This window comes from Mytilus galloprovincialis, chromosome 12 (genome assembly GCF_965363235.1).
Source record: "Mytilus galloprovincialis chromosome 12, xbMytGall1.hap1.1, whole genome shotgun sequence".
Classification (NCBI taxonomy): Eukaryota; Metazoa; Mollusca; class Bivalvia; order Mytilida; family Mytilidae; genus Mytilus; species Mytilus galloprovincialis.
In genome coordinates this window covers 25,187,893-25,311,448 of record NC_134849.1, presented here as the reverse complement: position 1 = coordinate 25,311,448, position 123,556 = coordinate 25,187,893, and the positions used below count along the sequence as shown (strand labels likewise).

At 33.2% G+C, this 123,556-nt stretch overlaps 6 protein-coding genes across 7 annotated transcripts; 1 reads left to right on the top strand and 5 right to left on the bottom strand.

The window, feature by feature from the left end:
- Positions 1-4,412: 4,412 nt before the first annotated feature.
- LOC143054989 (uncharacterized) lies at positions 4,413-11,652 on the bottom strand. The gene is made up of 5 exons (XM_076228104.1): positions 10,913-11,652; positions 10,033-10,316; positions 8,609-8,804; positions 7,181-7,518; positions 4,413-5,889 (listed from the first exon to the last, which is right to left on the bottom strand). Exons 1-5 carry the CDS (start codon positions 11,508-11,510, stop codon positions 5,116-5,118), a joined length of 2,190 nt encoding a protein of 729 aa, XP_076084219.1. The 5' UTR covers positions 11,511-11,652; the 3' UTR covers positions 4,413-5,115.
- A 3,598-nt stretch (positions 11,653-15,250) lies between these two features.
- Positions 15,251-20,508, bottom strand: LOC143055265 (uncharacterized). Its single transcript, XM_076228395.1, has 5 exons — positions 20,255-20,508; positions 19,347-19,528; positions 18,490-18,566; positions 17,460-17,534; positions 15,251-15,685 (listed from the first exon to the last, which is right to left on the bottom strand). The coding sequence occupies exons 1-5, from the start codon at positions 20,491-20,493 to the stop codon at positions 15,251-15,253; spliced, it is 1,008 nt and encodes a 335-aa protein (XP_076084510.1). The 5' UTR covers positions 20,494-20,508.
- Positions 20,509-23,403: 2,895 nt separating this feature from the next.
- LOC143054988 (C-type lectin domain family 4 member E-like) lies at positions 23,404-27,369 on the bottom strand. Its single transcript, XM_076228103.1, has 5 exons — positions 27,253-27,369; positions 26,700-26,806; positions 25,143-25,233; positions 23,840-24,050; positions 23,404-23,495 (listed from the first exon to the last, which is right to left on the bottom strand). Exons 1-5 carry the CDS (start codon positions 27,290-27,292, stop codon positions 23,471-23,473), a joined length of 474 nt encoding a protein of 157 aa, XP_076084218.1. The 5' UTR covers positions 27,293-27,369; the 3' UTR covers positions 23,404-23,470.
- Positions 27,370-30,281: 2,912 nt separating this feature from the next.
- On the top strand, positions 30,282-35,230 carry LOC143053902 (perlucin-like). Its single transcript, XM_076226695.1, has 5 exons — positions 30,282-30,414; positions 31,812-31,924; positions 32,605-32,695; positions 34,078-34,291; positions 35,136-35,230. The coding sequence occupies exons 1-5, from the start codon at positions 30,357-30,359 to the stop codon at positions 35,158-35,160; spliced, it is 501 nt and encodes a 166-aa protein (XP_076082810.1). The 5' UTR covers positions 30,282-30,356; the 3' UTR covers positions 35,161-35,230.
- Positions 35,231-47,309: 12,079 nt separating this feature from the next.
- Positions 47,310-66,012, bottom strand: LOC143054987 (C-type lectin domain family 4 member E-like). 2 transcript variants are annotated; one of them, XM_076228101.1, is made up of 5 exons: positions 65,898-66,012; positions 64,240-64,346; positions 62,704-62,794; positions 58,773-58,992; positions 47,310-47,394 (listed from the first exon to the last, which is right to left on the bottom strand). In XM_076228101.1, the coding sequence occupies exons 1-5, from the start codon at positions 65,935-65,937 to the stop codon at positions 47,370-47,372; spliced, it is 483 nt and encodes a 160-aa protein (XP_076084216.1). In that variant the 5' UTR covers positions 65,938-66,012; the 3' UTR covers positions 47,310-47,369. The 2 variants fall into 2 exon arrangements, with proteins under 2 accessions (XP_076084216.1, XP_076084217.1); XM_076228102.1 differs by lacking the exon at positions 47,310-47,394 and adding an exon at positions 56,034-56,225.
- Positions 66,013-68,530: 2,518 nt separating this feature from the next.
- On the bottom strand, positions 68,531-90,954 carry LOC143054475 (ileal sodium/bile acid cotransporter-like). Its single transcript, XM_076227493.1, has 4 exons — positions 90,848-90,954; positions 88,557-88,969; positions 87,646-87,850; positions 68,531-69,245 (listed from the first exon to the last, which is right to left on the bottom strand). Exons 2-4 carry the CDS (start codon positions 88,967-88,969, stop codon positions 68,784-68,786), a joined length of 1,080 nt encoding a protein of 359 aa, XP_076083608.1. The 5' UTR covers positions 90,848-90,954; the 3' UTR covers positions 68,531-68,783.
- Positions 90,955-123,556: the final 32,602 nt, after the last annotated feature.

Below are 123,556 nucleotides of genomic sequence, written 5' to 3'. Positions count from 1 at the left end.
ATGCATTTTATGATTCAGAAAATTATAAACTTTTCTGGATTTTGCTATTTATTTTTTTATCCCTGCAGAAGGTGCAAAAATAAACTAGGCTTGGCAAACGGTTGAGAAGCTCCCCTCATATAATCAATGTTGTCAGTCTATGGAAGAAGCGTATCGATAAAACTTTTCTTATATCACATAGCGATATTGTCTAATATCAATTGTAAATAAGCAGACATTCCATGCGGAAAATGTTGTTTTCGGCAACGAAAAATTAAGAAAATACTAACTTTCAAACTTATTGTTCAAATATAAACAATAATTGAGTCTAAATATACATTCACAAGTTAGTTAGAAGCTAAAGTTTATGTCCGTGTAAAATTTGAAGTGCGGTGTTTTTCTTATATACATAAATAAACAAATGCTATTAGTTCTTATATCAATGCGATACTTTTAAAATATCATAGCGGTGTTTTTGTTTTATCAATATTAGTACTTATTAGTATTAATATTAGACATCTGTACCCATATTTTGACAATTTTACCTATTATGTCTGTTTTGTTCACGCATCGTTGTAAATATGACAGAATGTGACGAGACAGTCATACACGTGAGAGGCTAATCGCTATAAACCAGGTTCAATCCACCATTTTCAAAATTTGACAATGCCAGTACCGAGTCAGAAATATGACAGTTGTTATCCATTCGTTTGGTGTGTGTTTTATCATTTGATTTTACCATTTGATAAAGGACTTTCTGTTTTTAATTTTCCTCGGAGTTCAGTATTTTTGTGATTTTACTTCTTAGTAGTATTGTATGTAAATAAGCAGTTTTAAGACCATTGTTTAAATTAAAAATTTTTGGTAACATCTTGCAAATTTCTCAATTGGTTTTGGAAGCAGAACTAATCAAATGAGGGTTAAATAAACAATGTCGTAATCAAATTGTTAAGTATCAAAATGATTGTTCACATATATAACATTAAGCAAATTTTATAATGAACGCACCGAAATAATATATATCCGATATGCTCGCAACGCACGCATGGAAGACCTTCTTTATTGATAACAATGAAACTAACTTGTGACAAAGATGAATCATACTGTCCCCCTTCAGATGGATTCGACAAAAATCTGACCTGTACGTTTGAATCTCATTTTTTTTATACATATTGGACCGTTGGTTTTCCTGTTTGAATGGTTTAACACTAGTAATGTTTTTGTTCCTATATAGCGTGGTGTTCGCTGTGAGCCAAGGCTCCGTGTTTAAGGCCCTACTTTGATCTATAGTGGTTTACTTTAAACTTTATTACTTTGTTTGAAAATTGTCTCAGTCACGCTATATAGGAACAAAAACATTACTAGCGTTAAACCATTCAAACAGGAAAAACCAAAACTCATGCACCATCTTCTTATATCTATAAATCTTTAAAAAGTTCCCCTTATAAATAACTACTTTCCAGTCCTCCAACTGAACGATCTAAATTTATAAATATAGAAAAGATATATACACATTTCTAACGTCAAAAGACATTTTCATCTTATTTATCTGTGTTCTTAACATTCTTTTTAGTACTCATTGAAGAAATAAATTTATAACAAGCGATACGGATTGTTCTTTTGCACTAAGAAATGTTCGATCGGTTACTAGTCAAAAACGAAATTCAAATCTCTATGGCAACTATATATCGGAATGCTCTCACGGTCATCGCGATGTAAAAGAGCGTCCAGGCGGCGAGCTGATTATGTTCGTAGAGATATCGATTTACCAACGGGAAAAGTCTTTGATATAAAAAAGGAAGTGTTTTTCTTCTCAATATTTTTTTTTTATGTTAATAATAAATACATTTTCTGTTTCATAAGATTTTTGATTTTTCAGTTGTAGTCTGAGGCTACTCAGTTGGTACCTTCAAAGTTCGGGACATCAGCATTTGTACATTTTAATTTGTTTGGATTATTTATTTTACCATTTAAGTACAGTTCTTCCTAAGGACCATGCAGAAGGTGGTAAATGGGTTGTTTCAAAATCACTCCAAACAATTGTCATATTGTAGTATATGATAAAAAACTTTGTTTTGCAAAGTGGTTTTTGTTTTGTCCCATGTGTTGCCATAGCAACAAGACTCAATGTTAACACACTTTTGAGGTTCAAAATACCACTAAAGTGATGTAATAATTAGAGACAGTAAGTAATATGCCCTGGTGGATATATAAAAAAGGGTACAATAAAACACAGTGTATTTTTTATAAGAAGTGTATCAATGATTTATTTAAATAAAATTATTTAATGATAATGAGAAAAGATAAAACAATTTGCATAGCAACGAAATCAGCACCATAGCAACAAGCTCAAAAATGAAAAAAATGTGATTTTTTTAAAAGACTGAATTTTTTTTTTGCAACCGTGGAAATGAAATAGGTGTACTTTTTTTAAAGGTCCAGAATAAGATTAGAATTATTACAAAATAAAAAGTAATGATAATCATGTCTTATGGCTCCTCATTCCGTTTCACTTTTGGCTCAAATTTGGTATTTTTTTCCTTATTTTTTCAGTTTTTATCCAGTTAAAATATATATAATCCACAGATAACCTGGAGTAAAAGCAAAATATTGAAAAAAACAATTTTTCTCCCCACTATTTTAGAATTAAAAAAAAAAAATCTTTGGAAAAAAAGGGGGGTGGGGGTAAAAAAAAATTTTTTTTTTTTTTTTTTGTGGTAGGGGTCAATTTGCAACAGCATTGTGTATTGCAGGAAAGCTCAACAGAGAAGAGAGTAAATTTCTCTCTTATTTTGGGGTGGTAGGGGGATGAGGACAATTTGAAACAGCACTAATCGATTATTTTACTTTGAGCGAAGGGGATAAAGTCACCTTGTTTCCTAGCCATGGAGTTGATAACATCATTTATCTGGATTTTCATTTTATGAAAATTTACCATTAAACATAAATTGAAATGAACTGATTTTTTTATTTGGCATTAGAATATATAGAGATAAATAACTACATTGTATCTGAATATTTGCCTATGAAAACTTGGTTTTGATTTTGACTATTGAGATTATCTTCTACATGTAGTATTTTAAAACATGATAAATAAGTGACATGAAACAGCTAGTGTTGTGTATTTTGGCTTGTGCTTTATATGAAGATATACTTTGAATATACTGGTTGACAATAATAGGTCGTCATATTATAATTGGTGTTTATCATTGTCATTTGTTTAGTTTCTTCTATTACCCATTTGCACATTGGACTTGACCTTCTTTAAATAAGTTTTACTGTGCAAATAGATCTATAGATGTATTTGTTTATTCCACATATGCTAGAGGTATAGGATTGAGATCTCACAACACATGTTTAACCCCACCACATTTTTGCACCCGTTGCAGGTCTGAGTAATATCTAGCCTTTGTTATTATTGTGTGTTTTATAATGATATTGGTTCATTAGTCATATTCATATGTTTCAGAGTTAAGTGTAATTTGCTGAACTAGTATATATTGTTGTTTTGGGTGCTTGCTGAACACAGTTTTCAAGAGCAGGGTTTTCTCACCTGCTTTGGAAGACACATTAATGGTATAAGGCTGTTTTCTGCTCTCTGGTCGGGGTGTGTCTAAAAAAATTTCCATATTTCTACTTAAGATAGACATGGAAAATTATTAGAACTTTATAAGAACCTAAACTACGGCGTCTCAAAAATATTACTCTTATACTTCTAGAAATCAACAACACAAAACTTTAGTCAAGTTTGATCTTTTATAATATGAAATTCTATTAACATATACATATGCATGTACAGTGTTTCACTAAATCAGGTTTTATAAATGACACCAAGAAATGACTCCAGATATATTCAATATAAATATCAAGTTTACATTTAAAGAATCAAAGCACTCTGCGTTTGTAAATGTATTTGGGCATGTGCACAAATTTAAAATAAAAGTGGTAGCTAGAATATAATTATTGACCCAAAAAATGTTAACTTAATTTATACTAGCATTTCATACAGTACCTGAAATTTCATTTTATTTTGTAGTTGTACCCCAGAAGGATGTTTTTTTTCACAACAAATGAAATAAATTTTAAGGCAAATTCGCACCCACACCCCAATTATCAAAACTTTCTATTTCTGACAGTAATTAATTGATATCTCGTTTTTGCAATAACACCATAGCACAAAAATAGTTCCTTTAATAATGATGATTTATTATAAACAAAACTTACTTACAGGCTCGTAGCAACACATACGCCAAAACCCAGTTAAGTACACATCAGAAATTTGACAAAAATAAAAGTATGGTAAATCAAGTAAGAATAAAGCTACTTATACATGTTAAAGTAATAAAGTAATGATTTACAGAATCAGCATGATGATTACGTTGCTGATGCAAGCAATTAAGATGTTCGAGTCCTCAATTCGTCAGACCACAATTAAAACGCTTTGAGATTTAAAGTGATTGTTTCCCTTGATTGGTAAAAATTTAAAAATAAGACTTGTTCTGAAAGTTAGTATCAAGCAAAACCCACTACTCATTAGAAATTATTTTTCTCTAAATAATTTTTTTTTTCAAATTCAATCATTTTCAAAACTTTGACTGGTTACTATGGAAACAAAGATTTCTGTGAGGTACTTTTGAGCCCAAGAAAATTGTTACAATGCAGGATTTAGCACCATTTACTCCAAACTCCTGGCTAAATGACTTCTTCCCCTGTGTTGAGTACACACCATCTTGGTATAGCTACGCCCCTGACTTATTTAAAAAAAATGCATTGCCCCAAACAAATATGCAACACTGCTGCAGCATCCCCTATATTCTAATGGATTTTTCTTTTACAAAAAGTGTTTAAAAAGAACCCTGATTTTATCAAAAATTAATTAACAAATTTCATTGAAATGTTATACATTTATCTGTATGCACATCAACCTTATATGTAAATAATTGTGTGACATTTCACAAACATCCTACCCATACTATCAGTGATAGATATTGGTGATTAGACAGATAGATGAAAAATAAAGTGGAGATTAAGATGCAGAACCATAAGCATCATAAGAGAAATACATGAATAAATCACATTTTCAAAAATATTGTCTATAAATAATACTTCATAATACATTTGTTTAAAATTTTACATTCAATCAGACATAGTAATGTTTCTTATCTCCTGATTTTCAATTTCAGCTAAAACAGCTTCTAAATCCTCATCATCTACAACGTCTACAACAACTTTAGCTGCTCTTGTTTCTGTTCTTTTTCCTGCTACAGTTAGTCTTGAGAAAAATGATGTTATTTGAGATGAATCAAGGTATTCATTCACCTGAAATCTTTTTCTACCATCTGGCAACCTAGCCTGCCGAATTTTCACAGCAGCATCACTTGCTGTTACTTTTTCACCTGTTTTGTCTCCATTTTCATACATTTCTGAAAGAAAACTCTTTAAGTCAGAGGAAAATCTAACAGCTTTCTTGTCCTTCTTTAAGGCCCATCCCTTTGACAAAATAGTTAGCGGACTGGACTGAATTCTAGAAGATGCTCCCTCAGAGGTTGTTCTCACATCTGTGGATACATCATTACATAATTGTATCCAACGAATCTTAATTTCATCGTATGTGGATTTCCTTTCTAACTTAAATTCATGCCTACCAAGTAACAAATGAATTTCTAGTGAATGGTGCTTCATATACATTTTAGTGCATCCTGTTATTGGGCACTTAAACATGTACGAAGATTCATTTGTTACCTCTGGATTTCCTTCACATAGAGAATCACTTGAAGCTAGATCTGCAGGTTGATTGTCATGTTGGATAGTGTTGCTGCTAGTTTTGATGTTTCCACTTTTCTCGGAACCAGAAAAATCCTCCTCAATGATGATTCCTGTACTCTTTTGCTCACAGGAATATGTCTGCAACTAAAACAAATATAAATGTAATTTAATATGTAAATGAAGTTAAAATACATAAAGATTGTGTCATGGGAAACAGATTCCTTTCAGTCCAGTCAAACTAAGTTTGAACCTCAAACTAATAGCAACAGAAAATGTTTTAGTTTTAATCTACTAATATAGCATTAAGTCCCAAATAAACACAAAACAAGAATGTGTCCATGGTACTCAGATGCCCCACTTGCACTATCATTTTATATGTTCAGTGGACCATGAAATTTGGGTCAATACCTTAATTTGGCATTAAAATTAGAAGGATCATATCATAGGGAACAAGTGTACTAAGTTTCAAGTTGATTGAACTTCAACTTCACCAAAAACTACCGTGACCCAAAACTTTAACCTGAAGCCGCACAAATAGACGAACAGACTAACGAACAAACGGACAGACGGATGCACTAACCAGAAAACATAATGCCCTCTACTATCATTGGTTGGGCATAAAAAAGTCCCATAAAACCTAACTTGAGGAAAACTCAAATTTGAATATTAATTTCTTATTAACATTGAAAAGGGTGATAGCTCTGCACAAATGAGTCTTTTGTTGTAAGTTTTTGGTTGATTTTCTAAATAATGCTGAAGATTACAACTTAAAAATCTTCTGTTGCATATACTTCAAGGTTAGGGTCAAATTTAAGCTAAATTGACTGGACTCTTTGTTTGTAAATATACAGCGACAGCAAAAGTGACATCCAATCTTGAATTTAATCTGTGTTTGGTATTCTTAAAATATAAGTAAAATTATATAAGATTCATAACATATGGTAATGATGGTTGAGGCAAATTAAAGTTGAATCAGTTGATTTTTGGATATTCTTGTATGTACAGAATGGTAAGGGTAAAACCTAAATATGAAGTATGAATATGTTGATACTTCACATAAAATTTGTACTTTTACATGTACATGGTAACTATCATCAACAATTAATATTATAAATAAACTGTTGAGGTCATGATCGTTAAGACTTTTACATATTTTATATATATATATATATATATATATATATATATCAATACTATGCGGTATGGGCTTTGCTCCTTGTTGAAGGCTGTACAGTAATCTATAGTTGTTAATTTCTGTGTCATTTGGTCTCTTGTGGAGAGTTGTCTCATTGGCAATTATACCACGTCTTCTTTTTTATATGGCCATGATCTAGTTTGGTTTCACTTATCTTAGACAACTGATAAATGATGATATAAACAGGTATATGAATATATGTGTCTACTTATTTTGGACATATACAAATATTAACATTACCTCTTCTTTTGATATTTTTTTTCCTGTTCCAATGTCATAGGCTTTCCAGACAGTTATGCTTCCATCTTCATGCAGCTTCAAGTTACTAATTTGGCTGACACCCTTCCATTTATGGCTCTTTATCTCATGGTTTGACGTGTCTATTTTTGCAACAGCTAACTGACATCCTGTGACAGCCTTCCCACTGCAAATTGCAGCTCTCATGTCGTTTGCAGTTTGAATGTTGCCACCACTAGCTACATACGTCCTCATCTTGCACCTCATGTGAGCTATCTTACTATCACAATATGACTTTCCTGACTGTCTTTCACTATAATTGTAACTACTGATCCTAACACCTGAAAAATAAAAGGGTTTATTTATTTTATGTCTCATATTCTTGCAGTTAAATATGAGCTTAGCATGGAATGGCTTTTAGTTATTTATCAGGTGTATATAAATAATTATGTGCCATGAACATCTAAATAGTATCATTTCACTCAAAAAATATAACATACAAAAAATGCAATATCATTTACAATCTCCTTTTTACTTATTTTCTTTTGAAAGTATTTACAAAAAAAGAATGTTTGCATTATTTTCTCATTTTCCCCCAAATATACTGAATAAAAATTACTTAGTTTTTGAGGTTAGGGAGCTACCATTTGATTTTCATTGGGGGGGCTAGGATGAAAAATTGTGTCCTGCCTTTTTTTTAGTTGTAATCTCTGTCCTGCCTTTTTATTTTTCAGGCTATTCGGTCCTGCCTTTTTTTTCTTAGCTTATTCTGACTTTTTTACAACAATTGTCATCCTGCCTTTTTTTTTTGCCAAGTGACTCATCCTGCCTTTTTTTTTTACTCAAAATCCTGTCCTGCCTTTTTTTTCAAATTTCATCCTAGCCCTCCCATAAAAATCAAATGGTAGCTCCCTTATATAAGTTTCAGCTCAACAAAGTTCAACCTTAAAATCAATGAACCATGAAATAAAGATCATGTGACAGTCCTATTTTAACACTAGTTATTTAGTACAAAATGAACATTATAAAATCTTCAACGCAACTACATGCACATTTATAAAGTTGAAGCCAAGTGGTTAGAGATCTTATAGCTGAAGTCGTCTTTTCAGAAACTGAAATGAAAATAACGTTACGTCATTGGTTGAATTTCAATTGTTTAGAACGTTTTTAACCAATCACAACATTGTGGTGTACGTTTTTCATATATTACCCATAATGCATTAGATTCTGAAACGGTGAAGTGACCAGGCTAATTGACTTAGATACATGTAGAACAGGAAAAAACCCTTTTACCCATATCATTAAACTTTAACTTACAAAATTAATTTCATTCAGTGCCTAATTTCCAGATAAATCTGTTGGAATCTGGAACAGCCGTAAGATGTAATTCATATATACAAATTTTGTTCAATAACACCTAAATACACTTACCTGTTCGTTCACTTATTCCATTCAATGACAACCAGAAGTGACCACAATGGTAACAACCAGCATTATCTGATCTAACAGACACTTCCTTTAATGACGGTATGACTGATTTCATATGAGAAATTAGGTGTTCCATTATTGATGCAACTGTGAACCAATCCTGCTTCACAGAGTGAAAGCAATGGACAAACGTGTTATGCTGAAAAATATTGAACATAATTATAATTATCCTGATTTAGAGTAATTTCTCGCAATTTGATTGGCTGATATTGTCCTAATAAATTTCAGTACAATTTTTTATTACGTCAATAGGAATTATCTCCCTTATTTATTACGTCAATTGGGATTATCTCCCTTCTACCATTGACCTAATAATTTTTTTTTAAATGTGTTGCTTCTTAGTCCTAATATTTTAATTTTTCACAGTTTTAGATTAAATGTTTAAAATATATTTGGTTGATGTTGTCATTATATTGAATTTAAATATAATAACATGTAATATAACAAAATCAGGATAAATTCGTTACACAGTGTTCAATTGTCCTAATACGGAATTTATTGGGCCAAAAAAATTCATATCGGGTTTGGCTTTGCCTCACCCGATATGAATTTTATTGACCCGATAAATTCTTGTATTAGGACAATTACACACTGTGTAACTAATATTATTATTGATTATAAAATATTTGAATGTGACTGGTTGTAAATTAAATTATGATTTTATTGTTTTATTCCCAGAACTACTGAAGATTGTATGGTAATAAAATTATCTTGCTGTCCACTAGTTTAATAGAATGGTTCCCTGATATATACATTATAATTGAAATGTTTGTAGAATGCCTATATGATCACTTCCTACAAGCTAACTTTTGTTTGTTCACTTTATTCGTTTAATGATCGTAATTACTGTTTTTTAAGCATTTCCTGTAATTGCAATAAATAATTCTGTAGGGTTTATCAGTTTTTGAAGGATTGCAAATAAAAACACACACAGGATTTCCAAAGTTACAGTACTTGTGTTTAATTACAAAAGTTTAAGGAGTAGTGTATTGATTCAGTGGAACATGTATACTTCACAATACTTAACATTTACAAATAGTTTAATTTTTGGTTGTAACGTCTGATTGGCTGACAGTGTTTTGTTTATCATCTCATCGACATAAGTATGTCATGTGACTGGGACGTCATCAACAGTTTTTCATGACTTTAGTTGGTTTAAATAGAATTAAGAACTTTGAAATTATCAGGAATGACTGTATAATTTTTTTTTTAGTCTATTCCAAATAACATAAAAAAAAGGGTGCACAATTTAAAATATGTGGGTTATTTAGTGTGCACCACATTTTTAATGTTATTTCTTCATAGACAAACAATATTACAGTAATTCCTAAAAAAAAGATCACATTAGGTACATGTATAAATAATACCTTCAAGTTTTGATCACAATCTTTGAAAATTGCCACAGCAACATGCCATGAAAGTCCTTTCTGCCCAAAGAAGTCTGTCATCTTTTCTCTATGAAGTGCTGGTAGAAATTTCATAGCCCAGTCTATTACAATTACAGCAGAGTTTTCATTTAGATCATCAAATATTTTGGTTCTAGCTTCATCTTGATTTACAGTTTTTAATAGATGGGCTTTCCAAAGTTCTATTTTGTAGCTACATGCCTCCAAATCTCTTAAATGTTCTTCTTTTTCTTCATTTGTTAGCTCTGTTGATCAATAAGAGATAAATAAAATTAATTTAACATATGATATGTGCTTCACACACACCAAAAATTTCATTAAATCCAGTAGCATTTTTATACACTGTCATATATGTCCAACATATTTATATTCATTTTGCTTTTATGCTTTTATAACTTATAATAATATATAATATTTCAGCTTATCTCATTGTTATCTTAAAAAAAAACATATATACATCATACATGTATGTCATTGAATGTATATAAATACTAATTTGTATTGCATGGTCGTATATTTTTTGGTACATAAACATGATAAATTAAATCAGACTGACATTTGTTTTCTCAATTGAAATGTTTTTACAAATTTATGAGAATAAATTAGTTAAATTTACCAGTATCTACGGTATCAAAAAGTCTCTTGTTTAGGTTTCTATTTTAATTTTTGTGTTATTGAAAAAAAATCCTGTTTAATTTAAAAAAGAAATCAGACTGTGATTTTAAATTATTTCAATTATAACCTGGTCACATTTTTGCAATGTAGTAAACACATTTCAGAATTACAGTAATTCATTGTAAGTCATGTGTACTTGAAAACTCTTTTTTAACTTTTCACTTACCTGAAGTATTATTCACTCTGTCGATCAACATTTGCAAGACATCAGGTAGCAGGTTACATCTGTCACACACTAGATCATGAAGGTGGTCACACTCTACAGCATACTCTTTCTCCTTTGTATCACTTAATGCCCAGTTAATGCAGTGATCAGCACATCTATCATTCTTTTGTACATGGAGCTTATAGTCTGTTTTCAGGTAGATTTTACTTTTTTTTAGCTTTGACAATATTTCATCTGAATCATCTCTGTCTAATACCTCCATGTTTACCAGTTCTTTTGTTACATTAATCAAAAGGTCAAATGCTGTGTTTCCATCTGCAGCAATATTATCAAGTCCACGTAAGTTTGTCTTTTTGGCAGCTGAACATGAAGATAAAATTTTGAAAAGTGTTGAAGAAGACAGTGGAGAGAAGTCTTGCTCCTTGCAAATGGTTATATACATATTGACTAACTCAGAGTTACATGAGGTTCTTATGACTTGTGGAATAGATACAGTCTCTTGTTCTAGTTTCACTGTTCTCATTCCAAATGATGACACCTGTATAAACTGATGATCAAAAAAAAAATCCAAAGCATGTTCCAGTTTAACAGGATCCATTCTCAATCTGTGCAGTTTTTCTTTTGGATCTACACTGAAACTGCCCGGCCCATTACTATAAAACTGAAAATGCCTTCTGGCTTGATCTATACGCCATACTGTAAGTCCAGGTATCAAATTCTGCAGTTGTGTTTTTGAGTACTTACTTACTTATCCTCTTCATCCCCAGTGGGACATAAGGCCACAACAAACTGCCTCCACTTATCTCTGTCCTTAGCCATGTACTGGGCTTGGCCCCAGGTGTAACCCATTGCTTCTAATTCTGCAGTAACAGTTCTTCGCCAGGTGATTCTAGGTCTCCCTGGTTTCCTTTTTCCTGGTGGTGTCCAATATAGAGCTGTTTTTGGTGTGCGGTGTTGTGGCATTCTCAGTACATGGCCTAACCATCTAAACCTTCGTTGTTTAATTTCTGCTGTTATGCTCTTAGCATTACATTTCTCCAAAAGGCTCTTGTTGCTGATCTTATTTGGCCAGAATATTCTGTTGATCTTTCTTAGGCAGCTGGTATGGAATGCATCTAATTTTTGAAGGTCACTAACTAAAACACGCCAAGTTTCTGAACCATACAGCAGGACAGATTTTACATTGCTGTTGTAAATTCGCAGTTTGGTCCTTAAACTGTACTGGTTGGACTTCCAGATAGTATGAAGTCTTGCAAATGTTGCACGTGCCTTAGATAGTCTTGCCTTTATATCCTTTCCTGTTCCATTATCTTTACTTATGATGCTTCCAAGGTAAGTGAAATCTTCAACACTGTCCACTGGCAGATCATTGATTGTTATTGGTATTTTATTTCTGGTGTTAATTGACATTACCTTGGTCTTCTTGGCATTGACATTCAGACCAGTTTGCTTTGCATAGTTGTTAAGTATGTTGGTCTTCTCTTGTAGGTGTTCACTTGTTGTTGATAATATGGCTATGTCATCAGCAAAATCAAGGTCTTCTAGCTGGTTAAACATGGTCCACTGGATACCCCTTTTTTTGTCTGATGTTGTATGTCTTTGTATCCAGTCAATGGCCAGTAAAAATAGGATTGGTGACATTATACACCCCTGTCTTACACCAGATTTAACTTCAAATGAGTCTGAGATAGAGCTATCAAGGATGACACTGCATTCAAAGCTGTTGTAGAAGGCTTTTATTAGCATCAAAATTTTTGGTGGAATTCCATACGATTTCACAATTTTCCAAAGAGTTTCTCTATGTATACTGTCAAAGGCCTTTTTGAAGTCAATGAAATTGATGAAAAGTGGTGTGTTCCATTCAATGCATTGCTCGATGATGTTCCTCAGAGTGAAAATTTGGTCAATGCACCCTCTACCTCTTCTAAAGCCTGCTTGTTCTTCTCTAAGCTTTTCATCCACAATTTTATCAATTCTTTTTAGCAGAATTTTGCAAAATACCTTACTAGGGACAGAAAGTAATGTAATCCCTCTCCAGTTGTCACAGTTGCGTAGATTGCCTTTCTTTGGTAATTTCACAATCAGGCCTTTGCTCCAGTCTGATGGAATGTCCCCTTCTTTCCAGATGACAAGGAAAAGATTGTGGAGTACCTTAGATGATGTATCTATGTCTGCCTTTAACATCTCTGCATGGATGGAATCTATGCCTGGTGCCTTCCCTGTCTTCAATGATTTAATGGCATTTCTTACTTCTTCTATAGTTGGTGGTTCTGTGTTGATGTTTAAGTCATCTTCTGATGGTTCAGGGGTAGCTAAGATATCAGGCTCAGGGCAGTTTAATACCTCTTTGAAATGCTGGACCCACCTTTCTGCTTGTTCCCTTTCAGTTTTCAATGCTTTGCCATTTTTGTCGTTTACATGTGCTGTCTGTGCATTTGATGTTCCACAGAGTTGTTTGGTGATTTTGTAAACTGAACTCAACTCTCCCAGAATGGCTGCCTTTTCTGCTTCTTTTGCTAGGTCCTCCAGATATTGTCTTTTGTCTTTTCTAGCACTTCTTTTAACCTCTTTGTCTTTTGCTCTGTATGTTACTTGTAGTTGGTCTTGTAACCTTTTTGATTTTGCATTTACTGATTTCTGTTTTATGGTTTTTCTTTCTTCAATTTTTTGCCAAGTGTCAGATGTTAACCAGTCTTTGTTCTGTTTTGTTTTGTGACCAACTGTTTTTTCTGCCGTCGTTACATAAATATCTTTGATGTTATCCCACTTCTTTTGTACACTGTCTTCTTCATCATCCGAGTTATCTAGCACACTAAACCGGTTTTTCAATTCTAAGCAAAAAGCTTTCTTGACATGTGGTGACTTCAACCTTGCTGTGTCTAGTCTCTTTCTATTCTGGTTTTCAGTAGGTGCCTTTCTTAGTTTTAGTTTGATGGTAGCTTTTAATAGATAGTGATCACTATTTACATCTGCACCCCTGAGTACTCGTACATCTCTTAATGATCTACGCCACTTGTTATTCACCAGTATGTGGTCAATCTGGTTAACTGTTCTTCCATCAGGTGATTTCCATGTTAGTTTATGGATGTTTTTATGTGGAAAGATGGTCCCTCCTATCACCAGTTTATTACAAAGACAGAGATCGATAGCACGTTCACCATTCTCATTTTTCACCCCGCAACCATGTCTGCCCATTACATTTTCAGCATCAGTGTTGTCCGATCCTACTTTTGCATTAAGATCTCCCATAATTACCAGCATGTCATGTTGAGGTACTTTAGAAATGGCAGTCTGCAGCTGTTCATAAAAATCATCCTTGGTCTCATCTTCAGCATCATTTGTTGGTGCGTAACACTGTATGATAGAAAGCTTACAGTAGTCAGAGTTAAATCTTGCTGTTACTAATCTTTCACTGATTGGTTCCCATTCTAGTAGTGCTTTTGCCTTTTCTTTGCATATAATTATTGCTACACCATTAATATGTCTGTCAGTGTTTCCAGAGTGTAAGATGATGTTTCCACTATTTGTTCTTGTCTTTCCTGAGCCAGTCCAACGACATTCGCTCACACCAAGAATGTCCAACCTGTATTGCTGCATTTCCTTGATGACCTGTGCAGTCTTTGATGTTTCATACATGGTTCGAACATTCCAGGCTCCTATATGTATTTGTGCTTTAGGCCCTAGAAGACTCATATTCATTTTCCTAGTTTCCACAATAGGGCTTTCACTAGGAGAAGTCATTCCGCTGTGGTTTGAGTCCCCCGTTCGACCTATAACAGAGGGTAATCTAGTTTCATTTGTTGTGGTTTCTGTAACTGTGATAGTTTTTACAGGATGGGGGAGTTAACCCCATGCCCAACACTCCAACCTGGAGGGCCAGGGAATTTGTAGTCAAGGTTTCCATCCTCTAGAAGGGCTGCTGTCCTGAGCTAATGAATCCGTTCTATCCAGGTTTGTTTTCGAAGTTTACCATCTTCTAGATGAGTTGCCTTACTGGGCTACGACTCTCATCTAACCGCCTATTTACCCATAGCTGGGACAAGGTTGATGAGTGCTAGGGCATGTCCACACGCCGGTGGGCCTACACACTGCATCTCTAGGGCCCTTGTTGCTCCGAGATCTCCTGCAATTTAGCCTGAGGTGCTAGACCCCAGTTTACGTGTACTGTCGCGGGGAGGCACTGCAGGAGTCTTGGTAGTGTAGAGGCTATGTACTGGCAGGAAAGACTTACGCACTCGGCTTTCTTTTCACACAACAAGTATGCTAGCCAGCGGTAGTAAACAAATCATTGAATTGCAACCACACTTGACGCATAACACTACCCTGTGGCATAACCCACTAGCACAAGTATTTATTTGCAATCATTGAGAGCAGCTGTAACTTTTCATTATTTTTATCGGAACTGTTATAAAGCTTTACAATCATTTGAGTCAGCTGACTATCTGTATCTTCATTGTTACTGACTTGTGAAGTTATATGCTTGAAAAGCTTACTGCTTTGGCCTGGTGCTATACATTCAATCAATGCATCAATACCTTGAACTGCTTTTCTTTTATACAGCCTTACTGTCCTGCTGCTTGCATCCTCTATTGGAGTTTTAAGCTGGCTTTTCAAAGGGCTGATTGATCCTTTTCCAAGTATTTGTAAAGCCTCATTTAAACTTTCAATTGATGGCTTGCTTAAGGCATCACTCCAGTTTGACACTTGAGAATCAAAATCTTCTATTGTTGATTGAGATTGATCCATATCAAATAACTCAGAATGATGATCACCCTGAAATGTAGAAAAAACAAGTGAAACTGCAAGCTACTGCTCACTGATGATACCCCCACCGCAAGTGGATAATATTAATAGTGTAAAAATATGCAAGTGTTCCGTAAACAGGAAGTTGTCGAGTGATGAATCTGAAAACGCATCACACTGTATAGCTGACTGATATAAATCCTGAAACCAAATTTCAGAAATCCTTGTATTGTAGTTCCTGAGAAAAATGTGACGAAAATTTTCAACTTGGCTATCATGTGTAAAATCATACAAGTGTGCGGTAAACAGGAAGTTGTCAAGTGATCAATCTTAAAACGCATCACACAGTATAGCTGATTTAGATAAACTCTGAAACCAAATCTCAGAAATCCTTGTATTGTAGTTCCTGAGAAAAATGCGACGAAAAATATTCATGGGACGGACTGACTGACGGAGAGACGGACGGACTGACGGACGGACTGACAGACAGAGGTAAAACAGTATACCCCCCCTTTTTTAAAGCAGGGGTATAAAAACATGTGAACTTATGATCTACTGGAAGTTGTTGAGTGACAGTAATAGATGACTTATAATAAAAATTAAGCTTAAAACTGAATCCAGAAATCCTTGTGTTGTTGTTCATGATGAAATTTTTTAACTTTGCTATATACCTATCATGTGCAAGAAATTATACGAGTTTTTATCATGTGCAAGAAATTATACAAGTTTTTCTTACTTTGACCCCTTTTGGGCCCCTTGTTCTTAAACTCTTTGAACTTTAAACCCAAAACCTTTAAACCTTCCTTGTGTGGTTTCAAACCTTGATTTCAATTTCATAGAGATCCATTAACTTAAACTAAAGTTATTGTCAGGAAATTTAGTTTCTTCCAATGATGCTGATGTTGATGACGACAACGTGATACCAATATACGGCCTTAAAATTATTGACGGTGGTATAAAAGCTTTCGATAATAAAGATAGTATTTCTTTATTATTTAATCTTATATGATCTGATTTAATTTCATATATTATAATTTATGGACTCTGAAATATAGCTCATTTTTTCTTAATTTAAACCAAAATTAAATGGTGCTTCTACAGACATAATAATAATGGTTATTTGGCCAAATTGTGATATTTGACAGCAGTGTTGTGATTGACACAGAACTGTACTAGATCAAGAAATTGACAGTAATACAGCCTCTTTATGGTTTACTTTTACAAATTTGACTTGGATAGAGAATTATCTCATTGGCACTCATACCACATCTTCTTTAATATATATCTGGTTGATTTTATTTAGATTGTAGGTTGCAAATTATTTTTTTCACCTCTGATACATGTACATGTAACAATTAAAAGTAATTTTTTCCTCTCATTTTTATATTTGCATAATGATTACTTTTTTAAGAGCCTTTACTTTAGAACCTTTATGGCTAAGAAATTGTACAGCTTAAATAATTTGTGACAAATGATGATAAAGAGCACAATGAAATGGGAACCAAGAAGTTTATATTTTGACCATATTTGGTTATATGTCTAAGACTATTTTGACCTCGCAAAGACCAGGAACAGACGTATTGAATATGTCAAAGGCCAAGAGTGTATTTGTTTATTTGTTTCTTTGTATTTTTTTTTAAATTCCTTTTTATTTTGATTTTTCAGGAATTGATTATATAAGTTGTTTTAATTTTTCTATCCTTTTGTCCATACTTTCAGGAGCTTGCTATTGTGTTATATGAATTAATCCTTCTTAATGGCATATATATATGTCATTTCTGACAGCTATTGTTCTTATGTTTACCTTCTGTGTCCTTGGTCTTAGTGAATATGAAGCTTCCTGGTCTAAACTTTCTACATCTTCTTTATCAATACAGTCCTGTAAAATAAAATTTCAAATATTATTATGTGTATACATATTGTTTAAAGTCAAAGAGTAGAAATAAGTAAGCCACCACTTATGCCATAGTCTTATGTTGCCCCCCTCCTTTTTTATTTCATAGACTGCTTGCATTTGAAGAATTCTCAAATCAGAATCAGACTTTTCTAGAAAATTGCAATCATTCATGACTATCTCAGGCTGTAACAAGAGATTTATTTAAAGACCAGGTTTAAAAAAAACAGATTGTAATGCAAGCAGTACTTATTGGTCACATAGAGAGGAAATAAGTGTTACAAAAGGTGTTACACACTAAAATGTCTTGTTTACTTTACTAACCAAGCCAAGAAATGTACACACAAATATTTCCTAACTTCATGTACTACATTATATAGCCAAAAGACCAATAATGGCTATATTCTGACATTTTTTTTTGGTGTCTAACTAAAAATTTTCAAATATGTACCATTCCAAATTAACTTCAGTATGGGCTTTGCTCGTTGTTGAAGACCATACAGTTACCTGCAATTGTTAATTTCTGTGTCATTTTGGTACCTTGTGGAGAGTTGTCTCAGTGGCAATCATGCCACATATTCTTTTTTTAATTTTTTACTATTCCATGTATTCTAGTGGCTAATGGTGTAGACTGATCATGATATGGTAACAGGTTGTTTGTTAAAATGTTATTCTACCAACATCAAATAAACATAATCAATGATCAAGGTAAAGGAGGTAATGGTCAGATGATTTGTACCAGACAAAAATGCACATTTTGCAATTCCATACAAAAAATTTAATTCAACCAGTATTTTTAAATTACTATCAGACCATGAAATAAGGTTAAAGTCCTCTATGCCACAACAAACAGACAAAATGAATATATTTCATTTGTATTTTGATCATATTGCAATTTAAAAAAATTGTTCAATGGTAAGACAAATGTTTATAAACTTACTGGACTGACATTTTCTAGTTCTATCTGCTCCTCATTGTACTTTCCATTTAAGATTATAAAGCATGAACTACATAAGCCTGAAATATACATGAAGGCAAACAAATACATTAATGCATCTACATTTATATATGATATAGACAACTGTTGTACATGTATAACAAATTCTGCAGTTGTTTAAATTACAATTCATTTTTCCTTTGGAAACTTTTTGTAACAGTAATGCTAAACATCAGCATTATACATGTGTTGTATACAATACCAACTTCTAAGAGACCCAGAAATATACTATTTCAGCATATTGAAATTGTTAATGGAATAAAATGGGAAAACTTGAACATATATTTAACCAAATCAAATAAAATGGTTTTGTTGTGTGACCTTTAAACTGCTTATCTTTGAGTCATTTGAACTCTGGTTGATAGTTGTCTGAATGTTAGTTATACTACACCTCCTTATATTTATTTTGTAGTCAAACAGGAATGTTCTCCTGGGTTTGGGGGTTGCTTCCTAGACTCTTAGAATGTTAAAAATCCATTTCAAAATGTCATGCTTGTCAATTTAGTACAAACTAACATGATTAACTGTAAACATGTTCTTGTCCTTATATACATGTCATATTTGCTACTGGACATCAAACCTCATTAACCAATTCTTTATCATATTTATCAAAAAGACAGTAAAGTAAAGTTACATGTATGATAAGAAGAAATCATGTATTCCAATTCAGACAAAGTACAAAGACCATGCTTAGACTTCAAATGTACATGTATCACCCATTTTTGCAGTCAACCATTCATAACTGGTTTGATTTATAATCAGTTTAATTTATCCAGCAATATAACTTGAATATAATTTACCTGCTCCAACAGGAATAAAGATGCCTTCTCTGATGAATAAATATCTGCTCAATTTGGTTATCACCACTTTTGTCACTTTCTTACTTCCTTTATGGTCTGGATTGGCACAAGATCTTGCAGGTTTCCATAACAACCCTAAATTGTACCTATGTACAGGGCACACTTTCAAGTCTGGTTGAAAGCTACAATATCAGATATTTTTTTTTAAAGAAAAATCAAACTTGGCTTAAACATTGAAAAACAACAACTTTACATCATTTTTTTGTACATTATGTACTGCTGTAATGACTGTTGAGGACAATTTGCATGTTCACAAAAAATAACAACACCTGTAGTATGATTATCAACCTCATTATGCATGTCTGCATATGCATGTGTAAAAATCATTTACCTTTGTTCATGTGTTCCTGGTCACTAGGCATGCAAATGTAAACATTCTTCCAATTTTTGTTTTAGACTCAAAAATATAAATCTCATTCTGTCTATCAAGAATAGTTATTATCCCTACATCCAGGGCCATGTTTTACATACAAGTAGAAGAAAACAAAATTGTTTGGCATATTTTAAATTTGTTAAAAATGGATGCTACTGTAGTTATAAATATATATCATGATGCATACATGTTTCCTATCTTTTCTGAGTATTCATGCTTATCAATATATCAGCTGCTAATTATTTATGTTCTAAATTTGAACCATTCTAAGCCAACATTTGTTTACTATTCATACATGTAACACAGCCTGTAACAGGTATCACTATAAGCATAAACAAAAGTATACTATCTATAAAAAAGGGGGGTGGGAATATTTTTTGAGAAGTTTAAAAAATCTTAAGAGCTTTAACTGAAAGGAAATAGTAATAAACATCAATTATAACGTTTTTTAAAGTGAGAATAATTATTTTCCTACCTGAAAAGTCCACATCTGTATGATATGAGGTGTCCTTCACTTGATACATCTGCCTCCCATTTCGATTGGTGGCCACTTGGCAACTTGCACGACTTTAAATGGTTTGAAATGTTTTTGGTACATTCAGAAAGTTTCACATATTCTTTTTCTCTGGAAAATGTAGCAGAAAACCCACACTTCCCCCCAGTAAACTTCTGCAATGGACAACGTGTCGTCTGTTTATCAACATTGACAGCCATTGAAACATCGCCCTCTATGTAAACATTCATCTAAGGGAGGTAATTGGGATAATTCCACTGATGATCAATTCAATATTCTGAGGTCTTATATTTCATATTTCACGATCATTATCATTACTTTTTTTTCTTTAAACTTAAAAAAGTATTGTTTTTCTTATATATACAGATTATAACTTTCTTATTAACAGTTGCAAAAAAAAATTGGAAATGAACAAAGTGGGTCACATTACTATGCATGTATAGTACTCTGAAATGGACAGTAATGGGAAATTTACACCAAAAAATTTCACAAACCTCATTTTTACGAAAAAAAATTTTTTTTGTATTTCTAAAAATAATAAAGGAAGTCAATTCCCAAAAATAAAGAACTTTGGAAATTTTTACTTTACCACCCTTTGTTATACGACTGCATGGTCCTTAGGAAGAACTATACTTAAATATTCATTGTAATTTGGAGCTGTATTATGTGTATTGGATTGGATTGTTTGAATGAAAGTAATGATATTTATTGTTTATTTTGATATTACCAATGTGGATAGGCTATAGCAGTGTGACCAGTATATTAGAATCTAATAGGTCGGTTGACTATTTGCAACCGCATTTAAATTCCGCAATTGCATCATCACTTCAAATAGAATTAGTCGATTAAACCATGTGATTGAAAACAATAGACTGAACAGGTTGTTAACACTTTCAACTATCAATAGGGTCAAGCAACATTTTCGAAATGATAAGTTCAATTAAGCGTTAATTTTGTTACAGTTACGAAATTTTAGTGATATTGAACCTAAAACATTAAACCGGTCATGATATGAGTTTGTGAATTATATTTTCAGTTTTCTTGACATGCATTGTGACGTGTCATTGTATTCATTTTATATTAGAAAAGTATAGCAGTTATATTAGAAAAGTATCGCATTCATAAATTTTTGATATTAAAAAATCATCGCTATGATATAAGACAAATATCGCATTGATATAAAAAAAAATATAGCAGTATCTTTGACTTATAGGTGATTTTGGCTTAGCAAACAATTGAATTTATCTCAATTTTATTCCACTGAATTTTCTACATGATATTTATAGAATGTGTACATCTACAAATGATAAATCGTGCATTTATGTTTCATTTATGCAACAATTCAATTTTCTCGTTTAAATATACCTTGCTTGTTATTACATAAAATAATTCATGGAAATTATACACCAGACGTATGTTGTGCTTAATGTCACCCTGTTTCAAGAAAAGAGTCATTACTTTATGCCGAGAAATCTGCCTTTCTTCGTACAAATGCTAATATTCGTCTGAAATTTCCCACAATGCAACTCGTTGATATAAGACAATATCGCTCGTTGATATAAGAAATTTTTTTATCGAAATGTTTCTTCCATAGACTGGTTGAGAGCAGTATTGATTTAAAAGGACAAAAGATGGACAATAGACACCTGTAAACAATAGTGATTTACTGTGTAACTGAGTGGACCGTATCAAATGAAACTCGTGTGTTTGTTTATTTTGCTATCTTCTGCAGACTGAAAAAATAAATGTACATCAAAATCCAGGTAAGTAATTAGTTTTGAGAAACATAGACTTATATAACCTTCATTCATCTAGGTCCTGTCATGTCTTAACACTTGTCTAGATGCATCCGTTTGTCTGTACACATGGTAGATTTTTGGGTGTAAAATTCCTTCAGATAAACCTTAATCGAAAACAAATCTTCGTCACACACTCAAACCGAGGAAAACATATCAACTATAAGAGGAAAAAAACTGTACTTCAGAAACATTATACTGCAACTAAAACAAACGTACATAGACACGAAAATGCTACGTAAAAACATGTTAACCACGGAATAACAACGGACACCTCCCATGAAACAAAGGCAACACACCAGCAAATCACAAACGAAATGTAAAGTGCGCGTCACACGGATTTATCACGGCCCCAAAAGGTAACGTAATTTTTGTGACTTTTATTAAGTTTCTGAAAATAGAATAGATAAGGTTTATTGTAGACATGTACAAAAATATAGAATTAGGATGTTTTTTTCGTAAATTATATTGTTACAAAGCAGGCAGTTAGTTGTGTTTTATATATTTATTGTTTTGATTTAGCTATAATACCTCAATTTTGAACTTTTCATTACAGTATGGCCACTCAATTTTTTGATGGTTTACCAACCTAACTTGTCGTTAAAAATAATGTTTTATTAAGAAAGCAATGCAGATCAGATCCGAGCAATATTTCTGGATTGTGTTTGTTGTATGAAAGGTATTACATAGGACAATACAGATTCTAATGCAATTTTTATGTAACAATTGTTTTCATTGGCTAAAAGTTGCCGTCAGTTGACAAGGCGTAACTAAGGAGGGACCCGCCATTTTGAATTAACGAATCAGCAAATGTTCGAATACTGCTAATCGAAAATAAAACAAAACACTTCCTCGAATTCGCCGTTTTAATGTATTTGTATCCGAATTTGAACCTCCAGTTTGTAAGTTTCCATTTGTATGACGTCACGTTTACTCATGACGTCTTTGCGCCAAAATCTTTGATAAAGTTTCGCGGATTTTTTTTTATTTGTCAAATTTAGACATTTGATCAAGTTTAATTGCATTATTTCTTTTTGTAATGCATTAGAATCGGAATAACAGTACTGTAGAATTGAAGAGTTGCTACGCAGTAAAACTGCATTTGCGACCGTCAAATCTACAATTGACGGTTACACTTTTCAACTACAGAACTGTTATTCCTTTAATGAAAATATTCCACTTCCGTCCCGCTTAAACACATTTTTATACAGAAACATCCAAAATGTAAACTTCAAATGAAGATCAATTAAAAGGGATTATAGACAGAAAAAAGACCACACTCCGAAAACAATTCACATAAACTTTGAAAGTTAGCAACGTATTTGTATTTTTTAATCAACAACATTCATCTGTTTACTAGTTGTGAAGACGGGAGAATCTGTTACCCAACTGGAGGATCATTTGAACTGAAACAGAAAACAGAAATACAAGTTTCAATGAATATATCAATGTTCAAAAGAAAATAATACTTTATTAATTATGTGCGTTCAAAGAACTTATTTATTTACTTTCACCAGTAATGCACTTGTATAGCGATTTCATTGATCACATGCTCGAATTCGGGATCACCAACACCCGCTTTACTCAACACTAAATGTCTTGATTTTATGTAGTTATCATTATAGTTTGCTCTTCTTAAAACTATATGAATCGTTTGGTGACTATTTCGAGTCGTTATTGTGTCATTTACTCATCTCCAACCATTCATTTTCTGTATATAAAGAAATTTGTGTAATTCTTTTTTACTTACGCATGCTCACAGATGAACTGAATAGAATGGTAACACGCATAGTCATTCCATTGTCCGCTGTAGCCTTTCTGGGTCATTAAACAATCTTCGTTTTTCTCATAATTTGAAGGTTCATGTGGAAGCCAAGCCGTAAAATCAAATAGCTCTTTACTTGATGCCCATATCCATGTTCCCTCTGTATCTTGATCTGTACCATCGAACCAGAAAGAACCTTTCCAAATAAAAATGAACTATGTGTTTATTCGGTGATACCGTTATTTTTTTTTTTATTTCACTTATTTAACGAGAAGGTTGACCGTTATGGAAAATCTGTTTTACGAATAAAAGTAGATATGTTCCCTATGTCGTAACTACAATCATGTTCGCTCTTTCAGGCAGTGATCCACCGAGTAAGACTTATTACCGGGCTTGTACTAACATGAGCAACACGCAGTGCCACAAGTGGAGAAGGATCTGCTGACCCGTCCGAAACACCTGAGATCATCCACAGTTTTGGCTTCGTGTTCTGTTGATTTCTTCAACCTTGTCGATGTCAGTTTATTTTGGTCTTTTAGTTTGAATGTCGAGTTGGAATCTTTCGTCTCTCGTTTATGATATTCCACTCATACAATCTTTACAACGATGTAAACAATTGTAGTTTTATGAAAGCTTGTTAGTTTATGATATCTCTTCTATAAATCTTTTCATTCATTTGAATTGCAACTGTAAGCTAAAAAATTTCATTCCTCGCCCCAATAGCATTTTATAAATATGACAATTTTTATCCGTTTGTTTGATGTATTAAAGACTTTGATTTTGCCATTTTGGATTTTCCTTGGAGTTAGTATTTTGGTTTATTTATTTTTTTAATGCAACGATATCAATTGTACTGCATCAGGTTATCAATTCGACAGTACACTACAGCTATAGTTAAAGCCCCATAAGAAATCAGAGCAAAGTTTGTTGGTAAACGTTCGATAAAGTCGGATGATTTTTAAGTTTCATCAATTGAAAAGTTCATACAACCATACACGAATTTCTTGTCAATATGAAAGTACTACGCTAATGGGTTGTTGATATTCAGCCTACCAGCAAAAGTATCAAACAAATCGTAAAAAGTTACATTTAGCAATACCAATCACTTAATGAAGGACAATGAGTAGCAAAGAAAAAAGAGAAAATCATCAAAGGTACCAGGATTATAGTTTAGTACGCCATACGCGCGTTTCGTCCACATAAGACTCATCATTGACGCTCATATCAAAATATTTATGAAGCCAAACAAGTAAATCAGTATCTACTCATTAGTACATATAATACTTACCACCAACTCTAGCTACTTCTTCAGCAATAAAACCATTCTCCTGTGACGTGTCTACACTGACTAATTGTGCTGAGCGTCCCTTACAATCGGTCTGAGGAATATAAACAAAACCCATTAAAAGAAACGTAATTGCAAATTGGATAAGTTAATTAAAAAATTGTGGCAATACAAGTAAATTTTGGAATAAAGGTACATACATACAAATCATTTGTGAGATGAAAGTCATTGAGGTAACTGTACCATGCATCATAATAATAAATTATTTGACTATATGTTTGTCAAAAATAAAAGACGCCAAAAGTGCAATTCCATAAGTGTTCAGAAAAAGTACCCACTCATCCCTATTAAAATCATTAAAAAAAAAGTGTTGTGTTCTTATAAACAAAAGATTCAATTTGTGTAAAAAGTAAAATAAGAAAAAATACTGAACTCAGAGGAAAGTTCGAAAAAGAAAGTCACTAATCAGATGGCAAAATCAAATGATAAAACACATCAAACGAATGGACAACAACTGTAATTTTCCTGACTGTACATGCCTTCTCAAACGTGGAAAATGGTGGATTGAACCTGGTTTTATAGCGCTAAACCTCCCACTTGTACGACAGTCTCAAATAATTCCATTATATTCACAACGATGCGTGAACAAATGTCACAAATAGAGGAAGAACAATAACACGAACCTCAACAAAAACTGGTGATTACAGGTGCTCCGATAGGGTAACAGATCATGTTCCAAATGTGGCACCTGTCGTGTTGCTTATGCTGGTAAATAGTCTAATTCGGTAGGTCACATTCACAAATGCATGTTGCTACTGTTTAAATGGTTTACACGTGATAAGACGCAAATATATTTTCCCCATTTTTGCCAAGGCCTTGTCACTATCATATGTAAAGAAACTATCTAACTGCCTCAGTGACTTTTGCAATAGTACTTGTTTCTTACAGTTCGTGATAAACTTGAGAATGGAAATGGGGAATGTGTCAAAGACATCCACCCGACCATAGAGCAGACAACAGCCGTAGGCCACCAATTGGTCTTCAATGCAGCGTGTATTCACATTTACAGAAACACATATGTTTCGACTGTGTTAAAGTAATGATAATTTTTCAAAACAAAGATTAAACATTTGTACCATAACTCGTTATTCAAAGTATTGGTAAACAGTTCGTAGATTCTGAAGTATCATTAATCGCTAACGTTATACAACTCATTATTACCAAGCATTTAGGTCAGTATTATATGGAATCTAAGTGTGACAATCATTCAAATTTCAATTAACATATTGAATCATGACAAAATGACTACATAAAGTGTGTGTCTGATATACTAGTATCTTAAACGTTTATATACGGAACAACTCGGCACTATAAAGCTTCTAACAAAAAATTAAGTCATTTTGTCTTGTAGCACAAAAGGAAGTGTAACGGAAATATTTTTTGAACGAACATAATAATTTACTGATGGACAAGACGAATGCAATACAACAGTCAATACACATTTTTTTCTCAATGATTTAAAAAGGTTAAAATATTTAGATTTGGTACAGTGTGTCTTACCGAGGCTTGTTGCCAATTTAGTGAGTTTGTGCTAAAATAGTAACACGAAGTTTTAAAATGTATCCACCCAGGTTGGCATGCTCCTTCTACGTACGATGGTAGAATAACTGAAACAGAAAGAAACATTGATTATAGGGGGTCTCTTTGGGGGGTTCCAATCCCGGATCCCGCTTACTGTTTTGTCAGATTCCCGTATCCCGCTTACACTATGTACGTAAGCAATTCTCATTTTTTTTGTCATTTCCCAGGTCCCGCTAGACCTCATTTCCCGTTTTCACAACACAATAATTTGACTTTCACGTGTCACGCTTACAAAAAATCGGCAATCCCGCGTCACGCTTAGACCCCAATGAGACCCTTATTATACAGGAACATTTTGCTACCAGTACAAGAGTTATTCAAAGAAATTTTGAATATATTAAGCCTGACAATTTTCTTAAGGGGGGTCTTTGACAAAGTAACCATTCATCCCTTGTTAAAAAATTTAATAAAATGGCCCAAAAGAATATAGCACATTTTTATATACAAAAAAATCAAACATAGTGTTACTTACCTGCTAATAATAAAAATTTTGTTAAGTCTAGGAACAACATGGCACTGTGTATTTGGTTATCAATACACCTTCAGAGATATGAAGATTACAACATTTTACCTTACATATATTACCTATTATTCACCGCTGAATAACCTTTTGAGTTTCTAGATCTGTACCCGTGTTATCTCCCATGAAACTGGCATCACAGACGTAAATAAACAAAATGTCAGCGTTCACGTCACACTGGAAGCCAATCGAGAGACGAGGAAATCAGGCTTTGGACAGGAATCTAATGCCAGCAGCCGATGATATTTCTTATCATCGGTCCTTTTCAGGGCCACCGATATCTTTTTTGTACCTTCGATAAATTCTAGGACACAACTGTATTTCAACCGTCAGCTTGTGTTTGTAACTAAAGAATAAAGTACTAGTAAGTGTTCAAAACGCCCTTCCACTGTTAGTTTGGAATAATATAACAATTGTGGCCCCTTAGAATCGATGAATACCAAAATTGTCAACCCTTTAAAGTGATTTCAATTCGGGCTTCACCCTCAGTGAAATGACTTTCTCGTGTTGACAATTTTGGATATTCATCTTTTCAACGGACCATAATTGTATATTTTACAAAAGCTTATACACCTTATCGCTATTTGTCCGCCATTACTAGACATCAGAGTAATTGTTGTATGATATCAATAGTTCTAGCGGGATAACGATAAGGTGTATTACGGATCTTCCAAAATATAATTTGAATTCGAAATTACGAATTTAAACCGTCATCACAAATTACATAATAGTAGTTTGTTATAACAGATTAAACCTATTATAACGAACTAGTTGAAATTGTTACTTATAACAGAATCTGATGTTGTAATTCGTAATTACGAACTAAATTCTGTCTAATATCATCTTTAGTATAGAGGCCAGATGTAAATCTGTGCATAAATGCGATAAAATACCTCCCATGGGAGCGCTTATTATCTGAGTTGTGTCCATTAAATTCAAATTCTTTATTTTCTAGTTGATTGGTCTGTTAGATTTTCTTTTCTTGTTTTTCGAATTCGATAAACTATTTTGGCGAAATTACGTCTGTTGCCACAGTGTAAAATATATTCATGGGCGCGACACACAAAATGAAATCGCCATTCTAGAATACTTTAGATAGAAAATAATGAATGAAAATGTATCTTTTACGAATTGTGAGTATTAAACAAATCGCTAGGCGATGGGGCATTTAGTCTAGCCCTTGTTCGTCAGTCCTGTCCGTCCGTCGTATATGTTCCCAAATAGGTGTCCGTTTTCTAACTTAAGTTTGCCTCAACCGAATATCAAAAAAAAATATACACTGCGCTTATTACCAAAAAAAAAAACAGATCAAATTTGAAAATTAATGGTGCCACTTTTACCGTTCCTGACTGGTTATGCCCATTTATAAACGTTCAAAGTGTTGAATCTCAGAGTCGTTTCCGTTCTATACATTTTCTTTGTCTCAACTTAATGTTATTTAACTACTACACACTGTTTATAAGCCCGAAACACATATCAAGTTTGAAATTGGGTGGCATCTCCTTTACCGTTTTGTGTACAACAGAATGAACGAAAAACAGATCTGAAAGACAGAGACCACCGACAACCATTATAGATTAGATGAGTTCATGACTTGGCGGGTAAAACATGTTCATATCTGAAATTTATGCAAAATTGATAATGGAAATGGGGAATGTGTCAAAGAGACAACAACACGACCAATGAGCAGAAAACAGCTGAAGGGCATCAATGGGTCTTCAATACTGGCGGAGGACATTTCAGCGCATCGATAGGACATTTAAGCGAAAAAAATTAGACGTTTTAGCGTCAAAGTAGAACCCATTTTAGCGCCTGATTTTTAACCCATTTTAGCGAATATTCAAATTGTCAAAGCCCATTTTAACGAAATATATTAAACCCTTTATAATATATAATAAATAAAAAAAACTTTAATAGAATCAAGACAGCACAATATAAAACATATGATGTCCAATAAAATACAACACTAAATGTCTAAAAGATTTAATCAAATGTTAAAAGTTCGTTCTAGCCGGGAATTTATGTCTTAGAGAACGTACGTAATGGTCTCTAGATATTCCCCCTGTACACTACTGTTGAATTGCATTAGTAACTGTTCTTTCTCTTTAACTTGTCTAGATTTTGATGCACATTCGTCTACATTTCGTATTTTTGTGTGTGTTGTTGTTTGCTATTTGATAATAGTATCAAGAAAAACGTAAATAGCTGGCTGACAACTATAACATTGCTCATTATAATTGTCATTTAACGACTCTGGACCCTTATTTTTTGTCCCTTTAAAATACATTGAACTTCTGTCTAAAGCTTAGTATACTTCAAACAGGTTGGTTTTCGCTAAAATGTGCCATCGAAAATACAGGTGAACGGATTAATCCGGCGTATAAATGAACTCTCAGGTTGGCTCTCAAATGTCCCCTATTAGTTCAAAATTTTTCGCTAAAATGTCCTGCGCCCTTCAATACAGCGAGAAAATCACGCACCCGCAGGCGTACTTCAGCTTGCCCCTCAAAAAAAAAATATCACAGGTGCTTGGGTATATGATACAGACAAAAAAAATATTTTCTTTTTTGTTGATTAAAATATTCAATTGTCTATATTTATAATATATATTTATCAGTTCTGTGCATGTCTCACCTAGTTTCGAGACTCAGAGAAAAATGTTTTTTTTTACTATATCCTTACTATTAAAGAAACAAAGAAACAAAAAATTGAATATTTGAATCAACTGAAAAAAATTAAAATTAAAATCAAAAACAACATATATCATATACCCAAGCGCCTGTGAAAAGTATGTACTTGTGTAAACTCCGAAATATATAAAAGAAAGATAGATATTAATGTAAACATGTATGCTATTTTTATACATGTAGTCAGCTTGGCTGCCCTCCAAAGTCAAGAACTCCAATTATTACAGTTTTAGAATGTCAGACAGTTTTGCAAGATAATGTGTACCTATTGTTATGAATTATAAACTAAGATTAAATCAAAAGATAAAACATAAGGTCATCAGCTGATCTTAGGTCTACATTGTACGTGAAGATTACAATATAGGTCTGATGGAAACCTTAATAAAAGTATATTATGTAATTTTGGGAATCATTCTGAGTTGCAATTGTAAGTTTATTATTAATTCGTGCTATCACTTTTTACGCATGGAAATCGAACAGTCAAGATGATATTTCTCGTGTAATATTATAATCCTCCAGATTAATTACCATTTTGAAATGAAAGATCAGAAGATAACGGTCCAATGATTTCTTATGAGTAACAATTAGGGAATCGCAGCGTTATGTTGCTGATCTTCTTCTTGAAGTTTTCATGGTAATCTTTGATGTACACAACACACGCGTTACGAGACAGTATGATATTATTAGTTACACAGTGTGCACTTGTCCTACGCAATTGTCCTACATGTAATACAAGAATTTATCGTGTCAATAAAATTCATATCAATTCCGTATTAGGACAATTGAACACTGTGTAACGAATTTATCCTGATTTTGTTACACTACATATTATTATATTCAAATTAAATTTTAGGACAATATCAACAAATATATCTTTGATATTTAATCTTAAACTGTGAAAAATTCAAAATATTATGATTAAAGCAACTCAATTTATTTATTAGGTCAATGGTATAAGGAGATAATTTCATTTGACGTGATAAAAAATTGTACTGAAATTTATTAGGACAATATCAGCCAATTAAATTGCGAGAAATTACTCTAAATCAGGATAATATTATTTATCTTTTTTAAATGTTATATCGATATGTTATTTTGCTTTGCAATTAGTCAATTAAAAAGAACCGTGATTACTTGTTTAGATTTTCCCATCGGAAACACAGAGTCATCAAGGTGGTACACATGCATAAATAACACATAAAAGTTCAATGAAATTTTCTAATAAAGTGTATGATTGAAGTATTTTAAAAATTTATATTTTTGTCAACGGGTCAAAGTAAATATTTTGTCAAAATTTCATGAAAATTAAACGATACAAATTAATTCTAGTCGAGTGGTTTGGTAACATCTTAAAAGAATATGATAATTTTACTTGAAAAAAACAGTATAACTTTGAATTCTAAAACTAAAGTGTCTACATAATCAATATTAGAAAATTGTAACAGTAAACTTCAATACAGTATACTCAAAACGAGGGACTGGGCAATACATTCTTTACAAAAACCGAGGTCAACTTAATTGATCCTGGAACAGTTCTTTCTCTACCGACACCCACCGTATATATAGACGGCACTACATTGTATTTATTTAATAATACATGTACCTTGTAGTCAATTACATTTTTGATATTGATATTATATTAAAATAAAAAAATAACGCGATATAAATATCCTGCCTCAAAAGCGCTTTTTCTGGAATAACCTTCACCAGGAACGCTAAAAGCCGAAAATTTGATAGCCAAGATCCAAGGATGTATAGAGACCCAAAACGTAAAGTAGTTATAAACCAAAAAGGATCTAAACAATGATTATTTTTATATTGCAGCGCCACCTGGATGTTTAGCACAGGAAAGTATTTGTAGAACAGGATGGGTTTACTTTGATTCCTCTTGTTATTTCTTCTATACTGCTCATCATGTGACCTGGAAACATGCCACGGTATCTATTACATGTAATTTGCATATCAACACTTTCTGTGTGTTTCTAATGAAATGGAAATAGTGTCAAAGAGACAACAACCAACCCTCAGAGCAAAAAAACAGTCAAAAGCCACCAATTGGTCTTTAACACAGCCAGACAATCAAGATCCGGGAAGGGCAGCAGCAACTTCCGAAGCAAGGTTGTCGGCTTTCCGAACTTTCAAAATTGCGGCTACTAGTTAAATGAAAATGGACGTCACACCAAACTAAAAAACATATAAAGAAAAGAAAAATCCATACAAGACTCACATAGGTCAGAGGCTCCTGACTTGGGACAGACGCAACAATGTTATATATGTATTACATTTGTAGGTGTAGGCTGCTTGTATATGAGTGGCATCAGCCCAGAGGATATGAGATGTCTACATCTGATTTATATTTAAGCAATAAACTATTATTTTCTCTTTTCTCTTAATATTTAAATAGCAATTTGTTTTGTAATGAATTGGGTGATGGTATTCTCAAGTGAATTGTTTTCTATTATAGGGGGACTTTTATTGCCTATTAATGCTCACATCAACTTCATTTGAACTTTGGTGAACAGTTATATCCTTTAAAAAACATACAGCAGCTATTATATATATATTTATATGGTAAAATATTTTATCATGTGAATGTCACATGATTTGTATATTTTAGATGTTGTGCCAAACTCGAAATACCTATTTGGTTGCCATAGAAACCGCAGCAGAAAACAATTTTATACATACACATGCGAAAAGGCTTGGAGGTAAAAAAATATTTATATAAAATATGGAATACATGTAACAGTTTAAGGTGGTACCTAACACTACAGGGAGATAACTCTGTAAAATCAGCTAAACGTTTTCATTACGTTGTGTTGTTAAGGTGATATTAAGCTTCTTAATGATCAAAATAAGTGTTTGTCAAACTGCTATATAACCAGTGTAATTTTTCTGAAATACGGTTGGTTCATTTTTTTTTTAATTTTGTATATTTTTGTAAAAGGGTCAAAGTAAATACTTTGTCAAAATTTTAAGAAAATTAAACGAGCCAAATTAATTTTAGTTAAAGTGTTGGGTACCACCTTAATGAAGTTTTTTTTTATTAAGAGATTATAAGAAAGCAAATTAAGAAATGGTCAGCTTTATTTAAAAAAAATCAATCATTTACCCTCTTGAGCTTCAAATATGACATGATATCGAGTATAAATGATAACAATTTGAATTAAATGGACAACTTGGACTTTATGTTTTTTTTCGTCATTGGTTCTCGATTTATTATAAATACTAAAAAAATCCAGAAGTTGATCAATATGAAACCTTAAATAATATACAATAGCACAGACGTTTAACTGGGTGTAGGTATACACATTTGGGATCTATAAGAATAATTTGAATAGTTGAGGCTTCACTCTTTGAATAATCTGGAATCCTTGAATAGAAATGAACAAATTGCCGCTAAGTGCATTGCAAGACTTATTAGACCGTTGGTTTTCCCGTTTGAATGGTTTTACACTAGTAATTTTGGGGCCCTTTATAGCTTGTTGTTAGGTGTGAGCCAAGGCTCCGTGTTGAAGGCCGTACATTGACCTATAATGGTTTACCTTTTTTTTTAATTGTTATTTGGATGAATATTTGTCTCATTGGCACTCATACCACATCTTCCTATATCTATATATGGGTTTCTTTATTTCATTATAGCGTTTTTAACAGTAACAAGTTGATCTACAGAATTCGTTTCAGATGGTACTTAAGACCTGCAATGAAAATTTGGATCGCTTAATTTTCATGAATTTTTAACAAAATATTAACTTTGACCCTTTAACAAAAATATAAAAAAAAAAATTGAAAAATCTTGAATCAGCCACTTTATTAAAAAAAAAATCATTGGATAGATACCAGTTTGACAAACACTAATTTTGATCATTGAGAAGCTTTACATTTACTTAACAATAGAACGTGCTTAAAACGTTCATCTGATTTTTACAGAGTTATCTCCCTGTAATATTTTGTACTACATTAATATATGCATAAACTGTTAGCAGCTGGAATTTCAAAACAAACAATAACAATCATTCAATCATATCCAGGCCATACATATACTTATTGATTATATATGACAAAGATCTTCAAACAATTTACTCTTCAGGTGGTTATTGGCTAGGGGGCTCAGACGAATTTGTAGAGGGACAATGGGAATGGGCGTCAATCGGAAAACCATTTGAGTACACAAACTGGTACCCGGGGGCTCCAGATAACCAGCTTCACCATCAGGATTGTCTTATGACGAAGGGCATATTTCATAATGGATGGTGGGATGACGTGGATTGTAACCAGGTTGGAAAATTTATATGTGAGGAAAAGTAAGTAGATTACCTTTCGGAGCACGTGAGACTCCCCCCTCCCAGTTTTAGTTGGGTTCGTGTTGCTCAGTCTTAAGTTTTCTATGTTGTGTTTTGTATACTATTGTTTGTATATGGGTCTTTTTCTTTTTTAGCCATGGCGTTGTCTGGTTTTCTGTTAATTTCCGACATATCAGTTTAAATGTCATTGTCTTGTATCTTTCGCCCCTCTTTTGTCAACATTTTTGTCTCTAATATAAAAAAATATGCAAATATGTTAAGATTGCTCATGAGCCATCGATCCACCAGAGACCACAATGACGTAGATTTAAGCAACTATAAGTCACTTTGCATTCTTTGACAATGATCAAAAACTGTATCATATAATCAGCTATAAAGGGTCTCGAGTCTTGACAAGACAAAATTGAATTCTAAGTGCATTACACACCAGTCTCCGGTTAATATATTTTTTGTGCCCATCCAATTTTAAACATTTGATTTAAGCTGTGGGATGAATAAATAACAGTTCCCGTGAGACAAAAACCCAACACATACAAACATTATATGTATTTATAAAACTCAACATGCTAGTTTCTGCGATAAACAGGTTTTTTTTTTATAATGGTATCTTATTAAAAAGGACACAAAAAAAAATATATATATAGAAAATTTATTAACAAAAAAAAAGAAAAGATGATTGAGGAAAAGATGATTGAGGAAAAGAAAAAAAACAAAAAAAACAACAAACAGTCTGCTAATTTTGTATAGTTGCTAATTCATCAAATCTTGAAGAAAAGGAGCGGTTGTTTATGGTCTATGATATAACTCAATTGAATAAATTGTCAATATATCTTTATTTTTTCAGTTTGAGAGGTCCTGTTATTGGATGACCATGTTAACAGGCATTGGTTTATGTAACAAAAGAAAACGGCATTACGCAATTAAATTCCATAAATTATATTGAAGGTTTTGTTTTGTCAAATCTGTTGTCTCCTAAATAAAGGACTTCCTCATATGTATATAAAATCAAAAATAATTATAACGGAATTCATCCTTATCTCACACATCTTCTAATAGACTGTCCATATGTAAATTAAAATGTAAGCTCCGCCCAATTAGTTGAAATTACATTGGTAAAATTACTTCATTTCTTTCACTTGACTGGGCGGGGTGTAATCGGTTCGTATATCAAAGACAAGTCTATCTAAAGACAGGTGTTTTGGGATCAACTCATCAATGAAGTTTGAGTTATTCGTCCCATATCTTACATCCCATCTCCTTTGTTCTAACAGGATCTGAGCCGGATCACCCCTACCAGATCACCCCAGTTTGAAATTCTTTGTTATGCATGCTTTCCTTTGTTCTGTAACATTTTGGCGGGAATGTCAAATCCACTATAAAACTTATAATTAAATATACAATTATACGGAAAAGACTAACTATCAAAATTCACGTAGAAAAAAATCCAGTGTATTTGCTGGGATTCGAACTCTAGATCTTTAGCATATCAAGCCATGACACAACCACTACACCAGGACGACTGGATACTAACTATCAGTAATTTAACATACTTAAAGGAAGCAAGATATTTTTAAGTGGGGCGAGTTGGCAGACCTTTATTCATTGGGGTTTAAACCCTTTTCGTTAATAAGTGAGTTGTCAGTGATTGTTCAGTTTGATTTTACACTTTTTCAAAAGTGGGGCGAGTCGGTAAACAAGAGTGGGGCGATTTTCTTCATAAAGTGGCGATATAGGTTGGGCCGATTGGCCAGTGGGGCGAGTTGACATTGTTTGATATCTACTCATCGTGTTCGGGGGGTCAAAAAGGGTATAAATCATATAGTAATGTATACAGAATATTATAATGGTTGTGTGGCGTTCTAAACTAGATTTTATGAATTGTAAATGGTTTTTCGTCTAATCTAAAACAGCTGGGATGTAAAATAGTTATCCCACTCGGACTTGGTGTGTCAGTGTTAGATTACCCTCTGGCCTCCGGCCATCGGGGTGATCTTACACTTACACACCGCGTCATCGTGGGATAACTATTAATTGTACGACTTTGCCCCCCGCAGAGCTATAGAAAAACAGTACATTAATTAATAGTTATCCAATTCGGACTTGGTGTGTCAGTGTAAGATCACCCCGATGGCTGGAGGCCAGAGGGTGATCGAACACTGACACACCAAGTCCGAATGGGATATATATATTTTACATCCCAGCTGATTTGGATTAGACGAAAAACCATTTACAATTCATAAAATCTAGTTTAGAACGCCACACAGCCATTATAATATACTTTATATATTACTATATGATGTATACCCTTAATGACCCCCGAGCACGATGAGTAGATCTCAAATAATGTTAACTCGCCCAATCGGCCCATACTATATCGCCACTTTATAAAAAAAAATGCCCCACTCTTGTTTACCGACTCACCCCAATTTGAAAAATCAAATTTAACAATCAGTCTGACAACTCACTTATTAACGAAAAGGGTTTAAACCCCACTGAATACAGGTCTGCCAACTCGCCCCGGCCCACTTATAAAAATATCTTGCTTCCTTTAAGTATGTTAAATTACTGATAGTTCGTATCCAGTCGTCCTGGTGTAGTGGATCGAATGTGTCGTGGCTTGATATGCTAAAGGTCTTGAGTTCGAATCCCAGCATATACACTGGATTTTTTCTACGTGAATTTTGATAGATAGTCTTTTCCGTATAATTCATTATAAGTTTTATAGTGGATTTGGCATTCCCGCCAAAATGTTACAGAACAAAGGAAAGCATGTATAACAAAGAAACTCAAACTGGGGTGATCTGGTAGGGGTGATCCGGCTCAGAACACCCCTGTTAGAACAAAGGAGCTGGGATGTAACGGGGGTTACACGGACTGTTTTTAGATGATACACGGACTCTTTTTAGTTGTTACACGGACACTTTTTATGAATAAAATCACTCGTGCATGATCAGTGAGTTCATGGGCACTTTAACTTTCAATTAGATTTGAACTTTTTGATTCACCGACTTATTTACTGTCTTTTCACTGAACAAAATATTTACATTAGGCATCAATATCTTTTTTCAAACATTTCCAGTAAAATACTATTCATATCAGTACCCTAAGGGATTAGACATTTAACTTCAAAAAAAGGGGGGGGGCATGGTAGGTTTCTCCTCAAATAGATATTTTGATCCCAAATTTTATGAGAAAAAATATATTATGGTCAAGCAGATGACACATGTTTTGCATGATTCCTGATTTTCCGAATACCGTAAATAGTGCTAAGTAAAACAAAAACATTTGGATGATGGCGTTGAAAAGTAAATAGTTGATATACTCAAAAAAGAACATACCGCCCCCTTTATGAAGCAAAATAAATGTTTTCGTCAATATATGGACATGCAGGGGCGGATCCAGCCATTTTAAAAAGGAGGTTCCCAACCCAGAGTAAAAGGGGAGTTCCAGCTATATGCTCCCATTCAAATGCATTGATCGGCCAAAAAAAGGGGGGTTCCAACCCCAGGAACCCCCCCCCCCCCCCCTTTTGGATCCGCCAATGACATGAATAGTATTTTGGACAAGGCTGAAAGTAAAGAAATGATGATACTGACGTGTATATTTCAATAAAAATAAGACAGGAAATAAGTAAATAAAATTCAAATCTTATCAAAAGATAAAATCCCTATCAACTCACCAATGCACGATTGATCCTATAAACAAAAAGTGTTCATGTAATACACGTCCAAATAAGCAGCAAATCTAGAACAAAATCATACAACTTATGTCATCAATTTTGGGCGGTAATCTGCGATTGGATCATAATGTAACACGTGTTTAATCCCGATCAACACTTGCATTTCAAAAAAATAAATAAAGTATATGCCTAAATAATAATATTTATATATAATATTAAGACAAAATCCATTTTTTCATAAACATTTCATTCACTAATGAAGTAGGAAATTCATTCTTTTGATACATTTATATTATTATCGAATCTATATCAGTGGCGGATGCAGGTCCAAATCCAGGACAAAACAGTGGGGAGTCCAACTTTATGTCCACATTTAAATGCATTGATCGTCCACAAAAGGGTTGTTCCAACCCCCGGGACCCCCCCCCCCACCCCCCCACCACTGAATATTAAATTCATGTATTTGGCAACAAACGCGCGATTTCTACGATTTTGTTAAAGGGGGGAATGGGGGGGGGGGGGAAATGGCACATCCTGCATTTTTTAATCAATTTTTTTTTTTATCCCAGCCTGTTTATTTTGAAATTAATTAGACCCTCTCCCTCCCCGCTTTCCGTTTCATCCATAAAAATCAAACGTTATCCTTCTTACCACTAAAATATTTCTTTATTATATTACTTTTTTACGAAGTTGCATTTTAAAAAGTCTTAAATTTGTACAACATTCATCTTTTACTTGAAATGGTTCTTTTTTTTTATCAAATTATTAGATTCTTGATTTTTTTTCTTGAAAAAAAAAATCTCGGTTGAAGGGAAATGAAAAAAAATGTGTTTATACTATAACTCACATTTACTGTTTTATGGCTATCTAAGTTTCTCAAATGTTTAGTCTTACAAAATGTATTATTACTTTCTTGAAAAGTCGTACAAGTCAGATAAAAAACAAAAGTAACAAAAGAAACAGGCCGGTAACAACCAGCCGAATAGTTTTTCTGCACTTGTAGTCAGGTCAAGCTCAAGTACTATACTACTAAGGTCCTCGGCTATCGCCTCGGCCCTTGACCTGACTACTCGTGCAGAAAAACTATCCTATCGCCTCGGACCTTGACCTGACTACTCGTGCAGAAAAACTATCCGGCAACGGTTGTTACCGGCCTGTTTCTTTGTTACCTTTGTATTTTATCTAATACATAAACTCAGTTTATTTGTATATCCATTGAGACACCGATAGGTCATTAGAAATCAATACTACATAAGACATATAAATGTAGAAGTTAGACACATGTAGGGGACAGAAGGCTTCGTGTATATTACTCAAACAAAAACATATTTTTATTTAGGGGCCAACTGAAGCCTGCCTCCGGGGCTGGGATTTTCTCGCTGCGTTGAAGATCCATTCGTGGCCTACGCCTGTTTTCTGGTCATTGGTCGGGAAGTTGTCTCTTTGACGCAATCATCATTTCCGTTCTCAATCTTTTTCTCGTCAACTGTGATTTTTTTTTTTACATCTGGTGGAACATACCTTCCAATTGATATGCTATCGTGTGTCTTTTTATGTTTTGATGTAACACTATTGTTTCAGAAAAAGGGAGAAGGTTTGGTACCATTAAAACGTTTAATCCTGCTGCAAATGTTTGCACCTGTCCTTAGTCAGGAATCTGATGTACAGTAGTTGTCGTTTGTTTATGTAATTTATACGTGTTTCTCGTTTATCGTTTTTTTATATAGATTAAACCGTTGGTTTTCCCGTTTGAATGGTTTTATGGGAAAATAGAAAGCAAAATTTTAAACATAAACTTAATGTTATAAATACTTATATCAATAGTAAAATCTTATTTGTTCCTAGAGTTTTGTCCCTTTACCTGAATATCTCACACAAATAAATAGATATATTTACACTTTCTTTAGGGGAAGGAGTAATTCGGAATACATGTATATAGATAGAAAGTCTCTATCACAAATGTATAATAGAAGTGGACAACAAATACCAAATATAAATCTGAAAATAGATGCCAAGGCATGCTTTTCCAAAGAGCAACAATTTGTTTACAAGGAAATAAATCTGTTTGTACATGTTTTATTGTATAAATTAGGTTATACATTAAGGGAAATTAATTCAGAATTAGGAAATAACAATTACCAACATACGATGATCTTACCAAGAATTTACACAAAATTAAAAACTATCTTAATGAATTATAAGAATAAAACTGACCTACAAAGTTTCAACCCCAAAAATATTTATAAGAAAATTCTCGAAATAGATAATCATAAACATAAAATTGAAATAAAGTATAGCTATGTCAATTTCACAGATATATGGTGTAATATTAGGAATATCAAAAGCAATTATCAACAAGATTTTATTTACAGAGTTATGCATAATGCTCTTCCTACTAAAGATAATAAAAAAAGACGAAATTATATAGTAACGTTCTTCCGAAATGCTATTTCTGTAACTCAGAAAATGAAACCTTAAATCACTTACTGCTACATTGTAAATAATTAAGAGGATTTCGAATACATGACTTTATTAGCATAGAAATAAACGGTGAAACTTTTGTTTTAAATGAATTAAACTGTTTGTTATTTAATATACCCCCATCAATCTACATTGATCTATGCATGATATGTTTATTCAATTTATCAAATTAGTTATATTATCAATTCAGGTGGTTTAATTCATTGCCTTGATTGATTGTTGGTTGCTTAACGTCCAGTAGCAAATATTTCATGCATATTCAGGACGAGAACAAGTTCATAATAAATACAATAGATAGGTCTTGTCATAATAGAGGCCATAAGGGATGATGGTCGAGGAAATTTGGACTGCCACTGGAAAATGAGGGTATATTGGATAGGGACAGAAATTTTGCCTTACAACAGGCCACCTCAAAGAGTTGTTGTAAGGGTTTTTAACGTGCAAAGAGCGTGGCACTCTCTTAACACGAGACATCGGATTTAATTCATACTCTTAACACTACATTTCATAAAAATAGAGATACAATGTATATACTTAAATAAAAAATAATTTAACTTAGTAAAATATGATACTTATTATTATAATTTGTGTGTACATGATATATTTTTTTCAATAAAATACTCTTAATGTTCGGAGCACGATGATGACATAATTTGGCCACATATACCTCTTCCACCAACATGAGAAGGGAGGTTGAGGCCTGCTTCCCAATATTTTTTGAATACATTATTTTTTAATTATTTGGTTAAAATATAGCTATAATTGTTAACTCTCTAGATATCCGTTGATAAGTAAAGCCCAAACCCAGCTTCTTTCTATGAATATATGTTCATCACCCATTAACAACTCTAAATTATTAATATTATATACTAATTATATTACTTTATTAATTATAACTTAAGTCATATGCGATTATCGTTTTAATATTGATTTTCCAAACCCTTTAGTCTGAGTGATCATCGGTAGGTATAGTGTCCGGCTAGGATCGAGGTTTGTCGAGTGATTTGTTCCATTTTTTTCTAGTGTAGTTCGGGCTTTTTCGAGTGATAACACATGCGATAAGTTCAATTAAGTGCTATTTCGTAATTATAAAAGGTTTTTTTTTACATTACTAACGTGACGGTACCCAAATTGCACCTATTTTTACAGTTTTTTCAACTACGTTTTTTTTTTATTAAGACAAAAGTTTCCATTTTGTGGTTTTCTTTGTAGCCGTATCCTTCTTTACTATATAGGTACACCAATTTGAATTTCAATTCATATGGAATCATAGAAAAATTGGTCTGAACTAACTTCCAAACCATCAATGATTCTATAATGAGGAGTACCCAAATTGCATCCATGCTTAAATTAGCATCGTCAAAAGTCGAATAACAGAGCTTTTGTTTATTTTTTTCAAATATTTTGAACAATTGGATATTTGTCCATGCTTACTCTTCTTTTTTTAAGAAATGAATACTTGAAACATATTGTATTTGCTAATTTTAAAAAGATGACGTTTTGATGACGTCGCATGGCGACGTTTCAGTACATTTTGCTTTTTCAGTAAACACTTCATCTGTTGATAAATACTGTGAACGTTTTGTGTATATCTAAATATATTTACCTATTTTGAAAGACATGTATAGTATCAAATCATAAAAATACAAATTGTTTAGTCTCTAGGATATCTTGTAAGATTTCCGCTGCTATTTTTGCTAAATAGGTGCAATTTGGGTACCGTTACGTTACCCATATTATATTGAATATTACATGTTTCGATCAACAAATAAGCACATTTTCCTTGTATTTAAACCAAAAATTCAGTGTTTATTATGTCCGGTTTTTTTCGAGAGCAACTGTGAAATCGTCCGGCTTTTAAGACAAATGGTCCTGTTTTTTTTACAGAAAATTTGAATAAGAAAAAAGGTATTTTAGACTTTAAAAAATGACCTTTCTAGTTTATACCTGTAATTTAATGAATTAAAATATATTTATTTATTCTCAATAAATCATGAAAACATAATACTGCATTGATCAAAACTAACCTTTTTGAATTAAATGCAAGTTTTCTGTTCGGAAATCGTTCTACCTCAATTTTCCAGTATTAAATAAGAAATTATTAGATCCTTTATAAAAGGTATTTAGAACAAAGTGCAGGAAAGTCATAATTTTTTTAACTTCATTTCATGGTACTTCTGTTAGTTTAAACATATTTATTAATAGATGTTTGGGAAACAAGTTATTGCAACTTATGGTAATCGCTTTCCACTTTGGTTCTTTTGTTATCAAAGTAAATAAAATTTTCGTGGTGAACCATGGAAAAAATACGGGACGTATTATGGTACCCCGTTGTTTATTCGTCCATCGTCAGCATGTCGGACACAAACTCAAAATCGCTGTAACCAATTTACATGAAACTTCGGTGAATTGTCTATTGAGGTATCATCCCTTTCGAATTTTTAGAAATTATTGATTTTACGTTTCCGAGTTATGGGATTTTATTAAACATTATAGAGTTTCTTAAGAGCCTGTGTCACTCACCTTAGTCTATTTGCTGCAATGCATGTCAAACAAAGGGCACTCTTCAACATTAAAGACAAGAATAAAATTCATGGCAAAATTACCTGTTTTGGTGATGGTGACTTGTTTGTAGATCTTATTATACTGAACATTCTTGCTGTTTACAGTTATCTCTATCTATAATGAACTCGGTCAAGTAGTTTCAGACGAGAATACTTTTGTAAAATTTAAGTTTTTGACATTGAGAAATTATTTATAGGTGTCGTAACGAGTGAGAATAGATATCGCTTTTTATCAACTCGAGTTATTTAATTTCAATATAATAATAAACGAGCCTTTGGCGAGTTTATTAATACTATTTGAATTAAATAACGAGAGTTGATATCAAGCGATATCCCATTCTCACACGTTATTAAACCTAGTTGTCTTAATACGACCAACACTCTCATTGCGTTAAACTAAAATTTCCGAGAATAAAGTCAAAATCCTCATTATTGAACTTGACCTTCATTTTGTTGTCAGTAACAACATATTAAAATTTTAAAAGCTTTGGTTGAACGGTTCATGAGTAAATGCACGGACAACATTTGGTTGCCGCCCGCCCGACCGCCCGACTGCCCGCCGTACATCCCCAAATCAATAACCGATATTTTTGTCACAAAAATCCGGTTAAAAAGTACTTAATTTGAAACTTTGTTTATTATTTTCAATCGACTGACAAATAGCATTTTAAACTATAGGTATAATCACTCGATAAAAATTGGACACACTCGAAAAAGCCCGGACTGCTCTGGAAAAAACCCGAACATATATAAAAGAATTTAGTCTCAAAATGTCGTTTTCAATACAAAAACAAGAATTTTTGTAAAGTGTCTGTATTTCTTAGGATATATAGATTCCATGTATGCATTTCCTTCAATATTATCAGTGTTATGTGTATAAAAATGGATTTTTTCTGTATTTTGGAATTAAAGCATATCAAAGATTATTTTAACTTTTTTAACAAAAAATAATGTCGGGTTAGTAATATCTTTTTATATCAAATACTATCATACATAATATAACTTTGTAGAATCATATTCATAACAGTGTGGTCCTGGCCATTGATTGACGACCTAAATTATCCCATTGACTGTGACAGATTAGGTGAACGTTTGTCTGTAACGACCATTGCTCACTTCTTACTTATTATAGAATTTAAACTGTGGGGTCACCAAAGGTTCTTAACGCCTTTAATAATAAAATAATTCGAAAAATTATTAAGGAATAACCTTTATGTTTTGATTTATATTATTGATATAAATCAACACATCGTATTATTCCTGATTCGTTTTTCGAATTGCTTTATTTAAGTGTTGAGAACCTTTGGTGACCCCACAGATTCAGTGTCTTTAAAAAGTACATAGTGAGCAGTGATTGTTACCGACAAACGTTCACCTAATATGTCCCAGTCAATGGGATAGTTTAGGTCGTCAATAAATGGCCAGGACCACACTGTTTTGAATATGATTCTATATTAAACACAAGCGTCTATATCACGTTTTGTTAGAGATGAAGTCTGTTTGCTTACATTTTTGTTCATATTCACTCGAAAAAAATTGGTCACACTCGAAAAAGCCCGATCAAATCACTCGAAATACCACGATCCTAGCCGGACACTATATCTACCGTGATAAGAGAGATAGAAAAATTAAAAATTAAAAAAAAATAAAAAAAATTCGGGCGTTTCGGCTTTCTTCGTCTATAAACCCCGACCGCCTTGAAATACCAAAAGCAAAGAAAAGGCCTTTAAAATTCCAAAACACAGTAAAGACCTTTGAAATTCCAAAACAAGGATAAAGTCTTCGATATAACATAACATAGCAAAGGCCTTTGAAATATCAACATATAGTAAAGCCCTTTGATATACCAAAACATAGTCAAGGTCTTTGTTATTTCAACGACACAGTTAAAGCCTTCGACATATTGAAATGTAGTAAAACCTTTCAAATACCAAAATGTAATAAAGGATATTGAAATTCCGAAACAAAGTAAAGGCCTTTGAAATTCCGAAACAAAGTAAAGGCCTTTGAAATTCCAAAACAAATAAATGCCTTTGAAATTTCAAATTTTAAGACCCTTTAAAAACAAACAAAAAACATAAAAAAATGCATTTGAAATTCAGAAAACATAGTACAGGTCTTTGAAATACCCAAAACATAGTCAAGTAATAAAAATTCCTCCAAGAACATGTTAATTTCATATCCAACGAGGCTCCATTAGGTTAAAACACAAAAAACACATACTTTGATTGTACTGTAATGTCATTGAAATGTTATTTTCGGATATTAAATTTTAAAAATTGGCATTTTTTACTTTAAACTAGTGTTATAATGAGTAGCAATCTTTAAAAAAAGTAAGGATTATACTACGTATGAAACAAAATGAAAAACAACACGTTTTTCTGGATTTACCTACCTCAGGAACGCTCCAAGCCGAAATTTGAAAGCCAAAGATGTTTAAGAACCGAAACAATTGAAGAGCTATACTTATATCAAAAATATGATCTAGAAAAAATAGCCATATCCATCTAAGGTTAACTTTGCCTATAGGAGTTAAAACCTTAGTTTCTAATAATTTTGAAATTTATTAACGGATAATCTTAAAAAGGTTTGTTATAAATCATCTCAGTACCGAAGTACTTACTATTGAGCTGATGATACCTTGAGAACTGATAGACCACCAGCAGAGGTACATGTATCACTAGAAGGGCCTAAATGGTAATTATTGCCTGCCTAATATAGTAACCTACGTCCAGCCAGGCGCGTGGTGAACCCAATAACATATTGAAACAGATATTACAATTAGATGAAACGGATATTACAATTAGATGAAACATATTACAATTAGATGAAACAGATATTACAATTAGGTGAAACAGATATTACAATTAGATGAAACAGATATTACAATCAGATGAAACAGATATTACAATTAGGTGAAACAGATATTACAATTAGGTGAAACAGATATTACAAAAACAGACATTACAATCAGATGAAACAGATATTACAATTAGGTGAAACAGATATTACAATAAGGTGAAACAAATATTACAATTAGATGAAACAGATATTACAATTAGATGAAACAGATATTACAATCAGATAAAACAGATATTACAATTAGGTGAAACAGATATTACAATTAGATGAAACGGATATTACAATTAGATGAAACATATTACAATTAGATGAAACAGATATTACAATTAGATGAAACAGATATTACAATTAGATGAAACAGATATTACAATTAGATGAAACAGATATTACAATCAGATGAAACAGATATTACAATTCGGTGAAACAGATATTACAATTAGGTGAAACAGATATTACAATTAGATGAAACAGATATTACAATCAGATGAAACAGATATTACAATTAGGTGAAACAGATATTACAATTAGATGAAACAGATATTACAATTAGATGAAACAGATATTACAATCAGATGAAACAGATATTTCAATTAGGTGAAACAGATATTACAATTAGATGAAACAGATATTACAATTAGATGAAACAGACATTACAATCAGATGAAACATATATTACAATTAGATGAAACAGATATTACAATTAGATGAAACAGACGTCATTTCAAACGACGAAAAATGATGAAAAGACAAACATGTCCGCAAAACAGTATTTAACAAAACAAAGATGAGCAACGTAAACATCAACAAAAACTAGAGAAGGGTCATCATTTGGGGTCTAACAAGAGGATAAGAAACTCCTGTTTAGCATGTGGCACCTGCCATGCACATTGCTTATGGTTGGTACAAATTTGTTAATAAATCTAATTCTAAAATGTCATAATCGAGGAACAGAAAACGTGATTATATAATTGGTTGTTGGTTGTTGGGTGCTTAACATCTAGTGGCAAATATTTCATGCATGTTAAGGACGATGGGTATGTTTTAGATAAAAACAACTAGCATATATCAGTAAGACAATTATTTCAGGGATGAATTTTGACAAACAGAAGTACGTTCTTCAACACAGATTCTTGGCTCACAGCGAACAGCTATCTATAGAGGGCACACAAATTACCAGTGTACAACAATTAAATCAGGAAAACCAACGGTCTTATCTATATAAAAACGAGAAACGATAAAAACATCAACAAACGACAAGCACTGAACATCAGGTTTCTGACTAAGGACATATGCAAACAAATAAAGCGGATTTTAACAGGCGCCAATATTCACCTTAACCTGAAGCAGTAGTGTAACATTACAACATGGAAGGTTCATATTATATTTATGAAAATGCTTTAATTTTTTTCTAAAAGATGCACATACATGCATGTATTATTTTACTTATTTATTCAAATGTAAAAGTCATAAGGGGTTTGTAAAGTCTATACTTTTATCCAACAACTGGCACAGAAGCACTGAAAAGAAAATAAACACAATTAAATGACATTGTTCATAAATCTCTTTTTTTTAATCCAAAATCGAACACATGATTTTGTTTCATCCACTACTTAATAAGAGGATAAACGACGTTATATAAATGTTACATTTTGATAAAAAAAAGTTTCTAAATATATGTGGTTTTTTTTATCATGAGTTAGGTTAAAGTTATAGAATAAAAGCTTAAAGGAGACGAAGGATACCAAATGGGAAATCAAACTCAGAGGTCGAAATCGAGCTTACAATGACATTGTAAAGACGATAAAAAAAACAAGCAAATGATGTTTATTTTGATATCAGATGCTCCGGAAGGGTAAGCAGATTCTGCTTCACATGGACTGTGCAAAGACTTTTCCATGAGAGACAATTCAATATATATACATGTATATATCTATAATACTAAAATTACGAGGTCCAATTTGTCAGCCGTCATCACGTAAAAACGACGAATCAAAGAATTCAACTTTATATATAACTAATATAGTACAAAGGTGTAGATTAAAAATTACACCACTCCAGGCCCTTTTGTTTTCCACGTAATTAATATTGCCAATAATTAAGAAGTTCCGGGTTGAGTCCGATACCGATACCAATAGTATATTCACCTGTTACCTATTACCTTATTTGTATGTTCCGCATCTGACAGGCGCACCACCAAACGGTGTATTCAGGATTAATATGCTATATATACAGGGGTCATATTCACAGGGTTGACACTACGAGATTGTCAAAGTGTTACCTATTGTAGCATTTTAATCAGTAAAACTTTCTAACATAACAATACGAATACTAAAAATCTGGACTAAAATAAGACGTATAGGTACAGTTTTCAATTTGTTAGCGGGCATGACGTAAAACAGCGAATCAAAGAATTCAATTTTATAACTAATATAGGACAATGCTGTTGATTAAAAAATATTCCATTCCAGGACCTTTTGTTTTCCAACTAATTTATATAACTAACAATTGATAAGTTCCAGTTCGACGGATTCAAACAGAAAGATTTGAAAGCAGAGAAAACTGCGTATCTTATAATCGGCATGACTTTATCAGATGACAATACTAATATCAAAATAAGGCTTGCACATAGTTATATACTTTAATTCAGTCACGGACCCGCGATATCACGGGTGTGTTCTAGTATATATATATATATACGCCTAAAAAAGTGCACACAACTCCAAATACAAACAAAGGTAACTATAAATGTAATTATTTATAAATATTTCGGATAACAGATATCCTTCATCGTTATATATGATTGTGATGTTGAATGAATCAATTATCAGTCTACTTAGATTAAGCTGTTACAATCTTGAAATTTATACAATAAAAAAGTCAAACCGAACATCAGGTAAGACGCTTGCACAATTCTAAAAATTTGTTAAACACGACATAGGTTATATGACTAATTACATCAGAGAGTTCAAATATATGCTTTAAAGAAAAATAATAATGTGCGATATGAACTAGCACAATTCTAACGCTTTAACGGTGTCACCAATTATGATGTTACAAGAAAGATTGCGTCAATAAGAATTCCAAATAAACAGCAATGAACGGTCTAAATTTGTAAATAATTCAGATTTGACAACGGTAGTTGCAGTAACATTAGAGTCTGCGATGTTTAAAACAAACGGCCGTTAAACTATAAATAATAAATTTTGACTGAAGTAAACTAGTTGAACGTGGCTTGGTACTTATACGTCCCTAAAAAAAATTAAGCAATTTAAATTGTTATATTCAACAGATTTATTTTAGAGATGAGTAAGGTAAAGAAATAGAAACAGAGACTGTAATAATAAGTAATATAACCCAGATGTGAAGCACTGCATGGTGTCGAACTACATCTTTTCATTTATCCCATTTGGTGCCAAAGTTGTTAATTTCCTTATTCAAAACCTTTCCCGAGCGAGTCTATCCTCCTTAGACCAAGCAGAGTTGTGGTCAATGATTTTAATGGTCAGTCGATTGAGATCTGCCTTAGTGTGGCCAGGGGGTCTCAAATGTCGACTGAGAGGGAGGTCTGGCTTGCATTGGTAGTCGCTACGATGGCCGTTCATTCGTTTGTGAAACGGCTGTTCTGATTTGCCAACATACTGTTTACCACATTTACACTGTAAGAGATACACAACATTTGAAATCTTGCAATTGATATTGCAAAATATGGTGTATTCTGTACCAGTGGAGTGACTGTTAAAAGTCTGGGTATCCAGTATTTGTTGTGGGAGAGGGTTCAGAGATTCCATTTTCTTAAGATAGTGTGTTGTGTCTTGTATATACAGTGGAGATCACTTCTAACCTCTCATTAGAACTGTCAGGAGAACTGTCATAGAACTGTTCTAACCTGTCCTAGAACAGTTCTACCTAGAACAGTTCTACCCTAGAACTGTTCTAAGTAGAACTGTCCAAATCAGATCTAACCGTAGAACTGTCAGCAGAACTGACTAAATCAGTCAGGACTGTAGAACAGTTCTAAACTGACGTCACTGCAGTAAGGGCACTTTAGAATTTAGAAGAAATAAATCACTTCCAATTACTTTGCTATATAATAGCAGATTTTCTATATTTCTTTCTGATCATACGTTACATGTACAAATATCGAAGTGAATAGGAGGTTATCCAACTCATCGGAGAAATATTTTTATAAGATTGCATAGGAAACAACATTGTTTTCGTTTCTTCGTTCCCCGTTTTTAACAGTCTCTTCATACATGTCATAAATATATCTCTGCATTTAATTCATGGAATTTTAATCGTAATTTACCTTGTTTGCCTTGGATTTACATTCATTTAATGTTCATACGAAAATTGTACAGTGGATGGATTTTGGGATATGAAGGTTCATCATAACCTTTTGGCTAAAATGGCCGTATTTACACCCCAAATTTTACTCTGAGTACAGACTAACCTATACACCTGCAACAGTTTTAAGGGATGGCAGGAACTAGATATATAAATTTTAAATGCATTTTGTGTTTCAGAAAATTATAAACTTTTCTAGATTTTGCTATCCATTTTTTTTCGTTCCTGCAGAAGGTGCAAAAATTAACTAAGTAGTGAAAACGATTGAGAAGCTCCCCTCATATAATCAATGTTGTGAGTAGTATTGATTTAAATGGACAATAGATGGACAATAGACACCTGTAAACAATAGGTGATTTAACAGGTTTAAACTGTGTAACTGAGTGGACCGTATCAAATGAAACTCGGGTGTTTGTTTATTTTGCTATATTCTGCAAACTGGAAAAAAATGAACATCAAAATCCAGGTAAGTTTTTAATTTTCTGAAACGTAGACTTCATATAACTTTTATATATCTAGTTCCTGCCATGCCTTAAAACTTTCCTGGATGTACCAGTTTGTCTGTACTCATAGTAATTTTGGAGGTGTAAACACGGCCATATTTTTCAATTCCTTATGATGAACCTTAACGATTAAAGTGTTGTATTATAACGTAAAAAAACTATATACATTTGCACCATCTCGTCAATTTAGCCAGACTTATCCATAACGATTATAAATGATATCTGGGAGTCTGAAACTCAGAAAAAATACACTCATCTGAACATGAATGAAGCATTTGCCACTGGACGTTCGGCTACAAACAAAATCATGCATTTTTCTTTGCCTTCTTCCATTTGTCTTCAAATTATATTAACAGTATACTATTCCAAGAAGAGAACTTCCCATACATGTACTTTTTATTTTAAAATAAAGTATATGAATCAGTCATGTGAGTGTTGGATGATGCCGTAAAATAGTTTTGTTTCAAAAAAAAAAAAACATTACAAACTAACTGACTTAAAAAGTCACTTTAGTGACGGTTCATTATTATGGATACAGAGAGAAAATAAGGGTGCGCTAAATTTTTAGATATGGTATAAATACACCTTACCGCTATTTGTCTGCCATTACTGGATATCGCACAGGTTCCCGTAAAAATTTGACATCATAAAACAAAATATCTTTATAAGTTCAAGAGGCCGGGTCAGCCAGGATTAGCAATATAGGTGTATTGTGTTCCAAAGTTGGTGTCATTTTTATCATACGATCCGTCCGGACATAGAAATATTATTGGTTTACAATGAGGCCATATATATTTACATGATAAGTGTAAATAAGTTCAGTTTTGGTTGATATGGTCACATAATTTTGTTAAAACGACTCAGTCTGATACATGTTTATCGAAACTACTGAAATTTGTTTACAATTCAATATTTTGAATAAAAAGAGGACTTGCAGAAAATTGCTGGTACTCTAAATTGATGTGAAAATTTTTTTTTAGCCAATGTGTTACAATATTGCTGTCATTTGAATTACACAATCCATCGTGATATGTAACTACATGTATAAGTGATTTACTATGCGGCTATATATATATATATATATATATATCTATATATTAAGATTTACATTATAAAGTGTAAATATGGTCAGTTTTGGTTGATGCTGTCACATATGGTCAGTTTTGGTTGATGCGGTCAAATATGGTCAGTATTCATGGTTTTGGTTGATGCGGACAAATAATTTTGTTATATCCATGAGTCAGTCTGAGATATCAAAACTACTGAAATTAGTAGTTAACGATTCAAAATTTTGATTAAAAAGAGGACATGCTGGCACTTTAAACTGATGTGAGCATAATTTTGTTTTCCAATGTTGCTTTCCTTTATCATGTTTATATTGAACAATCCATCCTGATATAAAAATATAAGCACGCGCAATATAAAATTCTACTCGGAACAATATTCCCCAATATTCATGCAATAACCCTATAATATAGATCATTTGTATTATAATGATAATACACTCCATCCTTACATAAAAATATTACAGTTTTACTATGCGACTATAAGAGTTGTATTAAAAAGAGCAAATATGGTCAGTTTTGGTTGATGTGGTCAAATATGGTCAGTTTTGGTTGATGCTGTCAAATATGGTCAGTTTTGATTGATACATACAAATAATTTTGTAACATGAGTCAGTCTGAGGTATGAAAACTACTGATATTTGTTTCTGATGCGATATTTTGAATAAAAATAGGAAATGCTGGCACCCTCAATTAATGCGAAAAAAAAATTTGTGGTCATTGATTTCCAATATTGCAGTTATTTATATACTACAGTCCCTCTCGAACTAAAATTATAATAACTGAATTGCTGTGCAGCTATATAGATTTACATATTTATAATAAAAAGCAAATATGGTAAGTTTTGGTTGATGCAGTCAAAAGATTTTATTACACGACTCAGTCTGAAGTATAAAAACTACTGATATTTGTTTATGATTCAATATTTTGAATAAAACAAGGACATGCTCATTTGAGGATCAAGGGTAGGGGGTCCAGGGGTTGGAACCCCACTTTTTTTTTTAACATTAATGCATATGAATGGGAGCATATAGTTGGACCCCCAGCCTGGATCTAGCTGCCCCTGCATGCTTGCACTATAAATTGATGTGAACAATTACATTTTTTTCCCAAAATTGCTGTTACTTGTATATTACAGTCCCTCTAGACCTAAAATTAAAACTGAAGTACTGTGCACCTATATAGATTTGCAGAAAGAAAAAGGCAGTTTAGATTGATGCGGTCAAAAGATTTTTGTTAAACAGGTCGTCCGAGGTATGAAAACTACTCGTAAACAGATATTATATTGGTTATTGAGGTCCGATAATGAGATAATGAGCCATCCTGACTCCCGGAATAACAAATGTAAAACAATTCAAATAATAATCCCCCCCCCCCTAATACTAACGGCCTAATTTATGTACAAAAATTGAGAGAAAAACAAAAATTTATGTAACACATCAACAAAAGAAAATCACTGAATTACATGCTTCTGACTTGGAACAGGCACATACATACAGAATATGGCGGGGTTAACAGGTTAAACATGTTCTCTAAGGCAGCAACCATTTGATTTTCGGGGGGGGGGGGGGGGGGGCTATGGTTTTTTTTTTCTGTACAAACTTTTTTTTCGACTTTGGCGAAGAACAATCTATTTTTTGAGCGACAAACCGAAAACAATTTTTTTCTTTCAATTTTAGCATTACATATGGATGAAACAAACATTTTTTTTTTCTCAGAGTCCAAACAAATTATTTTTTTCACCAAAAACTGGAAACAAACTTTTTTTTTCAAAAAAATCAATTCTAACCGTAGAACTGTTCTAGAATGTCTGGTCAGTTCTAGCTAGAACTGTCAGGATCAGTTCTAGGGTAGAACTGTCAGGATCAGTTCTAGGTAGAACTGTCCAAATCAGTTCTAGGTAGAACTGACCAAATCAGTTTTAGCTAGAACAGTTCTAACCCTAGAACTGACTAAAAGGTGTCAGGCTGACAGTTCTACGTTATGTTCTAGAACAGTTCTCTTGACAGATTTAATGAGAGGTTAGAAGTGATCTCCACTGTAGGATGGTAATTTTTCTACATGTGATCTCAGATGAAAGTCAATAAATTCTGATATTTTCTCTGTACAGAGAAAATATATATCCATCCGTCCGTCCGTAACAGTTTATATTGGAGACAGACCATCAACCTTTGATATACATGTATTTGCAAAAGTCTAAAATTGCAAATGCACGATTGATGAGATGGTCACTCTTGTTACAGCCGTATAGGTTCAGGATTGTTGCCATCAAAGGAAAGGACAACGTTGGAGCAGATTTTTTGAGTCGTATATAGGATCGTGGAGATAAATGAAAGTAAGAATACTTTCTTAAATTGGGGAGGTGATGTCACGATCCAGATGAAATTTATAGAATTATTCACATATTTATTCAGTCAAACTTGTATATAGATAATGATTTGTGAAATTGTCGTAATGATCAGAGAATTGCACTTGCAGTCTTTGCGCAGGACGCCTTTTTTCACAGTTTATTTTATACATAGTTTTAACATACGCTTTTATGTATATATGTACGTTTGGCCTAAGTTTGGTTCACCTGTGTTTAGACGCACACTGATTAGGCTTAGCCTATTTACACACCTGTTGACTATTTTTAAATAGTGGTCAATCGAGTTCTTCGGACAGGTTTGGCTATTTTTAAACAGTGGTCAGATGAGTTCTTTGGACACGTTGTCATTTTATTTCTGCTTGGGATTTTCGTGTGGAAGGATGCCACACTCGTTAGAACATTTTCATATTTGATAGCTAAATTTAACCTACAATGGTTCTACTGTATATAGTGCATCAATTCCAAGGTAAGTGTTTTATTCTTACATATATTATTACTTTTCTGTGTCTCACTTTTGTTTATCAAATTTCCGAAACTTTCAGACTTCTGCAGACAATTTTCCATTGTGTAAATTGTTCAATTTATAATGCTTTGTAAACGGATTTAAAGATATGAAAACCATGTTTTATATTCAGATATTTGCAGTTTTACTAGTGAACAAGAACAAGATTGTTAATTACGGGTACAAATTGAATGTACGTGATATTTATGTGTACAAGGTTCCGAATTTCCTTATGTACGTGAAACTATCATGCAAATTATGATATTTATTACAGTATTACAGTATGTAAAATGCATATCTAAATTGATAATCGTACTAAAGAGTTTGTACAATTATATTATTGCTAGGTTCCAGCCTGCACCAGAGTAATACAATGCTGCGGTGTTAAGGAGTGGTCATATGGATTGAACGCAATCATACATAATTCATCAAACAACATATCTACCTATTATAGTGGAACTGTCGTGCACGATACCATAACCGTCATAACGATACCATAACCGTCATAATGATACCATAACCGTCATAACGATACAAAGGGAAGTAATCTGGATAATATACAAACTACTGAAGCTGTAGAACTATTTATTTGGACTTTAATGTTTAGAATAATTTGATGTTTTTTTTTCTTCTTAATTGTTTTTTTTTTGTTTGTTTATTAAATAATTTATTTATTCTAATCGTTGATTCTTTAGTCAATATTGTAAAATAGCACTGAAAGACTTATCCATCCGTCCGTCCGTGACAGAGAAAATATCCGAATTTATTGACTTTCATCTGAGATCACATGGAAAATATCAGAATTTATTGACTTTCATCTGAGATCACATGTAGAAAATTTACCATCCTATATACAAGACACAACACACTATCTTAAGAAAATGGAATCTCTGTACCCTCTCCCACCTGAAACGATCCTTGTCTCGCTTGATGTTACCTCCCGCTATACTAACATCCCCTATGACGATGGTATTGAAGCCTGTAGGGAAGTCTGGAACTCTCGTAACACCTTACATCCACCAACTGAATGTCTCATCCAGCTTCTAACTTTGGTATTAAAATGCAATAACTTCACATTCAATGGTGAACACTTCCTCCAAGTTAATGGAACAGCAATGGGAACAAAGATGGCCCCGTCTTATGCTAATATTTTTATGGGGAAATTAGAACAGAGAATTCTCAATTCATCTCTTCATCAACCCCTCTCTTGGTTCCGATTTATCGACGATATTGACATGAAGTGGGACAATACTGAACAAGAACTAAATTTGTTCATTCATCATGCCAACGATTCCCATCCCTCAATCAAATTCACATATGAAATCTCTGACTCTAAGATCACGTTTCTTGACACTACAACGCAATTGAGGGATGGAAACATATTTACAGATCTGTATTGCAAGCCCACAGACAAACATCAATATCTATCTCCTTTGAGTTGTCATCCTAAACACTGCACCAAGAGTATTCCCTACAGCCAGGCCATACGAATAAAAAGGATTTGCTCCACCAACGATATTGCAAAAAAACGTCTACAAGAACTTCGCGGTCACCTTAAACATCGGGGCTACAAAAGAAAAGACATTGATAAAGGTTTTTCTCGTGCTAACAACATCAGCCGAGATGAGCTTTTACAATATAAAGACAAAAAGGTCAACAAGAGGGTGCCTTTTGTGTTGACTTGCCATCCAAAATTTGACAACTTATCTCGCCTAATCCGCGAAAATTAAAAAGAGATCGAAAAACATACTTAACTATCCAAGATTTTTCCCGAGCCACTTGTACTGGCTTTCCGTAGGCCCAAAAGCCTTAAAGACGCTGGTGAGAGCTGACTTATCCTCTCAAGTGGGGGCTCTTGCAAGGGTTGCGGAAATAAACGATGTCTGACTTGCAAATAAATACTGGATACCCAGACTTTTAACAGCCACTCCACTGGAACAGAAAACACCATTTTTTGCAATGTTAATTGCAAGACTTCAAATGTTGTGTATCTCTTACAGTGTAAATGAGGTAAACAGTATGTTGGCGAGTCAGAACAGCCGTTTCACAAACGAATGAACGGCCATCGTAGCGACTACCAATGCAAGCCAGACCTCCCTCTCAGTCGACATTTGAGATCTCCTGGCCACACGAAGGCAGATCTCAATCGACTGACTATTAAAATCATTGACCACAACTCTGCTTGGTCTAAGGAGGATAGACTCGCTCGGGAAAGGTTTTGAATAAGGAAATTAACAACTTTGGCACCAAATGGGATAAATGAAAAGATGTAGTTCGACACCATGCAGTGCTTCACATCTGGGTTATATTACTTATTATTACAGTCTCTGTTTCTATTTCTTTACCTTACTCATCTCTAAAATAAATCTGTTGAATATAACAATTTAAATTGCTTAATTTTTTTAGGGATGTATAAGTACCAAGCCACGTTCAACTAGTTTACTTCAGTCAAAATTTAATATTATATTTTAACGGTCGTTTGTTTTAAACATCGCAGACTCTAATGTAACTACACTACCGTTGTCAAATCTGAAATATTTACAAATTTAGACCGTTCAGTGCTGTTTATTTGGAATTCTTATTGACGCAGTCTTTCTTGTAACATCATAATTGTCGACACCGTTAAAGCTTTAGAACTGTGCTAGTTCATATCGCACATTATTATTTTTCTTTAAAGCATATATTTGAACTCTCTGATGTAATTAGTCATATAACCTATGTCGTGTTTAACAATTTTTTAGAATTGTGCAAGCGTCTTACCTGATGTTCGGTTTGACTTTTTTATTGTAATTTCAAGATTGTAACAGCTTAATCTAAGTAGACTAATAATTGATTCATTCAACATCAGAATCATATATACCGATGAAGGATATCTCTTATCCGAAATATTTATAAATAATTACATTTATAGTTACCTTTGTTTGTATTTGGAGTTGTTGTGTACACTTTTTTAGGCGTTTATATAATTTATTTATTGTGTACATGTATCGTTACTATTCAGACGTTATATATATATAGTGTTTGTGCTGTTTTTAGACCCTTCTACAACGAAATTTGTTTTACATGCACACGTATACAAATTGCGGTTTTTATCCAACGCAATCATAGGTTTGAACGTAGTTTTCAATTTAGACTCGTTTATATTTTTTCATTTGGGCTTGTATCATATTTCCCTCCGGTTTATATGATCCGTTCATCCTATATTGACTCTTAGAATTCAAGAGTCTATCTGAAAATGAGGGTACTTTTTCTAAAAATGAGGGTATTTTTTATATGGCCTTCCAAATACCGTTTCGATCCCTAACATCACTGAAGAGACATTTATTGTCGAAATCCGGATCTGGTGTACTAAAAAAATATTGACACCGTATGTTTGTGGCATAACATCGTGGCCACAAGTTAAATTGTTTTTCTGTTTAGTATTAAATCATATCAAGATCCATTTTGTTACATCTTGTGATCAATTTTATTTGGCAATCGCCAATGGCAGTCAGCAGGGTTAAAGAACATCAGTTGTTCGATCTGTTAGTCAAATGCGTTTTGTTTAAATATACTTTTTCACTATTTTGGTCTTTTGGAAAATGTTGTTTGTGCTGTTTTTAGACCCTTCTACAACGAAATTTGTTTACATGCACACGTATAAAAATTGCAGTTTTTATCCAACGCAATCATAGGATTGAACGTAGTTTTCAATTTAGACTCGTAGACAACGATGCAATATTTTGTTAGCGTCGAGTACATTTTGTACAATAAACCAGGAAACAAACCTATAATTTAAAGGAAAATGCAAAACTATTTCTGCAATCGTGCTAACTCGAGTCTTGTTATTGTTTCGTCTGTTTAATTGGTCTTCTTTACTTCTCTGTGTGGTGTTTTGTTCATGGAACTTATTTACTTGCCTCAATACTTTAATCCAAAATAGCTTATTTTGTTTTCTTTAATTACTTCCTGCATTTAACGTTTTATATTTCAAACATTTTCCAACTTTTGGTATCGTGAATACCTGATGGATATTTCAGAAATCAGAAAATAATACGCCCCTTTTTTGCGAAAATTACATACTTTGACATTTTAACGCTTTGCTTTAAAAATCATGTTAAGAATTAGTCCTCACCTTTGTTGACAAATAAAGTTGTAAAGATGGGTACATTTTTCGTCATACCACGTGCCTCTCACATTTGGATCCTTGTTATAAATAACTAGACAATTAGCATCCGCATTAGTTCCTTGACCTTGTCCTGATGCCCAGTTAGACAATGTGACTGGTTCCCCGCTAAATGCCCACTCCCATGTTCCCTCCACAAACTCATCTGATGCCCCGACGTAATATGCGACTAAAAAGTTTATCAGTTTACATTTTACTAGGTTTTAATTCAAACCAAATGCCACAACAACTACTAGTAGTATATATTTATGTTTCTGTAGTCTTCAGCAGGTATATAACATGACATATAGATTGGTTGACTCAACCTCTATTTTTAAAGAACTTGTGTCTCTTTTTATTGTGTTGTTGTGTTGCTGTTATGTCAACGTTACATTGTAACTGCATTTTTTTTTTTTTTCATTTATCGAGGATATTGTATTATTCCTAACATCAGGAAATCACAACTCCAAGATAATATTCATCAACCTATAGTTATATTTGTTGCATACCTGTGAAAGTATCTTAAAGTCTCTGATTTTATAAAACAAATCGTGAAAACAATATTTCTATATGTAGAAAAACTATCTAGAACCTTGACATGCAACGAACCAAAATGTCAGGAATCCGAAACATGTTTCTCGTGGTTTTCAAATAAATAAATTCATCAACGATACATTCTAATGCAACAACGTTTGTAACGTTCATTTTGATTGGATAACGTCACTTTCTTACATGGCATCAATTGACAATTGATGCTATGGGACGTACGCGCAAGCGCAGACGGCATATGACAGATTTTAAATACATGTTTTAACGTTGTTTTCTGTCAGTTTCATTAGAATGGAGATAACAATATTGTATTTTAAGCTCCGACGGCATCAATTTGGGATTTGATGCCGTCGGAGCTTAAAATACAATACAGTTATCTCCTAATTCTAAATGTACAAGGATTAAAAATGTGTGCGCCAGACGCGAGTTTTGTCTACATAACACTCATCAGCGAAGCTCGAAAAAAAAGGTTAAAAAGGCCAAGTAAATGGTCGAGCTCTTTGACATAATTGGTCAATAAAAGTTGCTGTGATTCTAGGCGTGGAACAGCATATTGAAACCTGAGGATGCATATACATACATACATTTGTACATGCATAAATTACATTGTAAAAATATGTAATCTAAATTAGAAGTCGATAGCAATTAAAAAACAATTTAATATTAATTATAGAATGAATAATCAAAGAATTCAAATATAGTAAAGTATTCAACGATTGACAGAACAATATATTAATTCACACATGCGCGAAGCGCATGACATATAAATATCAGTGATGTGCGGTCGCTAGTTGAAATTCCAGTTATTGTATTAGATATACTTTTTATTAAACTGACCATTGACTATTGAATGGAAATAAATAAAAAAAAATGGTAGGAACTTTTTTTTTTGTCTACGCTTTTTCAATTGTATTACGTAAATCAACTAAAAAGTTAATTCTAATATGACGTTCTTCTTTCAAGCTTTGGAAACAAAGCCATGTTTCATTCGAATAGAGCACGGGCTGCACGTGATTGACGTCAGAATTGAAATTGCAACGTCAGATGAATTTTGAACAACGCCAGAGATCAAAATGGACATTTTTGTTGGTCTTGCTCGCTAGGAAATTAAATAAAAGCATTATAAAAGAAGTTTAAATGTTTCTGTTCTTTAAGCTCACCTTTCCTAAAAGGAAATGTGAGCTTTTGCCATCACTTGGCGTCCGTCGTCGTCCGTCGTCGTCGTCGTCGTAAACTATTTCAAAGATCTTCTCCTCTGAAACTACTGAACCAATTCAAACCAAACTTCATCTGATTGATTCCTAGGGTATTTAGAATAAAGTTTGTGTTTTAATTCCCATTTCATCAAAAAACATGGCCGCCATGGCTAAAAATAGAACATAGGGGTAAAATGCAGTTTTTGGCTTATAACTCAAAAACAAAAGATTTAGAGCAAATCTTACGGGGTAAAATTGTTTATCAGGTTAAGATCTAACTGCCCTGAAATTTTCAGATGAATCAGATAACCCGTTGTTAGGTTGCTGCCCCTGAATTGGTAATTTTAAGATAATTTTTGCTATTTTTGGTTATTTTCTTGAATATTATTATAGATAGAGATAAACTGTAAATAGAAAAAATGTTCAGCAAAGTAAGATTTACAAATAAGTCAACAGGTCCAAAATGGTCAGTTGACCCCTTTAGGAGTTATTGCCCTTTATAGTCAATTTTTAACCATTTTTCGTAAATCTTAGTTATCTTTAAATTTACAAAAATCTTCTACTCTGAAACTACTGGGCCAAATTTAACCAAATATGACCAAAATTATAATTAGGGTATCTAGTTTAAAAATTGTGTCCGGTGACCGGGCCAACCAACCAAGATTGCCGCCATGGCTAAAAATAGAACATAGGGGTAAAATGCAGTTTTTGGCTTATAACTCAAAAACCAAAGCAAATTGTTTATTAGGTCAAGATCTAACTGCCCTGAAATTTTCAGATGAATCGGACAACCCGTTGTTAGGTTGCTGCCCCTAAATTGAAAATGGTCAGTTGACCCCTTTAGGAGTTATTGCCCTTTATAGTCAATTTTTAACCATTTTTCGTAAATCTTAGTTATCTTTTACAAAAATCTTCTCCTTTGAAACTACTGGGCCAAATAAAATCAAACTTGGCCACAATCATCATTGGGGTATCTAGTTTAAAAATTGTGTCCAGTGACCCGGCCAACCAACCAAGATGGCCGCCATGGATACAAATAGAAGTTAGGGGTAAAATGCAGTTTTGGGCTTATAACTTAAAAACCAAAGCATTTAGAGCAAATCTGACAGTGGGAGAAATTGTTTATCAAGTCCAGATCTATCTAGTCTAAAATGTTCAGATGAATTGGACAACTGGTTGTTAGGTTGCTGCCCCTGAATTGGTAATTTTAAGGAAATTTTGCTGTTTTTGGTTATTATCTTGAATACTATTATAGATAGAGATAACCTGTAAACAGCAATAATGTTCAGAAAAGTAAGATTTACAAATAAGTCAACATGACTGAAATGGTCAATTGACCCCCTCAGGAGTTATTGTCCTTTATAGTCAATTTTTAAAAATTTTCATAAAATTTGTAAATTTTTACTAACATTTTCCACTGAAACTACTTGGCCAAGTTCATTATAGATAGAGATAATTGTAAGCAGCAAGAATGTTCAGTAAAGTAAGATGTACAAACACATCACCATCACCAAAACACAATTTTGTCATGAATCTATCTGCGTCCTTTGTTTAATATTTACATATACCAAGGTGAGCGACAGAGGCTCTTTAGAGCCTCTAGTTTAATTGATAAACTGTTCATTTTTCCATAACGTTTTTTGTTCATCAAATCAAAATGGCGACATTTCGAGCATCTACTATAGGTCCGCTTCGAAGTACAAAAGTTCAAAATATTCCTATTAGAATCGGAATAATTCTATCATGCCATGCTCGATGCTCATTTTAACATGGGTAGGCATTATATTTGTTAATATCTTAATACCGATCTTAACTATGCTCATTTTAACATGGGTAGCCTACCGCTCGGTATTAAGATATTAACAATTATAATGCCTACCCATGTTAAAATGAGCATAGAGCATGACGCTCGGTATTAAGATATTAACAAATATAATGTCTACCCATGTTAAAATGAGCATGGCATGAAAGAATTATTTCTTTATCAATTAATGATATTATTATGAACGCAGCGTCATCGACGATGACAACATATTATTTTAAAACACACATTGTTGTCTGAAGTTAGAAGACAGAAATTATCATTTGTTTCACGTGAAATAATCGTTTTTGTTTGAAAGAGAAATCATCACAAACAACGTATTAATGCACATTACCATTATGTCCTCTTATTTTATTGTCTATCCAATCACTGACGTCCTTAGACTGAATCAACGCTAATACTGAGTTATGTTCTCTACACTTCCCCTGAAAGCAATAAAATTGAACTGAATGCTGCACATTTAAAAAAACAGACAGTAATCGTACTTAAAGGCATTGTTTTGAGATTGTGACATACTAGTAGTGATGACTGCTGTACCCACATTTTGACTATTTACCTAGTATGTCTGTTTTGTTCACGAATCGTTGTAAATATAATGGAATTTGATGCACCTGTATTAGAAGTGAGAGGTTTCACGCTATAAAACCAGGTTCAATCCACCATTTTCTACATTTGAAAATGCATGTACCAAGTCAGGAGTATGACAATTGCTGTCCATTCGTTTGATGTGTTTTATCATTTGAATTTGCCATTTGGTTAGGGACTTTCCAATTTGTTTACTTTTCAACAATATCAGTTCAAATTTCTAAACCGATATCAGAACATATATCTAAACCGACAAAAGTACAAATATCTCAACCGATACCAGTTCAAATATATAATCCGATACAAGTTTAAATATCTAAACCTGTATCAGTTCAAATATCTAAAACGATACCAGTTTAAATAACTTAACCGGTACAAGAACACATATCTCAACCGAAACCAGTTCAGATATCTCAACCGATAGCAGTACAAATTTAAACCGTTACCAGTACAAATATTTCAACTGAAGCCAGTTCAAATATCTAAAACCGATTCCCATTCATATACATCAACTTATACCAGCTCAAATATCTAAACCGATACCAGTACACATATCGCAACCGATACCAGTACACATATCTAAACCGATACCAGTACACAAATCTAAACCGATACCAGTACACATATCTAAACCGATACCAGTACACAAATTTAAACCTATACCAGTACACATATCTAAACCGATATCAGTACACATGTCTAAACCGATACTAGTACACATGTATCAACAGATATAATTAGAAATATCTTAACTGATACCAGTTCAAATATCAAAAACGATACCAGTTCAAATATCTCAACAGATACCAGTGCAAATATCTAAACGATACCAGTTTAAACATCAAAACCCGTACCAGTTAACATATCCTGTTCAAATGCAAACTGATTGACATATGACTGAAGAAAGGTTGAAGCGAAGCAAATAATAATAATATATACAGAAAGTACTCATTTATATGGATGATGCTAAACATACAAACAATTTGTTTTCCATGCTTTATTTTTGTTTTTAATTTCTATTGTGTGTTTTACCCATTAAATTTGAATTTCCCTTACATCTTTTGGTATTTTTCATCTAAAACGCATACATTGTAAGTACATGTACAATCGTCATATGCTGGAAATCATATGAAAATGTATGAAACTCGTTAATATTCAATTGAAACCATTCACTCTGAAAAATATCTTTTGGTAATATCAAAGTACTCTTTCAACAGTTACGTTTTACGTCTATACTGTACCAATGAAAAAAAAAACCATAATATTCATCTGCTGTGTGTCTTACCGATGCCTGATACCAATCAGTTGTGTCTGAACTGAAGTAAAAGCAGGAATGTCCATGATATATCCAGTGTTTCTGACATTGACTAAATACCAATCCGCATAGACATGCTAAAATAAATAGAAGTTAAATGATTAAGAAATAATTCATGGCAGCCGTAGATTTGTTTCATTAAACCATATGTTGGGCATTTATATTTGATTATTTTACCCTGAGCGCTAGTGAGTGGTAAAAACGAATATAAATGCCCAACTCAGGATTAAATGAAACAAATCTACGGCTGCCATGAAATATTTAGATTCTAATAGGACCAATTCGGTAATTTTGTTTACCGTGAAGGCCTTATACATACGAAACTGTTTTGGCTCTTCCGTAATACCCAATTTTGATAATATTAGTAATATTATATAATTCAATGATTATTTGTTTTTAATTGCATTTTTCACTTATTCATTTTCTTCCAATGTAATTTTATTCGTTCTGAGGCGTCCAAGAAGCTTTAAAACGCCCGGTATTTACATTTGATTTTTGGTTTACGGAAACATACTTGTTTCGTTGCCATGCCTAGATAATAACATAATTTCGCTGAATTTTTGTTTTATGAAATTTTACCATGAAAAATAGATTGAAATGGACTGATTTGTTTATATTGCTGTAGAATAGAGATAACAATATTGTATCAGAATCTTTGCCTACGTAAACTGGGGTCTTTAATGTCGAAAATTAAAAATATCTGGTAGCATAAATAAGTTGGTCGTAACGCGGAACAACCGGTTTTGTGTATTACTGCCTTTGCGCTAAAGGTATAACGTTATTGTGATTATACTGGCTGAGGGTATTAGGTCGTCATATTAGAATTTAACGTAGATACCGTTATCCACCTGTAGCCCTTTTCACAAAAAACCTTAAGTGTAAAATTTATCGTAAGTCTAAAATATTCCTTAACAATTCAACTACATATTTTTATCGTAAGAATAATTTTACACTTACGAATTTTTGTGAAAAGGGCTATAGAGCCCAAATGACTAGCCGATTATTAGCAACTTTAGGTAAAAAACTATTCAAACGAGAGGAACAACAACGGCCTGATTTATGATAGAAGACACGTCGCAACAATGTGCTTGTAATTTTGGTGTAAGGTTGGGTGTGCCTGTGGGCAAAATGAAATTTAAACAGGTTAAACTGAGTAAATTCTTCGTTATTGTACTTGCACAATAAATTAATAATACAGGAGCAATTAGCCGTTTCAGAATTTAAAACATTCACCAAATGATTTGTTAAAATCTTTTCAACAACGGAAATTCAGCAAATGAACTGACGTTGTTCTCATATTTGGGCATAACCGATATTTTCATCCGTCTTCCTTGAATTTCTGAACTGGCGAATTCTTCAACAAAGTGTATAAAATTAAGAAGACCAATATAGCTCTAGCATTGAAATGTAACATTTTTATAAATCAAAATTTCCTTACTTTGATGACCGGTTTGTAAATCATCGTTACACCATAAAATACACAATCGTGCTTTGTTTCTGATCATACATTGGTTTTAACGATACTGTCTATGCGGATTGTTATCTAGTCAATGTCAGAAACACTGGATATATCATGAACTATTTTGGATGATGTATTGAAACTAAATAAAATAAAATTGTAACCATACCTGTAACAGCTATGTTGAGTAATCTATACATGGCAATCATTCAAACTAGATAAAAAGTTCTTTTCAGGTCAAGTATAAATCACAGTATGGTTTTATCAGACAAAGTAGGATTTGAACTTAGATTTATTTTCAAAGATTGTAAGCACTGTTCAATTCGATATAGAAATATGTGACATAGCAGATAACAATAGGGCTCTTTTCGGTTAGTTCGGCCAAATTGGATAGGGGACAGAATTTTTTGAAAGAGGTGGAAATAGTATGAAAGTAAAGGAAATCCTATGCATGTTTCCAAGCAACTGCTTTGTTTTAATGATGAATTCCCGTATTTTTCACACCATTTTTACCTCCATTATGAAAATCTGCCCTATCCAATATGGCCGAACTAACCACGAAGAGCCCTATAACCATTCGTTTCCGTAAACATATCGATATAACGTAAGAATCCTTTTTTTTTTGTCTAAACGTTTGGTACTAATTTCAAAACGTACGATTTGCAATTGACTGCGTATTTATACATTCAACCAAACCAACCGACACAACTGCGTATTTTTACACCCCGCACAGCAAAACGGACGAAATCTATTGCGAATTCATGCATTCAAACCGCTAAACAGACCTGGCAGCGGATTTATAGAATTCACACAGCCAAACGAACATGACGGGGACATCACAGTGTACTAATGCATCCTGCACAGCCAAGCGAACCAAATTCCCCGACAGTTCCAGCTCCGATCCGCAAAAAGGAAAATATTTCCGGAACGGAAACGATCACTGTACGGAGTATCCTAAGCGGAGGTTGACTGCGAATTTATTCACTCCACCATAGCCAAAACGACATTACTATGAATGTATACTTTCTCCACAACCAGACGGACATGACAGCGAATTTATACAGCACACATAGTCAAACTAACGTGACTGGGTAATATATAAATAGTAAATAGAGTAGATATTACAAGGGAGATAACGCTGAATATCCCAAATATCAAAGAAAATACAACTATTTTTGTTGCATTATCCGTTTCAAAGGATAAATATATTAAACTCGTTGATAGGGCGACATTTTGCGATGATACTTCGATACCGATGGTTCGGCATTGTTTGTGAGATAAACATGCAAGTTCTGGTTTTAAAGGTAGATTTCCCTTATCACTGCTTCAACTATTACATGTTCTGCCCAAATGATGAATGGAAACTTTCCAGATGCAGCGTGTACTGCAAACGGATCAAAATTGTGTTACACTAATGGAATGAGAGCTTCAAAGTTTTTTTCTGGGTTGTTTGACTCTAAATCTGATCTTCTGCTGCAGCTGCAGCAGTCACACATTTAGAGTTTACAACATAATCTCTGTCATATGTTTTTTCATACTGCTTCATAGGACCATTATTGAAATAACATATTTTAACGTAAATGTATTTCTAGTATTCAGGAAACGAACTGCCATCTTAAACGACAAGGATTATATATCATGCATTGTGTGGTTACATTGACTACAATCTTGTAAACACACCTTCTTGACATAAGTAAATGCCTGTACCAAGTCAGTTGTTGTACATTTGTTTGATATGTATTTGAGCTATTTGTGCTATTGGTTTTGACATTTGATTGGAGACCTTCCGTCTGTACCAAATCAGTTGTTATACATTTGTTTGAGTTATTTGAACTGTTGATTTTGATTGGAGACCTTCCGTTTTGAATTTTCCCCAGAGTTTGGTATTTTTGTTATTTTAATTTTTATTATCATAACATTTAAAAAGTAAAATCACAAAAATACTGAATTTAGAGGAAAATCAATTCGGAAAGTCCATAATCACATGACAAAATCAAATAACAAAACGCATCAAAAACGAATGGACAAGAACTGTCATATTCCTGACTTGGTAGTACAGGCATTTTCAAATGTAGAAAATGGCGGATTAAACCTGGTTTTATAGCGCTAACCCTCTCACTTTGATGACAGTCTAATCAAATTCCGTTTTATTTACACAATCGGATTGCTACTAAATACAAACATAACAAACAACTATGAAACATTTACCAAACTATCAAGATGATAAACAACATGCCTCCCTTTAAATTAATATAATTTAATTTTGGATGTCACGCGTCTTCTGATTGGCTGACGTTATTTTGTTATGAGCCCATAGACATAATTTAGTCATGTGACCGTGACGTCATCAACGTTTTTTCATGGTTTTCTACGGTTTAAAATGGAATTTAGAATTAAATTATAAGAAATCACTGTAATATTTTTTCTCTCTATTCGAAATTACATCAAAAATGTGGTGAACACTGTTAAATAACCCGCTATTTGCGTTATTCAGTCTGCACCAAATTTTTTATGTTATTTCTTCATAGACAGAAAAAATATTACAGTCATTCCTTAAATAAAATTATCATATTCAGAAGAAATGATGCTCAATTCAGTTTTATTCATTCATATTTTAAAAGAGAAACAAATCTGCAAGTAAAATCAACTGTTCATACACAATAGCTACATGTAATCGTTGTTTCTGTATTTATACATCTCTTTTTTGTCATTTACAATAATAGCAAAATGTCATATTCTACACATGAAAAAATGAAAACATTCGTTCCAACTTTACTCATGTAAATAAAACAAAAACAAAAAAATATCTGAAATTTTATGTCATAAAATGTTACATCGGAAAATTGAACTATCAATGTATTGTCGTCTATGTTGATAAAATGTTTAACTTAAAAAAAAAACTATCGTTTAATGATAGTATTTGACACAAATTCATATTCAAAAAAACTATTTATATACCTTTAACTCCATAACAAAAATATTGAACTATTCACAAGATTAAACAACAGTACGACGAGTTACTAATTTTTTGTATTATATTTCTATGATCAACATATTAATCAATTCTATCTGTGGAAGCAATTGTTATGGAAATATTGTAAATGTTTTCTCTCTTCTCCTTTGGTCCACTTCCATTCAACGATTTCTTCTTTATTGTTTTACAGTTAATGTATATTCTGTAGAGAAGGGTAAATATTACAAGAGAGATAACGCTAAATATTCCAAATATCAAAGAAAAGACAACTATTTTTGTGGCATCATCCGTTTCAAAGGATAAATAAATCAAAGTCGTTGATAAGGCAACATTTTGCGATGATACTTCAATACCGATGGTTCGGCATTGTTTTGGAGATAAACATGCCATTCTGGAGCCTGAATATCCAACAGACATTCCAAACCACGGAAGAACAACTGCTATTAGAATCATTTTCCAATCTGAACTGAACAATCCTGGGTACAGATAAAGATTGATGGCAATCACTATTACAATGAAAACCATTCCAAGCACTCCACCAGCCTACAACATGTAATAAGAAAACGTTATAAAGCGCTACAATATATAGGTGTCACAGGTATATCAGTGTCTGTGTTACCTTTCAGAACACATGAGATGCCTCCGGTTTTTGATGGGGATTGTTAAAGTTTTGTTCAGTCTTTAGTTTTCTTTGTTGTGCTTTGTACATGTATACTGTTGTTTGTAATTTGGTCTTATCGTTTTTTGCCATGACGCTGGCAGTTTATTTTCGACTGGTATCTTTCGCATTTTTAGTTATCTGACCTTTCAACTTACTTTGTTTTTTACATTATTCAAACATATTTCAAGGGTACATTTGTTGATGAACAGTTGAAGGTAGAACGTAGTCACGTGAGCTTTCTATCGTTTCTCAGTAAGCATAATTTCTAGTAAATTGAGTATCTTGTTTGGTGCATATGAAAATGAAAGAATACCTTTACGATATATGACGCGAGCCTTGGAAGCTTCTTCAAGATAACTATTCCAATAGCTACAGGAACAAGTGTCGTAACCAATGAGATGACTATGATGACGTATGGTACATTAAGAGTCGATGTAATGAAACTACGGGAATACACCCACAAGTTTAATGGCATCATGCCTATTGCAACTGTTGTGGCAACTGTTGTCATGCAAATGCTGGAATTAAATGGTAGTAATTTTTTTAGCAAAATCCTTATAAAAATATTTATAAATTTCGTCAACAAATTTGAAATATGATTCATTTGCATTTGCATGAACAAAACAACGGACGCCACATGCTAAGTAGGAACTGCTTTTCCGGGTTAACTGCGTTCACAATCAGGTGTTTTTTTGGGTTAGTGTTGAACAATATGTAGTTTTCTGTGTTAAGTAATTGTTGTTTTTGTTTCTTTTCGTCGTTTTATTTCTATCGTGTTGTGTTTTTAATGCGACATGAATTTCAATTGTCCATTGGTATCATCTTTTTCCCGAAAAAAAAACCTAAAGATTATCGAATTTTGTATAATACTTTTGTATCTTTACTATTAAACGAGAAGACCTCATTTTGTGTGTCGCCTCTCTTCTTTCCACAATAAATTAATCAACACGCCTCTATGTTCTTTAGGTACAGTGCATTGTCGCATTTGTCATCCATTCATATGCTTATTCAGATTGAGTTATTTTAGGAGAAAAACGAGAAAAAAGGCATCCGGATATTGTCCCGTCATTGGACGAAATTTTAAGTCAGATTATACTTCCGGTTTGAGTTTTTCTGTATACTTTGAACATACATATACTACGAATAAAGTGTATTTTCAGAATTTTATCTGCTATCATTTTCAAGTTTACTATCCACGGTAGTCACAGAGTTTTATTAAATAGAGATAGAGAGGGTCTGTATACTATACCAATGATCACCATGGATCGATTAGTAAACTTAGAATTGAAAGTAAGGGAGCTACCATTTGATTTTTATGGGGGGGGGGGGGGGGGGGATTTTATCTGCTATCATATTCAAGTTTACTATCCACGGCAGTCACAGAGTTTATTAAATAGAGAGGGTCTGTACTATACCAATGATCACCATGGATCGATTAGTAAACTTAGAATTGAAAGTAAGGGAGCTGCCATTTGATTTTTATGGTGGAGGGGGTGGTTGCTAGGATGAAAAATTTTGTCCTGCATTTTTTTAGCTGTAAGCTCTGTCCTGCCTTTTTTTTTAGTTTATCCTGACTTTTTTTTACCTAAATTGTCGTCCTCATTTTTTTTTTTGCAAATGTCTCATCCTGCCTTTTTTTTTACTCAAAACTCCTGTCCTGCCTATTTTTTTCAAATTTCATTCTAGCCCCCCCTAAAAATCAAATGGTAGCTCCCTAAATACGCTTTATTTACATAGTAATGAATGTTCATAATATACATATAAGTGCTAAAATTATTCATGTGAACTTTTGATACCTTTTCTGAAATTCTCCAGTCATTAAATCTTTTACAAAATTCATTGATTACAAAAATAAAAAGATGTGGTATGATTGCCATGTTGAGACAACTCTCCACAAGAGATCAAAATGACACAGAAATTAACAACTATAGGTCACCGTACGGCCTTCAACAAAGAGCAAAGCCCATACCGCATACTCAGCTTCAAAGGGTCTCAAAATGACAATGTAAAACAATGCAAACGAGAAAACTAGCGGCCTTATTTATGTACAAAAAATGAACGAAAAACAAATATGTAACACATAAACAAACGACAACCACTGAATTACAGGCTCCTTACTTAAATGTTCATAACATACGTAACGTATGTTCATATTGAAATTGATAGTAAACCAAAAATTGGGAACTTTGGAAATAAAGGTTCAGGGTAAAAAAAAACATTTTCCTGTCCCCAATAACCTATGACTTATGACACTTTTGCTGAAATTCTCCAGTCATTCTGTATTTTACAAAATTCTTCCAAAACACTTTACATACTTTAAACTACGCTCTGAATGCCCCCGATTTTGCGGGTGTGTTCTAGTTCTTAATGATGTTTGCTACTCTGTTTCAAAGTATCAAGTATTTTAAACGACGGTTATTAATTGAAAGTATGTAAATAAAGGAATTAAATTAAAGTTCAATTCTTCTTGAATAATTGATAGGTCTTTCCTTCCAGTTTTTTTTTAATTATACTGTCATAAATAAACTGTCATATATATTGATTGATTGATTGATAGATTAATTAAACACGTTGAATAGTGTCTCTTGAAATAAGCGAAAAGAAACAAATAAGATCTTGGACCCCATATTAAACACATGAGACGGAAACATGCATGCACTGATTAATTGATTGATTAATTGATTGATGGATTGATTGATTAATTAGTTGGTTTGTTGGTTGGAATTCAAACACATAAAACTCTTTAAATAGTGCCAAAATCACATAATTTGACTCTTGTACATGACCTTTGACCTTGTGACCTTCGTCAAGGTCATTGCTCTACAATGTCATTGCAAAAGACCCTTTGGGTCAAGGACCTTTTGTTTAAGAGTTTTGCCTAATAATGGCTTTTTATAAACCATCAATGGGGGTTATGTCCCTTACATGATGGTAAAACCAATACAGTCATAACAGAACAAAGTTGCCCCTGGAAGTACCAAGCATTTTTCACTACTTAAATTTTCTGTATCTATAACCATTCCAAAGTTATAGGGAAATCAAAAACAAATAAAAATCTAAAATACGACCTTGACCTTTGACCTTGACCTAATTTTCATTTTTTTGGACCAAGAATCTCAAATCAAAAGACCCGAGGTCTTTACAACTTATGATTCATGAGATTTATTTGCATATTGAAAAGTAAAATATTCAAGGGGAAATAACTCCTATAATAAGTCACTGGATTGCTTCGGTTAAAATTATTTGAAGTTGCGCCATCTGGCAAGGAACATTTAAAAAAAAACCATTTGCCGCTAAGTCTTATAGTTTATGAGGAGTAGCGATAACAATGTGTTTTTGTAATGGGGAGATAACTCCTATAAGGTAAATAGTAAATCATGGTTCTTCTAATACAAGATAGATTTTATACCCCTGGTACATAGTACTAAAGATCATTTGGATATGTTGCGTACTTTTCTTGATTTAAGACTTTGAAAACGGACGAGGAAAAAGAATAATAATAATAATTAAAAACCAATTGTTCAGAGAACAATTGAAGGTCTTTCCATCAAAACAATGTATTTTGATATGAAAGTTGTGAAACTAAGTTTAAAATGTCATTTTAATCGTCAAATGATAGCTTCTAGTACGCTGATTCCAAAAATATTTGGTTTCCATACATTTTTTTTAAATAAGGGAGATAATTTGTTACTTCCGGTTTGAAAAATGTTACTTACGATTATATTTGAATATTTACTTGACACTGATTCCAAAAATATCTGGTTCTATATACTTTTATATTAATAAAGTACAAAAAATAGCTACTTCCGGTTTACAAAAGGTCACTTCCGGTTGTTTCTTTCAAGGTTTAATGGTTTGATACCTTTTTCCAAAATTTTCATAGCTTTATCATGTATACATATAAAATAAAAGCAAAGGTCAAAATCTAGAACGTCAAATTAAGCTATGACCTTGAGATCAATTTCAAGGTCATGAACTAAGGACCTCAAATCAAAAGACCATAGGTCTTAATTATATTTGGTTAATGACTTATATCACCAAACACGTATTTTTAAATACAAGAGGCGAGAAAACTCCCTTTTACGTTCAATGTGGCCTTGCAATAAAAATTTATGTGTTTCGACATGTCGCAACTAACAATTTAGTAAAAATAATTTGTTGATATCTTATACGGTCTTTGGATATAAGTGAAAATAAGCCAAATTCAAATATTAGAATATGACCTTGACCTTTGACCTTGACCTAATTTTCATTTTTTTGGACCAAGGACCTCAAATCAAAAGATCCTAGGTCTCTATCACTTATGGTGTTCCAGTTTAAAATACATTTCAAAATTTCAAATACAAAAAGGGAAATAACTATCATATGGAGCGTTCAAATTGCTTCGGTCGAAATTGGATAAATCATGCGAAGGATATAACGAGCAATTTTATAAAATAAATTTGTCGTAATCTTTTACGGTTGCGAAGGAGTTGTGATCACAAGGAAAACAGTGTTTGGGGAGATAACTCCTACAAAGAAAAGTATTCAGTTACGCAGGGTAAATTTCAAAAGCGCATAAACTGTTCGATATCATATACCAAATATCTAAGCCACATATTGCGAAACAAATGTTTATCGCAAGAACAAAATTTGGCGGAAGAAAAAAAAAAATAATCAGAAGAAAAACAATAGTTCTTTCCACAAAAAAGTGGAAAGACCTAATAAACAAACGAAATACAGTAAGGTCTTTCCATTAAGAAAGGAAAGACCTAAAAAAGCAGAAAAAATGACGGGTCTGTTAGCTTGTTTTCGAAATATAATCCTTTAAAATGTTTACAGGAGATGATTCTCTCTAGATTTTTCTTACTTGTAACATTTGCACATTTTTTCTTTCAAAAACACTGAAAATCTAACAAGGGGATTTTATGAGACCTTAGTTTTAATGGCACTACATGGATAAAACCATAGGATTTCAAATATCTCGCAGAAAAATATACATTCAATGATTTATTTTGATATGAATACATATAAATTACCTTAAACACACATCTCCAGACGAATAGAAAGTTACCAAATTTGATATACTCCCTCCAGGACAGGTTGCTAGAATAAGTACTCCAAGTGCATCATACTTATTCAATTGAAACGTATGCGCAAGTCCAAATACCATCAACGGATATACTATAAACTGTAATACCATTCCGATAATGAGAGGAACTGGTTTCTTTATCTGCTGCAGAAGTTTTGTTGGTTCTATGGTACAACCGAGTGACATCAATATGACGGCTAAAATAACAATCATAAGTATGTCCGATGTCTTTTTAATGAAACTTTTAGTCGGATCGCTAACGTCTGTCGCCATTACATCATTGGTCACATTGTATGATCCGCCATTTTGAGTCGATGTCATATTACTATACATGTTCATCCAACTTGCTGTTGTTTCCATCTATGAAAAAAAGTAATTTGAAATCAATCAGAAAAATCATGTCAATCATTGGAGAAGAAACAATATATCGATTACAATTGAGAATGGAAATAGGGAATGTGTCAAAGAGACAACAACCCGTTCAAAGAGCAGAAAACAATCAAAAGCCATCAATGCGTCTTCAACACAGAGAGAAAATCCCACACCGGCTGGCGGGCTTCATTTCACCTCTCAACAAAATGTGTACTATATTGAAGTACAGTGAAAACAGATGTCATAATAACCTCCAAAACATATAGATGAACTAAAATTTATTAAAATTACAAGACTAACAAAGGCCAGAGACTCCTGAATTGAAACAGGCGAAAACATGCAGCTCTGAGATCTCAACCCTCCTCTTATACGCTAGCCAATGTAGAATAAATAAACACACAGTTATATCTGCAAATGTTTGCACCTGTCCTAAGTCAGGAATCTGATGTACAGTAGTTGTCGTTTGTTTATGTAATATATACGTGTTTCTTGTTTCTCGTTTTGTTTATATAGATTAGACCGTTGGTTTTCCCGTTTGAATGGTTTTACACTAGTAATTTTGGGGCCCTTTATAGCTTGTTGTTCGGTGTGAGCCAAAGCTCCGTGTTGAAGGCCGTACTTTAACCTATAATGGTTTACTTTTTAAATTGTTATTTGTATGGAGAGTTGTCTCATTGGCACTCCCACCACATCTTCCTATATCTATTTTAACACAGTTATACGCACAGTAAAATCAGTTTACAAAATGTGTGAGTCCGATGCTAGAATAGGTAACACAAAAAACTAAGCAAAATAACAATGATACATAAATTAACAAAGGACTTGTAGCAGTAACCGACATGATAGATCAATACCTCAAATAAACTGATTGAAAGAAAATGTCTTCATCGTAGGAAAATCAAGAACAATCCTTACCGTTATGTTCATTCTTTTATAATCTTTATGGATTTATCTATAAATTCGGAACTTTTGTGTTGGTTTATATAGCTTGAAATGGTTCTAGCTTATAATTGATTGATTAGGGTTGAAGTTATATATCGATTATTGCGTACGTACCAGAAGATTATCGGATTTATCCAATCGAAAAAGTTATATAATTAAATTTTAAATTTCGAGAATTAAACTATTGAGATCGGATAAATACGATATTCCATTAGTTACTATGTTCAAACATTTTAATAGAAACACAAATAGGATAGATTGCAACCAACCAAAGCACTGATTTATAGATTCCTGATATTCAATGTTTGACAATGTCATTGACCGTTGTAACAAATAAAGGCAACAGTAGTATACCGCTCTTCGAACCTCGTAATACGTTCATCGCTTGACTTCTCACATTAGAGATTAAAACCAATGCTCGACAACGTGAATTGTTTGACTTAAGTCATTTGCGATTTGAATGTTGATGGTGTTAACTCTGATGCCCCTTCTTGGGTATGTCCAAGTCTTAGCAAGCAAAAGAACCTTTTCAACTCTTCGGGAAATCTCGAAGTTACATACAAGGCAAACTTTCTCTACCTATCTTATAATCAATATTATTACAGTGGAAGTCAACATGTTCACCCTTCAAATCGACCCATTTATTTTTTCTGAAATATTTGCCACTGGAATTAGCCAAACAGCTCACTAGTTCAATCTAATAATTTTTGTTTAGTTTTTAAGATACACACAATTCGACTGTGAATGACATTTAGGGGAATTGACTCGTAATCTAAATCTTTACATTAAAAATAATTTTGAATAATAAGATCTTAAGATATTCTGAAATCCTACAAACTTTAAATTCTTGGTCAAATAATTTTTTTCAATGGAAAATATTTTAAAAATCTAGAATCATAAAACAGTTTCATTTATATTACTTACCTTACGTAAGGAAAGTTTATCGAGCAGAAGATTACAAATGTGAAATGTCAAATTTACACAATGATGTAAGACATTAAAAATCCATTACTGCTGAATATCTTCTGTTATGGCCAGTACATACATTTTATCCTAACACGTTTATTATACCATATTTTAAGACGCCGAAGTGCACTTGTTGCACTCTATGCACGAGACGTGTCATATTGTCATTTAATTAGATAATTTGCATCTATCATTCAAATGTCTAATTTGATTGTTTACCTGTTACAAAAACAAGATACATCGTTTGTTATAATTACTAACGTGACTTCCAAACAAACATTCTACACACCCAAGCGAACGTGACATCCGAAAAAACAGTCTACACCCAAGCGAACGTGACTTCCAAACAAACATTCTACACACCTAAGCGAACGTGACTTCCAAACAAACATTCTACACACCCAACCGAACGTGACTTCCAAACAAACATTCTACACACCCAAGCGAACGTGACTTCCAAACAAACATTATACACACCCTAACGAACGTGACTTTCAAAAAAATATTCTACACATCCAATACGCTTATGATAAATACCAGGTTAGAATTTAGCAAATAAATGCTAGGTTAGTATTATATACAATTATTGCTTATACCATTATACAACACTTGTGGCTTTAAAAGAGAGCGAATCGAAACCATGGTCAATTCTACACACCCGAGCGAAAAAGACTTCCAAACAAACATACTGCGTACCCAAGCGAACGTGACTTCCAAACAAACATTCTACACACCTAAGCAAACGTGACTTCCAAACAAACACTCTACGTACCCAACCGAATGTGACTTCCAAACAAATATTCTACGTACCCAACCGAACGTGACTTCCAAACAAACATTCTACACATCCAAGCTAACGTGCCTTCCAAACAAACATTCTACACATCCAAGCGAACGTGACTTCCAAACAAACATTCTACACACCCAAGCGAACGTGACTTCCAAACAACACTCTACACATCTAAGCGAACGTGACTTCCAAACAAACAGTCTACGTACCCAACGGAACGTGACTTCCAAACAAACATCCTGCGTACCCAACCGAACGTGACTTACGAACAACATTCTACGTACCCAACTGAACGTGACTTCCAAACAAACATTCTACACATCCAACCGAACGTGACTTCCAAACAAACATTCTACACATCCAAGCGAACGTGACTTCCAAACAAACATTCTACACACCCAAGCGAACGTGACTTCCAAAAAAACAGTCTACACCCAAGCGAACGTGACTTCCAAACAAACATTCTACGTACCCAACCGAACGTGACTTCCAAACAAACATTCTACACATCCAACCGAACGTGACTACCAAACAAACATTCTACACATCCAAGCGAACGTGACTTCCAAAACAAACATTCTACACACCCAAGCGAACGTGACTTCCAAAAAAACAGTCTACACCCAGGCGAACGTGACTTCCAAACAAACATTCTACACACCTAAGCGAACGTGACTTCCAAACAAACATTCTACACACCCAACCGAACGTGACTTCCAAACAAACATTCTACACACCCAAGCGAACGTGACTTCCAAACAAACATTATACACACCCTAACGAACGTGACTTTCAAACAAATATTCTACACATCCAATACGCTTATGATAAATACCAGGTTAGAATTTAGCAAATAAATGCTAGGTTAGTATTATATACAATTATTGCTTATACCATTATACAACACTTGTGGCTTTAAAAGAGAGCGAATGGAAACCATGGTCAACTCTACACACCCGAGCGAACATGACTTCCAAACAAACATACTGCGTACCCAAGCGAACGTGACTTCCAAACAAACATTCTACACACCTAAGCGAACGTGACTTCCAAACAAACATTCTACGTACCCAACCGAACGTGACTTCCAAACAAACATTCTACACATCCAAGCTAACGTGCCTTCCAAACAAACATTCTACACATCCAAGCGAACGTGACTTCCAAACAAACATTCTACACACCCAAGCGAACGTGACTTCCAAACAACACTCTACATATCTAAGCGAACGTGACTTCCAAACAAACAGTCTACGTACCCAACCGAACGTGACTTCCTAACAAACATCCTACGTATCCAACCGAACGTGACTTCCGAACAACATTCTACGTACCCAACCGAACGTGACTTCCAAACAAACATTCTACACATCCAACCGAACGTGACTACCAAACAAACATTCTACACATCCAAGCGAACGTGACTTCCAAACAAACATTCTACACACCCAAGCGAACGTGACATCCGAAAAAACAGTCTACACCCAAGCGAACGTGACTTCCAAACAAACATTCTACACACCTAAGCGAACGTGACTTCCAAACAAACATTCTACACACCCAACCGAACGTGACTTCCAAACAAACATTCTACACACCCAAGCGAACGTGACTTCCAAACAAACATTATACACACCCTAACGAACGTGACTTTCAAAAAAATATTCTACACATCCAATACGCTTATGATAAATACCAGGTTAGAATTTAGCAAATAAATGCTAGGTTAGTATTATATACAATTATTGCTTATACCATTATACAACACTTGTGGCTTTAAAAGAGAGCGAATCGAAACCATGGTCAATTCTACACACCCGAGCGAAAAAGACTTCCAAACAAACATACTGCGTACCCAAGCGAACGTGACTTCCAAACAAACATTCTACACACCTAAGCAAACGTGACTTCCAAACAAACACTCTACGTACCCAACCGAATGTGACTTCCAAACAAATATTCTACGTACCCAACCGAACGTGACTTCCAAACAAACATTCTACACATCCAAGCTAACGTGCCTTCCAAACAAACATTCTACACATCCAAGCGAACGTGACTTCCAAACAAACATTCTACACACCCAAGCGAACGTGACTTCCAAACAACACTCTACACATCTAAGCGAACGTGACTTCCAAACAAACAGTCTACGTACCCAACGGAACGTGACTTCCAAACAAACATCCTGCGTACCCAACCGAACGTGACTTACGAACAACATTCTACGTACCCAACTGAACGTGACTTCCAAACAAACATTCTACACATCCAACCGAACGTGACTTCCAAACAAACATTCTACACATCCAAGCGAACGTGACTTCCAAACAAACATTCTACACACCCAAGCGAACGTGACTTCCAAAAAAACAGTCTACACCCAAGCGAACGTGACTTCCAAACAAACATTCTACACACCTAAGCGAACGTGACTTCCAAACAAACATTCTACACACCCAACCGAACGTGACTTCCAAACAAATATTCTACATACCCAAGCGAACGTAACTTCCAAACAAACATTATACACACCCTAACGAACGTGACTTTCAAACAAACATTCTACACATCCAATACGCTTATGATAAATACCAGGTTAGAATTTAGCAAATAAATGCTAAGTTAGTATTATATACAATTATTGCTTATACCATTATACAACACTTGTGGCTTTAAAAGAGAGCGAATGGAAACCATGGTCAACTCTACACACCCGAGCGAACATGACTTCCAAACAAACATACTGCGTACCCAAGCGAACGTGACTTCCAAACAAACATTCAACACACCTAAGCGAACGTGACTTCCAAACAAACATTCTACGTACCCAACCGAACGTGACTTCCAAACAAACATTCTTCACATCCAAGCTAACGTGCCTTCCAAACAAACATTCTACACATCCAAGCGAACGTGACTTCCAAACAAACATTCTACACACCCAAGCGAACGTGACTTCCAAACAACACTCTACACATCTAAGCGAACGTGACTTCCAAACAAACAGTCTACGTACCCAACCGAACGTGACTTCCTAACAAACATCCTACGTATCCAACCGAACGTGACTTCCGAACAACATTCTACGTACCCAACCGAACGTGACTTCCAAACAAACATTCTACACATCCAACCGAACGTGACTACCAAACAAACATTCTACACATCCAAGCGAACGTGACTTCCAAACAAACATTCTACACACCCAAGCGAACGTGACTTCCGAAAAAACAGTCTACACCCAAGCGAACGTGACTTCCAAACAAACATTCTACACACCTAAGCGAACGTGACTTCCAAACAAACATTCTACACACCCAACCGAACGTGACTTCCAAACAAACATTCTACACACCCAAGCGAACGTGACTTCCAAACAAACATTATACACACCCTAACGAACGTGACTTTCAAACAAATATTCTACACATCCAATACGCTTATGATAAATACCAGGTTAGAATTTAGCAAATAAATGCTAGGTTAGTATTATATACAATTATTGCTTATACCATTATACAACACTTGTGGCTTTAAAAGAGAGCGAATCGAAACCATGGTCAATTCTACACACCCGAGCGAACAAGACTTCCAAACAAACATACTGCGTACCCAAGCGAACGTGACTTCCAAACAAACATTCTACACACCTAAGCAAACGTGACTTCCAAACAAACATTCTACGTACCCAACCGAATGTGACTTCCAAACAAATATTCTACGTACCCAACCGAACGTGACTTCCAAACAAACATTCTACACATCCAAGCTAACGTGCCTTCCAAACAAACATTCTACACATCCAAGCGAACGTGACTTCCAAACAAACATTCTACACACCCAAGCGAACGTGACTTCCAAACAACACTCTACACATCTAAGCGAACGTGACTTCCAAACAAACAGTCTACGTACCCAACGGAACGTGACTTCCAAACAAACATCCTGCGTACCCAACCGAACGTGACTTACGAACAACATTCTACGTACCCAACTGAACGTGACTTCCAAACAAACATTCTACACATCCAACCGAACGTGACTTCCAAACAAACATTCTACACATCCAAGCGAACGTGACTTCCAAACAAACATTCTACACACCAAAGCGAACGTGACTTCCAAAAAAACAGTCTACACCCAAGCGAACGTGACTTCCAAACAAACATTCTACACACCTAAGCGAACGTGACTTCCAAACAAACATTCTACACACCCAACCGAACGTGACTTCCAAACAAACATTCTACACACCAAGCGAACGTGACTTCCAAACAAACATTATACACACCCAAGCGAACGTGACTTCCAAACAAACATTCTACACACCTAAGCAAACGTGACTTCCAAACAATCATTCTACGTACCCAACCGAACGTGACTTCCAAACAAACATTCTACACATCCAAGCTAACGTGCCTTCCAAACAAACATTCTACACATCCAAGCGAACGTGACTTCCAAACAAACATTCTACACACCCAAGCGAACGTGACTTCCAAACAACACTCTACACATCTAAGCGAACGTGACTTCCAAACAAACAGTCTACGTACCCAACCGAACGTGACTTCCAAACAAACATCCTGCGTACCCAACCGAACGTGACTTCCGAACAACATTCTACGTACCCAACTGAACGTGACTTCCAAACAAACATTCTACACACCCAACCGAACGTGACTTCCAAACAAACATTCTACACATCCAAGCGAACGTGACTTCCAAACAAACATTCTACACACCCAAGCGAACGTGACTTCCAAAAAAACAGTCTACACCCAAGCGAACGTGACTTCCAAACAAACATTCTACACACCTAAGCGAACGTGACTTCCAAACAAACATTCTACACACCCAATCGAACGTGACTTCCAAACAAACAATCTACACACCAAGCGAACGTGACTTCCAAACAAACATTATACACACCCAAGCGAACGTGACTTCCAAACAAACATTCTACACACCTAAGCAAACGTGACTTCCAAACAAACATTCTACGTACCCAACCGAATGTGACTTCCAAACAAATATTCTACGTACCCAACCGAACGTGACTTCCAAACAAACATTCTACACATCCAAGCTAACGTGCCTTCCAAACAAACATTCTACACATCCAAGCGAACGTGACTTCCAAACAAACATTCTACACACCCAAGCGAACGTGACTTCCAAACAACACTCTACACATCTAAGCGAACGTGACTTCCAAACAAACAGTCTACGTACCCAACCGAACGTGACTTCCAAACAAACATCCTGCGTACCCAACCGAACGTGACTTCCGAACAACATTCTACGTACCCAACTGAACTTGACTTCCAAACAAACATTCTACACATCCAACCGAACGTGACTTCCAAACAAACATTCTACACATCCAAGCGAACGTGACTTCCAAACAAACATTCTACACACCCAAGCGAACGTGACTTCCAAAAAAACAGTCTACACCCAAGCGAACGTGACTTCCAAACAAACATTCTACACACCTAAGCGAACGTGACGTCCAAACAAACATTCTACACACCCAACCGAACGTGACTTCCAAACAAACATTATACACACCCAAGCGAACGTGACTTTCAAACAAACATTCTACACATCCAATACTCTTATTATAAATACCAGGTTAAAATTTAGCAAATAAATGCTAAGTTAGTATTATATACAATTATTGCTTATACCATTATACAACACTTGTGGCTTTAAAAGAAAATCGAAATCCATTAGTATCTAGATAGATAATTGTAAATCGGGTTCATACAAGCGAAAGGTTTAGATAGCTTTAAAACCATAAGAAAATGCCTGAACCAAGTCAGGAACATGACTGTTGTTAAAAATTCGTTTGATGGAATTGAACATTTGTGATTTTGCCATTTGACGATGAATGGTACTTTTTGAATATTCCTCGAATTTCAGTATGTTAGTGATTTTAATTTTTAAACGTAGATTTCCCTAACCACTGCCTCAACTATTACATGTTCTGCCTCACTGATTAATGACAACTCTCTAGTTGCACCGTGTATTGCAAACGGATCAAGAATTGTGTTACACCGATGGAATGAGAGCTTCAAAGTTCTTTTCTTGGATTGTTCAACTCGAAATCTGATCTGCTGCTGCAGCTACAACGATCCTTATTTTAAAGTTAACAACATTAAATGGTGTCATAGAGATTTATACGGCTTCATATGACCATCGATAATATCACTTTTTTACGTAAATGTATTATTTAGAAAACAAACCACCATCTTAAACGAACATCATATAAATAGTATATGTCATTTATTATGTGCTCACTGACTTTAAACTTATTTCAGTACAAATCTCAACCCTGTTGTTGCATCAAGAAATAAGTATAGATATGTCCAAAAGTTATATGGTGGGTATTGATAGCTCATACGAAGGAATGGAATTGACATGGCAGGTATCTACGTCTGTCTGTGAATTCAAGTAATTGTCATTTAAATGACCGATTTTTGATTGGTCTTAGCCAGAGGGTAACAATAAATATTGTCTCCCGCTCGGCCATGGAATAGAGTAAATTGTCTCCCTCGTATTAGCTAAGTGGATGACCAATTGATATTCTTGGGGGGGGGGGGGGGGGGGGGGGGGGGTCCAGGAGGATTTGTTTTGGATTGGTTATTTATTTTTGTAAACTAAGAAGACAGATTTATCTATTTTCTGCATGTTTGAAGCAAGATTTTTCATTTTCATCACTGACTGATTATTTATTTTCACAACAGTATATTTATAATATTCGAAAACATACAATTTTTAAATTATTTGTTTATTATAAATAATACATGCATAGTCAAGTCATTATGTACCATTTAATCAGAATTAATCATCCTCCTCAGCAGAATTGAATCTTTTTTATTTCCACCTGCATATACATGTATTGCATTTAACACAGCATTAAAGTTTGGTTTTAACAAGTCTTTTTTTTTAAATTATTTACAATCATGTTTTTTGAAGAGTTTTAATGCTGCTGAAGGTCTAAGAAGCTATAGAAAATATGATGCTAAATCATGCTTTCCGGGTGTTCCCCAAACCCTTTCTTAATCTGAAAATGCAAGTTCTGTTATAAATTTTTTTTGACAATATTTTGGTGATGGGTCTCAAAGCAAAATGTAGATTCAGTATACGACTTAAGTTTCTATGAACAACATCAAAAGACCAAGATGCATGATAAGGCAAAAGTGTAATTCACATAGTTAAGTCTGTGGCTGCTGTTTTTTTTTTTTAACTCATGATCAAGTTAATAACAAAATTACTAAAGCAAGCTCACAGAATACAGAAGGACAATCAATGAACAAAAGACAAAAAAATAAGAACTATTTATCCCAAAAATTCAGGGGCTTCGTCTGACGGAGAACAGAACTTGCTTCTTGCAAGGCACTCGCCGTGAACACAATTTGATATGAAGACAAGCGTTTGGTTTTAAAATTTCCTATACATGAGGCATTTGCCTCAATGCAGTTACGGCCTTGTAATAAAAGTGAGGTAAGTGTTTCTGAGAAAATATACCTCAAGTTATAAATGAAACCAATTTTCAGACATTTCAAGTATATCTAAATAATATTTATACTTTTATTATTAAAAGATTTGGGAAGTGTTTCTCGATTTTATTTTTGGAAAAAAGATGAATTTATGAAGAACCTGGTGCCATCTCATACTTTCGATTTTCGATTAGACCTGCTGAGTTATTTATTTTCAAAACATGGCAAGTCAGGTAATTTATTTTCCAACTACCACAGAACAAACCATTTGTTTTTGTGATTATCAAGGCTGAGTTATTTATTTTCAAAATCCTCCTGACCCCCCCCCCCCTTTTCCCCCATCAGAATATCAAATGGTCGTTCTCTAATCAAAATCTGACATTTCAACGTGCAGTATAATAAATTGAATAAATTCTAGTAAACACACCTTATTGGTATAAGTAATTGCCTTCACCAAGTCAGGAAAATGACAGTTGATTTTGCCATTTGATTAGGGACTTTTCGTTTTGAATTTTCCTCGGAGTTCGGTATTTTTGTCATTTTACTTGTTATTATTATAGAATCCAAACAATCAGAAATCAAACAATGCTAGACAACATGCCCCCTTCCCTTTAAATTGATCATATGTAGAAGAAATGCTGCTCATCATTGTATTTTTTTTTCATTCATGTATTCGGTTTTATTAAAAACAAAAAAAACTACATGTAAAATCAACAGTTCTCCCACTATAGATAAGTTTTTTTCTGTGATTATACATCTCAATTTACATTAACAATAATTTGCAAAATGTCATATTCTTTACAAAAAAAATTAAAAAATAAAAACGCGTTTTCCCCTTTTTTCATTAAAATAAAACAAGGAACGTTATCGCTTATTTTAGATGATAGAAATGTTACATTGGGAAAATTGCAATCATGAATTTATTTTATTCTAGAGTGTAAAAATGTTTGACTTTAAATAGCAACAGTATTGTTTGATGATAGTATTTGACACAAAAGAATATTTAAACCATATTTATATATATATTCAAAAAAATCTTATTTACGTTAAAACTCATTTCGCGAGATTAATAAACTCAGTATAGTTACCAGGTTTGAAATTTTGTATATTCGCAAGACAAGGGTTTCCTCTACATGAGACTCATAAGTCGAAAGTGAAGAGCATAGGGGACCTAATATTCATAAACGCCATATACAGCTAAGGTTGTCATTAAACGATAGCTAGGCGAGTCACTAATCCCTGGTATTATAAGTCTTTGATATAACTTCAATCTTGAGAAGCAATTGTAATGGGAATATTGTAAATGTTTTCTTTCTTCTCCTTTGGTCCACTTCCGTTCAACGATTTATTCTTTCTCGTTTTACAGTTAATGTATATTCTGAAGAGAATAGTAAATATAACAAGGGAGATAATGCTAAATATTCCAAAAATCAAAGAAAAGACAACTATTTTTGTTGCATCATCCGTTTCAAAAGATAGATAAATTAAAGTCGTTGATAGGGCAACATTCTGCGATGATACTTCAATACCGATGGTTCGGCATTGTTTGTGAGAAAAACATGCAATTCTTGAACCTGCATATCCAACAGACATTCCAAACCACGGAAGTATAATTGCTAGAAGAATCATTTTCCAATCTGAATGGAACAATCCAGGATAGAGATAAAGATTGATGGCAATCACTATTACAATGAAAAGCATCCCAAGCACTCCACCAGCCTGCAAAAAATATTGATGGTAATTATTACTACAATGAAAAGCATTCCAAGCACTCCACCAGCCTGCCAAAAATATTGATGGTAATTATTACTACAATGAAAAACATCCCAAGCACTCCATCAGCCTGCAAAAAATATTGATTGTTTATTATTACTACAATGAAAAGCATTCCAAGCACTTATTACTACAATGAAAAGCATTGCAAGCACTCCAGCAGCCTGCCAAAAATATTGATGGTAATTATTACTACAATGAAAAACATCCCAAGCACTCCACCAGCCTGCAAAAAATATTGAAAGCAATTACTTCTACAATGCAAAGCATCCAAAGCACTCCACCAGCCTGCAAAAGAATATCATAAAGAGTTGTACACCGGGTGCCACATGAAGATCAGTGTCTGTTTTCCCTTTCAGAACAAATGAGATGCCCCTGGTTTTTGGCGGGGATTGTTTAACTTTTGTTCAGTCTTTAGTTTTATAATAATAATACTAAATTCTTTATCTAACGAAGGTAACCGATTTTACATACAATTGTTTAGTCTCACACAAAGCCTTCACACATTTAAATGAAAAATTCATATAACAATCAATGCATATAGCACAATAATCAATAGATATGTACACAATTTCTTTGTTGTGCTTTGTACATGTAAACAGTTGTTTGTCATTTGGTCTTATCGTTTTTGGCCATGGCGTTGTCCGTTTATTTACGACTGGTATCTTTCGCATTTTTAGTTATCTGACCTTTCAAATGATTTTGTTTTACAATATTCAAACCTATTTCAATGGTATATTTGTTGATGAATAGTTGAAGGTAGAACTTAGTCAAGTGACCTTTCTAGCGTGTCTCAGAAAGCATGATTTCTTGTAACTTGAGTATCTTGTTTAATGCATATGAAAGTAAAAGAATACCTTTAAGATATATGACGCGAGCCTTGGAAGCTTCTTCAAGATAACTATTCCGATAGCTACAGGAACAAGTATCGTAACCAAGGAGATGACTATGATGACGTATGGCACACTTATCGTCGATGTAATGAAACTACGGGAATACACCCACAGATTTAATGGCATCATGCCTATTGCAACTGTAGTGGCAACTGTGGTCATGCAAACGCTGAAATTAAATGGTAATAATTCTTTTATCATAATCATTATAAAGATATTTATAAATTTAGTCCACAAATTTAAAATATGATTTATTTGCATGAACAAAACACAGGGTGGCACATTATATGGAGGAACTGCCTTTTCGGGTCAACTGCGTTCACAATCAAGTTTTTCGTTGGGTTAGTTTTGAACAATATTTAGTTTTCTGTGTTTAGTAATTGTTGTTTTTTTTTTTCTTTTCGTCGTTTTATTTCCATCGTGTGTTTTAATGCGACATGAATTTTAATTTTCCATGGGTATCAATTTTGTTTTTCGAGAAAAAAAACCGAAGATTATCGAATTCTGTATAATACTTATGTATTCTTAATGATATTTACTACTGTTTTTCAAAGTATCAAGCATTTTAAAAGACGGTTATAAATTGAAAGTATGTAAATAAAGTAACTAAAAAAAGCAGAAAAAAATACGGGTTTGTTATAAGCTTGTTGTCGAATTAAAATCCATTAAAAAGTTTGCATGGAAATGATTCTCTAGATAGATTTTTCTTACTTTTAACATTTGCATATTTTTTCTTTCAAAAACTTTAAAATTTAACAAGGGGATTTTATGAGACTGAATTTTTAATGTCACTACATGGATAAAACCATAGGATTTCGAATATCTCGCAAAAATATACATTCAATGCTTTTTTTATATGAATACATATAAATTACCTTAAACACACATCTCCAGACGAATAGAAAGTTACCAAATTTGATATACTCCCTCCAGGACAGGTTGCTAGAATGAGTACTCCAAGTGCATCATACTTATTCAATTGAAACGCATGCGCAAATCCAAATGCCATCAACGGATATACTATAAACTGTAATACCATTCCGATAATGAGAGGAACTGGTTTCTTTATCTGCTGCAGAAGTTTTGTTGGTTCTATGGTACAACCGAGTGACATCAATATGACGGCTAAAATAACAATCATAAGTATGTCCGATGTCTTTTTAATGAACCTTTTAGTCGGATCGCTAACGTCTGTCGCCATTAGATCATTTGTCACATTGTATGATCCGCCATTTTGAGTCGATGTCATATTACTATACATGTTCATCCAACTTGCTGTTGTTTCCATCTATGAAAAAAAGTAATTTGAAATCAATCAGAAAAATCATGTCAATCATTGGAGAAGAAACAATATATCGATTACAATTGAGAATGGAAATAGGGAATGTGTCAAAGAGACAACAACCCGTTCAAAGAGCAGAAAACAATCAAAAGCCATCAATGCGTCTTCAACACAGAGAGAAAATCCCACACCGGGTGGCGGGCTTCATTTCACCTCTCAACAAAATGTGTACTATATTGAAGTACAGTGAAAACAGATGTCATAATAACCTCCAAAACATATAGATGAACTAAAATTTATTAAAATTACAAGACTAACAAAGGCCAGAGACTCCTGAATTGAAACAGGCGAAAACATGCAGCTCTGAGATCTCAACCCTCCTCTTATACGCTAGCCAATGTAGAATAAATAAACACACAGTTATATCTGCAAATGTTTGCACCTGTCCTAAGTCAGGAATCTGATGTACAGTAGTTGTCGTTTGTTTATGTAATATATACGTGTTTCTTGTTTCTCGTTTTGTTTATATAGATTAGACCGTTGGTTTTCCCGTTTGAATGGTTTTACACTAGTAATTTTGGGGCCCTTTATAGCTTGTTGTTCGGTGTGAGCCAAAGCTCCGTGTTGAAGGCCGTACTTTAACCTATAATGGTTTACTTTTTAAATTGTTATTTGTATGGAGAGTTGTCTCATTGGCACTCCCACCACATCTTCCTATATCTATTTTAACACAGTTATACGCACAGTAAAATCAGTTTACAAAATGTGTGAGTCCGATGCTAGAATAGGTAACACAAAAAACTAAGCAAAATAACAATGATACATAAATTAACAAAGGACTTGTAGCAGTAACCGACATGATAGATCAATACCTCAAATAAACTGATTGAAAGAAAATGTCTTCATCGTAGGAAAATCAAGAACAATCCTTACCGTTATGTTCATTCTTTTATAATCTTTATGGATTTATCTATAAATTCGGAACTTTTGTGTTGGTTTATATAGCTTGAAATGGTTCTAGCTTATAATTGATTGATTAGGGTTGAAGTTATATATCGATTATTGCGTACGTACCAGAAGATTATCGGATTTATCCAATCGAAAAAGTTATATAATTAAATTTTAAATTTCGAGAATTAAACTATTGAGATCGGATAAATACGATATTCCATTAGTTACTATGTTCAAACATTTTAATAGAAACACAAATAGGATAGATTGCAACCAACCAAAGCACTGATTTATAGATTCCTGATATTCAATGTTTGACAATGTCATTGACCGTTGTAACAAATAAAGGCAACAGTAGTATACCGCTCTTCGAACCTCGTAATACGTTCATCGCTTGACTTCTCACATTAGAGATTAAAACCAATGCTCGACAACGTGAATTGTTTGACTTAAGTCATTTGCGATTTGAATGTTGATGGTGTTAACTCTGATGCCCCTTCTTGGGTATGTCCAAGTCTTAGCAAGCAAAAGAACCTTTTCAACTCTTCGGGAAATCTCGAAGTTACATACAAGGCAAACTTTCTCTACCTATCTTATAATCAATATTATTACAGTGGAAGTCAACATGTTCACCCTTCAAATCGACCCATTTATTTTTTCTGAAATATTTGCCACTGGAATTAGCCAAACAGCTCACTAGTTCAATCTAATAATTTTTGTTTAGTTTTTAAGATACACACAATTCGACTGTGAATGACATTTAGGGGAATTGACTCGTAATCTAAATCTTTACATTAAAAATAATTTTGAATAATAAGATCTTAAGATATTCTGAAATCCTACAAACTTTAAATTCTTGGTCAAATAATTTTTTTCAATGGAAAATATTTTAAAAATCTAGAATCATAAAACAGTTTCATTTATATTACTTACCTTACGTAAGGAAAGTTTATCGAGCAGAAGATTACAAATGTGAAATGTCAAATTTACACAATGATGTAAGACATTAAAAATCCATTACTGCTGAATATCTTCTGTTATGGCCAGTACATACATTTTATCCTAACACGTTTATTATACCATATTTTAAGACGCCGAAGTGCACTTGTTGCACTCTATGCACGAGACGTGTCATATTGTCATTTAATTAGATAATTTGCATCTATCATTCAAATGTCTAATTTGATTGTTTACCTGTTACAAAAACAAGATACATCGTTTGTTATAATTACTAACAATAACATAAAAGATATGTCGTCAAAATCGTTGCCTTTCCATCCTTCCTTCTTCTAAGTTTAGCATCTGAGGGAGGTTGTTACTTATTACTTTAATACACAGCAAAATATAGTGTGTTTAAATTTCTCGATTCTTTCAAAACCAGTACCGACTTGACAAGTTCAATGCGTTATAGAAACATGATCACCGGGCTACTTATATCCGACAGTGAAATATCTTCGTAAGAGGATTTTATTGTGCTGGTTGTAATTTATTAAGGTCTTTCCTCTCCGCGAGGAAAGACCTTATTGTTTTTCTAATGTTTTTTTTTCTTTTTTTTTTCCTTCCAGCATTTGTTTGGCACGCCCTCCTACCGCTTCTATTGGAGTTATCAATACCAAATTTGAACCATCGATAGACCTCATCATGAACTTTTACCAGATGAACTTTTGTAGGATTTCATCATCCCCTTTAGAAGTTATCTCCCTTTTATTGATTTTTTTCAACATGGCCCCCCTAAATGTTTTAAAAGATATCATGACCTTATTTAGACAATAGGTAGATATTATCATGATGTATTACCATATGAGGCTGCATAGGATTTCATCATCCCCTTTGAGAGTTATATCCCCTTGAAGCAATTTCTTTTATTTGTATTTTTCTTTAAAAGTATTAGAGATAGAATCGATTTGAAAATGGCAGCATATACAAGAACAGATGGCAATGTTTATAAACATAAACAATTAATTTGTTACTAAGCCTTATAAGGAGTTATTTCCCTTTAATTTTCAAAGTGAGTTCACTTTAAGCTTGGAAGTTGTGTTAATTGTAATGCCTCATTTAGAGATATTATGATGTCACGGTTTCTTACCCGTTAACGTACCAATGCAATCTCTTTTTAATGAAATGTAGATTGTACGGTTTCCCTGCCCAACATATACCCTGTATAAGGTGCCATACCACACATTTAAAATCCCTGTATACTGAATTTGTTTCAGCCGCTGTATTGATCTGTTATAGAGGTGTCACTTGTTTAGACGTACTTATCAAAATAAATATTATTTGGGCTGTATCTTACGATCCTTTACGTTGTATATTTAGCTAATCTGCAATCAATTCTATCTTCATGCCTAATATATCATGTACTGTATTACAGTTATAGATTCTACTGAAGAGGAAAAGTATCACTAGGCCACATAAAGCTGAATTTTAAGTTCAGTCTAGGTAGTTGAGTGGTTTAGAGCGATGGACACAGTTCAGGCGGTGTTGTCACGATACAAAAATATCAAGAGTTCGAATCCCGGCGAGGAAAGTACAATTTTTTACTTCTGCAAATTTGCAGAGTTAACGTTGTTGTGTAGTATTTATTTATCACAATTTTTAAAAATTCACAACCCGGTCAATATTTTACCTTAAGTATAACTTCAGAAAAACCATTTCTATCTTAAATTATACATGTAACAACTTTTAACATGTCAATTTTAATTCAATCCATGTGTGTGTAGTGACACATGAAGGTCGGGGATTCCCCTACTTCTAAATATAACATGTTGGGTTACTAAAATCTTTTATTAGAATACTATAGAGCACATAAATCCTACGACTTTGTTGCAAGATCATTTAAATTTGGGCTCGAAATGATTCAATTATATTTAAAAAAAAAAATACGTTTATGTTATTCATCTGCTAGTTTAATTGAACAACAACATCAACGGTATTATGTTTGTAGCAGTAGGACTACTTTCATATTTGTTCTGTGGGTCCTAGGTGACAAATTGGTCTATGTAGTCGAACTACTGTTACGATGTTATCACTAGCCTGTTCACACACTTAGGTTGTGAGATATCACGAACGTTGCATATGCAATCGACTCCAATCTTAATTAACTATGATTTTCAGTTTTCCTGCTGAAAGTCAGTAGTTCTCTCATGCCACGCAAGCTTCCATCTCAATTATATTCTCTTTTAAACTCCTATATTGAATGTTTCTACGTATTTAAACATTATTGGCTCGATAAAGGTTAATACACAATAGAGCTCCGGATGCCAGAATTCATAAAGTGTTATTTTTCGTTTAGAAAAATGTCACTGTAGATCTATATGTCCTCATTTTTAATCAATTATAGCATCAAATTTATGCGAATAATATAAATTAATTAAGCACTTTATAAATTTCATGCGTCCTAAGCGATTATCTGAATTTACCTTCAACAGAAGTTGAATATTTGACATCCAAGCATAACCAAAACCGAAACAGTTGAGGACCTATATAACCATAAAGCACATTCTAAAAGGTATAATCTATCAATGCCAATTTTCTCAATATGTTAATTTTGTCAATATATTGGATTTTAAGTACAAATAGTAAACCTGATAGTTTAATTGCTTACCTTTCTAGATACATATGTCAATGAACATTATTTTAACAAAACATCATACTTAAATAAATATATACAAAAGTCATGTAAAGATTGCGAATGAGGTAAAGTTACGTAATAGGTAATGAGACATCCACTTCATTTAAAATTTGGTGTATAATTTTTTTCATTGGAAATTACACAACATCTTCTTATTTTTATGATGAGGCTAGTAGGTATGATATGTAACTAGCCACGCGATTTCCAGGCTTTATTACTTTGGAATAACATACAGCATATTTTGTTTATATGTAACAAAAAGGAAAATTTTGCTTCAAGTAGACGTTTTTAAAAAAAAATGATATTCTTATGCGCCTCTTTTTTATTTTTAGACTTGTGCCTCGAATTTTACATGATCAGTCATCTCAGTACCAGTATTTCTGACAAAAGAGACTATTTTTATTTTAAAATTATCAATATTCCCTACCTTAGTAGCAATATACCAACATCACTGGCATCTGGGATATACATTTCCCAACTCATTTGGTATTCAAAGCTTGTAGCTGCTCTTCAGACCTTGATAAACGTCACCATTGTCTGAAACGAAAAATGATGAAACTAGGGTATGTCATGAAACGTTTCGTGCTTTTCCCATTAAAGTTCATCGGAAGATAACAAGACCCTGTTGATAAATATTCGAATTCCCTATCAAATTCGCAAACAATACACCATTGTCTAGAAGTGTGATTTCTATGAAATGTCATTATTTATCATCTGAATAATGTATCAGTATTATTTTATTTGTCATTTTTCGCATCATTACTTTTACTATTGAGTCTATTTTTGGTAATATCAATTTGACGTGTTCGGTACTTAAACAAGAGTTTTTTGTTGAATAAACTGAATGTGACTTTTCCCCTTGGTAATATAGGGTTATTGCATGAATATTGGGAAATATTGTCCTGAGTAGAATTTTATCTTGCATGAGCTTAGTAATACTGGTTATTTCATGCATTACTACACGGCAGGTGTGGTCATAGTCAGTTCAATCGTTTGAAAAAGGTCTAGTATAATGTAAGACGACATCTATTTTATCTGCCTACAAATAATCGAATATTATACAAAATATGATTTAAGGATGATAAATACCTCTAATGAACCTCTTTGTCTTTTTTTTATAATGTCTCTTTTGATCCATGTATACATCATTTCTTCAAAACTTTAAGGCCAATAAATTAAATATTTGCGGTAACTTTCACTCCTGTATGAGATGAATGTTATGATAGTTGAGTTATTTAACTTTTCAAGCTGAATAAACTATTCATATAAAAATTTACACCGCGTGCCACAGATTGACATACAGAGCTTCCATTTTAGTGAATGATTTGGGTTTTTTTTCTGATTAAAAAATATGCTCATTAATATATAGCTTTAAAAGATTCACTTAGGAAAATGTTTTCTATTATAGCAGAATATAAGAAATAAGGAAAAAAGGTGAGAAAAAGCTCACGAAAACACCAAGTATGGCTTGCTCTGTCTACTAACATTCATGGTAGAGTCCTATTTTGAGGCATTTTTTCTCATGAAATGTGTTATTGAAACTTTATCCACTCAGGTTATATAACTGTTTTGTAATATAACACTTAAACCACGTGTAATTTTTATTATATGAGAGTACTCATAAGGTCAAAGGTGAACATGCCGCTTCCCGTATTTGGTGTAATACCACCACACCATTGATTTTCCTTTATTAGTCTTTGTTAGATTTGCACTTTTCTAAAAACTTGTGCATGATTTATCCTTGTTTCAAATAAAACAAATACTACGCATGAGTCAAGTTATATACTGTTTAGTACTGTAGACAAAATTTTTCATTAAACTTTTCATTGCATATAAGAAGGAAAAACCAACCATTGAAAGTTAAGAAATCAAATTTTCACCTCTTTTTTTCATCCGTGTACTAGCTTTAGTAACCATGTAACCTCAAGTTTCCAAAATATTCTATAAAAATACCAAATAAAAAGATAATGGTGCTTTGAAACACACAAGATATATGTTTATGTACATGCACCAGACGTTTTTTTATTGCAATGAAATGTAGGATTAATTTCCCCCAACTGTCAACTAAAGGGACTACTTTTTTCGACTTTTTTCGTATGCAACCGGATGTGACGTACTATGATTTGGTTGTATGACAACATTCCGTCATTGTGTCATTGTGTTATTGTGTTATGGTATTTTTTTGTACTCTTGTCTTTCGTTTTTGCGTATGTGCATTGTTAGTACACCCTATTTTTACCTATTATGTCATTTTGCTTTATTTACACATCGTTGTCCATATAGTTGGGTTTTATTCAACTACTTTCATACACGTCAGAGGTTAAGCTAGCTTTTAAATCAGGTTTATTCCAATATTGTCTTTGTTAATATGAAGTTGCTCTGTAATTATACATCCTGTCATTGTGTTATTGTTCTATATTTTTACCTATTATGTCCGTTTGTTTTGCTCACACATCGTTGTCCCTATGATTGGTTTTTACGCAAATACTTACATACAAGTGAGAGGTTAAGCTAGCTTTAAAATCAGGTTTAATCCATCATTTTCTATATAACATAAAACGCCTGTACCAAGTAAGGAATATGGCAGTTGTAATCATTTCGTATGACGTGTTTGAGCTTTTGATTTTGTCATTTGATGAGGGTCTTTCCGTTTAAAATTTTCCTCGAAGTTCGAATTTTTTGTTATTTCAATATTACACGTTTAACGTTTTATCTCAACCTTAAAACGAGCTATCCAGCAGATACAAAATTACGCTCCTGATATATATGGGAATAGAATAAAAATTTGCTTCTGGATTAAAGTTAACTGTAAAACTTCAATTAAATATTAATCATGAATCCAACATGCAAACATCTGAAATCATTGATATAATCGATAATCTTTTTGTTAAATTGTAATGCGAAATTGACATAAGGAATACAAATAAATAAAGGATGGCGACTAGACTTTCATTTACCTGTAAATGATTCAAAATCTATATCTAATTTATTAGATTATGTAATAGCAGATGTCATGTACAAATATAATAACATTGTAGTCTTGATATCTATACAAATGATTTCTCTGTAACATTACGATTTTATAAATCACAGAAACCGGTATTATTCTATGGATAGAGAAATAAAAAGTATTTGACCGCAATTTTATTAGTGCAAACAATAATACAACTGCACATATCAAATGATAAATTGTGAAGCAATACTATTTTAACAAACTATTTAACATGTAATTATTGATATGCAATAACTATTAACAATGTGGTACAAAGACAAATCAGGTTCTTACTCATTAGTGTTCTATGTTTTTTTTCTGTACTATCGTTTGTCTGTTGGTGTTTTTAAGCAATGGCGTTGTAAATTATTTTTGACTTAAGAGTTTGAATGTCAAATTGATATGTTTCGTCTATTTTCACAAATATGGAGGCGATGAATTGAAAGTTTTTTCTTCTTCCTCTCGACACGGTGTCTATCTCAGTGTGCACTTCTATAATTTTGGATTTTTTTATGTAGATGTCTTATTGGAGGACAGTTTGTGTTGGTTTTGTACCATGACCGATCGTTATAAGGCCGAATGTGAAATATATCTATTATTTTTCCTAGTTACTGAATGTCACATGTGTTTTAAAAAAGGATAAAACATAAACTTAATTATCCGTTTTATAATTGTAGTTTATGTATTGGTAGAACGTTGTTTCATAAATGAAATGATGAAAGAACGGCTAATATTAGCAGTTTCAAAGCATAAACAATTTTTCGGTATCTTCAGTTTAAAAAAAAACAATCACCTTTTTGAGTCACTTTTAATTCAAATTAAGACGTAACACATATAATGGTGTCTGAAAATGCACCGAACTAGCATTAGAGAAGCTAAAAACAAAAAAGTTGGAATATACATGTAGGACTCCAATCTATGGTGGGTAATCTATGGCAGATTCCTAATCTATGGCAAATGTGACGTCATGTCATCCCAAATCTATGGCAGATTTTTTACAATCCTAATCTATGGCAAGTTTTGTAATTTCCTAATCTTTGGCGGATTTATGTTCACGGTTTCCAAATCTATTGCAAATGGAAAATAATGCAGTACCTATACGACCAATGATTTGTCATAAATAAGTGGACATGTACAACAACGGGAGCATATCTATAAACATTTGTGAAATAAACGTTCCATAGTGGTCAACCGAATCGTAATGGTAAAAATAAAACGTAAATGACGAATTCATATACCTTAATACAGACTTCAAGATTGAAATGATGTGTCCCTTAAAAATAAACCTTTTAATCTTTGCATGGTATCTGTTTAACCCATTCATTAAACCAACTAGTCTAGTAAGTCCCTTAACAAACAAGAAGTTTTTTTTATAAAACAGAAATGATAAATAAAAGTGAAATGAAACAGTTTCAATTTTCAAGTACATGTAATATTTATTTCTTCGTTAATGCATCTTTTTTTTTTAATTTAATGACGTTTTAAATCAAATTAATATCCGGATTTTTATCTTTCACTTTATAAACTTTGCCAGCCGTAGACAGTAAAATGTTTTCTATAACTCCTTTCTATAAAAATTCGATGAAAAAAGCGGTGCCGTTGTTCATCGCGGGCTTTGGCCGGTATAGTACATTTTGCCTGCCTTCCGGATACTAGTAACAGGTCACATCTTCCTTGAGACTATCCACAAATTTTTGTCGCGGGAAATGCCTATATCTGGAATGGTGTTCAAATCTATGGGTTCCGCCAACGTTTGCAGGGGCGACGATTTAATATGGCGTTATTCAATTGTGACGCATTTCAAAAATTTGCCATAGATTTGGGGAAAACAAAAATCTACCATATATTTGAGTTGTTTGGCGTTTGTAACGTCACATTTGCCATAGATTAGGAATCTGCCATAGATTTGGAACCCGCCATAGATTTGAGTCCTACATACATATTTTCGACATAATCTCGAGGGGCCATTATTAGTCTAAACAATTATGACATCATAAAAAGCTAATTGTTTTTTTCTCAAGATGCAGAAAAATGAAGACACATTGGAACAGCATCTGACTACTTAATATTAAAGATTAGAAAAGAAAACTTAAATTGGTGAGGTAAGCTATCAATAATGCTGTCGATAATACACATTTTTACTATTTCATATTTGTTTTCTAGTACAATTTCTGTTTAAATTTTCACACAATATAATGACAAGTATTATTCACCCAAAAAAATAACGTGCAATGTTTTGGTGAATGAAACGGAAAGAAGAATCTGACTCGATGTCAAATGCACACAAATTATTTATAACGACCAGTACATAGTCTCTGATATTATAAGCGAGTACACAACAAAGGAAAAATGTAAGACAATTTAGCTTATTTAGATAACGACCATGTATGAAAAAAAAATCCTGTTATCGGTGATTAAAATTATTTATTTAAAAATTAACCTTTTAATCTTATACATCTTTTGTCAATGCTATGCTGCCTTTTTCGAATTGCAATTGTCATATTTGTGTCAAACAGAGTATAATATTGAGCACAATTTGTATTTCCTCTAGAGTAATTTGGATTTCTCGATTTCAAAAGATTGTAATTATAGTCTTTGTCTTGTTTCGTTGTACCTTCGTCGACTCCCTGTTTTCCAGGTAACGTGACCTGATGTACAGCAAGTGACGTCATAGTTATATCAACCACGTGACCAGGTTCACGATTCACTGCCTCCGAAACAAGGAACGAATCTACGTATGGTCTCCCAATTACCAGGTCTGGGAATTCATGAAATGGATAGGATTTTTTAATAATGAAGTAGTCGATTCCATAAGGTGTATGAATAGAACCTCTTTTATACGCTGTATATTTCAGAGCTTCGTGATCAATTGCTTCTACGGTTTTAACATCCCGCACGTCAATTCGTCTGCCGATTAGCAACAGGTCGTCTGCTTTACTTAAATTTGATTTCAAGATGACCTTTAAAGTTTCTAGAAGGTCGTTTGTAAAGAGGTTGTCGCCGTTAGCGTAAGCATAAAATATTGAATCCTCAGCCTCAAAAGTTGAGTAAAACATATCTATTAACACCGGTACCTTTGTTGTACTAGCAACTTTAGTTACTGGAAGAACCTTCCAACCCATCGATTTCACTCTTAAAGTCAAATCAGTCTCATTTGTGAATAGAATTCTTGCGACATTTTCTTGTAGCAGATTCCAGTTTTTAACTGTATTATTTCGACAGACATATTTTTTATTGTCCGACACCCAAGTTGTAAAAATAGTTAGAAGAGGTCTGGTCTTTGTAATAAGTTGTATATCTAGCTGTTGTTGAAATGTCGTTCTTAATGATTTGAATAAATCAAGTCCTCGTACTTCATAAATTTGAAGATGACTGTTCATCTTTTCATAGACAAGAAAAAAGCAGGCAATTCCAACAACAATAAACAACTTGATTATTCTGGTCTGTTTTGGAATTATAGACATGACTGTTTACAAGCTGAAAACAGAAAAGGTGATTTCTATTCATGAAACTCATCAATGATACCAGGATTAATTTTTTATTTTATTTTGGAATTCACATTTACGACGACATTTTTACAACAGAAAACGGAATATATTCGTAGCGCTTGTAATATAGAAATCCCGCTATTACAAACAGGGTTAGTTGACGACTAACTGGACAAACGACATCATTTTTCGTTTTTTGAATATAATGCATCATTGGTAATATTTTAGCATACTACAAAACGTTGTAATTTGTTAATCATATAAAACAACGTCATGACAATGAAAATGCAACAAATAACGTGACGTTATTTTGTTTTTTGACAGATGTATTGGTTGTTGATAATTATGAAGTCAATTAGGTTCTGAAACGGGAAATTGAAGCAAACTTTTAAAGTTAAATAAGATTAAGGATGTTTGCTCCTCTATTTTTTGAATTTTTGCCAGATTTTTGGAATCCACTGATTTTATCCATGTATTAACATTACAAAAATTTACCCACTAACCCCTATTTTCTTTTCATATCTTTACTACATATTGTTTAAAATGCCATATTTCAAAATCTTATGAAATCCTTGTTATTTTTTCATATTTTTTTCTAACAAAAAAGGTGCCAATGTTAAGTGAAAGAAAAATCTAGAGAGAATTATTTCCCTCCAAATTTTCAATGGCTTATATCTCAAAAACAAGCACACGGACCCTATATTTTTTTTCTGCTTTTTTAGTTTTTTTATTTATATACTATCAATTTATAACAGTCTTTTAAAAAGCTTGTTATTTTTAAACAAAGTAGCGAACATCCTTAAGAGGCATTGTACATTTTTTTGTGCTCATATAAAACTGATTAATTTTTACGAAATACTAAAATGATTTTGATTGCTTTATGTGAGTGAAAAATATTAAGGAAAATCGCAATAAAACTAACAAATAAGTAAATATAAACATGATAAGTTTTAAGTTTCTTCAACTTACCTGGTGAACATTGAGATTAACGACATACATTACAAGAGATAATAATCTTCCGATTGCCATATGTTGCTATAAAGAAAAATAAATTTGATTACATTTTATTTTTCACAATTGAAGTCAATTATGTCCTATAGGCTGCACTTAGATATATTGAATCAATAATGAATAAACTTTTGAACTTATATTTTACTTATGTGTTTGTAATGATAGTACTACAGTGCAAAAGAAATGACAAACAAGCTGCTAATGGTTTAACCCGGATAATTATGTCTCTCTCCGTAGTTTTTTTTATAGGTATGCAAGGTTCATGTGGTCATCGTAGGAAAGCGGAATTCAACGACTGAATTATTCGATCATCTGATTATTTTATCCGTAGAATGACTAATATATATAAATATGTCATAAATCGTTCTGCTAAAATGAGCCAAATGTCTTTTATGTGTATAAAACTTTAAAAAGTTCCTGCTATAATTATCTCAAAGATTAATAATACTTTAATCTTTATCAGAAAGGTCTCGACGGCATCCGACTTAAAACTATAACTGACCTAATTATAGCATACAAAAGTATACATTAAAACTGTATCCATAGACAAGAATTAGTGTCCTACTGCTTAACTCGTTACCGTCGAGGTGGTTTCCATTATAACAAATCGGTACTTTGGAAAATTGGCATTTTAATATAGTGTGGACAATTTTTTCTATATAAATAGAATATGTGGTATGATAGGTAATAACACAACTCTTCACAAGAGATCAAATGCATAGATAATAACAACTGTAGGATACCGTACGGTCTTCAACAATGAGTAAAGGCCATACCGCAAAGTCAGCTTTAAAACGCCCCCAAATGATAAATGTAAAACAATTCAAATGAGAAAACTAACGGCCTAATTTAGGTACACAAAATTGGAATCGAAAAACATATATGTAACACATCTAAAAACGACAACCACTGAATGAAAGGCTCCTGGCTTGGAACAGTCACATACATACAGAATGGGGCGGAGCTTAACATGTTAGGGGGATCCCAACCCTCCCATAACATTGGACAGTGGTGTAACAGTACAACATAAGAACGAACTATGTAAATTTGTTGAAAACAGCCTAACTGATCAGATGGATGCATGAAGTCAGCCTCATAATAATAAAGAAACAAGTCAGAAAGTAGAGGGGCACAATTTGTTCCCATTGGAATGCCGACAGTCTGTTGAAAAACACGTCCTCCAAACGTAACAAATATGTTGTCAATCAAGAAATCAAGCATCTTGAGAATTTTTTTTTTGAATCAGAGTGATCCTTTACAAAGTAGGATTTATTCCTCCCTAAGACAAGATAATTGTATCTACGTTGGCCATTCTTTTTTATGAAGCAAAGCAATACCAACTCTTTCAATTTGTCTTTTATTTTGGAATGTGGAATACTTGTGTTAAGAGTAGAAAAGTCAAATGTTTTAATACTGTTACAAGATGAAAGAGAGTTAGATTGTATGTACTCCAGTTCTTCTTCTTTGATTGAAATTCCAGAGGAACATAGAACAGAGCTATGATTATCCAGTATTTTCTCTTTGGTAAGTGTCGTGAGGGTATATGTTGAGTTTCCAAGTGAATTGTCAAAACCTAATTCGTTTATCAAGTAGTTAATGTAATGAGTTTTACACACAAAAACGATGTTGTGTGGGGCTTTATCTGCGGGGACAACAACATATTTGTTATGGAGGTAGGATAAGTGTTTTGCAATATTTTGGTCTTTAAAGATTGACGTAGCATGGGCATTGATAGACCCATTCAGTTTCTTAATTTTGATTTGTATCAATGACCTCCCTGTCTTAATCCATTCGGAAAGAGTGTCTACGTCTTCCTTCTCGCTCTTAACCCATTGCCTTTCGTTTCACCGACGTATACCAATCCGCAAAGGTTGCACTCTAATCCGTAGACGACATTTATCGATTTACAATTCAGATCACCGTGACTTCTGGTAAAATATGACTTCTGGGTCAAATTGCTAGTGAATCGCAGCCTTTGGTCTCGCATTTCGAAATGCGACAGTGTTGTACTGTGTCATCAAAAAATAAAATGTCTTTAAGGAGAACTGAACATGGCTGTATATGTGTAATATTGCTATTGTCACTAGGACGATGATCTGAATGAGTCATGTCTGAGATATTAGTCATGTCTGGTGATGAGGGGACATCTGTCGTATCAGACGACACCGTGTCCATGGTTACGTCTTTTTCGGACCTTTTTATACTGGGCGACGTCCGAGCCAGTTTCCTGTTTGATCTTCGTAAATTCATGCAATTGTAGTTTTGCTACTGGGCGGATGATGTCCTCGGGGACAAAATGTCCACCAGCAAAGACACCGACCCTGTGGTTATAAAAGAGGGACGAAAGATACCAAAGCGACAGTCAAACTCATTAATCGAAAATAAACTGACAACGTCATGGCTAAAAATGAAAAAGACAAACAGACAAACAATAGTACACATGACACAACATAGAAAACTAAAGAATCAACAACACGAACCCCACCAAAAACTAGGGGTGATCTCAGGTGCTCCGGAAGGGTAAGCTGTCGCCTATTTTTTCCATATGATTTGTTTGGGAGAATGTATTTACGTTATCAAACATAAAAAAAGAAGATATGCCGTGATTGCCGATGAGACAACTCTTTACAAGAGACCAAGTGACACCGAAATTAACATATATAAATCAACATACGGCCTTCAACACTAAGAAAAGCCCATTACGCATATAACGTGTGATAACTGGTAACACAATTTAAAGCAGAGGGTCATTATGTTGTTTGACTTGCAGTATTTTATATACAAGCCGCATACTCCAAATACAATAAAATTGAGAATGAAAATGGGAAAGTGTGATTGAGACAACAACCCAACAACAAATGCAGAAAACATTCCAAGGCCACCGAGGGGTCCTCTACACAGTGAGACAATCCCGCAACCAGACGCTGGTATCCTATGAATATCGAAAATAGTAATATCGTGATACGATTTTTAAAGACGGTTAAACCAGACATCATTGAATGCAGCTCGTCTCACATTCTTGAAACTTGATAATGACACAAATTGAAAACTTCAGCATGTTTAAACCATAAATACGACAAACGTGATGATTTCAACTTTTTAAATGTCAGCTTTCCATCGTTCTACAGTAACGTGCATTTTGCCTCGTTGTTTGTATTACAATTGCTACGTTACGCTTGTATATGTTCACTATACGGGGATTATAAACAGGGGAGTAATTATATTGAGTGATGAGAACGACATACTGTAATCACCAATATAGATATTTTATGGTCACTATCACACTGATACGATACGTCTGCGGCCCAAAGTTAGATCTTAGGATACCAAAATAGTCGTTTGATATGAGGAATTACCAATTATGCTCTATTTCAAATTTTGATATTATCCATTGAGTGTGAAATGACAAAGCGAATAACGTTTTAATATCAAGAGTAACATACACCGTCAACTTATCGACAAATTTCTACTGGTCCGACAAACCACCAGCTGACAAAATCTACTGGTCCGACGCACATTTTACTGGTCCCGGATCACCGGACCAGTGCTAATTTCGACCCCTGTCCTCAATGCTCCTCAACCTCGTCAACGTCGTACTTCATTTGGCCTTTTTAACTTTTTTTTATTCGAGCGTCACTGATGAGTCTCTGTAGACGAAACGCGCGTTTGCCGTAAATACCAAATTTAATTTTGGTATCTATGATGAGTTTACTTAATATATTTATAAGAATTGAACATCGGATGAATACTGCTGTCTTTATTTTCAGACAAGATCATTGTTTCTGCTAGGTTAAGTCGTTATGTGGTTCTCATCATCAATGTGGTATATAATTACATTACAGCAAACTGTTTGTTTCACTTGAATCCGTTAGTTTCATTGGCTAACAATGTCACTTTGAATAATTCCCCATTTTCATTCGCAATTTTATTGTGTTTCACCTTGTTTGTGTATCGGCTTTCCGCTTTTTTTGTCCGTGTTTATCGCTATTCCTTTTGTTGAAAGGGTAGGGTTCATTACCATTGAATGATCATTAATTTTTGCTGATGAGTCTTATGTAGACGAAACGCGCGTCTGGCGTATTAAATTATAATCCTGGTACCTTTGATAACTATTTACACCACTGGGTCGATGCCACTGCTGGTGGACGTTTCGTCCCCGAGGGTATCACCAGCCCAGTAGTCAGCACTTCGGTGTTGACATGAATATCAATTATGTGGTCATTTTTATAAATTTCCTGAATATAAAACTTTAAATATTTGTAAAACCTAAGGATTTTCTTATCCCAGGAATAGATTACCTTAGCCGTATTTGGCACAACTTTTTGGAATTTTGGATCCTCAATGCTCTTCAACTTCGTACTTGTTTGGCTTTATACATATTTTGATATGAGCGTCACTGATGAGTCTTATGTAGACGAAACGCGCGTCTGACGTATTAAATTATAATCCTGGTACCTTTGATAACTATTTGCCGCTTTGAAGCGCCACTTTTGGGATAACTTCATCATTGTTTCTACAATGGTTTACGCGTATTTATATTTCATCTCACTTTACATATCAGTCATCAAGCGAACAAGCAAAAATTCATTTTGATTAATCAGGGAGAGTTAACAATTAGGAAAAAAAAGAAATTTGCTTCTGTGGTACGTAAAGTAAACTGTAAAACTGTAATCAAATATAAAATATCAGCACACACATATACATGTACTTAATTATTTTGTACCTTTGCAAAATAATCAACAAACAGTGTGTTAATACACAGTAAAGATTTTACAGAAGGTATAACATGAATGATGTCGATCAGATAAGAAAATACAATTTGACGTTGTGTAAAAGCATTAAAAGCAGATGTCACCAAAACTAATCATATTTTTTAATAACTAATAATAAACTAATCATATATAAATAAATGTATTGTGGTATTGTTTTTATCTTTTACATGAATTTACAAAATGATCAAGCACTTTTTATATTGTTATATTATAAATGTTTACTAACTTCTCTGAAGCATTATGTTTGTAAGAATAGAATATTCATTAGATATCCAACTTGATGGCAGTTATCTATAGTTCAATATCTGTTATATTGAAAAAGTTGGGTGAGCAAACTCGAACAGACATAAATGGTTAATATGACAACAATTACGATCCCGAAACAAAACAAGTGTGAATACACGTCCTACTACGGACAAAAAAACACACACAAAAAAAAAACCAACATTACCAAACGAATGGAAAACAACTATTATATTCCTGAATTGGGACAGGCATTTTCTTATTCAATTGACTGATCACATTAAAAAATCATATAAATAAAGGCAACAGTAGTATACCGCTGTTCAAAACTCATAAATCCATGGACAAAAAACTAAATCGGGATAACAAACTAAAACCGAGGGAAACGCATTAAATATAAGAGGAGAACAACGACATAACACTAAAATGTAACACACATAGACAAAATCCCACGAGAATAACAAATATAACATATATATATAACATCAAAACCAAATACATGAAGTATCACATCGTTTATTTGGGTTTTTTAAGGGGGTACCCTACACTTTGACTAAAATAATTTAGGCTCGTTTAATTTCATTAAGTTTTAACAAAAGATTTACATTGTACTTTGACCTGCTTACACAAATAGGAAAATTTTTATAAATTTGAACCACTCAATTTACAGGAATTATTTTGTTGGCTATAAAGCAGTTTGACAAACACTAATTTTGATCGTTGAAAAACTAACAATATGTGATTTAAAAACTCAGCTGATTTTTAAGAGTTAACTCCCTAAGGTGTTCTGTTTCCCCTTAAATGCCATATGCAAAGCCCTAAAAGGTATTCAGAAATTGACATCTATGGTTGGTAACTTTGACAAAAATTCAATAAATGGCTTCAGTCAAAGCTGTCTAGATCTTTTATTGGTGATATTTTTCACCTATCATATTGGTTTTGAAAATAAAGGATATCCCACTAAAATTTGTTTAAACATTTTTATTTCTGGATCCGTTTTAACACTTTTTTTGTTTTGCTTATGTTGAATATTTGGTAGATTGAAGTGTATACATGTATATAAAGACAGAAAGTATAAAAAAAACTTCAGGCTTATATTAGTACACAACGTCTGCAATTTTTCGGATATGTTATTCATTTTCCATTGATGACACTTAGACTGAGTGTGAATTCGCACGGAGGTGTCATGCATGCATTGCAAGAGACGCTAACATGTTTGGTTCAAACGTCATAATCACTTATGAGTTGTGTAAAAGAAATACGCGTCTGACGTAACAATCGTTGTTATATATTAAACTGTCGACGCACCTGGTCTCGCCCCTTTCTGATGTGAAAGTTCATTCGAATATGAAGACAATGCTGACTACTAGGCTGGTGATACACTCGAGGACGAAACGTCCACCAGCAGTGGCATCAACTCAGTGGTGTAAATAGTTATCAAAGATACAGGATTATAATTTATTACGCCAGACGCGCGTTTCGAGCGTCACTGATGAGTCTTTTGTAGACGAAACGCGCGTCTGGCGTATATACAAACTTTAGTCTTGGTATCTATGATGAATTTATTCGTCTACATAAGACTCATTAGTGACGCTCAGATCAAAATTGCTGTTAAGCCCAACAAGTACAAAGTTTAAGAGCATTGAGAACCCAGAATTCCAAAAAAAAAATAGTGCCAAATACGGCTAAGGGAATTTATGCATGGGATAAGAAAATCCTTAGTATTTCGATAAATTCATACTTTTCTATACAGGAAATTTAACAAAGATCACGCTTACTGAAATGTAGCTTCTTGAGTAAAACGGCATAATAAATATATTTCTAAGAATACAGATTGTCTGTTGAAATATTACATCAAACTCACCAAATGTTGTGTCGGTTATACGGTCCAGCATATTGCTTTATATATTATATATGGTGCATTTTGTGTTTTTTAGTCGAATGTGGTTTCTCTTGATCTAAAAAAAAATGTATGCACAATGTCTGTTAGTAAAAAAATAAAAATTGAAATACTTCATTCATCAGAATATGGACGCTTGCGGGTTTTAATTATTATACAATGTTTACATTGATTTTTGTTTTTTGACAACATGGACAATGAAATAATAATAAAATAAAATACACAATAGCACACTAAATAGTTATTCCATGCATATGGAAGATAAAGTCAATAAGGGTCACACTTAATAATATGAAGAATTAATCCCCTTTGAACAGTATAATCTGTTTATAATTAAAGGAGGATGTATTCCTTATTCAAATTGAACATGTAGGTTAGTAGTGAAATGCAATCAGACTTTTGATATTACTGCAAAATTGGAAAGAATGTCAATTGTTGTGCTTTTGAATTGTTTGGAATATCTTCATTAAGGTTCCTCTTACTATAATACTGAGCTGTTGACACATATATAAGTAATTGTATTTTGAAGTTAACATGAATTGTCATGGGTATATCTATTAATTTCATCTAGTTTGATTCTGTTGCCTTTACCGAGACCTGTTTAGATGCTCAATTAAATCCGATAGATGTCTTACCTAATTGTTATAAAGAGTTTAAAATGGTGATAATGAAACATTTTTCTTTTTGGGTAATTTGTACAGACGCCATCATGCGTTGGTTGACCGTTATAGAATATTCTTTTCACAGGTGATAGCAGATATTTCCCTTATGTCGCAACTACAATCTCGTTCCCTTTTCACGAATGTGACTTACCAAGTTAGACTCATTACCGCAGTTGTACTTACATGAGCAACAAAACGGGAGACACATGTGGAGCAGGATCTGCTTACTCTTCCGGTGCACCTTATGTCACCCCCATAATCTTTTTTAAGATCGTGTTGCTTAGTCTTTATTCTTCTATTTTGTGTTTATTTCATTTTATTTGTCTATTTATTTTTTTATTTTTTAAACCATGACGTTGGCAGTCTATTTTTGATCTATGAGTTAACCGATAATGTCACAGGTAAAATAGTTTCACTCCTCTGACGTCATACGACAATAAGCATTATCAAGACGGTGTCGATAAAGTCGGATTAAAACAAATTGGGAATGCGAAGAAAAAAAAAATTCCTTACATTATTTATTTCAATTTAAAAAAGAACACATTTGCCATTTCAATAATAAGAATAGCTAATAAAAAAATGGAATTATCGAAAATATTTTACTCGTGACCTTACAACACTGATAATAAACGCATACTACGCTCATCTGTGAAATAATGTTTGTACGGTTACGCTCTATTTGAATTCTCCGATAAGTTATTCATTATTTAAAAAGATCAATTGACCAAGGAAACATTTAGGTGGTTGTCAGTCATCTGGGTATTGAAATTGTTTAATATTCGATCTTTGCTATAAACTACAGAATCATCGTAAAACAATACCTCACTTCAAATTGCACCTAATTGAATATTATGGCGGATCTAGGGGAGAGTGTCCGGGGTTGGAATCCCCCTTTTTTAGCTCACCTGGCCCGAAGGGCCAAGTGAGCTTTTCTCATCACTTTGCGTCCGGCGTCTGTCGTCGTCCGTCGTCGTCGTCGTCCGTCGTCGTCCTGCGTTAACTTTTACAAAAATCTTCTCCTCTGAAACTACTAGGCCAAATTAAACCAAACTTGGCCACAATCATCATTGGGGTATCTAGTTTAAAAATTGTGTCCGGTGACCCGGTCAACCAACCAAGATGGCCGCCATGGCTAAAAATAGAACATAGGGGTAAAATGCAGTTTTTGGCTTATAACTCAAAAACCAAAGCATTTAGAGCAATTCTGACATGGGGTAAATTTGTTTATCAGGTCAAGATCTATCTGCCCTGAAAATTTCAGATGAATCGAACAACCTGTTGTTGGGTTGCTACCCCTAAATTGGTAATTTTAAGGAAATTTTGCTGTTTTTGGTTATTATCTTGAAAAATATTATAGATAGAGATAAACTGTAAACAGCAATAATGTTCAGCAAAATAAGATTTACAAATAAGTCAACATTACCGAAATGGTCAAATGACCCCTTTAGGAGTTATTGCCCTTTATAGTCAATTTTTAACCATTTTTCGTAAATCTTAGTTATCTTTTACAAAAATCTTCTCCTCTGAAACTACTGCGCCATATTAAACCAAACTTGGCCACAATCATCATTGGGGTATCTAGTTTAAAAATTGTGTCCGGTGACCCGGTCAACCTACCAAGATGGCCGCCATGGCTAAAAATAGAACATAGGGGTAAAATGCAGTTTTTGGCTTATAACTCAAAAACCAAAGCATTTAGAGCAATTCTGACATGGGGTAAAATTGTTTATCAGGTCAAGATCTATCTGCCCTGAAAATTTCAGATGAATCGAACAACCTGTTGTTGGGTTGCTACCCCTAAATTGGTAATTTTAAGGAAATTTTGCTGTTTTTGGTTATTATCTTGAAAAATATTATAGATAGAGATAAACTGTAAACAGCAATAATGTTCAGCAAAATAAGATTTACAAATAAGTCAACATTACCGAAATGGTCAAATGACCCCTTTAGGAGTTATTGCCCTTTATAGTCAATTTTTAACCATTTTTCGTAAATCTTAGTTATCTTTTACAAAAATCTTCTCCTCTGAAACTACTGCGCCATATTAAACCAAACTTGGCCACAATCATTATTGGGGTATCTAGTTTAAGAATTGTGTCCATTGACCTGGTCAACCTACCAATATGGCTGCCATGGCTAAAAATAGAACATGGGATAAAATGCAGTTTTTGGCTTATAACTCAAAAACAAAAGCATTAAGAGCAAAACTGGCATGGGTTAAATTGTTTATCAGGTCAAGATCTATCTGCCCTGAAAATTTCAGACGAATCGATAGTCAATTTTTAACAATTTTCATAAAATTTGTAAATTTTTACTAACACTTTTAACTGAAACTACTGGGCCAATCATTATAGATGGGGATATATGTACGCAGCAAGAATGTTCAGTAAAGTTAGATCTACAAACATATCACCATCACCAAAACACAATTTTGTCACGAATCCATCTGTGTCCTTTGTTGAATATTCACATATACAAATGTACCAAGGTGAGCGACACAGGCTCTTTAGAGCCTCTAGTTATTTGAACGATCAATGCATTTGAAAGGGAGCATATAGTTTGAACACCCCCTTTTTACCCTGGGTTGGGTCACCCCTTTTAAAATGGCTGGATCCGCCTTTGCAACATTATCAAATTTGACGGCTTTTTCTACAAACTTCATAATATTGAGTAAGGTGCAGTGTGAAATATTGTTTACGATGATTGTGTAGTGTATAGAAAACTTTAAACATGTATTTTCCAAAAATAATTATACCAATAGTAAGCTTGGTTTTGTTTCATTAAGTTGCTTTCGGCCCGAAACAAGGAAAAAGATCAGCTGAGTCTTACATTTCCCCGTTTCTAAGCCCCATCCTTATATCGTTGATATGTCAAGTCAATGCACTATTATTGTCTATATAATTAAAGTGTGAGCTGGGTTAAAGCGTTCATAATCAAGGTCGATCCACAAAAGCACACTGAAATATAGAATATTGAGTGTTTCCATTTGTTTTACAATACTATACTTCATTTAAAGTAAACATCTTTACAAAAATCTCCTAAACAAAAAAAAATAGGTCCCTGTCTAAGATCTGAAGCCATTGCTTGCTATATTTATGCGTCTAAAGTCATATTAATATTGATCAAAAATGGTGCAGTTTCCCTCGATCTTCACTCGCTGTAGTAGTTATAAAAATCAGTAAATAACACTTTGGTAAATAATTCTACTTTCTTAAATTTTGTCTTTTTGGTATATGATTTATTAGCTCAAATATAAATTAAATAATCAACAAGGAGACATTCTGAAATACCTTAGAATTATTTATGTTTCAAAAGTCGAAACAGTGAGACTTCTTGAAAAAATGGAGAATAGGTTGGTATTTGATGTCAGACTTACTAGGAGATATTTTGATAAACATATTAAAACATACGGTTGATGTCTTTTGAAAAAAAATAACTTTTCGATTACGTACGAACATGATTTTTTTAAATAACGTTCGAACAAATCACTGGGGGGAAATAAATAAAAAGTATTTGAATATAGAATTAATGTTTTACAAACGAGTGAATAGAAAATGTTTTGCCTCACTAATTCACTTATTTTCTCCAATATTCTAATGTAAAAGTCGATTTAATGTCTTTTTAACACTCCTGTTTGACATTTAAAAAAAAATACTTTAATAGTTTAAGAATATATCAAAAAGTTGCATTCTTACAAGAAAAACATCTGAATCTTAAGGTTTAAAGATAATCTATTAATCGTTTGATATCGTTTAATATATCGGAAGTATGTAAGAAAAACAATTATCATAAAGTATTAAAACCAATTCTATCGTTTGATGATGTTCGCAACTCTGTTTCAGAATTACAAGCTTTAAAAAAGACTATTATAAATTGATAGTATATAAATATTGAAAAAAAAAACAAAATATGGATCAGTGGGCTCGTTTTTGAGATATGTCATTGAACATTCGGCGGATTATAATTCTCTCTAGACATTTCATATATTCAACTTTAACGCCTTTTTCTTTCAAAAATAACAAGGATTGTATAAAATTCTAAATGAAGATATTTATTACTATGTGTAATCAGAAATGGAAAGAAAAATAGGGGTTAAGGTGGTACCCAACACTTTAACTAAAATTAATTTGGCTCGTTTAATTTTCTTGAAATTTTGACAAAGTATTTACTTTGACCTTTGACAAAAATATAAAAACTTTAAAAAATTTGAACCAACCGTTTTATCAGAAAAATTACACTGGTTATATAGCAGTTTGACAAACACTTATTTTGATCACTGAGAAGCTTAATATTCCCTTAACAACACAACGTAATTAAAACGTTTAGCTGATTTTACAGAGTTATCTCCCTGTAGTGTTAGGTACCACCTTAATGGGCAATTTTTATTTTTTAATGGCACTACATGGATAAACCCAAAGGATTCCGAATATCTGGCAAAAATTAAAAACACATGAGGAGCGAACTTCATTAATGTTTCTTTTTTCTTTTGTTTTAAAAACAAATAAAGTTTCAACAATATAACCATTTTAAAAAGCTATGGTTTAGTTATATTCAATGTATTTCAATAAAAACCCAAGGGCCGCGTTGTCTATTTAGTATATTAAAATTCGAAAGTACATTGACCCAGATTGTTTTCTTTTGCAATCTATCGTCCAGCAATTAGATACTCAGCAAACGTTTTGTCAACAATAGATATAACTGATGCCTGATAAATACCATAAAACCAAATAGTTAATTATGTTTCCAATACAAATAAAGCAACCATTTAAATGCAGGCAGGAAAACGCATAAAAACGGATGGCACCCTCGTTCTCCAATTCAGAGAAAAACGGCAGCCATTTTCCTCTTTCACCAGAACTGAGCACTTACATTGGGTGTTGACGTGAATATCAATTTCATGGTAATTTGTATAAATTAACTGTTTGCAAAAGTATAAATTTTTCGAAATACTAAGGATTTTCTTATCCCTTGCATTGATTACCTTAGCCGTATTTGGTACAATGTTTTTGGAATTGTGGGTCCTCAACGCCCTTCAACTTTATACTTTATTGGATTTACAACTTTTTTTATGCGAACGTCACAGATGAGATTTATATCTGGCGTAGCAAGTTATAAGCCCACCTTTGATAAATAGTTAAAGCACTTATGTATCTGCTTCATCTAAATATTTTAAAAGTATCGTTCTTTCAACATTTCTAATTGTGAGATCAATATTATACAGGTTTTATAGAAATACATATGTATCAGTGGGTGTCGTTTGTTTATGTGTTACATATTTGAATTGTTTGAATTGTTTTACATTGTCATTTCATGGTCTTTCATAGCTAACTATGCGGTATGGGCTTTGTTCATTGTTGAATACCGTACGGTGACCTATAATTGTTAATTTTTGTTGTTGACCATATCTGAACACTCCATTGATGTGTTTATTTAAAACATCTTTCTATAAATGGACTGGTTTTATGATATGCTAACCGTTGAAATCCAGCCCTGTCAAGTGAAATACATTAAGTAGTACATTAGATAGAAAGTTGCAGTTTTTCATCAATTTATTTTTTGAATAATTAAAATAATAGATTTATATAAAGATAAAGGAAGTAAGTCTTCTTTTGAAGCAGTTTGATACATGAGGGACTTTCAAACTCATAGATCCAAACTAAACTGACAACGTCATGGCTCAAAAAGAATAAAGACAAACAGACAATTAATAGTACACCGATGCGTTCAACGGTTAAAGTTAAAGTTATGTCTTCAAACATGTGCAGACGCAATCACGAGTTGGTCGACTGCCAAGTACTGTTCGTATCAGATGGATAAACTTCAATTTTCGTAACCACAATCACGTCCTTTATTAATAAAAAATTGGCGTCACATGTAGAACAATTATATTTTCTTTGGATTCAAAAGGAATAATTAACTTGTTTGCCTCCTATTAACTTATTAATTTACTTATCTAATTTTTAACTCACACCTCTGTAATGATCAACCTCAACGTAGACATAACCAGTTTCGACATGAAAATCGCCTTCAGAAGCACAAATTGATTTCAAATTAAGTTCACAAAAAATAGAAGCTATGTTGTAGTTGTAAGAATGACATCGCTTTCGTCGGATACATTTTTGAAAGCATGCCCGCGGTGATGTACGATAAGTAAATCCTCGCAATTATACATCTCACTTATCTGGATTTATTCGGAAGGTTTCTGATGTACATTGCTCAGCAGACGTTTGCAGGAACTTATAAAGTAACAACAGACCTTGATAAATACCAAGACGCATTTTCTACAATAAAATGTTTAGAAATGTTCTGTCTAGTCTTCAACTATCAAAACTGTCCGAGACTATGCCTATCTTTTACAGGGAAGGTCTTTCATATACAATATTAATTGCAAATGACGTGTCATAAGTATTTATAATCATGATTCCGTTTGTGTTTGAGTATAACAATAGGTTAAAGAAGAAATAATTCACAGAAAGTAAGAATATTAAACAAATATCAATACTTGACAACAAACTGAATGGTTCTAGTTACTAACACTAATATACAATTAATGTATTTTGCAAAGAAAAGAGCAAAAGCGGTTTGCACAAAAACAATCTGGACATCAATGCGTATATAAGTGTACTGGTCAATGAAGATTTATTTTAGACTACCAGAACAGTATTTGGCAAAACCGTTCGGAATTTTGGCCAACAATGCTCTTCAACTTCGTAATTAGTTTTCATTTTTTTTTTATATATATACTTTTTTTTAATCGAGCGTCGCTGATATGTCTTTTGTAAACGGAACGGACAAAGCTCATCTACCGTGGAACAGTATAATCACGGTACATGCATCTAAGATACATGTATTATAAAGAAGAAATGAAATGATTCATATTCTTAAAAGAATAATTATAAGAACGTGAGAGACATAGAAAAATTACCAAGAACTATTATTTAATTGGTTTTTCAATCTGTGTTCCTAAAATTTAACATTTCGTTAATTTCCAAACACGTGAATGTGTATATTGATTTTCAGGTTGATTTTTTATTTTATATGCTGGATTTCAAACGTAGTGTTTTGCTCAATATCAAAGCAATCTGCATAAAGACAATTTCTTCCCTTTTCACTCAGCGATTGAACACATTTCGTTATATAAAGAAGTAGAATGAAATAGATTAAATAATTTGTCTTATACATGAAGAATGTTCTTAATACAATATGTTCCAAAAAGAGCTATTGGAAACTATACTTCGACAGAATCATTAAAAGGTCACTTACATAAAAGCAGCAAGTACAATTTTACGTCTATTTATATTTTAATACACCAATCAGGAAACTTCGGATGATTCGGCTTTTTTATCGATCTACGGAATCCGCTGATTTGTGAAACAGGAAACCTCGGATGATTCGGCTTTTCTATCGATCTACAGAATCCGCCGAGTTGTTAAACAGGAAACCGAGAATGATTCGGCTTTTCAATCGATCTTCGGAATTTGCCGAGTTGTTAAACAGGAAACTTCGGATGATTCGGCTTTTCTATCGATCTACGGAATCCGCCGAGTTGTCAAACAGGAAACCTCAGATGAATCAGCTTTTCTATCGATCTACGGAATCCGCGGAGTTGTTAAGAATGTTGATTAAATATGATAATTAGTCGATGCAACGAAACGCGCGTCTAGCGTACTAAATTATAATCCTGGTACCCTTGATAACTATGATTAAACCTTTAATGTATCTTATGCTTTTAAGTTCTGTTTTGGAAAAAGAGGGAAAACAATAAACCTTAAATCTAACATATCGTATATATCGTATTTATATATATATGATTTGGATGACAGATATCATATTTATCGGTTTAAATCAATATTGGTTGTTCTTTAGTATTAAACAGTAGAGTTATTGTGTAATAAATTGAACTTTAATTGTTAGATAAGACTTCAATTGCATATCTATGCAACTGAATCTTCGATGATCAATCCCCCCTCCCCCCCCCCCCCAAAGTAGTAACTTTGTTGTAGCTAGCATAACTTCTAACTTCTATGCCTGTCAGATAAACTTCCAGTATATTGACAACGATGTGTGAACAAAGCAGACAAACATACAAAAGTCATGTTATAGGTAAAAATGTAAAAATTAGAATTACAGCAGTCAACATTGTGTTATTATTTCACTATAAAAGCAAACAAATATGTAAAAAAAAACATTTACCATAACACAATAACCCTCAACCATTATAATTCCACGAGCAGATTTCATGGGATTACATAAGTGTTTCTGGTTGATACGGATGTGATTTTGAAAAATCCATAGGAAATCCTTTTTTTATATAACATAAAGGAAACACAAATTAACTGGACAATCTGATGATTTCTTGATTTGGCCATTATGCATTTGTTAGCCATTTTGAATTGTGATCATGATTTTGTTTACAACTCAAATCAGTTCACATCTTTTTAGAAAAAGATATTGCGAAGTATTATAATCTAATGTATTCTGGGTTATATTTTCAGGAGCGTAGACCTAAACGTTGTGATTTGTTCAAAATGTACAAAACAATGAAAGTTCAACCAATGACATGCTGTTTACATTTTTGTACCAACAATGAGATTACCCGTAGTCCTTTAGATCTTAAAAAGGCGAATTGATATAGTTCACTTTAATCTTTTTCTTATTCTACTGGTTTATTATATTGTTTTCGATAGAACTAAAATATACGAGAAAAAAAGATTCCCAAAATCAAAGGCTATAGGCCTGGTAAACAAACTAATTAAGTTAAATATGTTCTGATTGCCAAAAACAAAAAAAAATAATATTATTTTGTATGTAATATGATATGAAAAATAAACGCAGGTCGATTTTATTTTTATTTGCAATGTCAGTATATTGAGTTAATAATGATAAAATATTCACGATGAGTTCATTGAGACGTGATATGTCAACAAATTTAGTTAAAGTAGTTATATTTCTCGATTACCAAACAAATTAATATTATTTTGTATTTAATATGATATCAAAAATAAACGCAGGTCGATCTTTTATTTGCAATGTCAGTCTATTGAGTTGTAGCAATGATAAATATTCATGATGAGTTCATTGAGATGTGATATGTCAACCAATTTAGTAAACGTAGTTATAAATCTCGATTTTCTTACAATTCGCCGTTTCAGAATCTAATGCATTCTACGTAATATTTCCAACGCGTACACCAAAACATTTTGGTTGGTTTTAAACGTGATAAACAATAGATATTTAACCACTGACGTAACTTTATTTTCCTTTTTGAGTACGAACAATGGAATAACCCATGTTTTTTTAGATTCTGAAGAAGCAAATTTGATAAATATAATATATAAAAAAGCAGGTCGATCTTTACTGATGATAATATATTCATGACAAGTTCATTGAGACGTGAAAATTCTTTACGGTAATGTTTTAACAATGCATTTAAAAAGATTATTCAAAATGATGAAAACAGTCGATAATTAAGCACATCTTTGTTTAAAATTTTTTGATAGACCAAAACATCTCAAAGGACCTAACCGGTTTGAAATAAAAAAAAAAAAAAAAAAAAAAAAAAAAAAAAAAAAAATTACCATGCTTATATAGTACCTGTAGTGATACATTTTAACTGTAATGCATGCTAAGTTAGACGTCTGTCAATGTTTTAAACGTTAATGTATCGAATGCATCCAGATTACGTTTAAAAAAACAACACTTATATTCCAAAAATTCAACAAATTGTACTTATTTTGACCATAAAAATCTAATCAATTCCGCTCAATTTAAATTGTGCTTACATTGACCATCAAAATTTATTTAAATGCAATACCAAATTTTTAATCACTTTTTTCTCTCATTTGCTGGATCAACACAATATTTCAGGAACACTACAAACAAATGTGTGTGCCACGATTAAGCCATAAAGAATTTGTACTTTTATGCGTATTATAATCGATATCCCTAATGCGTTAGTGATTGAGGAACACAAAAGTTACGTGTAAACAAAAAATCTCTGTGTAGTGATATTTGACACGTTTCTATAATAAACAAGTGACTGAGCTTAACCATTCGTGTTAATTTAGAAAGTAGGGAAAGAAAGAATAAATGTGTAAAAAATATGGAGCTATTAAATGTGTTCAAAATATTAAATTTTCAAAGAATTTATTGTGTAAAAAAAGAGATTTTTTTCTACTACGAGGAGCTGCATCACGAAAGGATTCTCGGGGTTTGCTAATTTATGGAAAAGTAATCTCACTTTGTTCCCCGAAAATTTAACCTCATATGTGAAAATGTGTCAGCTTTGAAACGAACCATCATATATATTCAAGTTAACGATATGGATTGAGCAACAAAAGAAAACGTTGCCATTACCGCCTATGGAGAAACAACTGCGCACATTGACCCAATTAAGAAGTATTCAATTCAGTGGTTTTCTCTCGTTACAGTGTGTCATGTTTTCGAATTTTGTTATTGTTTTGTCATAAATCAAGCCGTTGTTTTTTTATTGATTTTTTTTTCAGATTTTCTCATATACAGTACACATTTTACTCGTAGTAGGTGGTCATATGGTTATCTCTAGTTCCATACGTTTGTGTAAATCCGTGTCATTTGGACTCTTTTGTATATATGTCTCATATAGGCAACCTTACCGGACCTTTTTATAATTGCTAACAGAGACAAAAAGTCTACATAAAAGTATTTTCAAGTTAAGATCATGCATATCATGTGATATCTTATAATCTGTAAAAATGTATATGCCAGCTATACAGTCATTCACTACAAGAAACCTTAATAAGTGTGTGCACGGTCATTCTTTACAAGGAACCTTTATAATTTGTGCACGGTTATTCTTTACAAAGAACTTTTATAAGTGTGCCCGGTCATTCTTTACAAGGAACTTTTGTAAGTGTATGCACGGTCATTCTTAAAAAAGAACTTTTTTAAGTGTGTGCACAGTCATTCTTTACGAGGAACTTTTATAGGTGTCTGCACAGTCATTCTTTACAAAGAACTTTAATAAGTGTGTGCGCAGTCTTCTTTACAATGAACTATTATAAGTGTGTGAACGGTAATTCTTTTAAAGGAACTTTTATAAGTGAGTGCACGGTCATTCTTTACAAGGAACTTTTGTAAGTGTGTGCACGGTCATTCTTAACAAAGAACTTTTTTAAGTGTGTGCACTGTCATTCTTTACAAGGAACTTTTATATGTGTCTGCACAGTCATTCTTTACAAAGAACTTTAATAAGTGTGTGCGCAGTCTTCTTTACAATGAACTATTATAAGTGTGTGCACGGTAATTCTTTTAAAGGAACTTTTATAAGTGAGTGCACGGTCATTCTTTACAAGGAAATTTGTAAGTGTGTGCGCAGTCATTCTTTACAAAGAGGAACTTTTAAAAGTGTGTGTACGGTCATTTTTTACAAGGAACTTTATAAGTTCAACTTAATAATGAAGAAACGATGGCAAATGTGATTTTTTTTGGAGAAATGACTTTGACTTCACAATAATGCACCATTGGTTCAATAGCTCCTGTGAAGGGTTAAAGCTATGATTCTGAGGTCATGAGTTACTTCTGCATCACAGTGGATTCATCATTATTCGTTTGACACCAATTTCCGTGAGTTCCTTGGGTACAGGTGACCCACGAATACAAAAGTTTAACTAATTGCAAGTTTTCTATAGACTTTGTACGTAGATATTATCAAAACCACGCGTTCTCTTCCATCCCTGATAATTAATGAATCAACAGTATACAAAACCAATCTCTTTTTCTGTTTACCATACGTGTAGGGCAGTTGTTATATGAATTTTTATTCACGCAAAATACATGTTTAATAATTATTTTATTAGTTTACAATAATATTAATTTATAAAGAAGAAAATTAGCATATATAGTATTATCTTAATAAAAACGCAAACCACATTTCAAAAAGTATTTTTGACATATATAATAGCAATTATGTTAACATGAAATAGCTAATATTTTCTGAAAACTGAACTGCTATCATCTTTGATCTGAGACAATACACATGAGAGATCTTGATAGTTAAAAGCATTGAGAAAATATGACAGGTAGTTCAATCCCTGGCATTTCAGATCAACTGGTATATATGTACTTCATAGGCAGATGCATTAACACGAAAACCAGTTACTCCTCCTCATGTCCTGACATGAAATGTAATTAATCATTGTCCTTTATTTCATATAATTTAAAATTACATCACTCGATACAGTAAGGGTTTTCTACCCTTACTGTAGATATTACTAGATATTGACGACCGGTACCAAATTTGAAATAGCATGTTTTTAACTTTTGATGAACAATTCTCTGAAACTTTGCAAATAACTTTATCTATCTGTTGTCTTGATGCGAGTATAAGAGAGGAGTCTTATGTTACAGGAATGCTCGTCTGAAATGCTAAATCCAAAGCGTGTTTTCTTGGATGATAGAAATTATCAGTTTTTGTAAATAATGCTTATCTTTTATAACAGCATTCATATGAGTTATTAAAACTTCATACAGGCACGCCTTATTAAGAAAGAAAAGTAGTAAGTACCAACATGTAAGATTACTATCCGCAAAAAAGATGATAATCTCTCATTAGATTTTTAAAAGTTTGCTGACTATGTTGAACGCATCTATCCAATTAAAATATTGGATACAGCAAATACAGAGTCTGTCATATCGTGACTTACATCTCGAAATTGACAATGAAGGTCAGTTGAGAACAGAACTTCACAGTAAAAATGATGTTTTCGGCTTCCAAATTATAAACTTTTCTACATGTTCTATTTAGCAATATTAAAATAGTGCCTGCTCACGGAACATATATCTCCATGTTGATACGATATTTCAAAGCTTGTATTCCTGTAATGATTTACATAATAGATAATTGCTACTCACAAAGAAGCTTTGTTTGGCTTTACAACTATTTTAATCTGAGCGTCACTGATGAGACTTATTTAGACGAAACGCGCGTCTGGCGTATTAAATTATAATCCTGGTACTATTTTAACCAAGAGGTCCAAGTGGTGAAATTGAAATCATCCCTTCGTACGTTTTACAGACGTTGGTCGACCGTTATGGCATACCATTTTCACAGATGACAACGGATGTGTACCTAATGAACTAAGTACAATCCCGTCCATTTTTCAAGAATATGAACAACATAATAAGACTTAAAACCGGGTTTGGACTATCATAAGCAACACGACGGGTGCCAAACGCATAGCAGGATCTGCTAACTCTTCCGTAGCACCTGAGATCACCCCCAGTTTTTAGAGGTGTTTGTGTTGTTCAGTCTTGAGATTTCTATGTTGTGTTTTGTGTACTATTACTTATCTGTTGTCTTATTTTAGTCATGGCGTTGTCAGGTTAGTTTTGACTATTTCGTTTGAATGTCCCTCTGGTATCGTTCGCCTCTCTTTTAATGATACTTTTCAATATTGCTATACTTTTCGACCGAAGATGATAGTAAGTCGAAGAAAAATGCAGACTTAGATATTACACAGTATACTACACATTTGTTTTCTGTTCCTTTTATGTGTTGGAGCTACGAACACATTACTGACAATATAATATAATCATATGCGCTAACATACAGTTGTCAGGTTTTTCTAGTAATAAACGCAGGTATATGTAGAATCCACCATATTTTTGTATAAGGGAGTGCCTGTAACAAGTTTGGAATATGATAGTTGTGGCCCGTTCATCTGATGTGTTTAATATTTTGATTTGACAATTTGATAGAATCATATGCGACTGATATACAAGTGAGAAATTTTTTCTTGAAGTTCAGTATTTTTGTTGTTCTGTGTTTAACATATTCACAATAGTACAGTTTATAATATATTTTTTAACCACAAAGAATAATGACAACATTCCAATAATCATTATTTTCGTTTAAGGTTCGAAGTTGTGTTATCCTAGAGACAACAGTGTGCAAGAGGTCAATAAACACACATAATTAAACAAGCGCGCACACGCTGAAATGCCTCGCCTTCATTACTAACCATTGATATTATGTTGAGAGTCCTAAATGTAAAGCTTTACTAAACCTAACACATCAACTGAACATGATCAAAGAAAATAAGGTCAATATCATATAAACCAAACGAAAACGCCTTACATTTATTCAATACACTAAATATAGTTGACCTATTGCTTACTGTTACTAAGAACAGTCTAAACCGAGAAAACTAAACGTTGACCAATAAACCATTAAAATGAGGTCAAGTTCATATGAAACATGCCAGGCTGACATGTACAGCTCTCAATTCTTCCATACATCTAATATATAGTAGACCTTTTTCAAACAGTATGAGAAAAACAGACCAAAACAAAAAAAACTTAACTAGGCCACACCAATTTAAATTCTTGTTCTACGGATTTTTGGACTCCAAAATTTGGGGCGAGCGAGCGAGCGATTTGAAAATTTTAATAAAAAAATATTTAGTTTGCAAATTTTTGAGGCGAGGCTTGAAAAGTAAATGCGAGCGATTATAATTTTTTTATGTAAACATAAAATAGTAGGTTTTGACAATATTAAAGCTTGATTTATCACTTGTACTTTGACATTTCTTTAATTTCTGAAGTATTTTTTCCCTGTTCACCAAGAAATAATTAAATCTGGTCTATGTATGTGTGACTGACAATAAGACAATTCTCCATCCAAGTCATAATCAGTTTGGGGACAACCCCTTAATGTTATAAATATCCCTTTTACATGTTTTATGAGGGATCACTATAAGTTATAATATATATTTGTTTGTACAAAAGGGCTCATATTTTCTCAAAGAACTATATATCTATCTGGTATTAAATGGTCAAAACATGTCCAAGAACTTTGTAATATTCATGGACTTTAACCATGTTAACACATTTACTTTATCAGTTTAATATTATTCAAAATAAGTGGACCCCTCTTTTAGAAAAAGTTGTTTAAAATATGATGGA

Bases quoted from the DNA above. Each gene is read 5' to 3' on its own strand.
- LOC143053902 (XM_076226695.1), top strand. From the start codon at position 30,357: ATGGAAACCTTAATAAAAGTATATTATGTAATTTTGGGAATCATTCTG. The intron at 30,415-31,811 runs GTAAGTTTATTA...TTTATATTGCAG, and splicing joins AATCATTCTGAGTTGCAATT to CGCCACCTGGATGTTTAGCA. The intron at 34,292-35,135 runs GTAAGTAGATTA...TTATTTTTTCAG, and splicing joins AAATTTATATGTGAGGAAAA to TTTGAGAGGTCCTGTTATTG.
- LOC143054989 (XM_076228104.1), bottom strand. From the start codon at position 11,510: ATGGATCCTGTTAAACTGGAACATGCTTTGGATTTTTTTTTTGATCAT. The intron at 10,317-10,912 runs GTAAGTGAAAAG...ATTGATCAACAG, and splicing joins CAGAGTGAATAATACTTCAG to AGCTAACAAATGAAGAAAAA. The intron at 8,805-10,032 runs GTATTATTTATA...AATATTTTTCAG, and splicing joins ATTGTGATCAAAACTTGAAG to CATAACACGTTTGTCCATTG.
- LOC143054475 (XM_076227493.1), bottom strand. From the start codon at position 88,969: ATGGAAACAACAGCAAGTTGGATGAACATGTATAGTAATATGACATCG. The intron at 87,851-88,556 runs GTAATTTATATG...ATTTAATTTCAG, and splicing joins TCTGGAGATGTGTGTTTAAG to CGTTTGCATGACCACAGTTG. The intron at 69,246-87,645 runs GTATTCTTTTAC...TACATGTTGTAG, and splicing joins TCGCGTCATATATCTTAAAG to GCTGGTGGAGTGCTTGGAAT.
- LOC143054988 (XM_076228103.1), bottom strand. From the start codon at position 27,292: ATGTTGTTCCTAGACTTAACAAAATTTTTATTATTAGCAG. The intron at 25,234-26,699 runs GTAAGACACACT...TATATTCCTCAG, and splicing joins TAAATTGGCAACAAGCCTCG to ACCGATTGTAAGGGACGCTC. The intron at 24,051-25,142 runs GTAAGTATTATA...TTATTTGGAAAG, and splicing joins AGAAGTAGCTAGAGTTGGTG to GTTCTTTCTGGTTCGATGGT.
- LOC143055265 (XM_076228395.1), bottom strand. From the start codon at position 20,493: ATGGCTGTCAATGTTGATAAACAGACGACACGTTGTCCATTGCAGAAG. The intron at 17,535-18,489 runs GTAAGTTTATAA...TTTATTTTACAG, and splicing joins AACTAGAAAATGTCAGTCCA to GACTGTATTGATAAAGAAGA. The intron at 15,686-17,459 runs GTAAACATAAGA...TCTACATTTCAG, and splicing joins TAAGACCAAGGACACAGAAG to GGTGATCATCATTCTGAGTT.
- LOC143054987 (XM_076228101.1), bottom strand. From the start codon at position 65,937: ATGATTGCCATGTATAGATTACTCAACATAGCTGTTACAG. The intron at 58,993-62,703 runs GTAATGTGCATT...TAAACTTTTTAG, and splicing joins TAAAATAAGAGGACATAATG to TCGCATATTACGTCGGGGCA. The intron at 47,395-58,772 runs GTGAGGACTAAT...TTTTCTTTTCAG, and splicing joins AACTTTATTTGTCAACAAAG to TGCTTCTGTGCCAGTTGTTG.